Consider the following 144179-nt stretch of genomic DNA (forward strand, 5'->3'; position numbering starts at 1 on the left):
ATCAGGCCAGTTGGCAGTTGTTGACAACCCCCTTCAGCCTTATGAGAAAACTACAGCTGCTGAATCACAGTTCTAAATGTCAATATTTTCTTAAAGGGACAGTATGCAGATATTCCCTTCTATATAAAAAGTTCAAACAGAAGCTCTTTTTTTTGTTTGTTTTTATATTTCAGCAGTTTAGAGCATAATAACATAAAAAATGGCTGACGCCATTTTGCAATACAGCAATACGGCCATACGGCCGGCACCATTTTGCAATACGGCAACGAGTGCAAGAGGTCGCTCCTGGACCCCCGCTGGACTTTTGGCAAGTCTTGTGGGGGTCAGGAGGCCCCCCCAAGCTGGCCAAAAGTCCCTGGGTGTCCAGCGGGGGTCCGGGAGCAATCTCCTGCGCTCGTGACGTCGGGGGACAGGAACCAAAATGGCGCCGGCGCCATTTCTATTAACGCAGCCGTGGCCCGAGAGTGGAAGGTCACACCGGGACCCCCCCCCCCCCCCACTGGACCCCAGGTAATTTAAAACATTTTGGGGGGGTTCGGGAGGGTGGGGGATTTATTTTAAAGGGTCGGGTGGGTTTTAGGGTTGTTTTAGTGTGCCGGTTTTCCTGCCCTCCCCCTTCCCCTCCCCCTTCCCCCGATTTACGATTTTTGACGATAAATCGGGGGAATTCCTATTGTATCACGCCTCTAATGATTTTTTATGATTTAAAATATATCGGATGATATTTTAAATCATCAAAAAACGATTCACATCCCTAATGTACATGTTTCAGTAGCTGAGTTACTGACCAATACTGCTTACTCAACTTATTAATCATTATTAACATTCCAATATATTTAAAATATAGCATTAACACACATCAAAGGATATGGGGTTTTGTTTTTTTACTTAGGTTTTCATTTATATTATACAAAAAGTAATCAAGAGATTTGCAAATCAATTTTCTATAGGTTTACCTGGCTAAACCTTTGCCTTTGAAATTTCACCACCACCACACCTCTACCCCCTTTAACCTCCTGGGTGGTCAGCTAAATGTAGCCACCCAAATTTCCAGGGCACACAAATGTAGCTGGTCAAAGAAAGGGTGGCTCTGGAGTTGTTCTCGGGATTTTTTTTTTTTTTTATTTAGCTGGTCAGTATGTATTTTCAAATGTAGCAAGACCATTCCAGTAGCAGAAATAGCTGGCCTAAACCTAGCCATAGAAATGTTGTCCAACTAGGTTTAAGTGAATTTTCAGTCTCAAACCTAGTCAGTTAGGTTCAGCTGAAGATCTGGCCTAAGATAACTGGGTGAAATTATCAAGTTATCATTGCCACACATGGCTTAGTGAAAATTGACTCCATTCTTATGATTCTTTCCATATGGGTTAACAAAAACAGCAGTAATACAGCAGCTTGTATTTCCTGTGATATCCTACTCTTGGATTCTGGTGACAGGTTGATCAGCTCATTTACAGTGATAGGCACTGGGCAAGTAATTATATATTCACCATGTTCATATTTCTTGAAACACCTACCTATAAATGCAAATTGCCAGAAAGTGAGTCCGTGAGAGAAAATCAGCACTGGAGCTGGCAGTTCCTATGCCTACTCTATGCATCTATGTAAAAAATGGAAAAAAAAATACTATTAGAAAAAATTAGAAGATTTAGCACACAATAGTTGTGAATATCATCTAGAAGGGTTTAAATAATTAGCTTTTACTTTTTATCTTTCATTTTAGTATTCAAAACAGTTTTAGGAAAGCCATAAATCCTGCAATTCAGTTACGAATCACCCATAAGAAAGTATATTCAATATTCAGTTCACAATTTACATTCTTATAGATGGAAATTATTTCAAACAATTTCATCCATTATTTCAGAGAAAGACAATTTCGGTGCAGCACAATTTCACATTATGAAACATCTTGTTCTGAATTTTAAGATTTACTTAAAAAGAATTAACTGGTCCGGATCAAAAAACCCTTGCTTTAAATCTAATCAGACATTTACAAGGGTATAACAGAGAGGATTTTGCATTTAATTGCAACACATCACTCTTACAACTTAAAATCCTTCTTTTTGCCTGAGTGAATTTAGACACATCTGGAAACATTAATATTCTCTGTCTTCGAAGAGAGAATTTTGCAGTTACAGTGACAGAAGAGAAATACTTTGTATGTTTCTCTTCTGTCATTGTAACTGCAAAATTCTCTTTGCATCTTCATACCAAAGGGGCTGATGCAATACGCCACGCTGAGCCAACCATGGCATTTTATTCATGTTTTAGTGCAAGTTTTTCAGTGCTAACCTTATCCAGGTATGTAATATGGTCCGGATTTTAAAACACCTACGCGCACCGGGCCAATTTTCAAAGGCCCAGCCACACACGTAAACCCCCAGGATGCGTATAAGTTCCGGGGTTGCTGAAAAGGGCAGTCCAGGGGGCGGGGTTAGAGGCGCCCGGCATAGCAGCCATTTGCAGACTGGGAGGGAACTGCGGAAGGCCATGGGTGTCAGCACGCACAGGTTGCACATATGTGCACCCCCCTTGCATGCGTCGACACCTGATTTTATAACATGTGCGCACTGGCACGCGCATGTTATAAAATCTAGCATCCATGTGCATGTGCTGGGTAGCGAGTGCACATGGATGTATGCATGCAAGTTTTTAAAATCTACCCCTATGAGATTTAGTTCCAAATAAACCTGCCCAAAAAAATCCATGTTATGATTAGCACGAGTGCATGCAAATCCCATGTAAACTAAGGCATTAGCTATTACATATGTGCATTCGATTATCACGAATTAGGCAATTACAATATCTGCTCCTTAAAACACATAAGTAAAAAAGCAAAACAATTTTGAAATGTTAGGGAGGGTTTAGGGGTCAAGGAGGAGAGGGGAAAAGGTAGGAAGGCCAGGTAGGAAGGCCAGGTAAGAGTGTAGGGAAGTTCCCTCCCAGTCTGCTCCTTTATTGGTGCGGACTGGGAGGAAACTGGGAAAAAGGCAAAACATGTTGCTGTGCCAATTTCAAAAATCATCCCCCCACCCACCAGCGCATGCGCGCATGATTAAAAACCGGTGTGCATGTCTGCGCGGGAACCAGGCATGGCCGGCGCCATCTTTAAAAATGGCGCCGGCCATCCAGTGCTCCTACCATGTGACAGGGGCCAGCCAATGGCACAGATACCCTGTCACATGGTAAGGGCAAAGGGCCATCGGCGCCATTTTTATTAGTGGCAGCCAACGGCCCGAGAGTGGGAGATCGCTCCCGGCGCCCCCACTGGACCACCAGGTAATTTTAAAATGTTTTTTGGGGGGTAGGGAGGGTGGGGAAGGCTAAAGGGTCAGTTTTAAAGGGTCGGGGTGGGTTTTTTTTATCGGGCCATCGGCGCCATTTTTATTAATGGCAGCCGACAGCCCGAGAGTGGGCGATTGGTCCCGGGGCTTCCACTGGACCACCAGGAGATTTTAAAACGTTTTTTCGGGGGGTTGGGAGGGTGGGGGAAGGTAAGGGATTAGTTTTAAAGGGTCGGGTGGGTTTAGGGGTTGTTTTGGTGTGCTGGTTTTCCCACCCTCCCCCCAAATAACTCCCGTTAGTGGACACAAACCCGATTAACGATTTTTCACGAAATATCGGGGGAATTTCTATTGTATCGCACTCTTTAATGATTTTTGACAATTTAAAAAATATCGGACGATATTTTAAATCGTCAAAAAATGATTCCCATCCTGGTATATATTCCACCTTCAGGTGCTATGCATTCCCTCCTAAAATTAGATATATAATACATCTTTGAGATGAGTAAATCATCAGAAATGCATAATATCTCTTTTATATATTTTCTAAACAATTCCTGTGCTGACAATAACCTTGTATATGGGAAATACAAGAAGCGTAAGTTTTTATTACGCAAGTTATTTTCCAAACCCTCTAAGTTTTTATATATTATCAAGGTATCTTTTATGAAGGTAGTCCCAGTTGCCTGTAAAGATGTTATCTGTGTGCCCATAACTGTACTTGAGGCCTCAACTTGATCTATTCTTTTACCATAGTCCTCCATTTTCCTCCTTATCTCACTAGAAGACATTGTGGATTGGGTTATGGATTGGGATAACCTCAACCTCAACTTTGTAATAGCTTTCCAAACATCCACTAGAGAGATATTCTCAGGCTCAGTCATTTCACTCTCCTCCACTCCCTTTTCTGCTCCAGCCATCTCTAGAGACTTTTCCTCTTCCTCTTTAGCTGTTAACTCCTCTCTTAAGTTAGGGGTATTTAAAACACTTACGCCTTCACTTCTAGGAGTACTATTAGATTTCTGGTAGGGATGTGAATCGTTTTCCATATCGTCTTAACGATAGAAATTGTGTGGCAGGAGAAGAAAATCGTGTTTGGCACGATTATTTCATTGAAAAATCGTTAAAAATCGTTTTTTCCGATTAGTGCGCACTAACTCGAGTTAGTGCGCACTAACTCCCCGTTAGTGCGCACTAACTCGAGTTAGTGCGCACTAACTCAAAATGATACAAATAGACACTTTCCAGGTCACTGAAGGTCAGTTAGGAATGAATATGTGTTCCTATTGGCTGGCAGCCCTCTTATCTATTGATGTTACCAAGGTTTCCACTGAGGTGATGGTTGGGGGGATGGGAAATGGAACTGGAAACTCATGAACACCAACAGAAAATGAAACAAAGTGTTCACACTTCCCAGGTCAGTAAAGGTCACTTAGGAATGAATATGTATTCCTATTGGCTGGCTGTGCTCTTATCTATTGATGTTACCAAGGTTACCACTGAGGTAATGGTTGGGGGGATGTGAAATGGAAACAGTTGGAAGCTTGACATGTGATGATCAGCACTCACGTGACTAGAACTTCTTTGTTTATTATTTTTGTTAGCAGGCACCTGAAATGCTAGTGCATGTTGAATTTGCCAATCACTGTGCATTTTAGAAAGGTGGTCCTGGCTGGAACTGTACACAGTTCAAATATATGTAATTGATTGTTGGTAAGTGTATTTTTTAAGTAGCCACACTGGCACAAGTATGTTTACTTTTCCTCCTACTCAGCTTTGTAAGAAGGGCTTCTCTGCTTGAGTGAGGGTCAGGCAGCTCCCCCCTGTCTGTGAAGCCAGCCTCTCACTAGTAATGCAGGGAGGGAGCTGTCTCAGACTTCACCATCCTCCCCCCCCCCCTCACCCACACACCATTCACTAGCTGGGACATGGGGGAAGTCAGGAGTGAGGGTCAGGCAGCTCCCCCCTGTCTGTGAAGCCAGCCTCTCACTAGTAATGCAGGGAGGGAGCTGTCTCAGACTTCACCATCCTCCCCCCCCCCCCTCACCCACACACCATTCACTAGCTGGGACATGGGGGAAGTCAGGAGTGAGGGTCAGGCAGCTCCCCCCTGTCTGTGAAGCCAGCCTCTCACTAGTAATGCAGGGAGGGAGCTGTCTCAGACTTCACCATCCTCCCCCCCCCCCTCACCCACACACCATTCACTAGCTGGGACATGGGGAAGTCAGGAGTGAGGGTCAGGCAGCTCCCCCCTGTCTGTGAAGCCAGCCTCTCACTAGTAATGCAGGGAGGGAGCTGTCTCAGACTTCATCATCCTCCCCCCCCCCCTCACCCACACACCATTCACTAGCTGGGACATGGGGGAAGTCAGGAGTGAGGGTCAGGCAGCTCCCCCCTGTCTGTGAAGCCAGCCTCTCACTAGTAATGCAGGGAGGGAGCTGTCTCAGACTGGTATCAGGGTTAGGGCACTGTGTGCAGGAAGATCACAACACTCCTGGTATTAATAGGGATAGGGCACTGTAAGAGATGACTGTAGTAGATTGAATAAAGATCTGATGTTTCTGCTCTCCTCACACCAAACAAAAACAACACACAAGCAGAGAAGCCCTTCTTACAAAGCTGAGCTAGTGAGTTAAGTAGGAGGAAAAGTAAACATACTTGTGCCAGTGTGGCTACTTAAAAAATACACTTACCAACAATCAATTACATATATTTGAACTGTGTACAATTCCAGCCGGACCACCTTTCTAAAATGCACAGTGATTGGCAAATTCAACATGCACTAGCATTTCAGGTGCCTGCTAACTAAAATAATAAACAAACAAGTTCTAGTCACGTGAGTGCTGATCATTACATTACTTTTTTTGTCAAGCTTCCAACTGTTTCCATTTCACATCCCCCCAACCATTACCTCAGTGTTAGCCTTGGTAACATCAATAGATAAGAGCACAGCCAGCCAATAGGAATACATACATACATATTCATTCCTAAGTGACCTTTACTGACCTGGGAAGTGTGAACACTTTGTTTCATTTTCTGTTGGTGTTCGTTAGTTTCCAGTTCCATTTCCCATCCCCCCAACCATCACCTCAGTGGTAACCTTGGTAACATCAATAGATAAGAGGGCAGCCAGCCAAAAGGAACACATATTCATTCCTAACTGACCTTCAGTGACCTGGAAAGTGTTTATTTGTATCATTTTCAGTTAGTGCGCACTAAATCGAGTTAGTGCGCACTAACGGGGAGTTAGTGCGCACTAACTCGAGTTAGTGCGCACTAACACGATTTAACGATTTTTAACGATAAATCGTTAGAATTTCTATTGTATCGTGTTCTATAACGATTTAAGACGATATAAACATTATCGGACGATAATTTTAATTGTTGAAAAACGATTCACATCCCTAATTTCTGGTCCTAGGCAGGACTAGCAGTAGCCCCCGATGAAAAGGAGATATCTTGCACAACCTCCCTGGAGGTCTGGCTCACCCTCTGAACAATATGGGTGTCCATTGGGCCTCTCAGTTCTTTAACCACAGGTGTGGATGTGAAGACTTTCATCTTTCTCTTTTTCCCCATCGAGGAAACACAGCCAGCTTTCTTATCAAAATTTTCCCCAGGGGCACGCCCCTTTGGCACGTGGCTTTGGCAGATTTGAATGACATCAATGGGGGCAGAAGACAAGATTTTCTGCTCACCAGCTCACAGTCCCGGCTGCCCTCGCTCCTTCCGAAGCATCTCTCCACTGGAAGGCTTCCAAATCTCCCCCACTGTGCAGCTCTTTAAATTGGCACAGCGACCATCGGATTTGAATGATGTCAGTGGGGGCGGGAGACAAGATTTTCCGCTCACCAGCTCACAGTCCCGGCTACCCTCGAAGGCTTCCCAATTTTGAATATTTTAATTGGAATTAAGTGTTTATGATGTGTTTTTGTTTAGTTTTGTGTTATGGGAAAAGATAGTATTTTGTAAAATTAATTTTTGTTAAAATATTTTTTATTATTGTGTAAATTATTGCTTAAGATTGTATTTTATTGATATGAATAAAAAAATTTGTTTATGATTTAAACATTCTTTATCATAAATATTTTTCTGAAATATTTGTAAAAAGTTGTTTATTGTGGATTACAGCTGTTTAATTTTGATAAACCCAAGTTTTATGGGCACTTTCCCTGATATTTGCTGTAATACAAAAAAAGCCCCACATTTTAAAATGTCTGTATACCAATGCCAAAAGTCAAAGAAGTAAGATGGGAGAGTAGAGCAGTGAATGATGAGATATAACTGGCATCTCAGGGACCAGGTAGAAGATAGATAACCAATGGGACAGTGCTAAACCAGGGTACAAATTATATCACTATAATAGGGAGGATCAACTTGGTGTGGGGTGGTGCTTTATGTCCAGGATGGCATAGAGTCCAACAGGATAAAGATACTGCAAGAAACTATGAAGTAAACTTTACATATATGCATGTATATGCATGCATGTATAAAATCGACTATCCGTATGTATGTGTGCGTGATTTTATATTGATGTACAACACATCTGCACACAAATGCTGTCTCGAGCATGTAAGTGGGGTGAATTTTAGTAGGTACATGCAGCGACGCAATAGGCCTTTTTCTCAGTTTGCACCCAGTTTGCCCCAGTAAAGGAGAGGACTTCCTAAACCTCCTAGCTAACTTTCACCATATTACACCTGACCCTTAAAACCCCGCTAGCTAGCAAAATTTTTTTGTTGCATGATTTACACACTGTCCATAGCAGAAGAAAAGTTACATGGTTGAGGATCCCAATGCATGCTTGTGCACATAAATACTTATGCACTGGATTCATGCTATGGACCCAGCTGCTCATGTTCCGCCATGCCCCGTCCACTCCATGCCTAGACCCAGCCCTTTTTTCAGAAAACCTTTTTTTATGCATGTACCAGGAGATATGTGTGTGGCCACGGGCCTTTTAAAATCCGCGTAGCACGCACAGATCTGAGTCATGCACATATTTCACCGTTTTTGCACAGGCACACGCACAGGCCTTTGAAAATTGACCAGTAAGTGAACGGTAGAATCTTTAAGGGTAGAAATCCCATATGTGTTGGGGAAGAGTTTAGTGATAGGAGTATACTACTGTCCACCTGATCAAAATGATAAGATGGATGATGAAATGCTGAGAGAAATTAGGGAAGCTAACCAATTTGGCAATGCAGTAATAATGGAAGATTTTAATTAGCCCATTATTGACTGGGTAAATGTAACATCAGGACATGCTAGAGAGATAAAGTTCCTGGATGGAATAAATGACTGCTTCATAGAGCAATTGGCTCAGGAACCGATGAGGGAGGGAGCCATTTTAGATCTAATTCTTATTGGAACACAATATTTCTGCAAGAGGTAAAGGTGAGGCCACTTAGCAATAGTGATCATAGTATGATCAAATTTAAATTAAGGACTGGAATAAAGACAATAAGTAAATCTACAGCTCTAGCACTAAACTTTCAAAAGGAAAACTGATAAAATGAGGAAAATAGAAAAAACTGAAAGGTGCATCTGCAAAGGTTAAGAGTATTCGAAAGGACTGGACATTGTTTAAAAATACCATCTTAGAAATCCAATCCAGATGTATTCCATGCATTAAAAATGGTAGAAGGAAGGCAATATTAAAAGGCAAGGTGAAAGAGGCTGTTTTAGCCAAAAGAACTTCCTTCAAAAATTGAAAGATCCATCTGAAGAAAATAGGAAAAAGCATAAGCATTGGCAAGTTAAATGTAAAATATTAATAAAGCAGGCTAAGAGAGAATTTGAAAAGACGTTGGCCTCAGAGGCAAAAACTCATAACTGAAATAGAAAGCCTCACTTTTAGATGATTGAGGAGTTAAAGGGGCACTTAGGGAACATAAAGGCATCGCTGAAAGACTAAATGAATTTTAGTGTTCAGTGTTCACTAATAAGGATGCTGGGGAGATACCTGTTCTAGAGATGGTTTTCAAGGGTGATGATTCAGATGAACTGAAACAAATCACAGCAAACCTGGAATATATAGTAGGCCAGATTAATAAACTGAAGAGTAGGAAATCACCTAGAGCAGATGGTATGCATCCCAGGATTCTGTAAGAATTAAAAAATTACATTTTGGCAATTTAGTGACCCTGCTCACGAGCGTAATACAATAATGCCTGTCTTTCTCTTTTGGTACTGTTTTCTTGTTATCAACTTTGTTACCTCTAGCAATACTGTTTTCTTGTTGTTCTCAAATGTGTTGGGGGGGGGGGAGGGGAGCTAAGAAGGGATTGAAAGGTAACTTCCTAATGTGAGTTAAGTTCTGTTTATTTATTTGTCTTATGTGTTTCTATTGTACTTGATGAACAAAAAACCAATAAACATATTGGCAAAAAAAAAAAAAGACATTTCAGACCTATTGCTAATTTGTAACCTATCATTAAAATTGTCCATTGTACCTGAGGACTGGAGGGTGGTCATGGCCAATGCAACCACAATATTTAGAAAGGGATCCAGGGATGATCCGGGAAACTATATAACCAATGAGCCTGACTTCACTGCTGGGAAAAATCATGAAAAATATTCTAAAAGAAGAAAATCACAGAGCATATAGAAAGACATGGTTTAATGGAACACAGTCAGCATGGATTTACCCAAACAAAGTCTTGCCTTACAAATCTGCTACATTTTTTGAAGGGGAGAATAAACACATGGATAAAGGTGAACTGGTAGATGTAGTGTATTTGGATTTCAGAAGGTGTTTGGCAAAGATCCACATGAGAGGCTTCTAAGAAAACTAAAAAGTCATGGGATAGGAGGCGATGTCCTTTCATGGATTACAAACTGGTTAAAAGACAGAAAAGAGAAAATAGGGGTGTGCATTCGTTTTTGACGTATTGGCAATCCGCAACATATATGTCCCTATTTGTTATATTCGTGGGGTCACGAAATGTATGGCGAACCCCCAAGAATACAATGTATCTAATGAATAAACCCCCCACCCTCCTGACCCCCCCAAGACTTGCCAAAAGTCCCTGGTGGTCCAGCGGGGGTCCTGGAGCAATCGCCTGCACTCGGGCTGTCAGCTGCCGGTATTCAAAATGGCGCCAATAGCCTTTGCCCTCACTATGTCACAGGGGCTACCGGTGCCATTGGTCGGCCCCTGTCACATGGTAGGAGCAATGGATGGCTGGTGCCATCTTGTGCTCCTACCATGTGACAGGGGCCGACCAATGGCACCGGTAGCCCCTGTGACATAGTAAGGGCAAAAGTTATTGGCGCCATTTTGAATACTGGCAGTCGACGGCCCGAGTGCAGGACATTGCGCCAGGACCCCCGTTGGACCACCAGGGACTTTTGGTAAGTCTTGGGGGGTCATGAGGGTGGGGGGTTGTAGTTAATTAAATTTAAAGGGTTGGGATGGGGGTTTTTTTGGGAAATGAATACATAAGTAACTAATGAATGAATCGGGGTCCCCCGAGAACGGATGCAATGGATTTGGCTCCCCGCGAATACGAATACTGAATGGGACGAATCCGACCCTGCTGTACATCCCTAACAAAAAGTAGGATTAAATGGTCAGTTTTCTCAATGGAAAAGGGTAAACCGTGACGTGCCTCAGGGATTTGTACTTGGATCGATGCTTTTCAATATATTTATAAATGATCTGGAAAGGAATACGACAAGTGAGGTGATCAAATTTTCAGACAACACAAAATTATTCAGGGTAGTTTAATCACAAGCGGAATGTGATAAATTGCAGGAGGACTTGCAAGACTGGAAGATTGGGCACCCAAATAGATGAAATTTAATGTGGACAAATGCAAGGTGATGCATATAGCGAAAATAGCCCTTGCTTTATTTACACAATATGTTCCATATTAGGAGTTACCACTCAGGAAAAAGATCTAGGTGTCATAGTGGATAATACATTAAAATCATTTTCTCAGTGTGCTATGGCAGTCAAAAAAGCAAACAGAATGTTAGGAATTATTAGGAAGGGAATGGTGAATAAAACAGAGAATGCCATAATGCCTCTGTATTGTTCCATGATGAGACTGCACCTTGAATACTGGTCGCTGCATCTCAAAAAAGATATAGTTGCACTGGAGAAGGTACAGAGAAGGGCGGCCAAAATGTTAAAGGGGATGGAATGTTTCCCCTATGAGGAAAGGTCAAAGAGGTTAGGGCTGTTCAGCTTGGAGAAGAAGCGGCTGAGGAGGGATATGATAGAAGTCTATAAAATAATGAAAGGACTTGAACGGGTTAATGTGAATTAGTTATTTACTCTTTCAGATAATACAAGGACTAGAGGGCAGGCCATGAGGTTAGCAAGTTGAACATTTAAAACAAATCAGAGAAAATTCATTTTCACTCAGTGCATAATTAAGCTCTGGAATTTATTGCCAGATGATGTGGTTAAGGCAGTTAGTGTAGCTGGGTTTAAAAAAGGTTTGGATAAGTTTGACATACGGGTCGATTTTAAAAGGTGCACCCATGTGTCCATGTGCATGTTATAAAATCCAATGGCCGTGTGCACATGCGCACGTGGATTTTAATATCCGTGCACGCATGTGCAGGTGGCCTGCGACTCGCGTATGCAGGGGGGGAATTTTATAAAGCAACATGCAGCAAAGCAATCGGGCTACCCCCAGTTCTATCCCAGTCCGCTCCAATTAAGGAGCGGACTGGGAGGGAACTTTCCTACACCTAACTCTATCCTTCCTCCCTCATCCCCTCTCTGCCTCGCCCCCTAAATCTACCCTAACAATCCTTAATTTTTTAATTTTAATACTTACGGCTCCTCCTCCGGGACAGTGGCTAATGGTGCTGTCCTGGCCTGCCCCCACTGGGCCCCTCCCCGCCCACACCACTCCCCCAAAGCCACCCCTTTTCCATCGACTGACACTTCTGCGCGTACCGGGTTTTACTGGCGTGGCTAGGCCCATTGTAAAATATGCGTGGTGCACGCAAGGCCCGGCCACGCCCGTAAACCCCGAAATTTATGCACATAGCCCTCTTAAAATCCGGGCTTCGGGGAGTAGCCACTGCTTATTACCGGCTTTAGTAGTGTGGGATCTTTTTAATCTTTGCATACTTGCCAGGTACTTGTAACCTGGGTTGGCCACTGTTGCAAACAGGATGCTCAGTTTGATGGAGCCTCGGTCTAACCCAGAATGGCAACTTCTTATGTTCTTAGATTCCCAGGCTGTCTGAGCTTCCTCTGGCATTTTCTCTTCTATCACCCAAATCTACAGCAGCTGATAGGAGACATATTTCAGATTAAGAAGAAGAGCTGACAACATGGAGGTAAGATATGTATTGATTCTCCTTCTCCTGTCCCCGGCAACAGGCACTTGTTGACAGTGGAATAGGAGGGGTAGAGAATCTGACGCAGATACTACAGCAGTTCTTCTTTGCTCCAGGGACTCTGGACTCTGCACTTCTGGCAAAGAGGAGGAGGAGGAAGAAGGAACATTTCTGTGTTGTGTTCTTAAAAGGAACCAAGGATGTTTGTTGGGAAAGGTTTACCTGTTGAGGTCATCCAGGGACATGAGCAATAAGGCATTAGGAGGAGCCTTGTGTTGCTAAGCTTGTTTATGAGACTTGAATTATTTTGAATCCCCTGAGAGTTCCTTATAAGAACTCCAGGGACGTCCCCTCTTCTCTAAATGTCATTTTGCTAAATGCTAGATCAGTCAAACCTAAATGTAATTTCATGATTTGATTTTGAACGAGTGGATAGATCTTTTGAGGTAAATTTACAGCGGCCCACTTAGAGCTAAAGTCTGTGGGTACTTTTCCCTAAATATATGAACATATTTCTTTAAATGGGCAGAAAAAGTATCTGTTTTCTTGCTTTAGGAGTAAGAGGAAGAAAAGGCTGATGAGAGACGCAAGTGGCCATCTCCTTCAGCAGCAAAAGACTTGTGGCTGCTACTGGGGACCAGCATCCACCACCACCAGCAATGAAGGCCTGAGCAGTGGCAGACCTGCCATTCCACCCCTGCATGAGACCCTGGGACTGAACAGCCTGTTATTCCTTTCCCCTTCCCTATAGGGCCTCCTCCCCATCCCCTTTGGGCCTAAGGCTTCAGGTCATAGTAACATAGTAATGGTGTCAGAAAAAGACTAATTGGTCCATCCAGTCTGTCCAGCAGGTTTCTTATAGTAGGAACTGACACTCTGTGCAGGTTACCCCTATGTTTTGTTTAAGGGTAGTAACTGCCACTCCATTCCAGCCACCTCCAAGTCTCATGTTAAGGGTGGTAAGATTTACAATCAAAACCAAGCAACTGACAAACCCATAACAAAATTACTGTTAGCAACATTTTTATGGGGTGAGCAGCCTTCTTGATAATTCAGACAATGACGTCTGAAAGTGCTTTCCTTTTGGACTTGGCCATAGAAGCAGGCCTGTGCTTTTTCCCTAATATGTGCATATCAGTACTCCAGACTGTAAAAGTCAGGGCCCAGATTTGATTGTTGCCTGAATCTAATTCCCCAGATCCCAAGATGAAGACGTTTTGCAGGCCCCTGGAGACCGTTTTCCAGAATCTCTGCAGTTCCCCTTGGCAGCAAAGGCTGCCTTTGGCACTGGAGCACAAGAATGGACTCTAAATGCCATGGAGGGGCAGGAGGTATTCAGCTGCCTGTGGGATGACCTCAGAAGGTTGCTGGAAGTCCTGGAGCAGCTCACTGAAGCTCAAGAGTCTATCACAGCTTCTCTTGAGCTCTTTAGTATGAAGTTATCACCTCATCCACCAGTCCCCTAGGCTTCTCAGAACCTTGCCTCCTGAGGTCCCTGGCCCTTTTATTTATAATGTGTAAATAATTATGTCCTTAGAGTTCTCCCTTCCCCCCAGTATTTGAGTTGTCATTGTAAATAGTTTAATGATTTAAAAAGTTTTATTTTTTGACAAATGTTTATATTTCTATTGTCAATGCTGGGTGTGTCTCTTTTCTGTTACATGAATGTGTTGGTCCTCTTCTACCCTCAGTAATGGCCATTTTAGGACATCCTCTTGCAAACACTCTGTTACCCACACACTGTCATGCATGTAAGTGTCCATGCAGGTTTGTTCATTATTCTCATTCCTGTACTGTGCTAACTTTACGGTTGCCTGCATGTACCTTTTGTTTAAGAGGATGTACAGTGTATATCTATTTCCCCTGAATGAACTTCCTGTATTAGACACAACACTACAGAGAGGATTGTCAACACTGACCTCTAAGTGCAAGGCTTCCCAGACAAGGGGTTGGGATGCCAATTGGAGTCATTAAAGCTTCTCTGGGGGAGGTGTGTGGGGGGGGGGGGGGGAGGGACCTGAGTCTCAGATGACAGAATTCTTAACACAACAGCAACATTAGTATTAGAACTCAGTGTGTGTTCTGTGAGCTCTTGCATTGGTTTCAGTGTTTCCTGGAATCCCTTCATGGGGAGGGATAGGGTCACTGACGATTCTGTGTGCTTGCACTGTATCAATGGGCTGTTGCTAATTTCAACTACTAATGCTGCAGGCAAATGCAGATCACTGTCGGGCTTATAACCACCTATGAAGGGAGTGGGAGGTTCAGTATGCTAGGGCTACTGGAGATTGCCATCTCTACTCTCTCCTAACCTACTATATAACTTCCCAATACTATACAAATAGGTCAAAAACTGTGCTCAATAGGTGTTACTGTATGTATCTTTGGCTCTAGGGCTAAAGGAGAATCTTTCAACTGGCAATGGAGAGGAGCTTTATTTTTTATAGAAGAGGTTGTTTGAAGAGAGGGATCATAGGTTGGAGGGTACAGGAAGGCATCTGAAAGAATGACTGCACTGATGAAAGGACCTAGAGGGGAAGGAAAAGCTATAGCTAGGGGATGGGAGATGAAAGTGAGGAGGGAATAGCTGAGGGCTGAGATGAGGGGATTACAGGATCAAAACTTGAATTATGAGAAGACCTTGAGGAAGAAAGTATTTGATGGACACAGTGAAAAGGGCTGGGAGGGAGAGGGGAGCAGGTGGTTATTAGAGGGTTGATGCTGGAGTAACAGTGGTTGAGAGAATGGCTATTCTGGATTGGAGCAGGTGCTCTGGAGGGGGTGGTTCCTCTATAGACTACAAAATACACAAAGCCTAATTATCCATCAAATTAATAATGTTTATGACAATAAAATGGATAACATTCAAAATCAGTGTAAATGGATTGGGTGACGGATCCAAGATGGTCACGTGAGAGGACACCGCTTACTGTGCTGTCTGAGTTTTCTCAAATCTACCTTGTTTCTTTGTATTCTTCTTTCAATATGCCTCACAAGAGAAAGGGTAAGATGTAGGCTTTTCCATCCGAACCCTATACCCCCTCAGATCAGAGATCCATATATCGGTATGCGGTCCCAGCCCTGCATTTGAGGGTGTCTACTCCCGCTGGTGAGGCAGTGAGAGAAGCCCTGCTCTCACCTGGGGAAATTTCTCTGACCCCTCCTGACCCATGATTACCACCATTGACTTCTCCCTCTGGCATCATCGGCATTGCTGGGGTGCCCTGTGATGATTCAGTATCGGCGCTTCAGCTGGGTGGAGCCACTGGTATTATGCCTGAGCTTGTGCAGAGTTTTTGTGCTGCTTCAACTAAGGAGACTTCTGGAAAGAGAGGAGCATCTGTTGGATCTGCCCTCCCAGTCTCAGTGCCAGGGAATGCTGGTGTTTGTGGAGTCACTTCCCCAGTTTCATCAGCAGTGACTGCTTGTGTTGGAGTTGGAGCTGCTCGGCCTTTTCTGGAGATTATAAAACCGGCAGTTGTAACTTTTGAGTTATTTTGGGAACTGATTACAGGAATGACCTCTACTTTCAATGATTATTCCCAGCATTTGAATTCAGTTTCAGAGAAACTTGATTCAGTAGCGCAATATCATCAGCATATCTTCCAAGAACATGCTTCATCTATTCAAGTTCTGGGAGATGATATTAAAACCTTACAAGCTTCTAATATGGCAATTCTTCGTGATTATACATATTCTTCAAGAAGATTGGAATCATTGGAAAATTCCTTGAATCATGAATTTGTGTCTTTTGAACTTTCCTAAGGTTCTTGGTGAATTTCCTTTGATTACCTTTAAGAAATGTATGTCTGATATGTTAAAAATTCCCTCTGAATTAGTTCCTGCTGTTAAGAAGATTGATTTTCTTTCTCAGAGACAAAGATTACCCCAATCTGATTTTCCTAGTGATAGGGGAAATATCTCCAATTTATCTGAATATTTGGAGAGTTCTGATGTTGAATTGATTGATAGATTTGTCTTACTTGCCTCTTTTTTCTCCAAACAAGATTTAAGTTTGGTAATGAGATATTATTTTAAGAATTTAGAAGTTATATTTTTGAGGGACAGGGTTCATATTTATCCTGACCTAGCTAGACCTACTTAATTGCGTAGGAAAGCTTTTTTGAATATGCGCTCAGAAGTTTATAACTTAGGAGAAAGTTTCTTGTTACGATACCCATGCAAATGAATAATTAAGTTTAGAGTTAATACTTATATATTTTTAGAACAACTACAAGATTTCTTGAATGCTAGAGTGATAGTTCATGTTAATAATGAGGCTGGGTCATTGTAATTATTTCGGGGTATCTCATGTGCAATTGCTAGATTTAAATGTTTCCTTATTTACTTCTCTTCTTTTTCCATCTGTCCCCCTCTCCTATGTTTCTTTATGATGGATGAGAGACTGTTCTTGGATTAATATGAGAATGGTTTTTGCTTATTGTGCAATTTTCTTTTATGTTTTCTCAATCACCATTACAAAGTCTCAATTTGTTATATTTTGAAAAAGGCTAATAAAGAAAAAAAAATCAATGTGAACCATGTTGGTACACATTGCTATGCTGGTGCATAACAACCAATTATGTTCGGCAAAAGCACAATCAATATAATCATATACCAGACTTACTCAGAATGATTTTTTTTCATTTTTTATTGCAACTAAAAACCAATGCACCAGCTGCTTATATAAAATCTCACAATATATGTAAGTCCAAAAAGTTAGGTAAAAATGCAGATTCTTCGGAAACGCTATGGCCACTGTTTGAAATTGGAGCAAGTATACTGGAATTAAGACACGTATGTCAAAGATAGCTTATTTGATTATCATTTTAAGTTCATTTAGGCACTCTGTTATATTTTGTTTGATTTTTTCAGAATAGTGCAAATAGTTGTTATTAAGGCCCCTGAAGAAGGTTTATGAAACACATGCCGTGTCAGGACATGCATCAGTGCCATATGCGGAGAGAAACGATAAGTATCTTTTGCTCTTTCTGTTTTAGAAAAAACTAATAATCAACACCATTTAAATAGGAGAGGTGGCATTAAGGGTAGTAAAGTGGAGAGCCCAGTGATTACATTTCAGAGCGGGTATATAGTCACTTTGGTAGCATATGAAGATATTGTTTTACCATAATAAGTGAACACTCTATTGATAAAGCTCTTTATATATATATAAAAAAAAGAGTGATACCCTTGGCTCATCTATGAGGGTTTCTCCACTTTCTAAATAATTATATGTTTCCCAACATGTGGTTTTCCATTTTTTGATTTTTTAAAATGCATATCTGCCACCAACAACTCTAAGATATCTCCATAAGCAAATGTAAGTCTATATGCTTGTATGTAACAGTTTACTCAATAGTTAGCTTGAACAATGCTTTGTGGTTATCCTGTGTATCATGGCTGATACAGCAATTGTATCCAAAGGACCTCAGCCCGACACTGATAGTGTTTCAATGTAGTTAATGTCTGCTTCAGGGGCAAATGGAGTTGGTTCACAGTTTCAGAGCTCTATAACTTGGCTGCTATGAGACCCATATTATAGAGCCTTGAAACTATGAACCAGCTCTGATCTGCCTGGGACAATGTTGTAAGGCCATCTAGATATGAGGGAGCCATAAAGAAGAGGTTATTAGTAGGGGTCGGGAACCTTTTTGGCTGAGAGAGCCATGAATGCCACATATTTTAAAATGTAATTCTGTGAGAGCCATACTAACTACAATCCCCCACCCTCCTGAGTCCCCCAAGACCTACCAAATTAATTTACTACAACCCCCTACTCTCCTGATGCCCCCAAGACCTGCCAAATTAATTTACTACAACCCCCCATCCTCCTAACCCCCCCCCCCCAAGACCTGCCAAAAGTCCCTGGTTATCCAGCAGGAGTCCAGGGCTCGCAGACAAATCTTTAATAAAAAAGTAAAAATCTAAAAAAAAACCCCACCCTCCTGACGCCCCCCAAGACCTCCAAAATTAATTTACTACAACCCCCACCCTCCTGACCCCCCACAAGACCTGCCAAAAGTCCCTGGTGGTCCAGCGGGGGTCCGGAAGCGATCTCCTGGACTTGGGCTGTCGGCTGCCAGTTGTCAAAATGGTGCCGACGGCCCTTTGCCCTCACTATGTCACTGGGGTTGACCAATGGCGGCGGTAGCCCCTGTGACATAGTAAGGGCAAAGGGCCGTCGACACCATTTTGATTACTGGCAGCCGACGGCCCTTTGCCCTTACTATGTCACAGGGGCTATCGCCGCCATTGGTCGACCCCAGTGACATAGTGAGGGCAAAGGGCCGTCGGCGCCATTTTGACTACTGGCAGCCGACAGCCCAAGTCCAGGAGATCACTCCCGGACCGCTCCTGGACCCCTGCTGGACCACCAGGGACTTTTGGCAGGTCTTGGGGGGGTCAGGAGGGTGGGGGTTGTAGTAAATTAATTTTGGAGGTCTTGGGGGGCGTCAGGAGGGTGGGGGATTTTGTTAGATTTTTTACTTTTTTATTAAAGATTTGTCTGCGAGCCAGATGCAGCCATCAAAAGAGCCATATCTGGCTCCCGAGCCATAGGTTCCTGACCCCTGAGTTATATGATGGTAGTGGTAAGTGCATTCTTACCTAGAAGCCAGCTCTAGGTGATGTGGCCTTTCAGGAAGCAGCCATGAGTTCCTGACTGCAAGAGGATGTAAGCATTGTGTCTAGATCCCAGAAACCTAGGCATGACATGAAAGATAGTGCCCTTGGCATTGCAGACCACTTGCCTGTTGAGGCAGTGGAAACCCTTGCAATTGTGGTAGATGGTCTCATCATCTCCTGATGCTCTTACAGGGACATGAGTGCAATTGATAACCCCCAAGACAGAGGGAAGCATGCAATTATTTTCTGTTGTTGCTGTCTGCTCTGAAGGAAAGAGAAATATTTGTGTGTTTTCATGAGAATGACTGCCAGGAACTGATTTATACACATTGTCTCAGGAGCTGTGACCCCTAGAAGTGTCTGGAAGGTGCTGGCAGCCAAAAATGTCAGGGTAGTTTATAGTTTATTATTTTGTATATACCGACATTTTGGGATTCCATCATATTGGTTAACAATAAATAAACTTAAAAAATAAAATCACAATCAGAAAATATAGCTACACAAATAATACTAAAATACTAAAATCAAAAACAACAGCTTCAACAATATGAATAAATTTTAGAATTCAATAAAATGCATAATTATACTAAGATAAAACTATATTAAAATATACTAACAACATTGTAAAATAAATCTTTGCATTCTAGCTAAAAATGAAGTGTTAAAATTCTAGCTGCTATCCAAGTAAGCACATTTAAAAAGCCAGGTTTTTAACTCTGCTTTAAATTTTTTAATATCATTCTGGAGTCTCAATTCTACTGGCAAGGAGTTCCACAGTTTTGGGCCTGCGACTGTTACCGCTTGTTCTCTAACTTCGGTCAAGTGAGCAAATTTTACATTGGGGATTGTCAGCAGGCCCTTGTTCGCTGATCTCAGATTTCTTTGAGGTACATGTAATCGAATTGTGCTGTTCAGCCATTCTGTTTGATCAGCGTAGAGTATTTTATGTATTATGCATGCAGTTTTGTATTGGGAATGATACGTGATTGGTAACCAATGTAATGAGATTAATGTTGGTGTTATATGGTCATGCTGTCTACAGCCCGTCAAAATTCTTGCAGCAGCATTCTGCATCACCTGTAATGGTCGGGTTGCAGATGCTGGAAGACCTAAAAGTAAGGTATTGCAGTAGTCCACATTAGATAAAATAAGTGCTTGTAAAACAGTCCTAAAATCATTTCTTTCCAGCAATGGTTTCAGTTTGCGTAATGTAAGAAGCTTGAAATATCCGTCTTTCACTCGCTGCAATATGTTTTTTAAAATTGAGCTCTGTATCTATTGTGATACGCAGGTCACACAGTGATGTAGAGGGTGAAATTTTCAAGTTATTTTCAAGCATTAGTGGGGGAATTGTATCATATTTTGATTTTCTTTCTAATAACATTATTTCCGTTTTTTCCATGTTTAAGACTAGCTTCAAATGAGATAATAGTTGTTTTAGTACATTAAGATAAATAGTAATAACTTTGAGTGCTTTTTCTATTGTGTCATCAATAGGTAGAAGAAACTATATCATCTGCGTAAATGTAGTAATTTAGCCCCAAACCTGCCAGCAGGAGACAGGAGTAGATATATGTTAAACAGCGTAGCTGAAAGGGCAGATTCATGGGGAACCCCTGTTTCAAGTGGGATCTTGTTGGAGGTAGTATTTTTTATTTTTATTTGAAAGAAGCGTTGCTGAAGAAATGATTGAAACCAGTTTAAGGCCGTTCCCTTTATCACAATTTCAGTTAATCTTGAACACAGGATATTATGATCAACTGTGTCAAAGGCAGCCGCTATCAAAGCCTCTGAGGGCCATATCTACAAACAAGATCAGATGTTTCGGTATTAAAATGTTTCCGAAAGCCAAATTGGTTCGGAAAAAGGATGCCATTAGATTCCAGATAATCAGATAATTGTTTTTGTACAACTTTTTCAATTAACTTTGCAAGTAGTGGGAGATTAGAGATGGGTCTATAGTTATTTAATACATTATGATCCAAATTAGGTTTTTTAAGATGGGTTTTATGATGGCACATTTTAGTTCATTGGGTAGATGTCCTTCCATTAATGATAGATTGACTATGGGCCTTATTTTCTAAATATATCGCACGCGGTAAGGGACGTTTCGCACGTGAAATGTCCCTTTTCATGTGTGATACCAAAATGGGGGCGGGGCGTCCCTGGAAGAGGAGGAGTCGGGGCGTCACCGGGGCCGACTCCGTGAAGATGCCGTGGACAATGAAAAGGTAAGGCCCTTTTCGCGTCCGCGTTCGCTCCCAATAGCTACACCTCCTATGGTGGCGCTATTGGGTGCGAAACCAGCAGCGATCGGACTGTGACAGTGCGATCGCTGCCGGCTAGCACAGGCCCGCCTCCCCCCCACCCCCCCGCCCTTCATTTCCTAAAGTATCACAGCCTGCGATACTTTAGAAAATGAGGCCCTATGTTAACTAAAGTCGGAATAATTATACTGGAGATGGTTTTGAGTGAACTAATAGATATTTTGTCTAGGGTATGGCCAGCAGGATTTAAGTTGTTTAGTAAAAATTCTATTTCTTGCTCAGATGTAAGTTCAAAAGTGTCCCATGAAATTCCTTCTTTTGCAATCATCTTGGTTGTTTGACTGGGTATTGCGGCAGTTTTTGAGATTAAATTCACAATTTTATTTTTGAAAAAATGTGCTATTTCATTACATTTATTTTCATCTATTGTTTCTATTATGTTTGTAGATTGTTTTGTTATTTATTTATTTATTTATTTAGAAACTTTTATATACCGGTATTAGTGGGGACATCATACCGTTTCACATATTAACTGAAAGCTTGGAAAATACATTTCAACAGGGAGAGTGTAACTGGGCGGGGGATAACCAAAAGGCAGTAGGAAGAATAGAGAAACAAGAAAATCCTAAATAACAAGTTGTTAGGTTTTTAACTATTGAGAAGAGTGTTCATGGGTTATTACAATGTTTGTGAATTTTATTTTTAAAATATTGTTTCTTGGCTTCATTTATGCTTTTTTTGTAATGGTTCAAGGCCACTCTATATTTGCCTAAAGTATGATGATTCTTGTTTTTTCTCCTTGCTTTCTCAAGTTTTCTCAATGAGATTTTTTCTTTTCTAATGTTAGTTGTATACCAAGGATTAAAAGTTTTTTTTGGCTTTATCTGAATTGTTTTTATTGGGCACAATATGTCTGCTACCTTAGTGGTTTCTTGAAGCCAAGAATTTGTGGCACTTGAGCTATTCTCAAATTTAATTTGTTGTGTTAATTGTATAAATTCATTTTGAAGGTCTTCAAGATTAATTTTAGGTCAAAAGGTTATTGATGTGATATTATTCTCAGGAGCTCTCCAAGTCTGTTTTGGCTGTATTTCTGTAAAGATCAACGAGTGGTCTGACCATGGGACCTGAGTGGATTTACTTATTGCTGAGCTGCATACCTGTGAATTGATAAGTATAAGATCTAGTGTATGACCAGCTTTATGAGTTGGAAAGTTAGTTGGAAGTTGGAAGCCAAGTGCTGACAGAGTCTCTACTAATATAGAGCATGTATCGGATAATGGCACTGTATCTATATGTATGTAGTGACCTTGATGTATAAAGGCATGGCATGGCCCTTGAGGGTGGAAGGTTGCAAGTCCTGCTCCAACTGATGGCATAGGTACAGTATGGTTTCCTTATTGAATCTGAATGTAGTCTTGTATAATCTCTGTAAGAGATATCTCCTCCTCCTCCTCCTCCTCTGTTCTCTTTCCCTCCTCATCCATTGTGACATGAGTACTCATATGTCCATGAGATCCATTTTGGATATGGTTTCACAATCACGGAATCCCACCCCCTATAATAGCCCTGTCAGTCCAAGTATACTCAATCTTATCCCCTAGTATAGCCCATTATGTTCCAGTAAACCCCTCCAATATGAGCCAATCTGTCCTAGGGAGTCTCATTGCCACCCCCTAACCCGCTGCCCTATCCAGTCACCCAGAGAAGTCAGCCCACCAAACATCAAGTGGCAAAATATCATGAAAGTTTGAAGTTGTGTATGTAAATGAGCAGTAGTAAATGTACTCATAGTTTTGATGACGTTCGTGCGTAAGTTGCTTTTAAAATAGTACACTGCGTGCATTTGTACAACCTGTTCCTAACATGCCACCTTTTTTTGCACAACTTTTACTCATGAAGGTTCATATGCATGCATTCATGACCCTTTTATAAAACACAATTTGGGCACCGATATATCACATATATAGGTATATGTGAATTTTTGTGCATGTAAGCTTTTGAAACTTCACCTTTAGCACATAAAATCACACATGGAAATCATGTTCTATAAATACTTTTATGTGCGTAGACCTCCATATTGATTTTCAAAGGGGAATTTATGCACAGAACCTGGAGTTTCTGCAAATAAACCCTTTTGAAAATGAGGCTTTATTTGTATCTCTAAATCTCGACTCGATGAATCAAAGAACTATCTCTTGCAGCTATGTCCTTCTTCCTCCCCCTCCCCAGTTATTGTTTTGAGCAACAATCAAGATGTGGAGGACAGGGTGGTGGGATTTCTTATTATTTTTCATAGTTCAATTCTATTTATTAGCAGCAAGGTCCAGCAACTTATGGGGATTGTGTCTTTATTTAAGGTTGGGTAAACAAAAGAAATTAGGAATGAGTATTCTATATCATGCATCTGATTCAAAAGAGACTTTTTGGGCTGACTTAGTAGATTTGATTTCCATTCTTCTGTTGGAATACCACAAGCTAAAGGGTAGATTTTTTTAAAAAGCGCGTTCGCGTACTTTTGTTTGCGCACCAGGCGCAAACAAAAGTACACTGGATTTTATAAGATATGCGTGTAGCCGCGCGTATCTTATAAAATCCTGGATCGGCGCACGCAAGGCTGCCGATTTTGGGCAGCCGGTGCGCGCCGAGCCGCGCAGCCTGTCTCTGTTCCCTCCGAGGCCGCTCCAAAATCGGAGCGGCCTCGGAGGGAACTCTTTCTCCCTCCCCTCACCTTCTCTTCCCTTCCTCTACCTAACCCACCCCCCTGGCCCTATCTAAACCCCCCCCTTACCTTTGTCCGTAGATTTACGCCTGCGAGAAGCAGACGTAAATCTACGCGTGCCAGCAGAGTGCTGGCGCACCGTGCTCCGACCCGGGGGCTGGTCCAAAGGCCTGGACCCCGCCCCCGGGCCGGCGCCATGCCCCCGGTCCCGCCCCCGAAACGCCACGTCATCGGGTCCTGCCCCCCCCCGACACGCCCCCGACAGGCCCCCTTCCGAAAACCACGGGATCTATGCGCGTCCCTGCGGCGGTGGGCTGGCGACTGGGGCGGCGTGGCCTATGGAAAATAGGGGCCGGTGGCCTATGGAAAATAGGCGCGCCGGCGAGCAGGGCTTTGAAAGTCCACCCGTAATAGTATTGGAGATTTTAAACTTCATGGTAAGGATTCCCAGTTATGGAAGGCCTAGAACGGGTAAATGTGAATCAGTAATTTACTCTTTCGGATAATAGAAAGACTAGGGTGCACTCCATGAAGTTAGCATGTGGCACATTTAAAACTAATCAGAGAAAGTTATTTTTTACTCAACACACAATTAAACTCTGGAATTTGTTGCCAGAGGATGTGGTTAGTGCAGTTAGTATAGCTGTGTTTAAAAAAGGATTGGATAAGTTCTTCGAGGAGAAGTCCATTATCTGCTATTATCAAACGCCGACCGCACCTCGAAGCAAGTCCACGGAGCGGAGGACAGGGCTGGGAGAGAGGCCCGCGCAGCCGGCGCTTAAGCCCATCGGGCGATCCGACCCGGCTTCCTCTCAGCCCACCGCCGCAGGAATCGACGAGACAGGCCCTCCTCCACCCGGCCAATCAGACCGACGCCGCCCCAGTCGCGCTGGTGACCTCACCACGACGCGACCGCGATAAATTTAAAGAGCCGGCAAGACTCCAGGCGCCCTCTTCGAACGCCGACCGCACCTCGAAGCAAGTCCACGGAGCGGAGGACAGGGCTGGGAGAGAGGCCCGCGCAGCCGGCGCTTGAGCCCATCGGGGTAAGGCCATCAACTCTCGCCCTGCCTCCGTGGGCCCCCGCTCCGGCCACGTGGGAACTTTAACTTACCTCTTCCTGCCTCTCTTCTTTAATCGCAGCGATCCGACCCGGCTTCCTCTCAGCCCACCGCCGCAGGAATCGACGAGACAGGCCCTCCTCCACCCGGCCAATCAGACCGACGCCGCCCCAGTCGCGCTGGTGACCTCACCACGACGCGACCGCGATAAATTTAAAGAGCCGGCAAGACTACAGGCGCCGCGCGCCGGCGTCGCGCGCCGAAGGAGCGCGACAAAGGGGCCCGCCCCTTTGTGCGCCCCTTCGTGCAGCCCCAAGGAAGCCCCTCTCTCTGCTCGACCGTCTTAGCAAACTCGCCGACAAGATCCTCCCTTACCTTGTGTGCCCATTCGGGTGATCTTGGGCACTACCAGAAACCACCCACACCAAACACCTCGGCCACACCACCCTCTTCTAACGAAGCACCCAACATCAGCTACACACAAGCTTTCGGCCAGTGACTCCACCTCACGGTTTCACACACACATCCGCTTCTACAACTTTCCGCCAGCCACAACAGCACTCATTCAACCCTCAAGCAAGCTTCCAGCACGCATCCAGCCTCTCCTGCAAGATTCCAGCACTCATCCAGCCTCTCCTGCAAGATTCCAGCACTCATCCAGCCTCATCTGTAAGCTTCCAGCATTCACACAACCTCTCCAACTTTTATTACAGTATCTCTAATCTCGCAACGTTGTGCCAACCAATGGCCCCATCTTTCCCAATTCCAATTCTCCAACATAATCTACCACCCAAAAGAGAATCATTCCGACAAGATCAACATCACAACCTCAAATCCCTCTCTTCAATCATGATCACTCCCACCACTCAACTGCTAGGCCTCACCCTATTTTCTTTAAGCCTATTTAATGCTCAATCTCTAACAAAAAAGTCCGTAATTCTAAACGACTACCTCATTGATGTGAAGCCTGATATATGTGCAATCACTGAAACGTGGTTAAAACCATCAGACACCGCTATAATCAACCAGTTACCTACAGAGGCTTACGACTTCTTCTCGCTTCCTCGTCATAAAAAAAAGGGAGGAGGAATTCTCTTAGCAACCAAAAAGGACCTCAGATTCTCTCTGCACCAGACCAATTCTAATTCAAAACTTGAAATCGGCTTCTTCACTTCAGACAAACTCCAAATCCTACTCGTATATGCCCCCCCAGGTTTCCTGGAATCAGATGCCTCACCTCTGGTCGAATTAACCACTTCCCTTATCAACCTAGACTCTCCAGCTATCATTCTAGGTGATTTTAACCTGCACGTTGATAACCCTACACCATCACCCAACTGTGAAGCATTACTCACAGCTTTCTCCGCGCTGGGCTTCACTCAATTAGTTAACAAACCCACCCATAAAGCCGGCCACACGTTAGACCTTATCTTCGTTAACTCTGCAATCAAGCCCACGTCCCTCCCCAACTGCACAAAGGTCCCGTGGTCAGATCACTGCCTCATAACAACTTCATTCTCAATAAAAGATACTAGCCCGGCTTGCATTCCTTCGCCCTCCGTCACATACAGGAAAACTTGCTCACCAGAAGATCTCAATAATCAATTATCACCACACCTCTACCACCTGGACCTCACTGACCCGAACTCAGCGCTTCGAACATGGAATACAATTACGGAAACTATAGCTAACAAGCTATGCCCCCCTATAACAAAAAAACCACACACCAATTCCTCCAAAAGACAGCCCTGGTTCTCCTCAGAATTAAGGAAACTCAAACTCCAACTAAGACAAAATGAGGCTAAATGGCGCAAAAACCCAGGAACCAATACCCTCTCAATCTACAAATCAATTCTTCATCAATACAAAGCAAGCACCCTAAGATCCAAGAGGGACTTCTACGCTTCTAAGATACACGACCTTGTCTTCGATGCCAAAGCACTCTTCAGCTATGTAGCCAACCTCACGCAATTAAACCAGACAGAGATTGCACATGACCAAGCTCAATCGAAAGCTGAAGAATTAGCACTATTCTTCAGCAACAAAATCAGCAATCTTCTATCTCAGCTCCCCACCAAAGCCACTGCATCACTAACCACTCCTCAATCCGCAATCAACAATACCCGATTAGAAGAACTTGATCCAACTTCAGCCATTGAGATCCAAGGAATTCTAAGGAAAATGAAACCTTCCTCTCACCCCTCGGATCACATCCCAGCTAAACTACTTTTATCAATTCCAGACTCTATCTCCAAAATCCTGGCAGACATCATAAATTGCTCCATCACACAAGGACTCTACCCAGAAAACCTCAAACTGGCCTCACTCAAACCCCTACTCAAAAAACCAAATCTCGACCCCAACGATCCCAACAACTATAGACCGATCGCTAACCTCCCCTTCATAGCCAAGATTATGGAAAAATTGGTAAACTCACGACTCTCAAACTACATTGAAGACAACAACCTCCTATTCCCATCACAATACGGATTCCGCAAAACCTTAAGTACGGAAGCACTCCTCATCTCCATGACAGATCACATCATCCTAGGCCTTGACAAAGGACAAGCCTTCCTTCTGATCCTACTGGACCTGTCGTCAGCATTTGACACCGTCAACCACTCCCTTCTCATCAACCAACTAATAGCCATAGGTATCTCAGGCACTGCCCTCTCGTGGTTCAGAACCTTCCTCAGCAATAGAGGATACAAGGTTAAGATTCATAACAAAGAATCCTCACTCTACCCCGCGTCAGTAGGAGTCCCTCAGGGCTCATCCCTATCTCCTACCTTATTTAACATATACCTATTACCCTTATGCCAACTTCTCACTGACCTCAAGCTCAAACATTTCCTCTACGCGGATGATATCCAGGTCCTGATCCCCATCAAGGAGTCACTCGCGAAAACACTGTCTCATTGGGAAACATGCCTCCAAAATATCAAACAGCTTCTCACAAGCCTCAACCTGGTACTAAATTCATCCAAAACGGAATTACTACTCATCACACCAGAGAACAGCTCCTGCACCCCCACTCATCCAGCCATACCAAAAACTACACAAGTGAGAGACCTAGGAGTTCAAATTGACAATCACCTGAACCTGAAAGCCACCATCAACAAAACCACCAAAGACTGCTTTTATAAACTCCAAGTACTGAAAAGAATAAGACCTCTGTTCCATACTCATGACTTTAGAACAATCCTACAATCAATCATCTTCGCAAAGCTGGACTATTGTAACACCATCTTGCTTGGTCTCCCCTCTCTACACACCAAACCACTGCAAATGGTTCAAAATGCCTGTGCCCGTATACTCACTAATACCAGGAGAAGAGACCATATAACCCCTATCCTAATGGGCCTCCACTATTTACCCATCCACTTCAGAATAATATACAAGGCCATTCTCACCATATACAAACACATTCATCAACTAGCCCCAATTGACCTTCATTTCCCCCTCCGATTACACACTTCAACAAGACCGACAAGAGATGCTTACAAAGGATCACTTCAAGTCCCCCCAGCCAAAACTACCAGACACATTACGCTAAGAAATCGGGCCTTCTCCACAGCCGGTCCTACCTTATGGAACTCTATCCCCCCAGATCTTAGAATGGAACCCAGCCTCTCAACCTTCAAGAAAAGACTCAAGACCTGGCTGTTCAGGCAGGCTTTTCCTAACTCCAATATCATTTAACTCCTAACAATCATCACATCACCATCAACATCACTATTAGCTACCTCTTACAATGTAATTATATGTAATTAGCTGGTTTTCCTTTTTCCTTTTTCCTTCTCATTCCAAGTTCAATTTTCCTTGTTACATGTAACTGCTATTTCCGCACTATTGTTCAAGTTTAAGTTTATTTTGCACTCCTGTTTCATGTGAACCAGCATGATGGGACTATTGTCTTGAATGTTGGTATATAAAAAACTTAAATAAATAAATAAATAAATAAATAAATAAATAAGTTGACTTAGAAAATAGCCACTGCTATTACTAGCAACAGTAGCATGGAATAGACTTAGTTTTTGGGTACTTGCCAGGTTCTTATGGCCTGGATTGGCCACTGTTGGAAACAGGATGCTGGGCTTGATGGACCCTTGGTCTGACCCAGTATGGCAAGTTCTTACGTTCTTATGTTCTTATTTGTTTATTCCTACAATGTTATTTCTGGGGTTTTCCCAAGTTATTTTAGAAACAACTCATAAGTCAGGGCATACCCTACATTTGGTCTTTAACGCTGATATAAGTTATGTTAAGAACATAAGAAATGCCAAGCTGGGTGAAAGCAAGGTGCATCAACCCCCAGCATCTTGTCTCTGACAGTGGCCAAATCGAGTCAGAAATACCCAGCAGATCCAGATCCCAAATAGTTAATCTATTTTACTTTCAGGGTTCAGTTCTGGCTTTCCCAAGTCTGCCTGGCTAATAATTGTTTATAGATTTTTCCTTCAGGAATTTGTCCAATCTTCTTTTAAATCCCACTAAGATGAAGCGGGGCTCACACAGCTTGGAGAGACAAGACAGTCAGAGACTCCAAAAAGCAGAGGGAGTTCTGAAGAAAGATCCACAGAGAACACTGCTTCAAGGAGGAAAGAAAAAGTAGACCAGAGGGGATTGGAAAGTCAGAAGGAATAAGAAGCACAAGGCTGCTAGGAAATGTAGTTTTGAGATCCTTGGCTGAGAAATAATTACGATCAATCCAGGGAAATGTGTGTTAATTGGGAGACACAGCTAAGGCTGATTAGAATGGCTGTTGTTTTGCGACAGTGTGTTTTAAGCCAGAGAACACTGCATTTCAGGTAGACAGGAAGATGGGAACAGGAAGAAGTGCTCACCCACAACCAGATGCAGAACTGCCCAGAGCCTTCGATTAAGGATTTGAAATCTGCAAAAGGTATGGTTTGGTTGGGAAGTAGGTTCTGCATGGTCTTAAGGAATAAGGCTAGCCTACAATTTTTTACCAAAGTATCTTACTGAGGAAGTCCTGATGTCTCAAGGAAGGAAGTGAAAGTTTCAGTTGTGAAGTGAACACTGATGTCTGGAATAAAAATGTTTTTACAGCAAGTAGCTGGCTCAGAGCAGTGTGTCCCAGACAGCTGTGCAGGACCTAGGCAGTGACCTGTGGGGAAAAGGTTTTTATGAGAGAGTCTGAGAGAGACCGAATCTGTAGAAAATACTATGTCACTCAACTATTTATAACACTGTAAGAGGGGGCACTTTTAACTCTGGAGTGGGCTTTGGGGGGTGGGTAGGTTTGGGCGGTTGGTTTTAAATACACAGTAGGAGGTACAAACAGCAAAGTACACATCACTAAAGATTTTCTGTCATTTCAATTGATGAAAGGTACAAGAGGAGTTGATTTGTACAATGTACTCTCTATCTAGCAGTAAAATGTTTCAGATTTTCGTGCATAACAGCTGAAGGCCCAAAGTCTAGAGCAGGATAGTCTGGAAGAGACCAGAGGAAAGGTGGAAAGAAGGGCCAATTGGAAGGATTATAGTTCTCTTGTGGGGGTGTAACAGAGAAGTTGAGAAAGGGACCTTTTCATTCATATACTTGAAGACAAAGCAGAGAATTATGAACTTTATCCTGCTTGGAATAAGAAGGTCACCAGGTCAGAGAGCATTGTCCTTTCGCACTGAGGATGATTCTCCCAGGGCAACTTCCCAGGAGGGAAGGGTTAGGTTGGCTGTCATAATTGGTGATTTAATTATTAGGAATATAGATAGCGGCTGGTGGATGTCAGGATCACCTGGTAAGTTTCCTGTCTGGTGCGAATTTGACAGACCTCATGAATTACCTAGACAGGATTTTAGACTGTGGTGGGGAAGACCATAGGAAGACATAGGAAGACCATAGGAAGACATAGGAAGGTGTGGGAGGGAGGGTCCGGAAGCCAAGTACACACAGGCAGGCATAGCTCCAGCGCTTCAATGCATGGGTGAGATGATGCAAAGAAGAGGGATTCAGTTTTGTTTGGAAATGGTCAGTCTTTTGGGGAATGGGGAATCTTATCAGAATGGATGGGCTCCACCTTAACCAGGGTGTAAGAAGGCTGCTGTTGCTAACCTTTTAAAAGATGCTGGAGCATTTTTTAAACTAGAACAAGGGGGAAAGCTGGCAGTTGCTCAGCAGTGCATGGTTTGGAGGGAGGTATTTTCAAAGGATACTAATGAAACAGGAGTTAGGGCATCCCAACTGACAGCTTCCAATAAAGCAAAAGTAGTCCATGTGCTATAGGTAAAGAACCACCTGTAAAAGATTCAAAATCATCCCTATCAACTGAAAAACAGGTTGTTAATACAAAAAAACCCAACATTCTTTGAAATATCTGTATGCCAATGCCAGAAGTCTAAGAAGTAAGATGGGAGAGTTAGAGGTCCATATCAAAAGCCATTTAGATGAATAATGTAATAGTTATCCACTTAAATGGCTTACATGGCTACATTCGGACCTTATCTGGCTAAATTCTAGCCGGGTAACTAGAATGTAGCTGGATAAAAAGGGGACATTTCAGGGGTGTTCCAGGGATGGGTGGGTTATTCAGCTAACCTAGCCAAATATCAAGTATATCTGGCTAGGTTAGCCATATATCTTTAGACCTCCTTCTGAGCATGTCTAAAGTTATCCAGCCTTGTGTAGCCGGATAAAATATTACTTAACTGGATATCTTTAAAAGATATCCGGATAAGTAGCGCTGTCATGACCCTACAAAATAAAAGTAAGACTAGAGGGAGGCCAATCCCCTCACTCGCCCCCCCCCCCCCCCCAAGCATGATAATAAAGTCTTTCCAGCTGGTAGTCTCCTATACCCACCTCTCCTCTCCCCAAACCATTTTAAAACATGAAAAATTGCACCCCAGACCTCAGTCTCCAGCTGCTGTCCCACTCCTGGCACTTCCAGTGCTGCTCTGACAGTGACAGTGGTAGAAGCGTAAACATGAAAGGGCAAGTTATGGACCTCTTCTCCAACCCTTTCAGAAGTTCATGGGCCTATGGACAACCACCTCAAGTGGCTGGTGCAGCACCCTACTGAGGGCATGAGTGGAGAAGCCTCATCTAGCTCTGGGGCCTCCCTAAGTCTGGGCCAGAATCTTCCACCACCACTACCTGCTGGTCAGTCTAAGGTAGCTACTGTTCCACATCTTCCTGGAGTAAGGTTAGTGACCTCGCCCCCTGTAAGTCAGGAGGGGGAAGAAAGATTATCCAATAATCCATTCCAGCTTATTTAGAAGAACCTCCAGATGTTTGGAGAGCTGTGGCTAAGATGGACAAGATATTAACTAATTCAGTCCAGCAGTTTTCAAAATTTATGGGAGACTCTAAAGTTAAAATTGAAAACTGTGACGCTTATATTACCTCTCTTGAGGCAACTTCAATTACTCTATCTAATCAAGTTTCTACAATGCAGGTATCTGGTTCTTCCTTTGTCAAAGATTGTTTCTTCTTGCATAATCATACAGAGGCTCTAGAGAATGTTAAGAGGGCTAAAAATTAATGCTTTCTAAATGTCCCTGTTACAAGATATTTGTCACCTCTTGAATTGTTTAAAAAGTATATCAATGAGTTTTTAGGCTATCCCTCTAATAAAGAAATGGCTATTTCTAAAAATTTGTATTTACCTAACTATAGGAAGGATAAGAACATAAGAAATTGCCATGCTGGGTCAGACCAAGGGTCCATCAAGCCCAGCAACCTGTTTCCAACAGAGGCCAAACCAGGCCACAAGAACCTGGCAATTACCTAAACACCAAGAAGAACCCATGCTACTGGTGCAATTAATAGCAGTGGCTATTCCCTAAGTAAACTTGATTAATAGCTGTTAATGGACTTCTCCAAGAACTTATCCAAACCTTTTTTGAACCCAGCTACACTAAGTGCACTATCAGAGAGGAAGGAAATATGGATACTCTATTGGTAGTTAACCCAAACATATCTACTTTTCTAGAAGCCTCTATAAATGACATTTTAGCAAGGTCCACTTTATTGGTCTCATTTTGTGCTGAGAAGGATAAGGATTGGGTCTTTCAAAAATATCGCTCTTGTAAAGATTTTTCTTTTTGCAGTAAGAAGATTCCAATTTTCCCAGAGGTAGCTGGATCTACACAAGCTAGAAGGAAGCAGTTTCTCCTGCTCCAAAGAAAGCTTTTGATTTAGAAGGGACTTTCTATCTCAAGCTCCCTTGTAAATGTCTGGTTGAAAACCAAAAGAAAAAGTTTATATCTATGGATCCTGTGTATCTTGAAACATTTATTTCTGACAAGAGTAAAATGTAGCTTTTTTTAGGTAGGAATGGTGATGTTTAGTAGTTGGATTCATATAGATATATTTACTCTCGATTTTCTTTTTAGATTTTCTTTTTGCTTTTCTGACTCACCCCATTGTTTTCTTAATTATTATTGGACTATGAAGGAAATATAGATTACTGTTTTAGTTGATTTTTGATTATTATCTACGGGATATGTTTCTTTCTTTTCCTTCTTCCAAATTGTACCTGAAAAATGCAAGAAAAATAAATAAAAAAATGTAGATAATGAAATCTCTTTGTTATTGGTACAAATATATGTTAATTATGCCTTTAACAGCATTAGTCATATCATCTCGTTACAACGTTTAAGATTGAAAGTGTTTAATGCCACAGTGTTGCAATGGTTTTAATCTTTCCTTTCAAATAAATTGCAACATGTGTGTATAGGAGGCAAGTTGTCCTCTTGGAGACAGTTATCCTCTGGCATTCCGCAGGGCTCAGTCTTTTCGGCTGCTCTTTTTAATATTTATGTGTAGAGATGTGCTTCGTTTTTTTCTACCGGGTCGTTTTTCGGTTCGAGTACTTCGTGGTACATTTCGGGTTTTCTCGTTTCGTTTTCCCGAAAAACGAAACGAGGAAACCCAAAAACGGGGCCGAAAAACGAATCAGTAATCGAAGCTAAAAAAAACCCACCCCAAGCACTTAAAAACGTTTTAAAGCATACATATACAACCCCCCCCCCATCCCGATCCCTCCCCAAGACTTACGAAGATCCCTGGTGGTCCAGCGGGGTCCCGGCTTCTATTTGCCCTCCGTGCCCTCCGTGCCAGTGCAAGCCGCGCGCCTCTGAATAGCCCGAACTACCATGTCACAGGGGCTTTCGGCGCTATTGGCCAGCCCCTGTCACATGGCCATCGGCGCCATCTTGTGCTCCTATCATGTGACAGGAGCTGACCAATGGCGCCGAAAGCCTCTGTGACATAGTATGGGCCCCCTCCTGACCCCCCCAAGGCTTGCCAATAATCCCTGGGGGTCCAGCAGGGGTCCGGGAGCGATTTCGTTTTCGGCTGCCAGTAACCAAAATGGCGCCGATAGCCTTTGCCCATACTATGTCACAGAGGCTTTCGGCGCCATTGGTCAGCTCCTGTCACATGATAGGAGCACAAGATGGCGCCGATGGCCATGTGACAGGGGCTGGCCAATAGCGCCGAAAGCCCCTGTGACATGGTAGTTCGGGCTATTCACTATTCAGCACCATTTTGAGGCGCGCGGCTTGCACTGGCATGGAGGGCACGGAGGGAAAATGGAGGCCGGGACCCCGCTGGACCACCAGGGATCTTCGTAAGTGTTAGGGAGGGATAGGGATCGGGATCGGGATCGGGGGGGGTATTAGCTAATTTAAATGTTTGGGGTGGTTTGGGGTGTTTTTTTTATTTAAAAAAAAAAATTTGTGCCCCTCTCCCCAGGCAAACCCGAAAACCGAATTTTCCCCGAAAGTCGGGGAAAATTCATTTCGGGTTTCGGGGACAACGAAATGCCAACGAAGTAGGAAATTTCGATGAATTTCCTACTTCGGGCGAAAAACGATACACATCTCTATTTATGTGTGCCTTTGAATGAGGTCTTATGAGCATTATATCCATTTTTATATTTACATCGATGTTCAAGTTTTGCTTCCATGTGATACTAATGGGAAGCTGCCACTCGATCACTTTGCCTCTTGTATGCCCTGGATGACTAGAAATAAGTTGGTGCTCAATATGCAAAAGGCAAACTGCATGTTGCTAGAAACAAATGGATGACTCTTCTGTTACTATCCCTCTTAATTTTGCAAACGTTATTTTTATTTATTTAAGATTTTTATATACCGACGTTCATCAGGGATATCACATCGGTTTACAGTGTAACTGAAATTGGCGCCTGGGAAGGCGTTTTACATCGAACAGATATAATGAAGTAACATGAAAACAATTGAGGATGCGATTAACATCAAACAGAAATAATGGGTTTGCTTGAGAAGGGGCATGACCTATGAATTTACTTAGATCCTATGTTATCCTTACATAAGCACATCTGACACATGGTGAAAACTTTGTTCTACTACCTAAATTGGTGAAGCCTTTGAAGAATTATCTTAACATAAGTGCTCTATGTGCAACCGAGAGCCATTTTCGTTACCAGTAAGCCCTGAGAAATGCCAGATAGAATAAGTTAGTGAATCAGGGGGAGGCTCCATTCAACTTCAGCCCTTCCCTTTGTGGGGTCTGAAATGGCCATCCCCCTCAAGGGCTTTATAACAGCTCTCTCCCAAAAGTCTGTGGGCAGTCTTTTATGGTTTTTGGATAGTTAGGAGGTACTGAGGTCTCAACATTTTTGTGTTTTCCAGGCCCAGTTGGAGGAGTCGGGCTAACCCAGCCTGGGGATCCTGACCAGGGTCAGGAAGGTTCTCCTTCCAGTCTACTCACTAGCTGGTTAGGATATTCCTCTGGGTTGCTTTTGAGACTTTGAGATGTTCATGGTAGGTGCCTCACTGGACATCTGGGCCTTTCCTGGATTCAGGGAACCTTGTGTTTGGAATGCCAAGGGATAGGGATGACTCACTCATCTGAGGTAGTGAACTGCTGCAAGGAGTAACTCTGGTGTTATTTTCATTAAAGGCTTTAAGTTAAGACATCCAGGAGAAAGATTGTTTTGGCTACTCCTTCCTTCCTGCAATGGAGCAGGTTAAAAACCTGCATCCAGGGTTCCTTCCCATCAGGGATCCAGAGGAGAGACTAAGACTGTGATAAACCTAAGTAATTGGAAGATCTGCTAACTGAGAGTATAAGAATTGTAAACTTCTTTGAGGATACCCATCTGGAGTCTTCACAGCCCCTGGGAAGAGAGTGACAAGTTTACTCTCTGTGCAAGCATAGGATTTTTAGCCATCTTGAAAGGGGTTTTTCCCAACCAGCTTAAGGTTACCCTGCTCTCCAGGAACTTCATTTTTTTCTAATCCAGGAGGGTGGACATATCCCTTGCCTGCTTGAAAGATTTCTGCACAGATTGAGATAAATATTGTAACCAAGGAGAGAGAGACTGTGGTGCTTGAAACATATGTATTGTGCCATCTGCAACTATTTTATCAGTAAAGACTTTAATTTTGGATAGGGGTGTGCATTCGCTTTGAACGCATATGTAAAACGCAACGTAATTTTTTTTTTAACTTAAAAAAGTGATGAGGCGAAAACGATCGGATTTCCAACTTATTCAACATAGCTATGTTGAATACGTTGGAAATCGCGATTGTTGATCCTAAATAAAAATTTAAACCCCTCACCCTCCTTAATCCCCCCCCCAAGACTTACCAAAACTCCCTGGTGGTCGAGCGGGGAGTCAGGATGCCATTTCTATATTCCTTTGCGAGGAGCACGTGACGTCGGCGTCACGTCGGAGTGATGCGGACGTCACGTGATTCCCCGCACGTTCGCTCCGGGACCCTCGTTGGACACAACCAGAACTTTTGGCCAGCTTGGGGGGGTCAGGAGGCCCCCCCAAGCTGGCCAAAAGTTCCAGTTCTGTCCAAATAGGGTCCCGGAGCGAACGCGCGGGGAATCACGTGACGTCCGTGTCACTCCGACGTGACGCCGACGTCACGTGCTCCTCGCAAAGGAATACAGAAATGGCATCCTGACTCCCCACTCGACCACCAGGGAGTTTTGGTAAGTCTTGGGGGGGGATTAAGGAGGGTGAGGGGTTTAAATTTTTATTTAGGGAATCGGTGCACGTATGGACATAGACTCAACTTATAGAATTCTACATATGTCCATATTGACCGAAATTGACCCCCCCTTTCGACTTATGGACTTATGAACATAAACCTTTTGTCTGCACATCCCTAATTTTGGATACTAACCCAGTGCGACCAGTGCATTTATTTGGGCACACAGCACACACAGATAAGAGAAATTACCCCTCTACCAGGGGTAGGAGGCATTCCATGAAGTTAGCAAGTAGCACATTTAAGACTAATAGGAGAAAATTCTTTTTCACTCAACGCACAATTAAGCTCTGGAATTTGTTGCCAGAGGATGCGGTTAGTGCAGTTAGTGTAGCTGGGTTCAAAAAAGGTTTGGATAAGTTCTTGGAGGAGAAGTCCATTAATGGCTATTAATCAATTATACGAGGGAATAGCCACTGCTATTAATTGCATCAGTAGCATGGGTTCTTCTTAGTGTTTGGGTAATTGCCAGGTTCTTGTGGCCTGGTTTTGGCCTCTGTTGGAAACAGGATGCTGGGCTTGATGGACCCTTGGTCTGACCCAGCATGGCAATTTCTTATGTTCTTATGTTCTTATCCCAGCACTGGGCCCTGAAAGTAAAACTTTCCCCCCTACAAAAAGGATCCACACCCTAAGGAAAGGGGCACAAAGAGCTATAAATTATTTTATGGTCTCACCCATGCAGGGTGGGGTTACATGCACATTGTTATCCAGGTGTTAGTCTTAAATAGACTAGATTACTATAATTCTCTGTATGAGTTTACCCAAAAAATGGCTGCATGCATTAGAAATAGTTCAGAATGCAGCCACTTGTTTTATAATTGTGGCAAAATAAAAAGGGCATAGCATTCCCTATCTAAAACGCCTTCATTGGCTCCCAATCCATCAAAGAGTAATATTCAAAAATTAACTCTTATTCATAAAGTCATTTATGAAGGTGTCAGTAATAGATTAAACTCACTATTAAACAGGGGTGTGCAAGAGTAAAAAAATTGTTTTGTTGTTTATTTTATTATTAGGGTATTTTTTTTCCATTAATTTCATTTAATTTAATGTTTATTTTGTTTTCTTTAGTTTAGAAAATGAAATAAACATTAAATAAAAACACCCAAAAAACACATTAAAAAAATGAAATGGGTCCTTCTGAGGCTTATCCATCCCTTCCACAGAAAAGAAATGCCAGGGCCAGGTCTCAATGCCTGGGCCTTGGCATAGATGAAGTACCAAGCCCAGGCCTGATGCTGGGGTCCAATCCACAGGCCAGGTCCCAATGCCAAGCCTCAGCATGGACCCAGACCTGATGCCAGGTCCCAGACTAGAGACCAGGTCTCAGTGCCTGGGCCTCAGCCTAGGCCATGGCCCAGGCCCTGGTTGAATGCCAGGTCCAGGTGTGTAGGCCAGGTCCCAATGCCGGGACCTCAGCACAGACCCTAGGCCTGGCTTGATATCCTGATGCCTGGGCATTGTCCTAACAAAGACCCAAGCCCAAAACTGATGCTGGGACCAAGTCTGGATACTGGGCCTTGGTGTGTTGTTCTCTTCTGTCTTCTTCTAAATAAAATCACTGTGTATCCACTTATGCATGAAAATCCAAGAACTATTATATTTTAATAGCTTGTCTTTTTTAGAAAGCTAGTTACACATACACAGTATTACCAAACTTGTCCACACACTTCTCAACCTGATGAGTTGCAGAAGTGAAATTGTACTTACCTTTTATTTGCAGTTTTTGGGTCAGAAGTATGGTTTAAGTGATGGGAGGTTCTAGGTGATGTATTTTTAGAAGCACAATATGCATATTCTTTATAAAACACATGCCGTTGTATATAATTTTGGATTATTGTGCCACAGGTTACAATTATTATGTGTATACTTTTACCAAATGCGTGGAGAAAGTATGGATTTTCCTGCATTACAAATATATGCATATACTGAAACATAAAATATATATTGATTTCCCACTGTGTATAGAACAATTACTGTATTAATTAAAGCAACCTTTAATTAATACAGAATAATTAAGTTGCTTTAATTAATACAGTAATTGTTCTATACACAGTGGGAAATCAATATATATTTGTTGTTGGAAGTTTTTCTCACCAGAAGAGATTTTGGTTATATATACTGAGACATATGCACATACTATTGGAGCAAAAATACATAGTATTTTATAAACTCTGCAGCTCCTGTCTCACAATTTATAATCTACTAGTATGAATCTCCATGGGCCCACTTGCAAGTATTTGTGACATAAGCAACCTGCTGAAAATTGGGATCTCTCTTTCATGGCTGTTATTAGGTGTTTTTTACTTATTTATGTGTTATTGATTGTTTAGTACATTATATTTTTTATTTCTTGCATTTAATATTTTATTATTTTCTCCCCTCCTTGAGTGTTTCTTTTATCAGAAAGGCAGACTATAAGTCTAATAAAGAAACAGTAACAAGGAAAGATGGCTGTGAATTATTATGGAAGAGGGAGAGGTGAAAGAAGAGAGGAGATAATTACTGCTGAAATATGAGGAGGTCTGACTGCTGGAGTTAGGGGAGAGTAATAGGGTAGGGTAACCAATGAAGGGGAGAGGCAAAGAGTGGAGGAGAGGCATGGCTGCCAGAGAGGAAGGGACACATTAAGGGGTGGGATTTCCACTGGAAGGGAAGGGCAAAAGGTGATGATTGCTGCAGAGGAGAAGCAGTGTAGGAGTTAAATAATGTCCCCCTGAAGTCATCAATTCAAACTTGGGCTATTTGCAGTTTCTTTCACTAAAGTGGAGTATTTTATGGGACACTGGCTGTAGCATCTGAGCAAAGTAAGGAAGGAGTAAATGAAAGAGAGGCAAGGACCTTGTAGCTGCAAGGTAGAAAAGAGGAGAGGTTGCAGCAGTCACCAGAGGATTCTGTACAGACCCAAGTTTAGAGGCCCTGGACACTATTGCAGTCCAAAGGCAGACTCAGCCATTCCTCCATTTTACAGATCTCTGGTTTTGCTTAGATGAACACGTATTTTAGATAATTTCTGCTGGAGTAGTCACTTGCAGTCTCTTTAGCTGTTCTTCGATAGTCCACAGTAAATGCGATACTCCTAAATTGTTGATAGCCATCACAATCTCATTCCACAACTTGTCCTTTGCCATTATGATTCTTTTGCCATGAAGAGTTCAGGTTGAAGAACCAGGAGGGTCTCGATGACCTGAAGAAGGACTGGGAGAATTGATAGCATAATTGGGAAACTGGTAATTTAATTTACTTGTGCATGTTTTAAAATATACCAACTTATGTGCATAAATTAAGTCCTACTTTATTTTTGCATGTAAAATATATGTAGGGTTGTTTTTTTTTTTTTAAATAGATACGAATATTCTATGCCATCAATACATTGATATATGTGGTTTCAGTGCATTGCATGTAGTTGCACATATGCGCATATATTGCGGGCTAGAGATCAAGTATTTTATATGTGTGTATGTGATAACCACGAATTATAAAATACTATCGTAGATCTATGTGCAGCCATATGCATGTATATGCTGCAGCACGGAGTTGTTTGAAAGCTATCCTGAATGTGTAACCAAGAGGGGTTTTTTAAATGTCATGAGGGAGTGATCTTTTCAGGAATATAGTGTTGGTGATCAGTCTTCCCCTTTTGCAAGTATTATATTTGCTTCCAGTCCTATAAGAAATGTAATAATATTAATGGCTCCTCTATAGAGAATCTTGCTATTGATACTTACATAAATATTTTACACAATATGTAGCAAGAATGATTATCAGGGAAATCTTTAGACATGAGAATTCAACTACTGGTTGCCTGGGAAAAGGTCCTCTAAGCTGTAATTTCCATGCCTGGTAACTTTTCTGCCAAATAAATAAATAATTAAACAAGTAAATAAATAAATGGAGAGGTATTTGAATCTCATTTATTTGCATAAAGTCAGTATTCCTCCACCTAGAAACTGCCCCTCCACCTCCCCCCACAGACCTCCCCCACCCAGCATTCACTTAAGTTAAAAGAGAAGGAAGGTACAACTTTCCAACAAGACAAGTGGTTAGAACTTTACTGCAATGAACAAATAACATGCATGCATTTGCCTCTCCAATAACTAATTGTTTAAAAAATGTGCGTGCAGGTTATAGATTGATGCCAGGTGGTTTAGCTTACATAAACAGCATTTAACACACTCGCTGATGCAAATGCTTTAGGTCTTGATGACCTTGGCAGGCCTGCAGGAGGTTATATATATTCACCTGGATCAACAGCTCCTGTACAAGGTTTTCAAGGTATTATACACTGACAAATGGCCCTTTAATGTTGCTCATTCATACTGTATGCTTACTCACGCCCCATATTTTTTCTTCAAAACAATCAGTTTCTCTGTTTCATTACACAAAAGATAAATGGTGATTATGCTTTACTTTTCCAAATTATTTGAAAATATGATATGCTCTGTACATTTTTTTAAGTGTGTTGGCATGACATACAATGGCGAAGGAGCACATCAACCCCTCAAATAGGTAAACCAGAGAAGATCCTGGTCAGGAAAGCTGTGTAGGTTTATGCAAACAAAAGGTTCAATTAAACTTTAGTATCTGGCAGGCAAAAATTTCCCAGTTCCAAATTTGGCAGAATTCTCATTTCTCTGGAAATCAAAAGTAATATCTATGTCCTATACTATTTAAATGAGGAAAAACACTTTTCTGGTAAATTATTTACAGGACTTTCACCCCAAAACGAGCCCTCCAAATTAAAGTTTATTGAAGCCCAGAAAAATAACTGTTAAATGCAAACCAAAGGAACATTCCCCATGCAGATTTAATTGATTTCAACAGTGTCTTCATGGGCTTGTGTCAGAGGAAATATTCTGAAATCATAATACTAATCAGTTCCATTGTGCCTGTTGTGTTATAACACAAGCAAGCACTCATCTATGCCATCATATTCATGCTAATTAACATAAACTTGTACAACTACATTCTTTTTTCCTTTTGTAACCTCGCATGCTAAAGGACATTCTTGGATGGCACAGAAAACCCAAGTGCTGAAGGGAAGTCTCTGTTCACATATACTTTCAGCTTAACTCTAAGGCTGACAAGAGTTGCTGCAGCAGTGGAAACCATCATCCCTCCCTCCGTAGGCCCAAGCATATCACCTCTGTGGTGCTCCTGAGTTCTGCCAGTTCTGATGGTCAGAAGCTCAAGTCCTCTGAACCACAGTGCACATTGCTACAACCTAAGACAAACTGATTATCTTAAATTTTAATTTTAGTTTAGCAATAGAGTATAAAAACGCATTGCCTAGGGGAGAAATCGATCACACAGTATCACCTAGAGAGATACAAAATGAAGATTTTTTTTTTTTTTATTGCAGGTTAACTTTCATTGAGTCTGCAGGAATGGAATATGTTGCTAGCTTAAAGGTAAACTCAGTAGAAACACATTCTACAAAATAACTTTGATTTCCCCTGTGAGGTTTAACATAGTTGTTTTGTTTCCCCTGAAGATGTGATGATAAAAGCACTAAAAAAGTGAAGATTTTATATGGGTTGCTTTTCAAAAGAGTGGGAGTATAATTAGAGTAAGCACATGGAGAAGTTAAAGGGTGAATGAAGTTCTTGCACATAAGTTGCTGTTAAGAAGACACCATGAAGCACCTGTGACTAGATGTTTGTGACATGTTTAGTATTGGCTTTCATGTTAATATTAGGCTGTTTGTTTACCTGTATTAATTATGCAACTCCAGTTATTTCCATGGGATACCACAGAAGGAAATCCCACCTGCCACTTCTGTGATGGGAAATACATCAAAGCAGATACACATTAGCTTTTCATTTATTACATTCATTCCATAGGTTACAAGCAAAATATGTTCATTTTTCTTTTTTTTTTAAATTACCATCAAATAATTTCATACTAAAAATGATCACAATATTTTTAAAGAAATCTACAAACTGAGCTAAAATATCTAACTACATTATGTGGTGCTCTGTTTTTTACCTGTCATACCTGCAGTCAACAATCGATATAAATTTAATGCACTTAAATGGAAGTGGTGTCTGTCCGTCTGCAGCAGAGGAAGTGAGGGCTCATTTGTATATTTTTCACAGCAGCCTCATCAAAGGATGCTAAAGGACACTGTGAGCCATCTAGGTTTCTGCTTTCACAGCCCCCATTCTCATTCTGGCCCCAGATGTTATGGCCGCTGGCTGCGGCGGTCCGCAACCGGGGCCGGCCACTCACCCGCGGTGTTGGGTCCTTCCTAGGACGGCCGCAGGAGCCGACAGCCGCTGCTGAGATCCCCTTTGCGGCTGTGCCGATCCAAGATGGCCACCGTCCTGCTGACTCCGCCCCCACCGGGCCCCCTAGAGCCGCGTGCGTGGCTGCCGATATGATTTAAAGGAGCCATGACAGGAAATGGTCATGGCTTCTCTTCAGGACTTCTTCCTGGTGCCCTGTATATAAGGCAAGGTCTGCTTCTCAGACCTTGCCTTGGTATCTTGGCTCTTGGTCCTGTGCTTTGAGTTCTTGGTCTGCTGCCTGCTCGTCTGGTTCCTGTTTGTCTTGATCCTGTTCCTGGTTCTCCCCTCATTGGACAGATTTCCTCTGGCTTCGACCCCTGGACTGGCTTCCGACCATTCTTCTGGCTTTGACCCCTGGACCGGCTTCTGACCGTCCTCTGGCTTCGACCCCTGGACCGGCTTCCGACCATCCTCTGGCTTCGACCCCTGGACCGGCTTCCGACCTTTCTCCGAAAATCTACACTTGTATCAACGTCGTCCTGCTGGAGGCGCCAGCTATCTGGATTACACGACCTGCTGGAGGCGCCAGCTATCTGGATTACATGACCTGCAGGAGGCGCCTGCATCCAGATCTTCTTCGGTCTCCAGGGAGCCTTCTAAATCCCAGCAGCCAAGTTCCTACGAGCTCCTCCTGGGGGAATCGCGAGCTTCCAGGGTGAGGTCTTCATTCCACATCTACATCACCAGGCCTCGCCTTCCGACAGTAGGGACCTAGGTAGCGCTGACTCTACCTCTGACCAAGGGTCCACTACTAGAACTATAACAGTATACCAAGGCCATGGACCCGGTAGAAGTCTCTGATCTGCAAGTCCATCCAGGTCTCACCCAAAGGATGTTGGAGCAACAGCAGATATCGGAGTGCTTGACATTTTCCATCGGTCAACTCCACGCTCGCTTGGACGCATTGGTCGCAGCTCAAGCCAGTCCTCCACCAACATTGACAGCATCTGTAATATCGACATACCCCCATCTAGTAATTCCTCTACCTGTGCCACCACGTTACTCCGGCGAACTTCGTTTGTGTCTGGGGTTTCTCGACCAATGCAACATGCACTTCCGTCTTCAAGCTAATCTTTTTCCAGATGATTTGACGAAGATGACTTACATCTTGCCCCTGTTAGAAGGCAAGGCATTGGCTTGGGCCTCTCCGCTGTGGCATCGTTCAGATCCAGTTCTACAGGATTTTCCTCATTTTTTGGAGTTTTTTAAAACTGTGTTTGAGGAACCTGGTAAAGAGGCAGCTGCAGGGGCCGATCTGCTTCATATCCGTCAAGGAGAACGTCAAGGAGAACCTACGCTCACCGACTACACGATTGAATTCAGAACTTTAGCCTCTGAACTCCATTGGGAGGAACGCGTTCTTCGGACTATCTTTCTTGAAGGACTATCTGCTAAAATTAAAGACGAGCTAGCAGCTCAGGAACTCCCTTCTTCATTGAACTCTCTCATTGTACTAGCAAGTAAGATTAACCGCCGTCTGCAAGAAAGGGCTCGTGAGACTCTGGGTTTGAGCAGGCATATGACAGTTCCTTGTTCTCCACCTTCTTCTCTAGTTCCCCATACTTCATTCCTCTCTGAAGGAACTACAGAAGAATCTAGGCAGTTAGGACATGGTCCTCTCTCCCCAGAGGAATGACAAAGGCGTGGCAAGACTGGTCTTTGCCTATATTGTGGAAGTTCGGGTCATTTCATTGCTGGCTGTCCTTTACGTCCCAGGAAATTTCAAAGTTTAGGGACCACCGGGGGAATAACCCTAGGTATCACTTCACCAGCCCCTCCACTTACCTTGCCGGTCACCTTTTGCCTCGGAGGTCAGAAATTCACTACGCTGGCTCTAGTAGATTCTGGAGCCGGAGGAAATTTCATCTTACAAGATATTGTGAAACAATTGCTTATTCCTATCCGTCCGTGCCTGAGACCGCTGACTATCTCATCTATCCACGGAGACCCCTTACCAGGAAGAATTACACATCAAATGGTTCCTCTGGATTGCTTCATTGCACCTAACCACTCAGAACACATTTCTCTATATGTCATCCAGAAAGCTATCCACCCAGTCATTCTCGGTATTCCCTGGCTGCAACGCCATAACCCACAATTCGACTGGACATCGTTGAAATTAACTCATTGGTGTGCTGCATACCACGAAACCTGCCTTAAAGGAACAACCTCTTCCTGTAGCTATTTGTGCACTTCTATCCTGGAGGGATTGCCAGCTCACTACAAGCAGTTTGTGGATGTATTTTCCAAGAAAGCCGTGGACATTTTGCCTCCACATCGAGAATTTGACTGTGCCATTAATTTAGTCCCAGGAACCACTCCGCCTCATGGAAGAGTTTATCCCTTATCCGTCCCAGAGACTCAGGCTATGGCTGAATATATTCAGGACAATCTCAAGAAAGGATTTATCATACGATCAAAATCCCCAGCCGGGGCTGGGTTTTTTTTTTATATATATATATACTTTATTAACTTTTTCAAAATGAACATCAAAGTATTACACTTTGTACAGAAACATGGCATCATAATCGCAATAATTATACAAAGAAATATTTAAATCAGCAAATCTCGCTTTTTGTTACCTTTAAGACCACTATCACATTGGGGGGGTGGAAGAAACAGTAGGAGTATATAGGTAATTATCTCAAATTCTAAAACAAATAAAGGCTACCCTATAATACCCCGAATAACAAATAATGAGTATTCCTTAATTCTCTAGCATCAACTGGACTCTTTTTGATTGTATAAAGTCCTTCAACTGTTCTGGTTGGAAAAAAATATAACTATCTCGGTTATACTTCACTGCACACTTGCAGGGGAATCTCAGGAAAAATGACGCTCCCAACGCCAATGTTTCCTGCTTCAATGCCAAAAAACTTTTTCTTTTCATCTGTGTAATTTTCGTTAAATCCGGATATATTCTCAATTTTGCACCCATAAACAGTGATTCCATCTTTTTGAAATATGCTCTCATTACATCTGTAAGATCTTTCTCATTGTAGAATGTTATCAATAAAGTACTTCTTTCAGTTATTTCAAATCCCGAAGATTATAGAAACTCCGTCAAATTGGCAAAGTCTCTTGGGGTTTCTTGTACATTCTGTCTATTCTTGCTTGGCAAAAAGTATACTTTGTCTAGGGGTGGGGTTTCTTGAGATGGAAATTCCAAAATTTCAGTGAAATATCTTTTAATTGTACCACAAGCAAATTTCCCCACTATCCTAGGAAAATTCAGTATACGTAAATTTAGATGTCTTAACGCATTTTCAATCATTTCTATTTTTCTATTGATGTTACCGCAATCTTGAATTATCACATTTTGCACAGATTTCATTTGCTTGATCTCATTTTCCACTTTTTCAAATTTCCCAGTTACCTCCTGCTTTTGTGTTTCAAAATTTTTATTCAACAAATCCATTTGTTGAGACAAGTTGTTAATTTTATCAGAACAGTCTCCACATGATTTTTCTATGGCAGAAGTTAGGTGCCAGAGAGCATCTAAAGTCACCACCTCAGGCTTTTCCAAGCCTATCAGTACTCCGGTGGAAGGAACGGGAGATCTTGCAGGCCTACCTTCACTACTTCCTGCCTGCACTTCTCCACCGTCCCGATTGCACTCACGGGGCTGAGCTGCCTCAGTCTCTTGGAGGCTGGTGGCTAGAGGGTCCTGTGACACAGCTCCCTCCTCCTGCGAGCGATTGATCTCCCCTTCGGAGTCCGTCCTCGAGCGCGGGGTCGAAGTCCCTCTATGCTCTGGTGGTGACCTCTCATCAGGTGGGGATAGTGATATTTCGTCCGTGGTTAGCTCCGCTCCTCCTACTGCAGGTCCAACAGCCGGAACACTATTCCCCTGTGGTGTGGGTATTTGGGCACACTGTAAGATGGTTCTTTGCCCGGGAGGTAGGGTGGTTCTTTGCCCGGGAGGTAGGGTGGTAGGGTGGTAGGGTGGTTCTTTGCCTGGGTTCTTTGCCCGGGAGGTAGGGTGGTAGGAGGGGTAGTTCCTCACCCTACCCTTTCTTTTTGGCTGCATTACAAAGCAGGAAAAACAAATTGACCAAGAAATTCTCATGGAGCAAACAAACGGTGCTGCCGATCAGGGCACTGGCTGTTTTTTTTTTTTGTTGGGAAAAAGGACGTGACTTTACGACCCTGTATCGATTTTCGGGGGCTTAATGCTATTACTATCAAGGACTGTTATCCATTGCCATTAATAGCTGAACTCTTTGACCACTTACAGGGATCCAGGGTGTTCTAAAATTGGACCTACGAGGTGCATACAATTTGATAGGCTACGAGAGGGTGATGAATGGAAGACGGCTTTTAACACCAGGGATGGCCATTATGAATATCTCGTCATGCCGTTCGGTCTAACTAATGCTCCTGCAATCTTCCAGCACTTTATTAATGAAATATTTTGAGACTTGCTCTATGTATGCGTGATAGTCTACTTGGATGACATATTGATTTTTTCCCGGGATCTACAGATGCATCAACAACATGTGATACAAGTTTTGCAATGCTTAAGGTTAAGGTTGAAAAATGCGTCTTTGAAAAAGAATCTCTAACCTTCTTGGGGTACATTATTTCCAATCTGGGCTTTCAAATGGATCCCTCCAAGTTAAAGTGCATCCAAGAATGGCCTCAGCCTACTGGGTTACATGCGCTACAATGCTTTCTGGGGTTTGCCAACTACTATCGTAGTTTTATGCGGAACTTCTCCAAACTGGCTGCTCCCCTCACTGCTTTAACTCGTAAGGGGGCGGACATCAAGGCATGGCCTGTGGAAGCTGAAGAAGCCTTCCGGGCCCTCAAGAAATCCTTCCTGCAGAAACCTTGCCTTCGGCATCTGGATCCTAGACGTCCATTTACAGTAGAAGTGGACTGCTCCACTGTTGGAGTAGGAGCAGTGCTCAGCCAAAATGATGCATCTGAAACATCTCACCCATGCTCCTACCTTTCTAGGAAATTCTCTCCAGCTGAATATAACTTTTCTATTGGTGACAAAGAGCTCCTGGCCATTAAGCTTGTGCTAGAGGAATGGCGTGAATAGCTTGAGGGAGCACATCGTATAACCATTTTTACGGATCATAAGAACTTCATTTATCTCCAAGAGGCCCAATGTCTTAACCCGCGCCAAGCTCGATGGGTGCTATTCTTCTCATGTTTTAATTTTGAACTCTGCTATCGACCGCTAGTAAGAACATTAAGGTAGATGCCCTGTCCCGCTCTTTCTCTGCAGAAGACTCGGGTGAGCCCATTCAGCATATCATTGACCCAGCTCGTATCATCCTCTCTGCTACCTTTACGGTACCACTAGGGAAAATGGTGGTGCCAAAGAGGCTCCGTAGCAAGGTGCTAGCCTGGGCACATGACTCCCAGTTGGCCGGACATCCAGGATGGGACTGGACGCTGAATCTTCTTCGGCAATATTATTGGTGGCCTGAGATGCACAAGGATGTTCAAGCATATGTCGACTCTTGCACAAGTTGCGCCCAACATAAAATTCCAACAGGGAAAACTTGGGATCTCTTACAACCGCTTCCTACGCCCATGAAGCCATGGACTCATATTTCCACAGATTTCATCGTGGATCTTCCACCCTCTGAAGGTAATACAATAAAATGGGTCGTTGTGGACCGATTCTCCAAAATGGCCCATTTCACCCCTTTCCCCTCCCTCCCATCTGCTCCTCGCCTGACCCAACTATTCATGTCTCATATTTTCCGCCTCCATGATCTGCCACAGCACATTGCATCTGATTGCGGTCCGCAATTCACGGTCGGATATTGGTCCAATCTCTGCAAGAAGTTTAGTATTTCTCTGGACTTTACCACGGCGTTCCACCCACAAGCCAACGGTCAAGCAGAATGGACTAATCATACCTTGAAGCAATTTCTATGTTTATATGTTAACACCCGTCAGGACGATTGGGCAGCACTTCTTTCTTGGGCTGAGTTTTCCCACAACTCTCATGCCTGCACTTCAACTGGGGCTTCTCCGTTTCAGATTGCTTTCGGTCGCCAACCCCGGCCACATTTACCCTTGCCTTTGCCTGTTCCCTCACCTGCAGCACAGCTAACAGCAGCACAATTGAAAAGACTTTGGGTGCATACTCAGCAAATGCTTCTATGAGCGGCTCGTTCCGTGAAAAAATTTGCAGACAAGCACCGAAGACCAGCTCCTCATTTCCATCCAGGAGAGAAGGTATGGCTTAGCACCAGGCATATTCATCTACGGGTTCCATCCATGCGCCTTCCTCCTTGCTATATTGGTTCATTCCCGGTGCTGCGGCAGCTGGGTCCCGTGACCTAACCACTTCGTCTGCCTGCCACATTAAGAATCCACAATTCTTTCCACGTGTCCCTTTTGAAGCCCTTGGTTCTTACTTGGCCTACTTGAAAGGTGCCTGCTGCTCTGCCGCCCACAGTGGAGGAAGGCCCTATATACCAGGTTCGTGAGGTTCTCGATGTCCGGAGACGAGGCAGGAAGTGTGAGTATCTCCTAGCTTGGGAGGGATTTGGGCCTGAGGAGAATTCCTGGTAACCTGCTAACAACATTCTGGATAAGAACCTTCTACACAATTTTCATCTGGATCACCCAGAAAAGCCCAAGCCTTCTAGGGGGAGGCCTAAAGGAGAGGGTACTGTTACGGCCACCGGATGTGGCGGTCCGCGACCGGGGCCGGCCACTCACTCGCGGTGTCGGGTCCTTCCTGGGACGGCCGCAGGAGCCGGCAGCAGCCGCTGAGATCCCCTTTGCGATTGTGCCGATCCAAGATGGCCACCGTCCTGTTGACTCCGCCCCCGCTGGGCCTCCTAGCGCCATGCGCGCGGCTGCTGAGATGATTTAAAGGGGCCATGACAAGAAATGGTCATGGCTCCTCTTCAGGACTTCTTCCTAGTGCCCTGTATATAAGGCAAGGTCTGCTTCTCAGACCTTGCCTTGGTATCTTGGCTCTTGGTCTTGTGCCTTGAGTTCTTGGTCTGCTGCCTGCTCGTCTGGTTCCTGTTTGTCTTGATCCTGTTCCTGGTTCTCCCCTCATTGGAGGATTTCCTCTGGCTTCGACCCCTGGCCCGGCTTCTGACCATTCTTCTGGCTTCGACCCCTGGACCGGCTTCTGACCATCCTCTGGCTTCGACCCCTGGACCAGCTTCTGACCATCCTCTGGCTTCGACCCCTGGAACGGCTTCCGACCATTCTCCAAAAATCTACACTTATATCGACTTCAACCTGCTGGAGGCGCCAGCTATCTGGATTACACGACCTGCAGAAGGCGCCTGCATCCAGATCTTCTTCGGTCTCCAGGGAGCCTTCTAAGTCCCAGCGGCCGGGTTCCTACGGGCTCCTCCTGGGGGAATCGCGAGCTTCTAGGGTGAAGTCTTCATTCCACATCAACATCACCAGGCCTCACCTTCTGACGGTAGGGACCTAAGAGGGTTTACTCTCCTAGGTAGCGCTGACTCTACCTCGGACCAAGGGTCCACTGCCAGAACTATAACACCAGAGGACTTGAAGGCTCATTTGTATACTTTTCCCAGCAGCCCCAGTAGAGGACTCCAGAGAGCACTCTGAAATATCTAGGTTTCAGTTTTCATAGTCCCCACACTGTTTTTAGCAGCAGAAAGTTGGAAGGTTCATTTGATTCTTTTCTTAGCAGTTCTATCAGAGAATTCTGGAAGACACTATGATATCTCTATGTTTCAGCTTTCACAGTCTCTGTGCTTTTTCTAGCATTAGAGGGTGCATTTGCATGCTTTCTCAGTAGTGACAGTAGAGAACTCTAGATCAGAGTAGGTCACTTGGGTCCTTGAGAATAACAAACCAGTCAGGTTTTCAGGATATCTCTAACAAATATGCATGAAATAAATTTGGATACAGCTGAGGCAGAGTGCATGCAAATCTCTCTTATGTATATTTGTAAGGGATATCCTGAAAATGCAGTTGGTTTGTGGCCCTCAAGGACTGGAATTGCCCGCTCCTGCTCTAGTTGACATTGTGAGTATTCTAGGTTTTAGCTTTCACAGCTCTTTTGTTCTTTTTAGTACCAGAGAACCTGAAAGCTCATTTGACTACTTTTCTCTACAGCCCCAGCAGACAATTCTAGCGTATACTTACAAGCCATCTATTTTTATTTATGTATTTATTTAGAAGCATTTATATTCTGTACAAATACAGCAGTTCATGGCAAATTAGAATTTAAACACACAATATTATACACAGAAATGAAATAGAAATACAATAAAAATAACCGTTAAACATATAGTTACATGATTAAATCTATGGAACTATCTGCTGACTAGCAATGCAACTGGAATGCCTGAGTGAAGAAAAATGTTTTCAATTCTTTCTTGAATGTTTTTATGCAGTTAATACTGCATAATTGCTCTGGTAGGCTGTTCCATAATCAGGGGCCAGCTACAGCCGTGCTAGCTTTAGAATTGGGATTTCAAGAAGACTTTTATTATCTGTGTGCAGCTGCCTAGCAGGTCTGTAAATATGGAGAGTCAAGCTGAGCCAGACTGATTTTTCAGTATTTATCAATGTAAATATAAAATTAGCAATCTTATACTGTATCCACCAAGATATGGGAAACCAGTATAATGCTGCTAAGACAGGAGTTGTGTCTGTGCATCTGAATTCTGTACGACTTGAAGTGCCTGTGTGGAATTAGCTGGAAGACATATAAGTATAGCGAGTTTCAATAGTCTATACTGGTCAAAACAAGGGACAGTAGAACAGAATGGAAATTTAGGTTTAAAATTTCTCAGCCCCTGCCCTCTTTCTGTCACCAGAGCACATGAAGGCTCATTTGCATACTCCTCTTAGCAGTCTCAGCAAAGGACTCATGTGGATTTTCTGAAATATCTAGATTTTAGTTTCCACAGTCCCCATACTGTTTCTAGCAGCAGAGAACTAGAAGGCTCATTTGCATACTTTTCCCAGGAGTCCCATCAGAGCCTTCTAGAGGCCACTGCGAGCTGTTTCCACATTCACAGCCTCAGCATTCTTCCTTGGACCAGGGGATTGGTCAATTAATAGTCTGTTACAATATCTTCAAAAGAATTGTAGTAGACTGCTAAAACTTTCCTGAGGGGGTGGGGGAGCGAAGGGGGAGAGGGCCTGCAAAAGGCCGCAGCCGTTCGCACTGCGGTCCAGCCAGCTGCAGCCTTTCACGCAAATAGCGCCACCATAAAAGGTGGTGCTATTCACCGCACTACTGCCGGCAAGAATGTTCCTCACGTTATCGCTGGCAGTGGTGCCATGGCCAACTCCTCCCCCCTCCCCGCCCCGACTCCTCCCCTCCCCATCCCAACTCCTCCCCTCCTGGTCATTTACAACCTATCACACGTGAAAATGCCCTTTTTGTGTGTGATAGGGGTTTATCGCATGCGTTAGGGCCTTATCGTGTGCAATAAGGCCCTAACGCATGCGATAACCTTTAGAAAATAATCCCCTTAGCCAGGATATTCAGCAGTACAGCTGCTGGTGCACTGCTGAAAATCTCCCACTATATTTGTTAACCAGATAAGTATATATTAGTAGGATAATGCTGAAAACTGTTTTTTATCTGGCTGACTTAGACCTAGATTCATCATTTTGCTATAAATTTCTCATGAATAATGCCCACTTTTAAAAAAGGGGCATGGTTTGGGGAAATTTTTTAGATACCGCATCACGCGTTAAATTTATTGCACTTGCAATATTTTCACATCACAAACTAAGAAGTGCCCAGACTGTCATTTCCAGTTTGGGCAGCTCCTGGCATATGAGAGAGAGAGGGACAGAAAGAGAGACCCTCTAGTTGACCCTCATAAAATGGTATAAATAGTTTATTTATATGAGAACCTTATAAAGAGTCTCTCTCTCTCTCTCTCTCTCTCTCACTCACTCTCTCTCCTGAAATGCAATTTTTAGTACAATTCCTAGCACATAACGACAGAAAAAAAGGTATAGTTATTTCCAGTGCATTATGCTATCCCATACAATGTTAAACAGCCCTCATTTTCATAAACTCCTCTCTATTGACTAAATCTTTTAAATTTGTATACGCATCTTGCAATGCATTATTTATCGCAAGCGTTAGGGCCTAACGCCCACGCTAACACCCTAACACGATTTGATGAATGACCCTGTTAGCCAGATAACTGGTCCTGACTTGGAACACTCCCACCCAGTCCCATGTTTATCTTGTTAACATTTAGTCAGATAAAAGCCAGTAAAGTTCAGGGTGACAGGATTTTGGAAGTGGCAAACTTTAAATGTAAGTGCTGAATCTGTACCTCTAAAGGCCTAAGTAAAGGTATTTGAAAATGTACCAGCGTGCTGGATAACAGTGAAAATGTTATCCTGCTAATATTGTCACCAGGGAAGTATGCTTCAAACTCTGATAATCCAGTTTTAAATCTGACTTTCCAATACTCAATATGTAAAATATGCTGCATTCTCATTACTCCCTCTGTAGCTGCACGCATATGATCCACTGTGTTAAAACAGTACTACTTAAAACAAAAGGTTTGATTTATAACCAGTCTCTTGCCTCATAAATCACACCTGCAGTGTGATGCCCTGGGCTCACTGTGTTCTGCCAGCATTTACCTTTTATAAATGATTTGGGTTTACCTCCCATTGTGATGGAGCCTAATACAATTGCAGGCTTCTCTCCTAGCATCCACTCTTGCTATTGCTCATTATTCCCACAGGGAATTCAGACCTACTTTTTTGCAAGCATGTCATTTTTTTTTAAATTATGGAAGGTTGAATTAAAAATTCATGTTTGTATTCTGTAGCTCGTTATCCCTAGACACATTATGCTGTGGAATTTTTTTCTCTCTGTTGACTGTGATTGCATTAAGGGAAAGTTCTATTGTATTTACAAAGCTAACGAGTTGCAGCTCAGATGAAGCACAGCAGGAAATTTGCAGGTCTTGAAGACCCCAAATTTCAAGCTAAGCTAATAACATCATGAAATATATATCAGGAATTAGCAGACAAAGAGGATTATAATTAAAAAAGAATCATAGCAAATGATGGCAGATAAAGACCAAGAAGTCAATATTCAAAAGGCAATTACAGAGAACTCATGAATGACCAATTATCCGGCTAGATTTTATCCGGATAAGTCAGTATCCGACTAAAATCTAGCCGGATAAAAGAAAAGGCATTCCAGGGGAGTTCTGGGGAGGTGTTAAGTCATCTGACTAATTTTAACTATAACTGGCTATCAGGGTCAGTTATCAACATGTGCTAAGGCATTATTGTGAGCGTTAGGGCCCTAATACCTGCGATAATGCCATAACACCTGCAATAAATACCGCATGGCAAAATGCGCACACAAATGTAAAATTAGTATACAAGTGGGAGGAGTTTAGGTAGAGTAAAAGGAAATAACTACACCTTTTTTCTGTGCATTAAGCCTGCGTTACTGGCCAAAACAGTATTTATCGCAAATGATGGTTCGGGGGGGGGGGGGGTGGGGAGAGAAAAAGATCCTCTGTGAGGCTCACTTATATTTGAACTTTTTATATTAGTGTAAGAGGGGGCATTATGAACTCGGAGTGAGGTTTGTGGGGTAGGGTGGGTTTTACATGCTCAGTCTTATGTACAAACAGCACCGTTACCATCAGTGAAGATTTAATGTGATTTGGAGTGATGAAAGGTGAAAGAAGAGTAGACTTGTATCATGTTCTCTCTACCTAGCTTAATGCACTCTCTACCTAGCTGCAATATTTATAGTAAAATGTGGCAGGATAATTAGCTACTTATCACCAAAAGATATAAAGTTAAGGAGCACTGTCTAAAACTAACCCGCTTCCGGTGCTCTAGCACTTGAAGGGTAATTTCACCCACATGCAACCCAACCCTTTTCCTTCCACTGCTCTCCATATGAGTCCCAAACTTTCCTGAATTTATTAAATTAGTAGAGATGTGAATCGTGTGATCGATCGTCTTAACGATCGATTTTGGCTGGGGGGGGAGGGAATCGGATCGTCGCGGTTTTGTTTTTTAAAATATTGTGTAAATCGTAAATGCCAAAAGTCCAGCGGGGGTCCGGGAACGACCTCCTGCACTCGAATCGTGTTGCCGTAATGAAAAATGGCGCCGGCCGTATGGCCATATTGCCGTATTGCAAAATGGCACCGGCCGTATGGCCGGCGCCATTTTTCATTACGGCAACACGATTCGAGTGCAGGAGGTCATTCCCGGACCCCCGCTGGACTTTTGGCAAGTCTTGTGGGGTCAGGAGGCCCCCCCAAGCTGGCCAAAAGTCCCTGGGGGTCCAGCGGGGGTCCGGGAGCGATCTCCTATGCTCGTGACGTTGGGGGACAGGAACCAAAATGGCGCCGGCGCTACCTGTGCCCTGTCATATGACAGGGCACAGGTAGCGCCGGCGCCATTTCTATCAACGCACCCGTGGCCCAAGAGTGGAAGATCACACCGGGACCCCCCCCACTGGACCCCAGGTAATTTAAGACATTTTGGGGGGGGTTCGGGAGGATGGGGGATTTATTTTAAAGGGTCGGGGTGGGTTTTAGGGTTGTTTTAGTGTGCCGGTTTTCCCGCCCTCCCCCTTCCCCTCCCCCTTCCCCCGATTTACGATTTTTGACGATAAATCGGGGAAATTCCTATTATATATCGCCTCTAACGATTTTTGACGATTTAAAATATATCGGACGATATTTTAAATCGTCAAAAAACGATTCACATCCCTATAAATTAGTAAGTGTAATTACACTCCCAGTGCTGGAAGCGTAAACTGTGGGTAGAATACACTTCCAGCTCTGCTTCTGACTGATGCAGAGCTGGAGTGCCAGGACCAGATTAATTTAGATCATGCTCCCGAATGCAAATTTTCTTTGATTTAGGAGGGTTTTGGGGACTGGAGGGTAGGGTGAAGGGGTGCATATTGTGCCATATATAAATTTGGGGGGGGGGGGGGGTGTTGAATTGGCCACAGGCCCCTCTACTTTTTTTTTGTTGTTGTTTAGTTTGTTTTGACAGTGCTACCTAAATGGATTTCTTTTGAAGATATCTGGTTTAGTAGCTTGTTATCCAGTCACACAGGGACAGAAAACTAGAAAACCTAAACTGTTTTTTTTCAAATAGGGTCAGTTAGGTTTTTTAGTTATCCAGCTCATATAGCCGAATAACTTTAGGCAAGTATGTTCAACAGCAGGACATTTATCCTGCTGAATATCTGGGGTAAGTTATCTGGCTAACTCACTGGTTTAATGAATATTATACCTCGGGAGATCCAATATGGTGTCCTAGGGAGAGGTTGGCATTTTTTGAGCTCCCTGATCTGACGATTTTTTCCTTGAAAAATATGCCCCATACCAAGAGGAAGGGCAAGGTGAGGTCGGATACCTCCATGCCTACTACATCAACCCCTTCACAGCCTAGAATCGAGGGGTTCTTCATGCCAAGAGTATTTTTAGCTCGGGGAATTTGTCCGCTGAGCAGCCGGCTGTAGGATGAGACTGGGCCCTCTTAGATGAACAAGCTTCTCTTAGCCTGGAGCACCAGATAATCCCTCCCCTCCATACCAAAGCATAAACCCGGACCGGTATTTGCGACCACGGGAGTCAAAGACCAAAGCGGGATCAATATTGGAGGCCCGTTCAGGAGAAATGTCGGCAGTTAACCTGTACCTGCGGTAGCTGTGGCAGGCAGTATTGGAGGTGTGCCTGCAAGTTCGGCGAGAGTGAGCGAGTAGAACCCACGCAGTGTGTCCACTCAACAGGGGAGAGGAGAGGTGCCAACAGACAAATCCATTTGGATTGAAGAGGTCTGCCGACAAAGTGGGGTGAGTCAGAGTCTGACTGTACAAGAACTAACTCAACTTAATGTTATTACTCTTGACTCAATATGGAATGCTATCGTAATGCTAGAAAAAACTATTTCCTCTTTGGTAAATGTGGTGAATTCATCATAAAATGCTATACAAATGTTGCAATCATCAAAAAAAGTACAAGAGAGTAAAACAGCGGATATATCAGAACAGGGAACATCTATCAAAGAAGTTCAAATGAAATTGATCCAACACGAGGAAATAACAGCAAGAAAAATCAAAAACTTGGAAAATAAATCAAGATATCTAAACCTGCGGATTTTAAATTTTCCAAGTATAAAGATGATATCGCCAAAAGATCAATTTAAGAAATATATGACTGATATCTTACTAATTCCTAATGAAGTGATACCACCGATATCAAGAATATATTTTGCTCTTACCCCTAGAAAAAAGAATGAGCAGCCTCAGACTGTGCAACCCCAAGATATCGGCGCTGATCTTACACTTTTCCTGGAAACGTCTGTGGAAGATCAGATAGAGTTATATGGAACTTTACTTGTGTCCTTTATGTTTGCTTCAGCAGGGACACAGTAGGGGTGTGCATTCGTTTTGAACTTATAGGTAAAACGCAACTTTTTTTTTTTTAACTTAAAAAAGTGATGAGGCGAAAACAATCGGATTTCCAACTTATTCAACATAGCTGGCCAAAAGTTCCTTTTGGGTCCAACGAGGGTCCCGGAGCGAACCAGCGGGGAATCACGTGACGTCCGCGTCACTCCGACATGACGCCGACGTCACGTGCTCCTCGCAAAGGAGTTCAGAAATGGCGTCCTGACTCCCCGCTAGACCACCAGGGAGTTTTGGTAAGTCTTGGGGGGGGGGGGGGGGGATTAAGGAGGGTGAGGGGTTTAAATTTTTATTTAGGGAATCGGTGCACGTATGGACATAGACTCAACTTATGGAATTCTCCATATGTCCATATTGACCGAAATTGACCCCCCCCCCCCCCCCTTTCGACTTATGAACATAAACTTTTGGTCTGCACATCCCTAGGACACAGTACTTAGGTTGTTCTTGCGAAATAGGAGTAAGCAATATTTAGGTCAGAAAATCTGGATTTATCCAGACCTGACAAAAGAAACACAAATTCGAAGAAAATATTTTCTGAATATGAGTCAGGAGGTTAGAAATATGGGAGGTCAAATGATTATTCGCTATCCATGTAAGTGTAATTTGAAACTAGATGACAATAAATATATTTTCTTTGACTCAACCCAATTAAGACAACTCTTGGATAGTTGTGCAGCAGATAATCGAGTGACCTAACCTTCTAGTGCTATAATTAAGGTAAAATACTATCCTCCCTTTTATTCTTTTGAAATAAAGAATGATAATTAATGTCCTAAATGAAGTATTGGATCTCCCTATTTCTTTATGCTAAATTCAGCAAAAAGAATATGCTCTTCCTTTTTTTTTTTTCTTCTTTTGTTTGGTGCATATCGTGATAGAATGTTTGCATTCATGATATTTTTGAGAAATATTTTGTTAGTGAGATATGATCGAATATGCTATAAAAGTTGTAATATTCTATGTCTTTAAATCTTGGAAAATATAAATAAAGAATTTAAAAAAAAATTATCCCTCAGACTAGCCCATTCAGACTGTCTAGTTAAGATTCTTTTACTTTAGGCCTAGATTTATCAAAAAGCAGTAAATATTGCATGCGATATAAAAAGGGGCATGTTTTATAGTAATAGCCTATTTATCTAAATGTGTGTTATCTTAGCACAGGTATTACCAGAAAGTGGGTTAACTTTTTGCACTAATACCACAATAATACTGCAAAGTGCTCATTTCAAGACCCTTTTAGTAGTTAACTATTTATGCTACTATAGGAGGCCCACCTAGTAACTCGAGATGAGGTTTAGATAGTAGTGTAGGGGTTAGGGATCACTTTTGTATGCAGAATGAGACATACGAACAGAACAGTACACTCTTGTGAAGATTTGATGTCCTTCGGAGTGAGGAAACTCACACAAAGATGAGATTTGTGCAGTGTTCTCTCAACCTAGCTTGATGGACTCTCTACCTGGGCAACATCAAGGTAGGTTGAAAGAACATTGCACAAATCTCATCTTTGTGTGAGTTTCCTCACTCCAAAGGACATCAAATTTTCACAAGAGTGTACTGTTCTGTTCGTATGTCTCACTCTTCATGTAAAAGTGTCTCTTTCTCTCTCTCTCTCCCTTCCCCAGCCTAAAAATGCCCAAAATGGAATTTGCGAAAAAATCGCAATTTGCAGTATGGGCATATTGCATGACATTCCACAGCTTAACGCTAATGAAAAAGGTGTAGTTATTTTCAGCGATATCGTGCGTTATGGCTTCGCACTTTGCAAAGCCAGCCCTTTTTTACAAAATTCTCACCCCCGACTCTGCCCCAATCCCTCCCCTTTTAAAAATTAGCATTGCACCATGCATTATGGTGCTTTTTGGATGTGTTAAGGCATTTTTCATTTAACTCATGCAAAAATGCCATAATGCAAGTTGATAAATGACCCTGTTAGTTAGATAAGCATATAACACCCATATGCAACCCATATTCCTCTCCCTATGTCTTTTATTTTATCCTTCAACTCTTTTCCTTTCATTGCCACCCATATGAGTCCCAAAATTCCCTGAATCCACTGGTAGGCCATTTCAAGCCATGTTATCTTCCTCTTTGATTCTTACAAAACCTGCTTAATCCGACACCCATGTTCTCTCCATGTGTTAGCACCAAGCTTTTTAACAATCCACACAGCCACAAACAAGGCTGGCGTCCAAAACATCCAGCCTCCGCATGCTCACTGAAGTATATGTTTTAATATGGTCATTATATTCAGGTTAGCCCAGCCTTCTAAGAAGCTGGATGCTAGGGATGTGAATCATTTATCTGACGATTGAAAATATCGTCTGATATTTTCAATATCGTCAGATATCGGGGGGTCCCCGATAGCGATAGGAAACCCCACGATTAATTTAGTGGGTTTTCTTATCGTTATGGGGGGGGCGGGAAGAAGGACACAACTTAAAAACACAACTTGACCCTTTTAAATGAGTTTGTTAGTATCCCCCCACCCTCCGGGACTCCCCCCCAAAAATTTTTTTTAAATACCTGGTGGTCCAGCGGGGGTCCCGGGAGCATTCTCCCGCACTCGGGCTGTCAGCTGCCACTAATCAAAATGGCGCCGATGGCCCTTTGCTCTTACCATGTGACAGGGGCTATCGGTGCCATTGGTCGGCCCCTGTCACATGGTAGGTGCACTGGAACAAGACTGGAGCAAGAAACAAACTCAGCAACAATCTAGCGCAAAGCTGACCCGATTGCCAAGGCAAGGAAGTGCAGACAATGACTTCCTTATAACAGGGAATCAATCAGGGTGCACTGCAGAGCTAGGACCTGCCCTTGGCCCTACAAGAGGCCGGGTGGTCTACCCGTGTGTGCCCGTGTGTGTGTAGGGGCGTGGCCAACACAGCCGAGGATGCCAAGCTCCGGCATGAGGCCTGGTGCACAGTAGAAGGCGCGGTGACCACTGCCGCGGGACGCCGGAGCCTGGAAGCACTTGCAGCTGCCACTAGGGAGGCCGACCTGGGACCTGCCGTGGCACCATGAAGGTGAGCAGGCCTGTGCACGGGCAGGGCGCAGACAGGATGCATAATATATGAATGTCTACTGGTTCATGTTTGAGTCTGCTGTCTAACAGGGCCACGACAGAGACTACGCAGTCAAGTCTGTGGAGGGAGGTAGACAGCTAATGCTACAGTGGCCATCTGGGTGGTAGGCAGAGGGGGTTAACTCATGATTGGCAAAAATGGGGGGAGAATAATTGTTTTTAAAGACAATCTTCTTCCTAAAAAGGGCATATTTGCAACTCTTTAAATGAAAAATATATGGAAATTAAGAAACATATCATAAATTGCCCTTTCCCTTTTAGTTTTGGAGCCCAGTAAAGAAGAGTAACACAGCTGTCATTCTCTTTCTACTTCCCTTTTTTGATCTTTTAGAATACTTTTTTTTTTTTTGTTATATCTTATCCTCTTGCTTTCTCTTTCAACTCTCACTTATGTTGCATTCTGGAAAAAAAAAGAACTAAAGAATTCCTTCCAAAAACGTAAAGGGAGACAATGCTTACTAGCCTCAAAGTAGATTGCAGGGCAGCAGAAATGTAGCTAATGCAGTCTAAAATCAATGCATGGCACTGGATCCAAATAAGTTTAGAAATCAGACTTGGGAACTTATAAAAAATGCAAGAGATGCTAGAAGATGAGGGAACTCTAGTCCATATTCTCTGGTAGTACAAAAATCATCAACAGACTATTGGAAAAAAGCACATTTTACAAATATCTGGCATTGGCATATTGCATGATCTGTCTTCTACTGTTCTAAGGATATAGACGTTTTCTGTCTAGTAACAGTGTGGGCCGGATAAGAAACAGTGCTAATGTATATATAATATAACCATTAAAATTGGACTGGTCTTGTAAGAGCCCCCAGTTCTTTCTTCTTGGTTCAACCAGAGTAGAGTTTACTGGAGTAGGGTACAGGAGTAGCAGGCCACAAACCAGGGAAACCAGGGTTCAAATCCCAATGCTGCTCCTTGTGACCTTGAGCAAATCACTCTTCCCCCTCCTCCCCACCCCTGCACTGTCTTAGGTACAAACTTATGTTGTAAGCCCTTTGGGGCTAGGGAAATACCTATAGTACCTGAATGTAATCCACTTTGAATTGTTAAAAAGTAGAATATAAATCAGAAATAAATACATTCATACATCTTGTATAATCCCAAGCAGGGGCACATAAAATAAGAGTCTTGGCATCAACGTTTCTTCTAATGGCATCTAGCATGTGGGTTCTAAAGGTGATCAAGTATCTAATGAAATGGGCCAGGCTCAGAGGGAATATGGATCTCATGCTGGTGGATAGGGAACCAGTTAAACTCTTTGAGTTCTCCTCTGTGACTTTTAACATTAAGTAAAATCTATCCAAATTCTTCAATCTATTCTTGTTAGACTATCTTGAATCAAATTTTAGGATCAAATAACTATAGTTTACAAAAAAGGTTTGCTGGCTCCAACTTTAGATAAGTCAATATAAGTATTCTTCTGGGGATTCAGCAATAAAACACACAAAACAATGAGTCATAGATTTCTACTGCAGAGATAACAGCACATTCAACCAGGCTAATAAAAATGACCTCTTGTCCTGAGCTTCAAAACATTAGAGTTCAATTATCTCCATGGAACAGCAAGATATCCAGTCTGTCTTTCATGATAACACAAATGTTACTCACTCCTGAACAGTGAATCTATCAAGCTGAGGATTATCCTAGACAAGAAAATTGGATTTTGCAAATGGCTGTGACCATACTTCCTCCTAAGTCTCCCTGAGGAGAAACTAGGTATTAGTGCCTTAGAGTTGTACCTTGGCACTCCATCATCAATGGCAAGACAATTAAGGACAGTCTGGACTGAAAAACTAGAAGGCCTCTAGGGAAATTAGCAGAACCCTAAAACAGATCCCTTGAGTTCCAAATGCAGACACTTTTAGAAAATTCCTCCTCACTTGAGAAAGTCAATGTTCAACACTCTCTCTAGAGATTAACTGTTGCATCACACTCACTCAAAGCCAGAGTGATACAATTGCAATTTAGTACTGCAGAGCTACCCACCCATAGAAAATGAAGATAGAATTTAAGTAGTATCAGTTAAGTATATATTTTATACAAAAAGAGCCACAGTGACCTGGGTTGAATTGGAGCTCTGGTAACATTTAGAACAAGTCAAGTCCTGTGTGTCATGCAGTAGCAATATCTACAGACTAACATAGAATACACTTGTATTAGGTTCCAAAGGAAATCATAGTCAGTTAGAACCGCCAGCCGCGGCCACCCTGGCTGGTCCCTCCTACCTCTTTTCCCGGCTCCCAGACCGCTGTTGGCATCGGCACGCTGGCAGGAAGGCGTCCCCAGCACAGGCCTCTGGCCCTCTCCTTCGCGGCACCGCCCGTCCGACTTTGTGCCGCGCTCTGCGGCAGGAGGAACATTCCCCGTCCTTCCCGTCACGGCTCAAGGCCGCAGACCGATGCCCCCGACTGCCCTGGTCGGGCCAGGCCCTCCCTAGGTGCACAGCCATGCCTCCTACCAAGATTTAAAGGGGCCAGCACCAATTGGAATGGACAGCCCCTTATGATGATGTCAGGATCCTGGGACTACATAAAAGTAGTCCCAGGATCCTCACATCATTCATGACAATCCTCTTTGCATTCCTCGACTTGGCAACGAGTCTGCTTGCTTCGGTGAGTTTGTCTGTGCTTCATTTGTGCTCTTGCTCCTGTTCCTGACTTCTGAGTCCTGTTTCTGCCTTCCGAGTCCTGTTCCTGCCTCCCATCCTTCAGCTCCTGGACAGATCTTTGGCTTCTGACCTCGGACTGGCGACTGGTGATTCTCTGGCTTCTGACCTCGGACTGGCGACTGGTGATTCTCTGGCTTCTGACCTTGGACCAAACCTCAGCGATTCCTTCATCTTCTCAAGGGCCTACCTAAGTACAGCCGGCCCCATGCACCCAAAGGCTCAACCCGCGGGGAACGGGACTGGTATTGGTGAAGCTCCAGCCAACCCTTGCATCAGTTCAGCCTCGCCTCCCGATGGTGGGGACCTGCGGGAGTTCGCTTCCCCAGGTAGCACCCCCTCGGGCAAGGGGCCCACTTCTCCTCTGTCAACACTACATAGTCTGTACATTTTGGCCAACAATCATTTATTCCTTGATGGAAAAAGTTACAGTTTTATGGAGCAATTGGTTGAGGAACTGATGAGAGAGGGACAATATTAGATCTAATTCTAAGTGGAGCACAGGATTTGGTGAGAGAGGTAATGGTGGTGGGGCTGCTTGGCAATAGTGATCATAATATGATCAAATCTGAATTAATGACTGGAAGGGGGACAGTAAATAAATCCATGGCGCTAGCACTAAACTTTCAGAAGGGTAATTTTGATAAAATGAGAAAAATATTTAAAAAAAAACTGAAAGGTGCAGCTACAAAGGTTAAGAGTGTGCAACAGGCATGGACATTGTTAAAAAAAAATACCATCTTAGAAGCGCAGACCAAATGTATTCCATGTATTAAGAAAGGTGGAAGGAAAGTCAAACGATTGCTGGCATGGCTAAAAAGTGAGGTGAAGGAGACTATTTTAGCCAAAAGATTTTCATTCAAAAATTGGAAGAAGGATCCATCAGAAGAAAATAAGATAAAGCATTAGCATTGGCAAATGAAATGTAAGACATTGATAAGACAGGCTAATGAGCATTTGAAAAGAAGTTGGCCATAGAGGCAAAAATTCATAATAAAAGCGTTTAAAAATATCTCTGTTTAAAAAAGCCTGCGAAGGAGTCGGTTGAACCAGTAGATGATCGAGGGGTTAAAGGGGCACTTACGGAAGATAAGGCCATTACGGAAAGACTAAATTAATTCTTTGCTTCTATGTTTACTGAAAAGGATGTTGGGGAGATACCCATTCCGTAGACAGTTTTCTAGGGTGAGGATTCAGATGAACTGAACCAATCACAGTAAACCTAGAAGATGTGGTTGGTCAGATTGACAAGCTGAAGAGAAGTAAATTACCTAGAGACTGGATGGTATACACCCCAGGGCTCTGAAAAAATTTAAAAAAATGAAATTTCAGACCTATTTCAATTAATTTGTAACCTATTATTAAAATAATCTGCTGTACCTGAAGACTGGAAGATGGCCAATGTAACCCCAATATTTAAAATGGGATCTACGAGTGATCCATGAAGGTAAAGACCAGTGAGCCTGACTTCAGTGCTGGAAAAAATCATGGAAACTGTTTTATAAAAAATAAAATCATAAAACATTTAGATAGACATGGTTTAATGGGACACAGCCAGCATGAATTTACCCAAGGGAAGTCTTGCTCACATTTCTCCTACTTTTTTTTGAAGGAGTGAATAAACATGTAGACAAAGGTGAACTGGTAGATGTGGTGTATTTAGATTTACAGAAGGTATTTGACAAAGATCTGCGTGAGAGGCTTCAAAGAAAACTAAAAAGTCATGAGATAGGAGGTGATGTCCTTTAGTGGATTGCAAACTGGTTAAAAGACAGGAAATAGAGAGTAAGATTAAATGGTCTGTTTTCACAGTGGTAAAAGGTAAACACTACAGTGGAATGCTTCAGGGATCTGTACTTGGACCGGTTCTTTTTAATATATTTATAAATGATCTGGAAAGGTGTATGATAAGTGAGGTGATCAAATGTGCGGATGACATAAAATTATGCAGAGTAGTTAAATCTCAAGTGGATTGTGATAAATTGCAGGAGGACCTTGTGAGACTGGAAGATTGGGCTTCCAAAAGGCAGATGAAATTTAACATGGACAAGTGCAAGGTAATACATATAGGGAAAAATAACCCTTGTTGTAGATACACAATATAAGGTTCTATCCTAGGAGTTACCACCCAGGAAAGAGATCTAGGTGTCATAGTGGCTAATGCATTAAAATAGTCAGCTCAGTGTGCTATGGAGGTCAAAAAGCAAACAGAATATTAGGAATTATTAGGAAGGGAATGGCAAAGAAAATGGCTGTTATAATGCCTCTGTATCACTGCATGGGGAGACTGCATCTTGATTACTGTGTGCAATTCTGGTCGCTGCATCTCAAAAAGATATAGTATCACTGGAGAAAGAGCAGAGAAGGGAGACAAAAATGATAAGGGGCATGGAAATGAGGAAAGGCTAAAGAATTTAGATCTATTCAGTTTGAAGAAGAGATGACTAAGGGGGGATATGATAAAGGTCTACAAAATCATGAAAGGACTTGAAGAGGTTAATGTAAATCGGTTATTTACTCTCTCAGATAATAGAAGGACTAGATGGTACTCCACAAAGTGAGCAAGTAGCTCATTTAAAAAAAACTGAAGAAATGTCTTTTTCACTCAGCACATAGTTAAGTGCTGGAATTCATTGCCAGAAGATGAGGTTACTGCAGTTAATGTAACTGGGTTTAAAAAAGGTTTGGATAAGTTCCTAGAGGAAAAATCCATAAACTCCTATCAACCTAATAAACGAAGGTTGACCGACGTGCCGCAAATGCGCAGTAGAGAGCAGCTCTACCGCGCATGCGAGCACGTCGGTCACAGTGTGCCTCTTAAAAATAAAAATGGTGCTGTAGGAGCGGCGGCAGCGGCGGCCCGAAGACCCGGAGCGGCGGCACCGGCCCGAAGACCCGGAGCGGCGGCGGCACCGGCCCCGGCCCGAAGACCCGGAGCGACAGGAGCGGCGGCCCGAAGACCCGGAGCGGCGGCGGCGGCCCGACGACCCGGAGCGGTGGGAGCGGCAGCGGCGGCCCGAAGACCCGTGCAGGAGCGGCGGCGGCACCGGCCCGAAGACCCTGAGCGGCAGGAGCGGTGGCCCGAAGACCCGGAGCGGCGGCGGCATGCGCGCGAGGGAGGGACAGACGAAGACCCGGAGCGGCGGGAGCGACCCGGAGCGGCGGGAGCGGCGGCCCCGGCCCGAAGACCCGGAGCGGCAGGAGCGGCGGCCCGAAGACCCGGAGCGGCGGCGGCATGCGCGCGAGGGAGGGACAGACGGCGGCGGCCGCTCCGGGTCTTCGGGCCGCCGCTCCTGCCGCTCCGGGTCTTCGGGCCGGGGCCGCCGCTCCCGCCGCTCCGGGTGCTCCCGCCGCTCCGGGTCTTTGGGCCGCCGCTCCGGGTCTTCGGGGGAGATCGACTGAGGGGAGGAGGGAGGGAGGAGTGACTCAGGGGAGGAGGGGAGGAGTGACTGAGGGGAGGAGGGAGAGAGGAGTGACTCAGGGGAGGGGGGAGAGAGGAGTGACTGAGGGGAGGAGGGAGGGAGGAGTGACTCAGGGGAGGGGGGAGAGAGGAGTGACTGACTCAGGGGAGGGGGGAGAGAGGAGTGACTGACTGAGGGGAGGGGGGAGGGAGGAGTGACTGGGGGGAGGGGAGGGAGGAGTGACTGAGAGGAGGGGGGAGGGAGGAGTGACTGACTGGGAGGGGGGGAGGGAGGAGTGACTGGGGGGAGGGGGAGGGAGGAGTGACTGGGGGGGAGTGACTGGGGGAGGGGGAGATAGGAGTGACTGAGGGAGGGAGGGGGAGGGGGGAGTGACTGAGGGGGGGAGGGAGAGGAGTGACTGAGGGGAGAGGGGAGAGAGTGGGGGAGGTGGGAGGGAGAATGAGGGGGAAGGAAATGATCCAAAAAAAATGTTAATGTAGCCCGTTTTAACGGGCTTAACGGCTTGTTAATTAATAAGCAATAGTAGCTTGAGATCTATTTAATGTTTGGGTACTTGCCAGGTACTTGTGACTTGGATTGGCCGTTGTTGGAAACAGGATGCTGGGCTTCATGGACCTTTGGTCTGACCCAGTAAGGCATATCTTATGTTCTTAAGTACCTTCTCTTTAGCACCCATGTGAGGATGGAAGAACATAAAAGAAAATAGTAGTTGTGAATGAAGTTTAATGGCACTGAAAGAACTGCTGAAGCCAGAAACCCAGTAGCAAGCAGCAATGAAATTCTGAGGCAGTATAAACAATGGGGTCCATATTCAGCCGCTCTGCGGTTGACCTAGGTATGAGGTTATGCATAATCGGTTAACCAGTGGTGTGTATGTTCAGTGGTGCAGCCATGCCACTGAATATACCCGGCTATCTTAAAGTTAGCCAGTTATGTATAACTGGTTAATGTTAGGACAGTTCTACGGCCTGACCTGAGTTAGCTGGATAAGTTAACCAACTAAGGCCTAGATTTTCTAATACCGCAGAGCTCTATGAATTTGGCGGTAACAGGGGGCGGGCCTGCGAAAGCCAGCAGCAATCGCTCCACCGCGGCGCTATCGCTGCCGGCTTTCGCAAACCAATAGCACCACCATGAAAGGTGGTGCTAGGGCGCATTACTGGCAGCAATAAGGTGTCCTACCTTTTTGCCGTCAGTGAAGTCTTCGCGGAATCTGCCCCGATGATGCCCCGACTCCTCCCCTTCCGGTGCGGACTCCGTCCCAATTTAGCTATCCCTTTGGAAAATGACTCCCTAAGTCTGAATATCAGAGTTAACTTATCCGGCTAACTCCACTCCTCCCTGGAACACCCCTGACTTATCCAGCTAAATTCTAGCCGGGTAACTAGTTACCCTGGCTAAAATTTAGCTGAACATGGGCTGAATATAGCCAGGTAAACCATTTAAATGGATAAATATTATGCCAGCCATTTTGAATAAGCTTTTCAGCTTTTGTCCTATTGAAAATGACCTCACCTTTAGCACATCAAAGTTATTTTCAACAGAGTAGAAGCCCCATCATGAGTTTACTTTCTCTCCAAATGTCACCCCAGTTGATCCATTGGCAAGCAATTTACTATACCTCTGAAGAGATGAATGGATTTATCTACTGCATTAACAGTTTTTGAGACTACAATTGAAAAGCACTAAAAAGAAAATGCAATGTTTTCTTTATTTTTTTTACAGATGGATCATGGTGAATTCAACACCTTGCTACTGGGCCAGGAAATGCAGGTGTGGCACCCTTCTCTCCCAATTATCGTGCAGAAGATCACTGCCATTTCAAAGTGTCCACCTGGTTGGATGAAGATATACCATGTAACAAAGAACTGCATGTGGCAAGTCATTTTCTTCTTCCATGTGAGTTCTTTGATTTTCTAATGTTTCAAGTCTTTGCATTTTGCCATATGTGAGTGTATGCAATTTATTCTGTATTTTGCTGAATAGATCATATATGCACTTGTGCTTTTTAATATAGTTACAGTGTCAGATGTTAGAGGTTGCACTTTGAGGGTCTTGTTTATGCAGTGCTACAACATGATAACGCTCTTAATATACGTTGTTCAGTGCTGCTTCTGGGCTCATGCCCATGCACAGGCTAGCTAAATTATACCCTTTCTTTCACCATTTCCTATAAAGATACCATAGTAAAATCTAAAGCAAAGTTTAAAGCAGTATGTTAAGGAATACTGTAAGAACTTCATATCTGATTGTTTGGGTAGAGGTATTGGGTTCTTAATCTATATTCAGTGATGGTTCCATAGTGAGGCAGGGTGAAGTGGCCACTTCAGCTGGCAAAATTATAGGGACAGTAGCACGTGCCTCCAAAAGCACCTTTGTTATGACTGCTGCACTTTGAGGAGGAACATGACCTGCATGGCGGCACTGAAGGCATGGCAACCTATGGTAAAGCTCATCCCACCATGGGCAGAACCCATCTTGCCACAGCCCAAGATGACCACGAGGCCTGGTGGGATCACATGCTGTGGAATCACATGCTGCTACAGCCCAAGAAGACCCAGAGGACTAGGAGGGTTGCAACAGAGCTCATCCCATTATGGTTCAAGAATACCCCAAAGCCTGGCCGATCCCATTCTGCTACAGCTTGAGAAGACCCAGAGTAGTGGCTAGGCTGCAGCGGAGCCCATCCTACCCTGGCCAGAGAAGACTCAGAGGCCCAGTGGAGCCTTGAAGAAAAGGCCAAAAAGAGAGGGAATGCCCTGAGAGTGTTTATGCATGTGTATGAGAGAGTACCTGTATGCGTGAGTGAGAGAGATAGGGGAGAGTGTTTGTGTGAAGAGAGAGCCTGTGTGTGTATGAGAAATAGGATGTGTGTCTGTGTGTGTGAGCATGTATGAGTGAGAGAGAAAGAGTGTGGTGTGTGTGAGAGCCTGTATGTGTATGTTAGTATTATGGTTCTGCCTGCAGTGCAGTCTCCCCTCCAACAGGGGTCCTCAGTGAGCCTCATTCAAAGCTGCATAAGTTACCTCCTCATTGGTCACATGTCACCTCAGTTCCAGCCCTATTTAACCAAGCCTGTTCATTCCCTCACTACATTTTCATTGACCTGGCCATCTCTTCCTTGCTATTCTACCTTGCCTTGTGGCCTATCCAGGCATCCTGCTTTGCCTTGCAGCCTTCCGAAGCCTTCTTCTTTGCATTGTGGCCTACCCAAGCTTTTTACCTTACCTTGGGCCTAACTTGGCCTTCCTGCCTTGCTCTGGGCTCTTCCAGGCCTTCTGAACTTATTCTGCAGCTTTCCAGGCCTACCTGCTTTGCTTGGGCCTTTCCAGGCTTCATGGCCTTACTCTGCGGCCTTTCAGGCCCACCTACCATGCTCTGGGCCATCTTGGGCTTTCCTGCTCTACTTTACGGCCTCCAGACCCTGTAGGTTTGCCTAGCCTGCCTTGTGGCCTATTTGGGCTTTCTTGTTTCCTATTGCCTATCTAGTCCTGTGCTTATCTAGTCTTGTATTTGTCTTGCCCTGCCCAGTCCAGTCCCTTGCATGCTTTCCCAGGCCTTGCCCTGAACTCCAGCCTTGTCTCCAGCCCTGCTGGTACCTAGTTCCAGCTCCCAGTCTGTACGTAGACCCAGCTCCCAACCTGCACAATGTTCCAGCCCTGCCATATATCCAGCTCCTGCTTGCCATTTATACCAGCCTTGCCTCCAGCCCTGTCTGTATCCAGCTCCCAACCATGATGTTCTCTAGAAGGCAAATCCTAACAGCCTCCAGAACCCAAAGGTTCAACCTGCGGGGAAAGGGGCTGGTTAGATAGAAGACCACCTGTAATCCTGCCCTGTGCTGCGTCTGCAGGGATGCTCCTGAACTCAAGCCCGCTGTCCTGTTACAGTTTGTGTGTGTGTGAGAGAGAAACAGTGAGAGAGAAAGGGTGTGTGCGCGTGAGAGCCTAAAAATGTTTAAGGGATACATAGAAAAAAGGTATGTGTGTGTAAGGGAATGTTCCTTTGATTGAGTGCGTGTATGTAAGAGAGAACATACACCTTTGATTGAACATATGTGTGTGTGTATGAGAAAGAGCATACTCCTGTGATTGAGTGTGTGTGTGTGTGTGTGTGTGTGTGAGAGAGAGAGAGAGATAAGATAGATAAGATAGCTGGTGTACCAAGATTTGTGAGTGATATGTGTTAGTTATTTGGTAAAAGGTTTGTGGAACTGATGAAACTGAAACATTAGTAAATGCATATGTTTGGTAGAATTAGCTATATGTAGCTTTAGGGGACAGATAGCAATTTAATATAGGGATGTGCACAACTTTTTTTTTCATGTTCTTTTCATTTCCAGTTGTTATCTGTTTAATTTTGCTTTTTAAATGGTTTGGGGGTATTTATTTTGTGTTTCCCTAATTTCGGAGTTAGTGCGCACTAACTCAAAATACTAATGTTATGAAATGTTGTCTTTTTTTGTTTTGTTTTGGGGCATTCCCAAAACAAGACAAAATAGACAATTTCAGTGCCATTGTCTATTTCATTTAAAATGAATGCACATCCCTTTTTAATAGAGGGATAAGTTCATGTAGTGAGGGTATAAGATGTATATGATCAAGTGTGATCCCAAGACACTGATCTACTCTATGTTGTGAGGTTAAAAAGGTAGAGGCTGCAGAAAGAAGAGAGATTGATTCTAGATTATCACACACATACTGCTCTTAGGTAACAGATGGTCTTTTATAGGAGAAACATCCTGGAAAAAAAAGCACTGGTCCCTTTAAATATAATTGGGAAGCCTGAAAACTAGGACACTTTTAAAATTAGGAAAGATATATGCAAATGTTTGGAGTCAGGTTTTCTTTTCTAAACTAAGAGCTGAGGGCAAAGAGCAGTATATTTCTTTTTAGAAAATGAGGGGTAGATTGTTGTAAGCATAAAATAGTGCCTATAGATATGCATGGGAAAACTCCATGTTGGCAGCCATCCAGATTCGATGTATTCCTGTCCATGGGTCAGGAGGAAGTGTACTCAGATTGGAGGGCTGTAAAAGCAGTGCAGATGTTGCTTGTGTATTTTGGTAAATCAGGTCTGGGAGATAGGTCCATGGACAGAGTTAAGGCCATTAGTTCCTTTCCTCCTATGTGACATTTTTTTTTCAGTCTGCATATTTGGCCCGTATATCTGTTTTTACATGAGCAAGCATTCAGCAAAACTCAAATGCCAACTATTATGTGCCCTCCAGAAGCTAAATATAGTTTGTATTAATAGATTCCTATGTATTTGGAAATAAAGACAAAAGATACTAACAAGAGCTTCTTCATTAAATAATGTGTCACCACTATATATCATATTTGTGCTTTGCATGTGCTATTTTTCTGCAGAAAGATAGTTTTTCTTCTGGAAGTTTTACTAACTTCTTTGAAACTTGCTTTCAGATGGATCGGTCATGAAAGATGTTGTATATCTTCAAGTCTGCTCACACCTGGTACATGTTGTGCATAAGTGGTCTATTCAAATTTTTCATGTGATCAAATATTGAATTGCATTAGAGTGAACCTGTATCAGAAAGCCCTTTGCTGTGGCCTACTCATGCCTGCACAAATGGATTGACCGAAACATGTATTCAGTGACAAAAGGACACCAACACAGGCATTCTTTTGGTTAAGAAAGTCACTTAACTCAATCTGGGATACAGTCACTTTAAAAGATTTGAATGCCTCATTCACAGTATGTATGAAACTCGAGCATAAGCAAGGCATAATGTCTCATGTCACTTTGCATGTGAGGTGACAGAATTTGTATTTTGTATTTTTCTCTCTCTTTTCCTGCGGCAGTCTCACTGCTGCTCTTCCCCTCCCCCCGCGCAGGTGGCTAAGGGGAACTTTGCCAGGCCGGAGGACTGGAAGAACGCCTCCTCTGAGGAAAGTTCTCAGCGTCGCTCCTTGACCAGTAGAAGACATCGCGGTAATGACAGCTATCTATCCTCGTTCCCTGGGCAGGCGTGCACCACCTCCATGGCATGCCCAGGCCTTATTAGCCCTGATTAGATTAGAGGGGGGGGGGAGGGAATCCAAATCCATATTTCCTGCATTGCAGCACACATCACTACTGCCTAATCTGTGAAGCTGATCCCGAGATAATTTTGGTCAGAGTATACTGCCTCATTTTTATTATGAAAAAAAATTGCAACTAAAATGACTTCCAGCTAATATGATTACAATATCAAAACATGACAAGTGATTTTTTTTTTTCACAGCAAAACAATGAGGAACTGTGCTTCAAATTTACCTGAAAAACACTAAGCCATATATGCAAATTAGATTTCTTCCAAATGTAAAATGTGAGAAAATCCTTAGCAACTCTGGCCACTGCAATGTATTTCTTGCTTATTCTTTTCTTATTAATTGCTTTAATACAATATTGTGTGAAAGCAAGGTTAAAACCAAAGATCAAACACGGTCTGCAGTGCGGCGGGAAAATGAGTCGATTAGATGGACCTGGGCATGTTGTGTTTCTATAAAAAATGATGCTTAAAAATAAACTGCTAAATTGTGATTTAGCAGAAAATTAAGGAAATCTACATTGCAATGCACCACTTCCCGTAGTAAAGAATCCCATAATAAAGGGAAAATCTTCCAAATTTTCAAAGGTTCTCAATGTATATAAACTCTAAACACATAAAAAATGAATGCTAATGTTATCACAATCCCTTTACGGCTCTTGTTTCAGCATTTTAAAGTGGAAAGACTTGCAGTGGCTCCCTTTTCATTACAGAACTCCAGCACCCGGTGTTTCTTTTAGCCCTAGCCATGACAAGCAGGGCATGGTATTCTCACGGACACAGAACCAGCAATTATGGATGAGCCCTATTTATGGACAAGGCCTGGATGCCTTAAAATTGATAAACAGAGAGACAGACTCAAGTGGCTTTAAGAAAGCCATCCAACTCCTTCGGTGCAATTGATGTTTGCTCCCTTTAACACAGATGTGACATAGCTGAGCAGACTCCCTGGAGACTCCATAGCTATTTTCAGTGTCCAAACATAACTTTTCATATGTTCACACCTCCTTGAATACTAAGCAGAGCCCTTTTGGACTACATCATGCAATGTCTGGGAACACAGCATCAAAACTATTGTGCCAGGTTACATGCAGTTGTATATCCTCTCATTTTGTTCCTATGGGAAAGACCTTTAATAAATCTGGCCCTTTGTGCTTAAGAGATTAACACCAACACAGAACCTCTCTCTGGCCTTGCATATGTTGGTTTCACAAAATTTGCTCCCAGCTGACAGGATCACAGAGCTGAACTCATCAATGCTTTTATTAGGGTTGTATGACTAGAATGACAGTTCTGTCAAACGGTTAGCACAGTGGACAAGACCAACAGTTTTGACCATTATTTTATGAAGCCTGGAAACTAATATTGAAACCTAAGATGGTAACTTTGATATCAGCGTGGGCGCACATGTACACATGTATGCCAGCTGACAGCAAAGGACGTGGCCATTTTATAATATACACACGTATATGCACGCATGGTAACTCCTAAAATGGAACCTAAGATCGTAGATGTTGAGATCTACAAAATCATGAAAGGACTTGAACTGGACTAGGGGACACTTCTTAAAGTTAGTAAGTAGCACATTTAAAACAAATCAGAAAACATTTTTTTTTTTTTTTACTCAATGCACAATTAAGCTCTGGAATTCATTGCCAGAGGATGTGGTTAAGGCAACTAGTGTATCTGTGTTTAAAAAAGGTTTGGATAAGTTCCTGGAGAAGTCCATAAACTGCTATTAATCAACTGAGAATAGTCACTGCTTGTTGTTGGCATTAGTACCATGGGATCTATTTAATGTTTGGGTATTTGTCAGGTACTTGTGACTTGGATTGGCCACTATTGGAGACAGGATACTGGACTTGATGGACCTGGGTCTGCCCCAGTATGGCATATCTTACGTTCGTATGTTCTTATGGCCTAAAATAGGCATGTGTACATGTGCACACAATTTTATATGGACGCTTACATGTGCACGCAAATGTGCCTCTACCGCGGTATAAGGGTCATGTGCCGATGCCATTACTAGTTTTCCCAGTTCATTCCCAGTTCACCCGGTTAAGGGATAAGACTTCCAGCCCCCTAGGTTATTAGTCTCCCTTCCCCCTGTTAGCCCCAACTCTTAAAACCCCACTGACTAGTCTAGTTTATTTATTACTTACATGCCATCCATAAACCCTGGTGCGCTTTTATGCATGAATACTTACGCACACATTCCATGTTAAAGTCCCAGAATGCCCATGTCCTGCCCTTGCCCCATCCAGACCACACCCACACCCCACCTCTTTTTGGTCTTTCTCACTTCTGCGCATACTGGGAGATACGCACATACACTGGTGACCAGCACGTGCTGACCAGATATACTCGCGTATCTCTCGATTTTGTCACATGCCGCGCTTTTAAAATTCACCTATAAGGCAATAATTCCTCAGCATATGAGACAGATATGGACTTGATTTATTAATCTATTTTATCCCATAGACAAAGAATGGTAAAAAAAAAAAAAAAAAAGACAGTATATCAAGTCCACAATGAAAGCATCTTCCTAGGCAACGGATTTCTGCTGTTAAGAAGATATTTGCGTAATTAAAGGAGATGCCTCATTTTTGTGTTTCTCATAAGCTTTGGCTTTTAAATCTACTGTGGGTAATCTTATTTGCTTTTGTTGGCATACTAACTATCCATACTCAATTCACTCCCATCTCATGCTGCTTAGATGTCCCATATGATAGCAGGAACTTTCAACACTTCTTCAACAAGGGTTATTTTCTCTTCACATCCAGAGTAGAGCTCTTATATCTTGCCCATGCTGTCCGGCAGAACACCAGTCCAGTCTTAGAACTCCAAATGCCACTGCTGCAACTCCTATCTGTCCCAGCTGTGGCTCCTCTAATGCTTTCATACAGGGGGGGAGGGGGGAGTCAGAGTCTGAAAGTGCAGTCTTAGTCCCAGGCTTGGCACCCTCACTGCATCAGAGCAGCATGTTGTTAAAGCAGAAGTCAGAGATGGGGGAGTGAGGTAAGGCTCGGAGGTTCGCCCGGGAGTGGGCAGCAGGGGAAGCACAGCAAGGGGGAGGGGGGGGGTGGCATGGTATTGGCACTAATAATGCCTAGGGGCGGCAGCTGCCCAAATCCATCACTACACAGAAAGAAATCCCACCATGCAGCACTGTTCACATTAACTCATGTGATATCGAAATTCTAGTTAATTCTATAGGGCTTAGCCAGCTATTTTAAGCTGATTATCAGACTCAACCTAGCCAGCTATGTCGTGGCTGAAAATAGGCTTAAATCTAGCTGGCTAAACTTTAAATGGGCAATAGCTGTGCCTCAGTTTGGCCAGCTAAGTTATTCACCTACTGATGAAAATCAGCACTAGCCTGCTAACTTCCTCTGCTTGGCCTAACCCCATCCCCGGATTCACCCATTTTTTGAACAGAATACTTTAGCCCACCTAGATTTAGCTGCTTTGTGCTATTACATTTTCAAAGGGAATTATCCAGCCACCAACCACCATTGTAAAATAGCTGGATCCCTTTGAAAATCTACCCCCACGCATGACCAGGGAGCGGACTAATTGCTGTGGAAAGAGGCTCACAGATATTTACGGGACTATCCTTATTTAATTGATTAGCTCAATTGTAGTTTAGCTCCTTGTGGCAGGTTCAAGACCCAACCAGTTTACCTACATTTTTTATCTTCAAGAATTCAAAATTGTGTCCTCTAGGCTCAACATTATAGAAGACTACTTTGCCTGACTACAGAATCCAGAAGCTGCTCTCTCACACAAGTGATTTTACTTCTGATCAAAATAAATGTCATAACCCTTAAGTTGAGTGAGACAACTGTCTGGCTTCTCTATCGGAAGGGGGAATATTCTATTAATGGGAGACTCCCAGGAAGCAGTGTCACCCAGGAGTAACAGGGCTCTCCAAACCCCAAGGAGTAGGATTATAAAGAGTGACTCCACGAGTCACTGGGAGTCGTCTAAGAAAGTTTGGAGTTCTGAGTAATGATGCGAAGAGACAGCTTGGAAGGTGTCTGGGGAAAGGCAGCACGAGACATGATCTATGGGAGGAGGGGGTGTTCTTTTACTGCAAGTGGCAGGGGATTTTGCAAGGAGATCAAACCCTAAGAGATATGGAGAGGATTTGTCCTGATCAACCCAAAAATCTTAGTAACTCTGGAAACCAGAAGGTTTCTCAGACATTCGTAGAGAGAGCTGATGCCTAAAAGGTGTTTTTAAGAGTTCTAGAAGAATCCAATGTGAAGTTATTTAAGCAGCATAAGAACTGGTTCTGCAGATGTGATTTTTGATAACTTGAAGAACCTTTTGTGTTGTACTTCTGCTGATTTTGAGTTCTAAATAAAATCTATATGTTTTATAAGAGAACACCTCAAGTGCGGACTGTTCATTTTGTCGTGTGATCTTCTTAGGGCTCTACAGGTTTATCCTGTCCCTTTTTCATAGAATCTGTAATCTTCCACCCTGCAACATGTGGGTCACTGCTCAGCAAGGCTGGGAAATGTGGCCCTCTTCCTAAGGGGATTGTAGAATTGTGGTCCATAAGAGGAGTGGCTAAGAGAATTGAAGATTTGTGTGTTCCAAACTCTTTTGAGCATTTTTGGTGAAAACTACAGTATTTTTGGCTTTAAAATGATTGTTTTGTGGATTTTTTCAACCAGCAATTTTTGTTTTTAAATATCCATTGCTCCTATCAGTAAGCTTTGGTAAATCAGCATGAGCAAGTGTGAATTTGTGTCCCCATGGAGGTGGGATTACTCTCAGCATACCTGATATCATCCCCCTGCTGACCAAACAAGGTGAATCAGGGGTGTGTTGGCAAGTGAAGAAAACTCCATATCTGGATTGGGGACTAGAATCCAGACCCATTTGCAATGTTGTGAGAGTGGCGCCAAGTTAGCCTGACAGAATGATTGAAGATGAGGCTGTACTGGAGAGTGAGGAAGCCGGTGACCCCTAAATTGTCGAATGAATGACTGTCCCTTCACAGCTATGACCTATCAGTTGAGGGATAAAGTGTGACTCTCTAGATGAGTGAGTCAGCATTAGTTGATCCGAGTGCCATAAATGTCATTGAATTCAAAACCCTTGGCCTGTGGTCATGCAATGTGACTATTGTCTTGAGTCGCTATGTGAGTTGGAGACTCAGTCTTCAGCCTTTGCATCCCCAGTTGTGTTTGGTAAATCCAGGAAGCTATGTGCAGCATTGCTATTGTGCAGGACCAGAAGTGGTCACCAGGATTGTCATGGAATGCATTTAATTTGGATTAGAAATGTTTTTAAATCTAGTAGCATCCTCTTGCTCTATTTGCATGTATAGCTCAATTTTAACCTCTACTTGAACTTTCATGTGCATCTGTTTAGGGTTTGTCAATCTCTCCCCCTCCCAATTTTTAACCATCTAGCTCAGTCATCACAGTGATAGCTCTCTGGTTAACATCAATGGACTGTGACACCCTCTGGAACCCAGCACAATTGATCTCTTAGCAAGTCTCTTAGCAAGTCAGTAGATTCCCTTCCCCAGGGGCTGTGAATTCTGCCTCTACAGCATTTTCAGCCCCAGATATCCTGGGGAGCAGAAGCCAGGTTTAGGAATTGAAACCTGGTCTTCTGTTCAGAATTGGTTTTAAATACATTGTGAAAATATACAGTGGTATTCAGATAAGGAATTGCAGTCACTTCCATCCTATTCCATATTTGAATTGGTCTTTTAGGAAGTGAAAAAAGAACCTGTAACTCTGGGTTACTCCACTAACTATCAAATTCCCCAGTACAGCTTTTGAAAAAAATAAACATAATTTCAGGACAGATTGCTTTCTTTCTTTTCTGACCATATTATTGATGTACATGAACTGAAGCAAAGCTATGCCTCATTAACTGTGGATGAATAAAGTCATTGGGATTTCAAATACAGATGGGCTCATTTTTGACAGAACGAGACCGAGGACTGATTCCTGTGGCACACCACTCTTTAACCCCCCTTTCCTCGGCTTGGACTCTGTTTCTACTACTTTTTGTCGCCTCCCAGTTTATAACCCACTCAGTCACTTTAGGGCCCATAAGTCACTTAGAAGATCTGAAGAGGCATGGCCCAAACTGGATATTTCGCTCATTGGTCTCGATCATAATCCAGGATCTATTTTTGAACCGAAACAAATAAAATGATGGCAAAGATTGGAACGATAAAGGCAGCAAAGTATATCTGTTCTCTTCATGTTACAATTCGAGACTTTATTGATCTCCTGCATTACCCTTGCTTACTCACTGGTAAAGATCTTCTGTGTTAGTAAAAACTAAATAATCAAAGGAAGCGCAGATCAGCCTAATTATGCATACAATGTAGTATAAAAGAAGTGAAAGACAAGGCTTCTAATGCTCATCCTTTGAATCTCAGTACTAATTTTATCTCCAGTACTGCTAATGAGAGATTATTTTGTGCATCTGCCACCCTCTGTGAAAAAATATATCCTAATTTATTCCTTAGCCTGGTCTTTTTAGGTTTAATACCATGAAGCCTTGGTCAAGAACTTTCTTTCTGCTGAACAATACTTGCTTCATGTTATTTATACCTTTTGAGGTCTTTGAATGTCTGTGTTATATCCCACCCCACTCCTTCTAATTCTTCTCCTTTTCCTTCTCCTGCGTATACATATTTAAGCCCATAAAGTCTCAATAAATAAGGCTTGCTGTGTGTAAATTGCCTCTTTTTGTAGTTCTCCCTTGGACTGATTCTACTCTACCTGTATCCTTTTAGAGATGTGGCCTTGTATAGAAGCATTATTGCATCCTTTTTTTTTTTTTTTTTTAGATTGAGATCAAAATAGTCCAGAAATTGCACAATTTCTAACTTCCAATGGGCTGCATAATATGGTCCATGGGTTAGCAACCATTTTTTTTCTCCCTGAAATAGTGTAGTAAGTCATAAAATATACATATGGATACATGAAGAAAATTGTTTACATCTTGGAATATTATTTCTTCTGAAATCACTTTAGAAGAGTGATGCGATATGAACAATTCCTTGCGGTCTGCAACAATAGCTAACTAAACTAAAACTGGAAAAACATTTGGCAGATGGGAGAGCTGCTTTATAAGGCCTATTTATGAAAATGTAATGGACGGGGAGGGATTTCCAAGATGGCTAAATAGATGACATTCTGATCTCTGAGCTTCCAGATTTTGAATCTCTATATTTTTACATCTCTTCTTTTTATTTGCATTTTGTTCAAAATGGGAAGGAAGAGGAAGGGGAAATATCCGTATCCCCCTGCAGCGTCCATACCAATTCGAGGTCCGATGGACACTCTTGTTGTGCGTGCTGTGACCTCTGCTGAAGACGATCTGGGCAGGGGAGCAGGTGATATTCCTCTTAGTCTATATGCATGAATCCCACCTCCCTTACCTTAAACTATCAGGGGAGCTGATGGCAGAGCTACTTCATTATTGCAATCTTCACATCTGAGCCGAGTGGAAGCCGGTAGCAGTATGGGGGGAAGCCCCGGGAGTGAAAGTATTTCCTGATGGGACGCCGGGCCTATCGGCGACTCCTGAAGCTGTTCGGTGTGAATCCCCAGATGAGGAGACTGTGAACTCATTCAAAGAGGTCGTTGGAAACCCAGGAACTTCTTTGCTTCTTACACAATCCCCTCCCCCACTGTTATTGGGGGTGAGCACCAATATGGTTCAAGCTTTGCTGTACCTACTCCTCTGGTGTAGCCTCAAGGTCTGCTCCACCATCTTATGTTACTCTATTGAATATGTGGAGAATGAAGAATTGTCTCATATACGGAAAGTATCTTATTGAATACCATTTCTCAACTTTGTAATTTCTCCTTTGGTAATGTGTCCAAATTATTAGATTTGGAGCAAAGGCTTATTAGTACTGAGCAGAGTTTAACTATGGTACCTTCTCGAGTGGCTGCATAATAAACTCGAGTATTTGGAAAATCAAGCAAGATATAAGAATTAGGGATGTGAATCGTTTTTTAACGATTAAAATTATCGTCCGATAATTTTAATATCATCTTAAATCGTTATAGAACACGATACAATAGAAATTCTAACGATTTATCGTTAAAAATCGTTAAATCGTGTTAGTGCGCACTAACTGAAAATGATACAAATTGACACTTTCCAGGTCAGTAAAGGTCAGTTAGGAATGAATATGTGTTCCTATTGGCTGGCTGCCCTCTTATCTATTGATGTTAACCAGGTTCCCACTGAGGTGATGGTTGGGGGGATGGGAAATGGAAATGGAAACTCAGGAACACTAACAGAAAATGATACAAATTATTGACACTATCCAGGTCAGTAAAGGTCAGTTAGGAATGAATATGTATTCCTATTGGCTGGCTGCCCTCTTATCTATTGATGTTACCAAGGTTCCAACTGAGGTGATGGTTGGGGGGATGGGAAATGAAAACTGTTGGTAGTTGACAAAAAAAGTAATGTGATCAGTCAATATGACTAGAACCTGTGCCCTATTCCTGATACCAGGGGTGTTGTGATCTTCCTGCACTCAGTGCCCTATCCCTGATACCAGTCTGAGACAGCTCCCTCCCTGCATTACTAGTGAGAGGCTGGCTTCACAGACAGGGGGGAGCTGCCTGACCCTCACTCCTGACTTCCCCCATGTCCCAGCTAGTGAATGGTGTGTGGGTGAGGGGGGGGAGGATGGTGAAGTCTGAGACAGCTCCCTCCCTGCATTACTAGTGAGAGGCTGGCTTCACAGACAGGGGGGAGCTGCCTGACTCTCACTCCTGACTTCCCCCATGTCCCAGCTAGTGAATGGTGTGTGGGTGAGGGGGGGGGGGGGGAGGATGGTGAAGTCTGAGACAGCTCCCTCCCTGCATTACTAGTGAGAGGCTGGCTTCATAGACAGGGGGGAGCTGCCTGACCCTCACTCCTGACTTCCCCCATGTCCCAGCTAGTGAATGGTGTGTGGGTGAGGGGGGGGGGGGGGGAGGATGGTGAAGTCTGAGACAGCTCCCTCCCTGCATTACTAGTGAGAGGCTGGCTTCACAGACAGGGGGGAGCTGCCTGACCCTCACTCCTGACTTCCCCCATGTCCCAGCTAGTGAATGGTGTGTGGGTGAGGGGGGGGGGGAGGATGGTGAAGTCTGAGACAGCTCCCTCCCTGCATTACTAGTGAGAGGCTGGCTTCACAGACAGGGGGGAGCTGCCTGACCCTCACTCCTGACTTCCCCCATGTCCCAGCTAGTGAATGGTGTGGGTGAGGGGGGGGGGGAGGATGGTGAAGTCTGAGACAGCTCCCTCCCTACATTACTAGTGAGAGGCTGGCTTCACAGACAGGGGGGAGCTGCCTGACCCTCACTCCTGACTTCCCCCATGTCCCAGCTAGTGAATGGTGTGTGGGTGAGGGGGGGGGGGGAGGATGGTGAAGTCTGAGACAGCTCCCTCCCTGCATTACTAGTGAGAGGCTGGCTTCACAGACAGGGGGGAGCTGCCTGACCCTCACTCCTCCAGGGTATTGTGATCTTCCTGCACACAGTGCCCTATCCCTGATACCAGGGGTGTTGTGATCTTCCTGCATGCAGTGCCCTATCCCTATTAATACCAGGAGTGTTGTGATCTTCCTGCACGCAGTGCCCTATCCCTAATACCAGGGGTGTTGTGATCTTCCTGCACACAGTGCCCTATTCCTGATACCAGGAGTGTTGTGATCTTCCTGCATGCAGTGCCCTATCCCTGATACCGGGATGTGTGCAAGAAGATCCCAACACCCCCGGTATCAGGAATAGGGCACTGTGTGCAGGAAGATCACAACACCCCTGGTATTAGGGATAGGGCACTGTGTGCAGGAAGATCACAACACTCCTGGTATTAATAGGGATAGGGCACTGTGTACATGAAGATCACAACACCCCTGGTGCCAGGGATAGGGCACTGTGTGCAGGAAGATCACAACACTCCTGGTATTAATAGGGATAGGGCACTGTGTGCAGGAAGATCACAACAACCCTGGTGCCAGGGTTAGGGCACTGTGTGCAGGAAGATCACAACACTCCTGGTATTAATAGGGATAGGGCACTGTGTGCAGGAAGATCACAACACCCCTGGTGCCAGGGTTAGGGCACTGTGTGCAGGAAGATCACAACACTCCTGGTATTAATAGGGATAGGGCACTGTGTGCAGGAAGATCACAACACTCCTGGTATTAATAGGGATAGGGCACTGTGTGCAGGAAGATCACAACACTCCTGGTATTAATAGGGATAGGGCACTGTGTGCAGGAAGATCACAACACCCCTGGTGCCAGGGTTAGGGCACTGTGTGCAGGAAGATCACAATACTCCTGGTATTAATAGGGATAGGGCACTGTGTGCAGGAAGATCACAATACCCCTGGTATCAGGGTTAGGGCACAAGTTCTAGTCACATTGACTGATCACATTACTTGTTTTGTCAAGCTACCAACTGTTTCCATTTCCCATCCCCCATATACTGTCAGTGGGAAGCTTGGTAACATGAATAAATAAGAGGGCAGCCAATAGGAATACATATTCATTCCTAAACTGACCTTAACTGACCTGAAAAGTGTAAAATTGTATCATTTTCAGTTAGTGCGCACTAACTCCCAGTTAGTGCGCACTAATCGGAAAAAACGATTTTTAACGATTTTTTAACTAAAAAATTGTGCCTAACACGATTTTCTTACCCTGCCACACGATTTCTATCGTTAAGACGATATGGAAAACGATTCACATCTCTAATAAGAATTTGAGACACTATAAGATCAGATTGATTTCATCGCAGGAGATGTTTAAGAAATATGTCTCCAAAATTTTGCAAATTCTTTCAGGATACAGAAATTAGTCTTGCCAAATGTTATTATATTCCAGTGATGAACTGCAATATTAGAATTGAGAAGGGTGGAATGGATATTTTTACCCCATTTAATACTGCAGACCTGACTAAAATTTCTTAGGCCAATATTTCAATGACAATGAACCTACTTGTTACCTTTGTTAAGTATAATGCTTTGTTATGTGATCAGAAATTCCAGATATTCCATGATATTGCCAGAGCAATAGCAAAGGAGGAAGATTTTTCTCCAGCTGAAACAGCAAGGTCAAGTGTTGGGAGTTCCCTTGTAAATGCATCATAGTTTATCAGTTAAATATATATTTTTTAAATCTTTCACATCTGAAACAGTTTCTTCTAGATAAATCTGTTATGAAATGATTTTTTTTCTTGTTGGTGTTCTGGGTTTTGGGTTAAGAGCCTCATGCTAATTTTGCTTGTCTATTTTCCATATTTCTGTCTCCTTGTAATATGGACTGGTGGGGTTACATTTATTCTTCTATTTTAAATACTTTTTTCTATTATGTTTAGTTGTGATCTCTTTTGCCATGCATTATTTCACAACAATGTTTTACTTGCTAATACAAATTATAAATTAAAAGAAAAAGTGATAAGGCATAAAGCAACACATAAAGGTGCATTGTTAGTAAACTTGCTCCATTAATCTCAATGGGATCCATTTACTAACAATGCATGGCAACATGCATTAACGCTTTATCACAGTTTCATAAATAGGCCTCATTATCATTTTGGATTACAGGGTTTATTTCCATTTCATGGAATAGCAAAAATTAAACATTTTTACATGGGTAAACCAGCATATGTCCAACTAAACGGTTATTTACTCTTTCGGATAGTAGAAAGACTAGGGGGCACTCCATGAAGTTAGCATGGGGCACATTTAAAACTAATCGGAGAAAGTTCTTTTTTACTCAACGCACAATTAAACTCTGGAATTTGTTGCCAGAGGATGTGGTTAGTGCAGTTAGTATAGCTGTGTTTAAAAAAGGATTGGATAAGTTCTTGGAGGAGAAGTCCATTACCTGCTATTAAGTTCACTTAGGGGCGGATTTTCAGAGCCCTGCTCGCGTAAATCCGCCCAAAACCGGGCGGATTTACGCGAGCAGGGCCCTGCGCGCCGGGAAGCCTATTTTACATAGGCCTACCGGCGCGCGCAGAGCCCCGGGACTCGCGTAAGTCCCGGGGTTTTCGGAGGGGGCGTGTCGGGGGGGCGTGTCGGGGGCGGGCCCGAACCGCGCAGCGTTTTTGGGGCATGTCGGGAGCGTTCCGGGGGCGTGGCTACGGCCCGGGGCGGCCCAGGGGCGTGGCCGCGCCCTCCGGACCCGCCCCCAGGTCGCGTCCCGGCGCGCAGGAGGCCCGCTGACGCGCGGGGATTTACGCCTCCCTCCGGGAGGCGTAAATCCCCCGACAAAGGTAAGGGGGAGGTTTAGACAGGGCCGGGCGGGTGGGTTAGGTAGGGGAAGGGAGGGGAAGGTGAGGGGAGGGCAAAGGAAAGTTCCTTCCGAGGCCGCTCCGATTTCGGAGCGGCCTTGGAGGGAACGGGGGTAGGCTGCGAGGCTCGGCGCGCGCCGGCTATACGAAATCGATAGCCTTGCGCGCGCCGATCCAGGATTTTAGCGGATACGCGCGGCTCCGCGCGTATCTACTAAAATCCAGCGTACTTTTGTTTGCGCCTGGAGTGCAAACAAAAGTAGGCTATTCGCGCTCGTTTTAAAATCCGCCCCTTAGAGAATAGCCACTGCCATTAGCAATGGTTACATGGAATGGACTTTTTTTGGGTACTTGCCAGGTTCTTATGGCCTGGATTGGCCACTGTTGGAAACAGGATGCTGGCCTTGATGGACCCTTGGTCTGACCCAGTATGGCATTTTCTTATGTTCTTATGTTCTTAAACCCAGTCTGCTTGCTGAGTTCCTCCTGAAATTCACTCCAACCAATATGAGAAAGCAAATATGCTCTCTCAGTGGAGAGAAAAGACAACCTGCCCTCTCTTCACTTGGAGTCCTATGGACCACAGCCAAACTACTGCCTCTCTCTCAAGCAATGCGGTCATTCAATAACTCCTTCTAGTGGCTCATGGAGTCACCTTGATAGATTTTGAAATCTTGAATACTCTGTGGGGGGATGGACCCTGATTGCCACTCAATGAATGACTACACGCCCTTGGAACCTCGCATTGCTGGAAATTTCTACACTTACACTTTGTTCCAACATTTCCTGCTCCAGCAGGATTTTCAGAGTCAAAACTCTATGAAGAGTTTCCCTTTGAAAAGGAGCATTCAGTCCCATGGATAGACCCTGCAGAGAGCCTCTTTTCTGCCCTCTCCAGGTTCAGTGAAATCAAGGCAGGCTTGCTACTCCGCTAGTGTTTCAGTTTTGGTGAGGCTGTGGGGAAAACCATTTACAATGAATTAGAAAATAAAGGGAAGAGAAATCATTTGCCTGCACAACATGAAGTGCAGCAGTTGAAACTGAAAGAGAGTCCTACACCACTTGGCAATGGTTTTGTTATCATTCTTAGTCCAGGACTCCAGTCTATTATAATATTTTACAAGCTGAATATTGTACCTGCTTAAAATGTTTATACACTTTTTTCATGTAGAATGGAAACAATATCAGACCTTATTAGGTTTTGTTATTCTGTAGTTAAATATTGTAAATAATACACTACATGGGGATCAGACAATATAACATCACACTGCAAACTAGTAAAAAAAAAAAAAAAAAAAGGTTTAATAGAGCTTGCATGTGTGTGGCCTCTGACTTTTAGTTTTGTTTGGTTTCTTGTCTCTCAGTAATGTAATGCTACTATATTTGGTGATTAACAAGGCTGGGATATAGTAGGTAGACCATGTGCATTGACTTAATTCCCTCTAGACAGTCCTGTAAACATAATTATCCTTTGAAAAGTTCCTTTTAAAGTAAGGAATCTGCTAGCAGGTAGTTAGCTGCATGTTCCTGTATGGTTTGACTGGTATCAGTACCCACAGCAAACAATTTATAGACGCCTGCTACCAGGCTATTAGTGTGTAGTGCTAGTTGCCATTTAGAATTCTTGGTCTTCGTTCCTGGTCCTCATCTTGGCGGGTCCTGATCATCTCTCTGTCTTCATCCTGTGGTCTGTCTTCAGTTCTTCATTTTATCCTGTGGTCAGTCTTCAGTCCTTCATTGTCTCCTCTTGCCCACCTGTGCTGTTCCTCACCTCCCAGCCTGTCTATCTATCCCGCTTTTACCTCAGACGGATCTCCTGTTCTGACTTCAGCCTGCTTGACACTTGACTAGGACTGAACTCCATCTGCCACTGATCACTGCCTGATTCTCGACTACGATTGAACTCCGCCTGCCTCTGACCACTGCCTGACTCTTGACCATGCCTGAACTCTGCCTTCCCTGACCACTGTCTGTCTCTGACTATGCCTTTACTCAACCTGCCCAGACCCTGACCTGTGGCTTGATCACCTTCAAGGATCTCCACTTCGTCAACAGAGGCCCACACCTAAGTCCTGCCAGCTTCGGCACCAGAGGGCTCAACCTAAGGGGAATGAGGGCTAGTATAGGTGAAGCTACAGCCAGCTCCATCAGCTGATGGTGGTGACCTGCAAGGCTCCTTCCTGAAGGTTGCGCCAACTCCACCTCGGTCCAAGGGTTAATGCCTGCAACAGTCATAGAGAGAGAAAGAGGCCATGAGGATTAAAGACAAGGAAAAAAAGATCCAGGATCGAGGATAGGAGAGAGAGAGAGACAGGACCAGGACCTGAGGGTGCGAAAAGTGGGAATGGGAGCCAGGAGCCAGAGAGAATGGGAACTGAAGCAGAAAGTACTCTGGCTAGGGGGAATGTGAGGAAGAGAAGAATGAGGATGGAGGGAGCGAGAAAGGAGTCTGGTTATTGAGTGTAGGAAGAAGGAGAAAGGACCCATGATGGGGAAGCAAGGATAGAGTGAGGAATGGGAATGGGGCTGCTAGAGAGAGAACTCTGGATTTGATGGATAGGGAGAGGATTCAGGAGGATAATGTAGGAAAATGAATGGAGGGGAGAGCATATGAACAAAAAGAGAGAAAAAGAGGCATGGGAAAAGGCGAGCAGGTAGGAAGAATTTGAAGAGGAGATGAGGAGACAGAGAAGAAAGGGGAGAAGCAAGAGAGCTGAAAGAAGAAAGAGAGAATATGAAATATCTACTTTGAAGGAAAAAGGCAAAGAAAAGAGGACACCAGAGTGAGAGAACAAAAAAAAAAAAGGAACAGAAACCAGGACAGAGCATATAAAAAAGAGAGACATGCTGAAAAGAAAATGTTACCAGAAACAGCAAAGATTGGAAATTAGTTTACTATCTGATAGAGAATAACAGCTGGATTTTGTTGCTTGATTTGATTTTTTTTTCTAGTGCATAATTAGCTCTGTTTTATACTGGATATACCCACCAACTGTTGCGCTGGTAGGTGACCCTTGGCCCGAAGTGAGGTTGATGCAACTCACAGGGCAAGCCCTACGGATCCCCACTGTTAGGAGGCAGAGCTGACTAGCAGATGGAGGACAACTGGAGCTTTGCCAATACCAACTCTCATTCCCCACAGGTTGAGCCCTTAGGTACTAAGGCCGTCTACTCTTAGGCAGGCCTCCATGTGACGACTCCCAGTAATGGTGCAAGGGTTGCCAGGAACCAGCAGAGGTATCAGGGGACCGGAGTAGGTCCAGATGAGGCAGGGATCCAGAGACCCGGGCGCCAACAGGAACAGGGCAGAGACAGAGGGCATCCCAATAAAAGAGGCCAAAGCCAAGAGGCCAAGTCCAGGCAGATACCAAAGGCATAGTCAAGGCAAGCTGTGGTCAGGGCAGGCAGCTGAGCAAGACAAGGTACTGATGAAGCAGAGCAAGGATCGAGGCCAGAGAATCAGTCCAGAGCATAGTTCAACGTAGCAAGGGTCAAAGCCAGAGAAGCAATCCTAAGCATGGTCCAACGTAGCAAGGGTCAAAGCCAAGGTATCAGTCCAAAGGAACAAGGAAGAGACCAAGGTATGAGACAGGAACCAGGAACGAAGTCAGGATCAGGAACCAGGAATGATGGACAACGAGCACATGAGCAACTGTGGAGACCTATTGCCAAGGCAAGGAACAAGTGGTGGAACCCTGCCTTAAATACCAGGGCCCGATGATGTTATTATCGGGTGCCGCGGCTTAGTTTCCCACCACGGTCCCTTTAAAGGAACGGGAGGCACGCGTGTGCACGCCTAAGCCAGGACCCACAGGAGGCTGGACAATGGCGTCTCCCCACGGTCCTCGCTGGGAACCGAGGAGGTCCGCGGAGGAGTCTTGAACAGTCAAAGAAGCAGTAGGTGCTCGAGGGCATAGGTGGCTGCCCAAAGCTGCAAGCAAATATGGTCCAGGTCCAGGAGCAGCGCTACAAGGATGAGTAGGCCCAGTCATGGGCCTACCACGGACGGGGCATGCAACAGTAGCCCCCCCCCTTTTATGCCCCCCTCTTGGAGGTTTGGGTTTGCTCAGATGGGCACAATGGAAGCAGAAGAAGAGACTCTTGTCCAAGATGTTACTTGCAGGCTCCCAGGAGTTCTCCTCAGGGCCATAACCTTCCCAGGAGAGAAGATACTCCCAACGGCAGCCTCTCCTACAGCAGTCAAGGACTTCTTGGACAAGATAAGTGGTATTGGTTTCTGTGGTAAGCTAGGAAGGTTCAGGAGCCTTACGAAAAGGCCATGAGAATACCACCGGGTTGAGCAGAAACACATGAAAGGAGTTATGTATTCCTGAGGTTGGTGGTAACCTGAGCTGGTAATTAACAGGCCCAATACACCGGGTAATAGCGAATGGGCCAATGAATCTTGGTGCAAATCTCTGTGAAGGTAATTTAAGATAGATATAGCGAGTGCTTAGGCAGACATTTTGGCCCGGCTGAAATTCGGGAGCCAGTCGACGGTGAGCATCAGCAGCCTTCTTAGCACGTACCGCAGCCTGGCAAAGGCATTGATTGTCTGGGTCCAGAGTGCTTGGAAGGCGTCCACTGTAGTCTGAGCTGCTGGCGAGGGCACCGACAGTGGAATCGGCAATGCTAGTCTAGGTTGTCTGCCATATACAATGGAGAAAGGAGAAACTCCCATGGCTGCTGCGATATGGGAGTTGTGGGAAACTTCTGCCCAGGGTGGAGCTCTGGGACCCCCGTTGGACCCCGAGGGACTTTTGGCCAGCTTGGGGGGCCTCCTGACCCCCACAAGACTTGCCAAAAGTCCACCAGTACGGCAATATGGCCATATGGCCGGCGCCATTTTGCAATACGGCAAATACGATTCGAGTGCAGGAGGTTGCTTCCGGACCCCCGCTGGACTTTTGGCAAGTCTTGTGGGGGTCAGGAGGCCCCCCAAAGCTGGCCAAAAGTCCCTGGGGGTCCAACGGGGGTCCCGGAGTAACCTCCTGCACTCTGGCCGTCCGATGCCAGTACTCAAAATGGCGCCGATAGCCTTTGCCCATACTATGTCACAGGGGCTACCGGTGCCATTGATCAGCCCCTGTCACATGGTAGGAGCACAAGATGGCACCAATGGCCATGTGACAGGGGCTGACCAATTGCACCGGTAACCCCTGTGACAAAGGCTATCGGCGCCATGATGAAACCGGCACCGAGGGTGTGAGTGCAGGGGATGGCTCCCGGACCCCCCCGCTGGACCACCAGGGAGTTTTGGTAAGTCTTGGGGGAGGAAGGGTTTGTTTAAATTTTTATTTAAGTGGCCGTATAATTCGGCGAAGATTCGTGTATTCGTGGGGAATCGCGATACGTTTCGCTTCCCCACGAATACTACGAATAGTGCAATATACGTTGCGGATCGCCAATACGGCAAAAACGAATGCACACCCCTAGAATTAGCCAAATCAGATAATTTGGATGTAGCAGCATTAGAATACATACACAATTGACTGTAGTTGACAAAGAAGATTCTATATGTGAGACTACACCTTGAATACTTTGTACAATTCTGGTCGCCGCATCTCAAAAAAGATATAGTTGCAATGGAGAAGGCACAGAGAAGGGTGACCAAAATGATAAAGGGCATGGAACAGCTCTCCTATGAGGAAAGGCTAAAGAGATTAGGGCTGTTCAGACTGGAGAAGAGAAGGCTGAGGGGGGATATGATAGAGGGGTTTAAAATCATGAGAGGTCTAGAACAGGTAAATGTGAATCGGTTATTTACTTTCAGATAATAGAAGGACTAGGGGGCACTCCTTGAAGTTAGCATGCAGCACATTTAAAACTAATCAGAGAAAATTATTTTGACTTTAGAATGTGTTGCCAGGGGATGTGTTTAGTGCAGTTAGTGTAGGTGGTTTTAAAAAAGGTTAAGTTCTTGGAGGTGAAGTCTATTACCTGCTATTGATCAAGCTGACTTAGAAAATAGCCTCTGCTATTATTAGCATCAGTAGCATGGGATATACTTAGCTTTTGGGTACTTGCCAGGTTCTTGTAGCCTGGATTGGCCACTGTTGGAAACAGGCCGCCCCCTTCCAGAGGTTTTAAAGCAATTCTTGCAGAGAGCTCTGGGGGCAATGTAGCTTGATTTTTGGATGGTTAGGAGGATTGGAGATTATTCCTGAGTTGAGTTTTGGGTCTGTACTCTGGACTCCAGCAAACCCTGCTGGAAGTTTGTGAGTTAGGTCAGGGGACTGCCCTACCTACTCCACACCCTCTTGGGTAAGGAACAGTACCCCAGGATAATTTAGGGTTTAGAGATCTTAATTTGTAGGAATCTTGTGAGACACCTGGGCCTTCCTTGGATTCAGAGCATGGGAAACCCTGTGTTCGGGATGCCCAGGTATAGGGAAGACCTGACCACCAGAGGTGGAAACCTTCTGCAAGGATAAACTCTGGGGTTTGCATCAGTTTTTTGGGGACAATAACTTGTTTTGAAGATCTGGGAAAAAGGTTTGGGCTGGCCTCTTCCCACCTAAGGACATGTGAAGCTGCTGTTCCAGCTTGGATTCCACCCATCTGGGATCCTTAAAGAAATCACAAATCCTAGAATGCCAACTAACTGAGTAAAACAAACTTTAAGATCATTGAGGATATCCATCCAGTGTCTTCACAACCTGGGGGCAGAGAGAGTTTAGTTGTCTGTGCAGAGACAGTAACTTTATATTTTTTGTCAGTTTGGACGAGGTTTTCCGCCCATCTAAGGGATACCCTGCCCACCTGGGGACTCTATTTTCCCAAGCCCTGGAGGGTAGAGGTTGCCCTGGTTCCAGAGATTCCTGCACAGATTGAGGAAAGAGATTGTCAAAGTAAACAGAGAAACAGAGAAATTATGGCAGAAAAGGACCAAATGGTCCATTCAGTCTGCCCAGCAAGCAAACTGGATGGACCAAAAATGGCGTGGGCCATCCAGTGCTCCTACCATGTGACAGGAGCCGGCCAATGGCACAGATACCCTGTCACATGGTAAGGGCAAAGGGCTATTGGCACCATTTTTATTAGTGGCAGCCGACGGCCCGAGAGCAGGAGATCGCTCCCAGGATCCCCACTGGACCACCAGGTAATTTTAAAATGTTTTGGGGGGGAGTCGGGAGGGTGGGGGAAGCTAAGGGAGCCATTTTAAAGGGTCGGGTGGGTTTTTTGTTTATCGGCTCGGGCGCAGCTGATAAAAAAAAAACCCGATTGGGCGCACGAAAAAAAATTAACGATATGAATTGGAACCAGAATCGAAACCGATTCCGGTTCCAATTCACATCTCTAATAATTAGGTCCTTCAACCTCTCCTCATAAGTCATTTGATGGAGCCCCCCCACACACACACACACCACCACCACCATTTTTGTCAACGTTCTCTGGACCTCCTCCATCCTGTCTGTCCCTTTTGAGATACGGTCTCCAGAACTGAAAAATACTCCAGGTGAGGCCTCACCAAGGACCTGTACAAGGGGATTATCACCTCCTTTTTCTTACTGGTCATTCTTGTCTCTTAAGCAGTGTTCTGGCTTAAGCTATTCCCTTGTCACATTGCTTCGCCGTCTTCAGATTGCTAGACACTATGATCCCAAGGTCCCTGTCTTGCTCCGTGCACATCAGCCCTTCACCCCCCATCTCATACAGGTCTTTTGGATACTACACCCCAGCTGCATGACTCTGCACTTCTTGGTATTGAATCCCAACTGCCATATTTTCAACCACTCTTCAAGCTTCCTTAAATCATGTCTCATTCTCTCTACTCCTTCCGGTGTGTCCACTCTGTTGCAGATCTTAGTATCATCCACAAAAAGACAAACTTTCCCTTCTATCCCTTCCACAATGTCGCTCACAAAGATGTTGAACAGGACTGGTCCCAATACCAAACCTTGCGGCACTCCGCTTATCACCGTTCTCTCTTCAGAGTAGGTTCCATTTACCATCACATGCTGTCTTCTATCCGTCAACCAGTTTGTAATCTATGCCACCACTTTGGAGCTCACTCCCAAGCTTCTCATTTTATTCATAAGCCTCCTATGCAGGACCGTATCAAAAGCTTTGCTGAAATACAAGTAAATCAGATCGAGCGTTCTTCCTCAATCTAATTCTTTAGTCACCCAATCAAAAAAATCAATCTGAATTGTCTGACAGGATCGTCCCCTGGTGAATCCATGCTGCCTTGGGTCCAGCAGTCCTCCTGACAGTAGATAGTTCACCATCCTTTTCTTCAGCAGAGCCTCCATTACTTTTCCCACCACCGAGGTGAGGCTAACCGGCCTGCAGTTTCCAGCCTCCTCTCTGCTCCCACTCTTGAGAAGCGGGACCACCACCGCTCTTCTCCAATCACTCAGCACCACTCCTGTTTCCAGGGATCTATTGAACAGGTCGTGCAGTGGACCCACCAGCACATCTGTGGTGCTGTGGATTAAGTTGTTGTGCCATATGTCACAAAATTTCAACAGTAAAGACTTTATTTTTGAACACTAACTCAGTGGCTCTAGTGGTTTTATTTGGCACAGTCAGCACACAATGTAACATACAGATACCTCTTTCCCAGGGATGGGAACAAAGATACCAACAATCACCCCAAGCGCTAGGGGCCTTGTAAGTAATCTTCCCCCGCACTCGACCAGGAATCCAGGCCCTGGAAGTGAGAGACTGTTCAAGCTAGTCTGGTAAGGTTCCCGCCCCAAAGAGTCAAATTCTTTTATGGCCCCACCTGTGCAGGAAAGGCACACCGAGGCGGGGTTATATATGCCATCTCAGCTAAACCAGGTGTCGCTCCTCCCTAGGTTTAACAATTTCTCTTAAGAATCTCCTTTCTATTTTAATGGAGAAGTTGCAAATTCCCCTAGGTGCAAGCACAGGAATGCATGCAATATGCTACTGGCAAGTTCTTTCAGTTACAACCCCTAACACCAGCACCTGGACTCACGGCTTGTTTCCATGACATAACTACTCTACGTTTACCACAGTCAGGTCATCAACTGGAGGTTTTGGGGTTTCAGTCTTATGCCTTCTGAAGAGTCCTTTTTTTTTCCCCCTGCACTTACACAGGAAATTAACAAGAAGTCAATTTGCTTGAGGAATCTTTCCGTTTCGAAGTGCCTAGCGTACCAGTGATCGATTAGAGGATATTGTGAAGTAATGCCATGGAATTTAATCATAGGACTTCATTTTTGCAGGGGGAGGAATGCCTCCTGCAAAACACCGGCAGCCCCGTGATAGATTTGCTGCAACTGAAAAAACTGAAGGCTTCATCCTGTGACCGTCACATGAAACTGTCTGTCACAGAATGAAGGCTCTTTCTCCTCTCCCCTTAGGGCAGCCACCTGCTCCTTATTTTAATGAACTGTATTTGTATGTTTTTCTACCTGTTTGTGTCTTCTTATCCCACACTAATGTTGATGTAATACAGGCTGAAACTCTCCTGCAGGCCCGTTCCTTATTTTCTGAGCGCCAATTATACTATACCCACTCCCATTTTGAAGAATGAGTATTCTGTGCAGTGCTGTATAGTTGCTTCCCATTATTAATATACCCAATCTCCAGCGTTAGTTAAATATAATTTGATTTATATACGCTCCTTCTTATCAGTCTGGGAGTTAACAGGGTGAATGTGTTGCAAATCCTGCTTGTTAAACTATCTGATTACATATCATATAGGACAACTGGATGAGACTAATCAATAATCATAGCTCTTGCGTGATATAAGCCTTTCCGAAATGTTTTATAAATGTACCTACACTAAGGCATCCCACAGATATCCCATGAGCAGATTGGCAACCGGCAACTAACGAAGCTGGTTATGCCAGGTCAGCAACATAAAGTGGCTGGCACGGCACACTCTATGACAGTGCTTCCCAGCCAGTAGGCCATGGCACACCGATGTGCCTTCAGACCTAATGAGGTGTGCCACAGAAAAAGCCAACACTGCCTGATGCTCATATCCAGGCCAATAGCTGGGCTCTGCTCTTAGCACCTTGCAGCAACTACAGAAACCAGTGGTGGCTATTAAACGTGCAGGAGCTCCCTTTTGCGAGCATGTGCACTCATGCATGCCTTTCCTTCCTAGCCACAGCATGAACCCCGGAGTATAGGTAATTAATGGGCAGCCTGCAGGGCATGGATAGCTGGGCCCTGCTATGTGCAGCACTCAGAACCTCCTCTCTTTCCCCCACTTGAGCCTCCTCCTTTGTGCCCTTAAAGTCTCTTGTCTTATCCCTGGGCTGAGTAAGATGGGGGAGAGTAGGCACTGGAGGTGACTAGAGTGGTGGGAGCATGTGGCAGCTGAGGTAACTAACCCAATCCAGCTGCCCATACCATACCAATCTCTCCTTTCTCCTGCATTTACATATACAGGGACCTGCTGTATCGTGATGAGTCCATATGTATCTCGCCCCCATCTCTCCCTTTATTTTAAAATTTGGAAGACTGGTGTTTTCTTAATTCTTTTGACCATTTGAGTCATCTATGACAGCACTTCCTACTTCATGAAGCCTGGTGTGCCCCACAACATTTTTGTTAAAATAAATGTGTTTTGGGCTTGAAAAGATTGGGAAACCCTGTTCTACAATATGTTAGACACAACATTAGATGCAGAAGGTTGTGCATTTTGATTTCTATAATGATTAACTAGTACTCTATTAACTTCTATTAATCAAGTTGACTTAGGGAATGGCCTCTGATATTACTGGCATCAGTAGCATGGGATCTTCTTAGTGTTTGAGTAATTGCCAGGTTCTTGTGGCCTGGTTTGGCTTCTGTTGGAAACAGGATGCTGGGCTTAATGGCCCCTTGGTCTCACCCAGCATGGCAATTTCTTATGTTCTTACTCTTTATTATGGAGTTGCATGGCTTCAGCTAAGAATTCCCCCTGTCATTTCTGTAGTGCTACTAGGTGTATGCAGCCCTGTACAAATACAAATAGGATAGAATTCCTGATACCTAGAGCTTACATTTAATAAGAAAATGGTTAAAATCAACAGGGCTATGATCAGAAGAGACAAGGGTTGAGATTTAAAAGCAGCCTCAAAAGATGGATTTTTAGACTGCATTTCAAAATGGCCACAGAGGGAGCAACTTAGGGAGTCTGCTCCAAGTGTAACCCCACCCTGCTGTGCAAGTCCAGAACAGGTGGGTACATAAAGTTATTTGTCTGCTCTATGGGACAGGGACCCTGGCTAGCTTCTCTGACTCTTCTCTTCCAAGGTGCTGGTCCTTTTGACTAAGAGTAGAAAGGAGTCCTCTCAGGTCCCAGTGCGGGGTGGTTGGTTTCATGCACTGAATTCCCTGGGCTAAGTGAATTGTTACACTTGGTGCTCTGTGCTGGGTGCTATCTGCTGAGTGCTGAATGCCAAAGAATGCACAGGAACTATTGAGTGAGTGACCCAAAAAAATACTTTACTGCAAACAGCAGGGTTGAATTGAAACAATAAATAGGTTTCCAGCTCCACAGTTCTCTCTTTTCTTTTTCTCTTGGTTTATATTTCTTGTGCCCCTTATCTATGCATTAGGGCCAGGAATCCTGCTGCCATCCTGGGTTACGTAGAATAGTAGACACCTCAGATAGGGCCCGTTTGGTGGGTGGAAACCCCTCCCAGATGGCAAAAATCTAATCTTGGCACAGAGAGTTAATGTCTCTAGCTCCCCAGGGTTGACTGAAGGTGTTGGGTGGGTGTCCACCCCTATTTCAGATAATTTTATTTCTCACAGTTAGTTGTCCTTTCTTTTGATGAGGATCCTGGGCAGAAGGGATCCAGGATGGAACTTCAGGTTCACCGATGGGTAGGAAGAGGGGCAGAAAATTCACTTCCTCCCAGATCTTGGAAAAAAAAATCCTACTTCTTTGTTCCCAAAAATAGATAACTTCAGAGGTCCTTTGCAACAGATCACCACCACTTCAGGGGCAGGTCTTCCCTAAATCTGGTGTCCTCAACTCAGGGTTCCCCAATCCCTGAGTCTCGGAAAGGCCCAGGCCTTCAGCAGGGCTCCTTGACTCAAAAGTCCAAAATCCAATTCAGTCCCTGGATAAAACACTCTGTACCTTGGTTGGAGAATATAGCAGTGTGGCCCAAACCACCCTGGTGGATCTTAGAGGGTTTCCAAGGCTCCAGGTAGGCAAAAAAAGCAACTTGGGAAAAACTCCAACCTCTCTCTCTAACTTACAACTTAGACTGCCCCCAGAGCCCTTTGCGGAGCTCCACTAAAAAGCATCTCAATTTCAATCCCACCACTGTAAGAGCTGTCACAGATTGGATCCTCCCCCAAATTACATTCTCTAACTGCACTGCATGTCTATTACCAGTAGGGATGTGAATCGGGCTTCGGACGATTGAAAATATTGTTGATATTTTCAAAATCGTCAGAAATCGGGGGCTCCCCCGAAACGATAGGAAAACCCCACAATATTGATCGTGGGGGTTCTCTTATCATTTTGGGGGAGGGCGGGAAAAACGGCACACAAAAATAACCCCTAAACCCACCCCGACCCTTTAAAACTAATCCCTTTGCTTCCCTCACCCTCCCGACCCCCCCCAAAAACATTTTACAGGTACCTGGTGGTCGAGTGGGGGTCCCGGGAGCGATCTCCTGCTCCCGGGCCGTCGGCTGCCACTAATCAAAATGGCGCCGATGGCCCTTTGCCCTTACCATGTGACAGGGTATCTGGCCATTGGCCATTGGCCGGCCCCTGTCACATGGTAGGAGCACTGGATGGCCCGCGCCATCCGCCTACCATGTGACAGGGGCCAGCCAATGGCCGGATAAATGTAAATATCAGACTAAACAATTTATCATCCATAATCTCTACCCTTTTCAACAGAATGTATCACTTCCCACTCCCTTATTGTTGGGGCGCATAACTTAATATTCTTAAAATGTATGCAGCAGTGCTATAGGTATATTCAAAATATCAGTTTTCTTGTTTCTTGGCTATTTCGTTCCTTATTCTTTGGTCTATCTGTTTTGCGGTAGATGTGCTAAAAGTATGATAAATTTGATAAATTACCATAAGAGACATCAAACTTATCATGCAAAAAATTGCCAATATTGTAATATACGTATATGAAGCTAATGAGATGAAAAATATTGCATTGCATGTTATCAATGTATTAGAATTTTATGTGCTGTCTCCCCAGTCTGAAGGAATGCCTTAAGTAAGTAAGAATAAGCAAACACAAATACAGCATAAAAGCAAATTTGACAAAATGCACATACCTTAAAATATCATATACCCCTATTATGAAGCCAAGCTTAATCGACAGCACCATGGCCAAGTGAGATCTCATACTCCCAAGAAAACTGACCCATACAGGACCAATATTTATTCCACATACTTTTATCTTCTGAAATCCATAGATCATCATGAGAAACTTCACCCTTCTGTAAAGCATAAAAGCCAGACCATCAGCACACATTGACTATGAGGACTAAAAGATTCTTGGGTCTTGAAACGGCAGCCTGCTGGTTTAAAAAACAGCAACCCTGTCTCCTGAGTCACTAGATGGCCATGGAAAATCCAGATTAGGTAAAGGAAGAAGCCTGGTATTCTCTCTGGGGAGCCTTATTGGACCCTTTTACCATGATGCTTGAAAAGGGGTTCTCTGGGAACGAACTCTGGCTCCCAATGACTTGAGGGCTGCTTAGATGCGCTGTGTGGAACCTGGATGAGTTCAGTGATCCTAATTTATTTATTTAATAACATTTAGTACCTGCCCCTCCAAAGACGTCCAAGGCGGGGTACATAAAAACATATATAAAAGCATAAAAATGACAATTTGAAGCAAGCTGCGGGACTTTACTGCATGAACATGTTGAGTACATATGAAAATGAACCTGGATGCCTTGACCCTGGAACTGGACCTGTTCTGAGTACTGTGAACCGATTCTGCCTCATCATATTGGACTTGTTACTAGGATCTGTGGACTCTCCCTGCTCCATGCCCTGAAAGAGTGCATAGTTTATATTTATACATTTGAAGGTGAAGGTGGTCTGCATACTGTTTGTGTTTACCCTGCTGTCTTAAGTATAAATCTTGTGTTAAACCAGCAAGTGTGGTCTCAGGAACTTAAGCTCGGAACCTGAGCCTCAGTGCTTTGAGAGAGAGGAGAGCAAAAAATGTAGTTCAATTTCTTATCTTTTTTCGTTTGGGTATTTGGGGGGGGTTAAGGTTTTTTGTCCATTTTGGTTTTGGTTTCGCTGTGTTATAGAGATTTTGGATAGTGTTAAAAGCCTGGGGAACATGTTAAACTCCAGTTTTTCTTTAGTACCTTACCTCTCTCGGGTGGCTCGGCGTGCCTGCTTACAATTACAAATGGTTAGGCAACTAAAGCCCTATTTAGATGATTTCACTTTCCAAACAATGGACATCTCTAATTCTTGGGGCATTAGATTATTGTAATGTTTTGTTGACAGGGATGCCAATTGCTGTGATCAAGAAACTCCAACTTATTCAAAATAGTGCGGCCAGGTTCATTTGTGGTAAGAGGAGAAATGAGCGTGCCGCTCCATTGTTGGTTCACCTCTATTGGTTATCGGTATTGGAGAGAATAAAGTTTAAATTACTCGCAGTGGTTTTTCACTGTTTAGGGAGTAAAGATCCCAAGTCCCTATATTCCAGGTCAGGCCTTGTGGTCTTCCCAGGGTTTCCAATTGTCAACTTCAGCGGGATATGGATTTAGGTCACAGAGTTGTCATAAAAGAGCTTTTATCAGCATAGCCCCACAACTAGGGAAAATGTTACTAATTGCAGTGCGGTCAGAACTGAACTATCAAAACTTCCCAAAACATCTTAAGTGGGTAGGGTTGTAGGGGTAAAGAGTTTAGCAGTGAAGATGGTGATTATTTTTGTTCTTTGCTTTTATATTTTTATGGATGTTTTTTTTATTGCAAACTGCTCTGATAGTTTTGCTTATAGTGGTATATACATTTTTTTTAATAAATAGAAAGCATGCACTATTTTCTGAAACAATAAAAAGACCCTGGGGATCTCCATGACTCCCTGTCCAACTCCCTGCCCTCCCCACCCCACTGCTCCTGGAGGTGGCCATTTCCCCCCAAAATGTAATTTTTTTAATAAAATAATCCCCGTCAAAGGCCTCCTTCCAGCCCCTTTGTCAAAAAAATACCCCCATGACCCATCTTTCTGATGCCCCCCTTCCCCCCCGAACTCACCAAATTCTTCCTGTTGGTCCAGTGGGAGCCCAGGAGCTGTACATTGGCTTCCAAACTTGGCGGCTACCATTTTGAAAAAATGGCACTGGCCATCCTTTGCCCCATCATATGACAGGGGCTAACCAATAGTATCTGTGGTCACCGGGTCTGGAAGTAGAGAGGTCATTCTTGGACCTCCACTAGACCACCAGAGAGAATTGGTGAATCTGAGGGGGAGGGTGGGCCAGGGGGGTCCGGCTCTTGGGAGGGGGGGGGTATATTTTAACCAAGAGTAAGAGCTAGGGGGTGAGGGGTAGAGCCTGTGACTGTGGGTTTATTTTAAAATATATTACTTTTTTGGGGAAACGGCTGCCTACAGGGGTTGCAAGGAGGGGTGGGACAGGGTTCTTTGGAGTCCCCTGGTTTGTGCTGTTTGTTTTGTGTATCCGTGCACTCTGTTTGTAAATAGTGTACACAAAAAGCGCTAGAAAAAAATGACATTTTGTGAGGAGGGGGGTTTCTATTGTTCTGTTTCAAAAACGAAATGAAACATAGACAATGTCGATAATATAGTCTGTCATTTCAAATGAATGCACATCCCTAGAGGGTAGGTATTTGTGTGAGGACAAAAGGAAAAAAAAGAGGGACTGTATTCCTTAGCAGCTCTCCATAGCTGCAGCTCAGAGCTTTTGTACTGAAGGAGTCTGGCAGAAAATGGCTGCAGCACAGTTGGTTCCCCTCTGGGTGTTGCAGAGGGGGGAAAGTTTTGCTTGTGATACCATCTTATGCAGAGGTAAAAAAGGTGAAAAGCCCAGGAAAAGGAGTTTATGACAAGGAGGAGCAGAAAATAGGCTGAGAAAGACAGAAGCTGCAGATCAAGCTGTTGCAGTTTGCCCTGTAAGAGAATGCTAAAAAGAGAGATAGAAAATGGAGCAGAGAGATTAATTATTGCAATATTCACTATGGGACATGTTTAGTGAGATGATTTGAGAAACTGGTTTGTCTGTGAGACTGAGAAACTACCAGGGTTTCTTTTGTGTACAAAAGGGAAAAGAATCCAGTTTACAACCCCTGCTGAGAATGATTGCAGGGGGCTGTTTGTATTGTGCTATAGTGAAACTGGAGAGTTGTAGGTAAGGAGAGACTTATTATCCAGGTTGTTTATGCGCTGCTGAGACAGTGTAAGAGGAAAACAATGTTTTCTGTGGCAAGGAAAGTTGGTGAGACTAGAAAGAATTAAGAATATCTGCTGGGATTGCTGGAGGCGGAGCGAGATGGTGGCATTTGAGCAGTGAACACTTGCTGAGCTTTACCTGGGTTGCCTCTTATTTTTGTTTTTACTGAAAATATGCCCTCTAAACAGAAAGGGAAGGTGAGGTTTCCCGCTCCGAACCAGATTGCCTTCCTGCCTTCCTGCCCTTGAGTCCTGCCTTAGCGGAGTAGATGAGCTCCATTGAGGATTATGATAGTGAAGCGCTGGTTTTGCCAGGAGACTATCAGCTCCCGTGATTGTTCCCCACCGCTGAGATCTGAATGTGATTCTCCAACCAGGCTTGAGGAGGCATAGATGGATGACATCACCAGCGCAACCAGGGTGGAGAGGGTCTGTGGAGTCTTGGTGTCTTTACAGATGCAATCTTCAATAGTGTTGCTTGATTCTCCAGGAACTAATGGTGTTCAAGGCCTAGCAAGTGTGACTCTGGTAGCTGGAAGATCCAAGTTAAGGACTGCTGGGTTGCCATCTATGGAGGGTATGCCAGTATGATCTGAACCTTCATGTCAGGTGGTTTTACCATTCCTGTGAAGCCAGCCTTTGGAAGTTGGTTTCTAGCTTTGGGAAATCTTTAAATCTTTGTGGAAAAAAGACAGACTCCATATCGAGACAGCTTGAACCTTTTTTCTATGGCATCAAGTGCTTATAGTAATAAGCTGTCTTATGTGCAAAAGAAGATTATGGACATCCAAGAGTTTAATGTGAATATGATTTAAAAAAAACAAAAAAACATGGCTTTTTGTCATGTAGGATGTAATTTTTGGAGAATCAAGCCAGTCACCTTAATTTGAGACTGATTAATTTCCATAGAGTTATGGGAGAATTACCTTTTGTAATTTTAAGAAAATCCTTTTCTGATGTATTGCAAATTTTCTTCAAATGAGTTTCCTTCAGTCAACAAATTGTATTTCTTACCTAATCATTTGGTTTCCCAACAACAAGCTTAGGGCTGGATTTTCTAATATCGCACGGCTTTTTGAATTCCGCGGAAACGGGGGACGGGGGGCCAAAGCAAAGGGCGGGCCTGCGAAAGCTGGCAGCAATCGCACCACTGTGGTGTTATCGCTGTTGGCTTTCGCAATCAGTTGTGCCACCGTGAAAGGTGGTGCTATTGGGTGCGCTACTGGCGGCGATAACATGTCTTACCTTATCGCCGCCAGCGAAGTTACCGCTGGTCCGCCCCGATGCGCCCCGACTCCTCCTCTTCCGGTCCTGACTCCGCCCCTATCAAGCTATCGCAAGTGAAAAGGGACTTTTCACGTGCAATACCTTCTTCTCATTGCATTTCTGAATGCAAAGTTGAATGCTTTGCATTGTTAAATATATAAATAAATAGTTAAAAAAAATATCTGCTGGGATAATTTGTGAGAACCAAAAGCTAGAATTTTAATGCCTCAGTTCTAGTATAATTTCATTTTCCCTGCTGAAATCCTGATTTTTGGCAAGTGGGCAAGCATGGTGCCTTGAGAGATTGTGAACAGGTTAGGATACATCAAACATAGAAACATGATGGCAGAAAAGACCATATGGCTCATGTAGTCTATCCATCCACACCAGCTATTCAACTGTACAATCCCTACCACTGCTTCAAAGATGCCCAGTGCTTTCTCCATGCTTTCTTGAATTTAGTGTTCTTGTCTCCACCATCTCCATTGGAAGGATGTTCCATGCATCTACCACCTTTTCTGTGAAGAAATATTTCCTTAGATTACTCCTGATTCTACCCCCCTTTCACCCTTGTCCCAGGGTCCCCTTTTTGTTGTAGGAAGTGCACTTCCTGTGCATTGATACCTTGGAAGTATTTAAATGCATTCCCACCCTACTTTCCTCTAGGGTATATACGTTTAGATTATTAAGTCCCTTCCCATATACTTTAGAATAAAGACTCTTGACCATTTAACGGCTACGGTTTATATCCTATTGAAGGTGGAATCTTAGAACTTCACATAGTATTTCAAATAAGAACTTACCAGGGACATATACTGGGGCAATATCACAGCCTTTTTCTTGTTGACCATTCCGCTCCCTATGCACCCAAGTATCTTTCAGGCTTTTATCGTCATCCTATCCACCTATTTGGTCACCTTAAGATCATAGATTCTGCTTTTGTTTCATTCTTAGAATTTCATCCCCTATACTATTCTACTCTATTGGGTTTTTGCAGTCCAAATGCATGACTCTAACTTTTAGCATTAAAAATTAGCTGCCAGACTCTAGACTATTCCTAAAGCTTTGCTAGATCCCTCCTCGTGCTTTTCACACTTTCCTGGGGGTCTATCTTGTTGGTATCATTCTCAAAAAAGACTTAAGTTTTCCAGTAGTCCTTCCAAAGGCCAATCCATGCAGAATTCCATTAGTAACATACTTCTCAGTGTGAACTGCATTTACAGCTATACTAAAGGTGTTCATTTTAATTGAATGTGGCCTTTGCAGAACCTTACTGAAATCCACGTTATGCTCCTCACCTCTGATCCAAAGTGACTATTGCATAGCCTCTGGCAGCATACTGTTTCAAGTACCCAGACTAGAACATCCACCAACTATGGACTGGCTTTATAGGTCCTCTAGCCAGGACATCCTGTGGTACTGGCTGATGATGTCACATCCTCCAGGAGTATATAAGGAAGTCTCCTGCAACCAGCCAGTGCATCAGCAGCAGGTCTTATGGTGCCTTTTTTTTACTAGTAAGTGTTGCTATCCTTGTCATGGTCCTTGTCATGGTTCCTTACCTTGGCTGTAGCTCCTCTGTGCTCTGTTCATTATCCAGTAACTTGCCTGTCTGCTCTTGTTCCAGTTCCTGCTTGTTCATTTCCTTCCTTGTCCTTTCTGTCTTGTCTGTTCTGTTTGTTTTACATTGACTACCTGGATCCTTACCCTGGCCTGGCCCCTGACCTTACACTGACTGCTGCCTGCCTCAATCTCTTGCCTGTTACCCATTCTGCTATCTGCTGCCCTGATCAACCTCTGGCCTGTTATGTTCTGCTGTCAGCTGCCTGCCTCGACCCTTGCTCAGATTGGATTCTCACGCAGCATAAGAACATAAGAAATTGCCATACTAGGTCCATCAAACCCAGCTTCCTGTTTCCAAAAGTGACCAATACAGGCTACAAGTAGCTGACAAGTACCCAAACACTAAGTAGTTCTCATGCTACTGATGCTAGTAATAGTAGTGGCTATTCCATAAGTTAACTTGATTAATAGCAGTTAATGGACTTCTCCAAGAATCTATCCAAACCTTTTTTTAAATCCAGCTACACTAACTGCACTAACCACATCCTCTGGCAACAAATTCCAGAGCTTAATTGTGCATTGAGTGAAAAATAATTTTCTCTGATTAGTTTTAAATGTGCTACTTGCAAACTTCATGGAGTGCCCCCTAGTCTTTCTATTATCCGAAAGAGTAAATTACGGATTCACATCTACCCATTCTAGACCTCTCATGATTTTAAAGACCTCTATCATATCCCCCCTCAGCCATCTGTTCTGCAAGCTGAACAAGCCCTAACCTCTTTAGCCTTTCCTCTTAGGGGAGCTGTTCCATCCCTTTTATCATTTTGGTAGCCCTTCTCTGTACCTTCTGCAGTGCAACTATATCTTTTTTTTGAGATGTGACAACCAGAATTGTTCACAGTACTCAAGGTGCAGTCTCACCATGGAGCAATACAGAGGCATTATGACATTTTCCATTTTATTCACCATTCCTTTCCTAATAATTCCTAACATTCTGTTTGCTTTTTGGACTGCTGCAGAACACGGAGCTGACAATTTCAATGTAGTTCCATTATGATGCCTAGATCTTTTTCCTGGGTGGTAACTCCTAATATGGAACCTAACATTGGGACCGATGCAATACAGTGTGCTCAGCCAAGTGCACTGTATAACCGGCACTCCGACGCGGGTTAAATAGGCGCTAATCCTAAGGCAATAGGGGGATTAGTGACTATTTAACCTGCGTCGGATTCGGAGTGAATGCAATAGTGCTCATCACATGCAAATGCATGTGAATGAGGCTATTACTCATTCACTCCGCATGCAAAAAAAAAAAAGTGTGCATCTCAGATGCACATTTTGCTCTCAGATATTAACGCCTGCCTGGAGCAGACGTTAATAGCTGAGCGCAGGTAAAAGAAGTACAGAAAAGCAGAAAAAACTACTTTTCTGGACTTCTTTTCTTAAGTAAAGAAAAAAAATACCTCGGCAGACTGCCGAGTTATAAAGACCAACACTGGTAAACTCGGCGTCGGTTTTCATAAACGGCCATCTGACAGTATACACGCATAAATCCTCCTGGATTTATGAGCGTATGGCTTTGAAAATCTGCCCCATATTTTATTATTTTTATGTCAACCTTTACCCCAATCTCCCTTCAGATCTCCAGGAGAACCATAAAGCAGATGGTGTACCCATAATTGGCAGATGGCCGCAAGCAACCCTAGCGCCTCCTTGCTAACACGACCCCTTAATTTAAATTTTGCATGACGCCCCCAAGGGGGGCACCTGGGAGCACATTAAGAAACCGGGCGCTTTCTGTACATATTTATTGCATTGGCCCCAATGTATGTTAAGTGCTAGGGGTGTGCATTCGGATTGACCGCATTAGTAAAACGCAACTCATATTTTTTTTTTACTTAAAAAATTGATTCGACATAAACGATCGGATTTCCCACATATCGAACATAGATATGTTCGATATGTGGGAAATCGCGATTGTTGAGCCAAAATAAAAATATAAACCCCCTCACCCTCCTTAATCCCCCCCCGACTTACCACAACTCCCTGGTGATGGAGCGAGGAGTGAGGACGCCATTTTCTGCAATCCTTGGCGAGAAGCATGTGACGTCGGCGGCACGTCGAGTGATGCCGGCGTCACGTGATTCCCGGCTCGTTCGCGCCGGACGGCTCGTTCGGCCCAAAAAGAACTTTTGGCCAGCTTGGGGGGGCCTCCTGACCAGCTTGGGGGGGTCAGGAGGCCCCCCCAAGCTGGCCAAAAGTTCTTTTGGGCCGAACGAGCCGTCCGGCGCGAACGAGCCGGGAATCACGTGACGCCGCATCACTCGACGTGCCACCGACGTCACATGCTTCTCGCCAAGGATTGCAGAAATGACGTCCTCACTCCTCGCTCGATCACCAGGGAGTTGTGGTAAGTCTGGGGGGGGGATTAAGGAGGGTGAGGGGGTTTAAATTTTTTTTTTGCACATATGTACATATACCCAACTCATTGGATTTTTTTTATGTCCATATTGGCCGCAAGTGGGACCCCCTTTCGGACATAAAAAATATGAACATAAAATTTTGCTCTGCACATCCCTATTAAGTGCCACTTAAAAATGTATTGGGTAATTTGTTTGGTCTATTTTAGACCTTTGTGTTCTCTTATTCCTAATTGTATACTATACTTTACCTTGTCATGTATATTGTCATTTAATGAATGTAAGTAATTTGTTCAGTCTTCTTTAGACTTTTGTTGTGTTATTCTTCATATTGTTAATGTGCAGTCATGTGTATTATCATTTAATGAATGATATTAATTAGATAGATCAGTATCTGATTTAATTGCATATGTAATTATATACTATAGTGTATCCTCTTTGCTATGTAATTGTAAAAATATGTTTGTTTAATATATATTTTAATGTTTGATTAGATTATTACAAATTATTTTTTTATATATGAAATATATGGGATTCCTTCATTTGATATATATTGCTAGATTTTGGAATCTGTTTATCCTATTTGTGTATCTAGTACATAAGAACATAAGATATGCCATAGTGGGTCAGACCAAGTGTCCATCAAGCCCCGTATCCTATTTCCAATAATGGCCAGTCCAAGTCACAAGTACCTGGCAAGTACCCAAACATTAGGTAGATCTCAAGCTACTATTGCTTTTTTAAATACCATAATAACAGTTTATGGATTTATCCTCTAGGAACTTATCCAAACCTTTTTTAAAACCAGTTACACTAACTGCTGTAACCACATCCTCTGGCAATTAATTCCAGAGCTTAACTATGACTGAGTGAAAAATAATTGTCTTCAATTTGTTTTAAACGAGCTACTTGCTAACTTCATGGAGTGCCCCCTGGTCCTTCTATTATCTGAGAGAGTAAATAACTGATTTACATTAAATTGTTCAAGTCCTTTCATGATTTTGTTGACTTCTATCATATCCCTCCTCAGTCTTTCTTCTTTGATCCACCCAATCAAAGAAATTGATCAGATTAGTCTGACATGATCTACCCCATGCTGCTTCAGATCTTGTAATCCACTGGATTCCAGAAACTGCACTAGCCCCTGTATTAGTAGTGATTACATTAATTTATTCACCAGAATTCAGACCAACCAGCCTGTAGTTCCCAGCCTCCTTATTTATGTATTTATTTGCAAACCTTATATTCCTTAGCTTCCAGGAAAAAACTGTCCAATACGAATTGCAATCAATTATAAAAAAAAAACAACACATAAATACAATCAAGCAAATAAAACAGCAATAGAACAAACATTAATTAAACAAATAGTAACATATAATAACATACATAGTACCATAGTAATGACAGCAGAAAAAGACCAAAATGGTCCATCTAGTCTGCCCTGCAAGCTACTATCTTAGCTGCATGGAGCAGCTAAGATAGTAACTGCTGCTCCATGCAGGTTACCCCCATGTTTCTCTTAAGGGTAGTAACTGCCTGTTGCACTGAAGGTGGACCCTTGGCCTGGTGCAGGATTGGTACGGCCCTCTGGTCAGACCCAGAGAGCACCTGCCACCAGGAGGCAGAGCATACAAGGAGACAGAGGCTAGCTGGAGCTTTGCCAATAACAGTCCGGGGTTTCTGCCGGTTGAGCCCTTGGGTACCTGGACCGCCTGGACTTAGGTGGCCCTCAGATGGTCTCCCCTAGAGGTAGCGGAGGGGTGTGCCCACCACAAGCAAAGGTGCGTGGCTGATGCTAAGAGGATGGGCCAGACCTGAACTGGAAGCCTCGGAGACCTCAGGGAGGTAGCAGTTCAGAAAGTCTCTCTGGGCGAGACAGGCAGTGCCTGTGGGTCTAGTCGGGTGAAGGCTGCAGATGGAATCCAAGTAGGCAGGCCTGGAAGTAGCGGAAGTCCAAAAGAGAGTGTCCAAGTGAAGCGCAAGGGTCAAAGCCAGAGTATCCATCCAGAAGTGGTCAGCCAAAGCAGGGGTCAATACCAAGGTCAGTCCGAGTGAGGTCAAGGCAAGCAAAGGTCAGTTCCAGGCAGCAAATGAAGAGAGTAGTCAGGCAGGCAAATGGCCGCTGTGCCTGGAGGCTCCGTGCCAGCCCCGCCCCCAGACTGGCCTGCCCATGGCCTGCCCCTGCCCTGCCCCTTTTTTCAAGCCCCGGGACTTACACATGTCCTGGGGTTTAAAGCGTGCCGCTGGGCCTTTTGAAAATAGGCCCGGCGCGTGTAACCCCTCTACGCGCCTAAATCCTCCTGGATTTACGAGCGTAGGGCTTTGAAAATCTGCCCCATATTTTATTATTTTTATGTCAACTTTTACCCCAATCTCCCTTCAGATCTCCAGGAGAACCATAAAGCAGATGGTGTACCCATAACCTTTAATAGATCTGGTAGAGAAGAAGGCAATTGTGGGGCTCCTTCTGGGCACATTGGAGATCTCTGTGACACACCATCTAGTTGATACCTGGGTCACTGTAGTGAGAATAGAGGTCTCACCCCAGAGGGTAGTTTACTGTACAGTGAGCTCTGAGCATGTTTCAGGTTGATATTGTAAATCACCTTTTGGGGGAAGGAGGTCTCTGACTCCCACCACAGTGACAAAGGGAATTTAGATGTGTGGTAATAGAGACTCAAAATATTCTTCCAAAGAACTTGACACCAATGCCGTCTTGCTTACGGGTTCTATAATAAAAGGGGCCTAAGCCCACCCAGTCCAGTCTACTGTATCAAGGAGGCAAAGCAGGGATGATATCTTAAAAGTAAAGATATTATAATATGAGTGTTAGGGATGTGAATCGTTTTCCATATCGTCTTAACGATAGAAATCGTGTGGCAGGGCAAGAAAATCGTCTTAGGCACGATTTTTTAGTTAAAAAATCGTTAAAAATCGTTTTTTCCGATTAGTGCGCACTAACTCGAGTTAGTGCGCACTAACTGAAAATGATACAATTTGACACTTTTCAGGTCAGTTAAGGTCAGTTTAGGAATGAATATGTATTCCTATTGGCTGCCCTCTTATTTATTCATGTTACCAAGTTTCCTACTGACAGTATATGGGGGATGGGAAATGGAAACAGTTGGTAGCTTGACAAAACAAGTAATGTGATCAGTCAATGTGACTAGAACTTGTGCCCTAACCCTGATACCAGGGGTATTGTGATCTTCCTGCACACAGTGCCCTATCCCTATTAATACCAGGAGTGTTGTGATCTTCCTGCACACAGTGCCCTATCCCTAATACCAGGGGTGTTGTGATCTTCCTGCACACAGTGCCCTATTCCTGATACTGGGGGTGTTGTGATCTTCCTGCACACAGTGCCCTATTCCTGATACCGGGGGTGTTGTGATCTTCTTGCACACATCCCGATATCAGGGATAGGGCACTGCATGCAGGAAGATCACAACACTTCTGGTATTAATAGGGATAGGGCACTGCATGCAGGAAGATCACAACACTCCTGGTATTAATAGGGATAGGGCACTGCATGCAGGAAGATCACAACACCCCTGGTATCAGGGATAGGGCACTGTGTGCAGGAAGATCACAATACCCCGGAGGAGTGAGGGTCAGGCAGCTCCCCCCTGTCTGTGAAGCCAGCCTCTCACTAGTAATGCAGGGAGGGAGCTGTCTCAGACTTCACCATCCTCCCCCCCCCCCCCTTACCCACACACCATTCACTAGCTGGGACATGGGGGAAGTCAGGAGTGAGGGTCTGGCAGCTCCCCCCTGTCTGTGAAGCCAGCCTCTCACTAGTAATGCAGGGAGGGAGCTGTCTCAGACTTCACCATCCACCCCCCCCCCCCCCCTCACCCACACACCATTCACTAGCTGGGACATGGGGGAAGTCAGGAGTGAGGGACAGGCAGCTCCCCCCTGTCTGTGAAGCCAGCCTCTCACTAGTAATGCAGGGAGGGAGCTGTCTCAGACTTCACCATCCTCCCCCCCCCCCCCTTCACCCACACACCATTCACTAGCTGGGACATGGGGGAAGTCAGGAGTGAGGGTCAGGCAGCTCCCCCCTGTCTGTGAAGCCAGCCTCTCACTAGTAATGCAGGGAGGGAGCTGTCTCAGACTTCACCATCCTCCCCCCCCCTCACCCACACACCATTCACTAGCTGGGACATGGGGGAAGTCAGGAGTGAGGGTCAGGCAGCTCCCCCCTGTCTGTGAAGCCAGCCTCTCACTAGTAATGCAGGGAGGGAGCTGTCTCAGACTTCACCATCCTCCCCCCCCCCTCACCCACACACCATTCACTAGCTGGGACATGGGGGAAGTCAGGAGTGAGGGTCAGGCAGCTCCCCCCTGTCTGTGAAGCCAGCCTCTCACTAGTAATGCAGGGAGGGAGCTGTCTCAGACTTCACCATCCTCCCCCCCCCCCCCCCCCCCACCCACACACCATTCACTAGCTGGGACATGGGGGAAGTCAGGAGTGAGGGTCAGGCAGCTCCCCCCTGTCTGTGAAGCCAGCCTCTCACTAGTAATGCAGGGAGGGAGCTGTCTCAGACTTCACCATCCACCCCCCCCCCCCCCCTCACCCACACACCATTCACTAGCTGGGACATGGGGGAAGTCAGGAGTGAGGGTCGGGCAGCTCCCCCCTGTCTGTGAAGCCAGCCTCTCACTAGTAATGCAGGGAGGGAGCTGTCTCAGACTTCACCATCCTCCCCCCCCCCCTCACCCACACACCATTCACTAGCTGGGACATGGGGGAAGTCAGGAGTGAGGGTCAGGCAGCTCCCCCCCTGTCTGTGAAGCCAGCCTCTCACTAGTAATGCAGGGAGGGAGCTGTCTCAGACTTCACCATCCTCCCCTCCCCCTCACCCACACACCATTCACTAGCTGGGACATGGGGGAAGTCAGGAGTGAGGGTCAGGCAGCTCCCCCCTGTCTGTGAAACCAGCCTCTCACTAGTAATGCAGGGAGGGAGCTGTCTCAGACTTCACCATCCTCCCCCCCCCCCCCCTCACCCACACACCATTCACTAGCTGGGACATGGGGGAAGTCAGGAGTGAGGGTCAGGCAGCTCCCCCCTGTCTGTGAAGCCAGCCTCTCACTAGTAATGCAGGGAGGGAGCTGTGTCAGACTGGTATCAGGGTTAGGGCACTGTGTGCAGGAAGATCACAACACTCCTGGTATTAATAGGGATAGGGCACTGTAAGAGATGACTGTAGTAGATTGAATAAAGATCTGATGTTTCTGCTCTCCTCACACCAAACAAAAACAACACACAAGCAGAGAAGCCCTTCTTACAAAGCTGAGCTAGTGAGTTAAGTAGGAGGAAAAGTAAACATACTGGTGCCAGTGTGGCTACTTAAAAAATACACTTACCAACAATCAATTACATATATTTGAACTGTGTACAGTTCCAGCCAGGACCACCTTTCTAAAATGCACAGTGATTGGCAAATTCAACATGCACTAGCATTTCAGGTGCCTGCTAACAAAAATAATAAACAAACAAGTTCTAGTCACGTGAGTGCTGATCATTACATTACTTTTTTTGTCAAGCTTCCAACTGTTTCCATTTCACATCCCCCCAACCATATTGGTAACATCAATAGATAAGAGCACAGCCAGCCAATAGGAATACATACATACATATTCATTCCTAAGTGACCTTTACTGACCTGGGAAGTGTGAACACTTTGTTTCATTTTCTGTTGGTGTTCGTTAGTTTCCAGTTCCATTTCCCATCCCCCCAACCATCACCTCAGTGGTAACCTTGGTAACATCAATAGATAAGAGGGCAGCCAGCCAATAGGAACACATATTCATTCCTAACTGACCTTCAGTGACCTGGAAAGTGTTTATTTGTATCATTTTCAGTTAGTGCGCACTAAATCGAGTTAGTGCGCACTAACGGGGAGTTAGTGCGCACTAACTCGAGTTAGTGTGCACTAACACGATTTAACGATTTTTAACGATAAATCGTTAGAATTTCTATTGTATCGTGTTCTATAACGATTTAAGACGATATAAACATTATCGGACGATAATTTTAATCGTTGAAAAACGATTCACATCCCTAATGAGTGTTAATTTTTAGGTTGACTTAGGTAAGTTGTTAAAGTGCAACAATTGAATTTATCACAGTTGAGTGAAACATTGTTTGATTAAAGCACTTTAAGTGGTTTTAATGAGGTTTTTAAAACATTATAATTGGTAGGGGAAGAGTGGAAAGGAGGAAAAAGGGGAAGGGGGATCTAAAATTTAGGAAGGAGAGTTTCTGGATAAGGAGATGGAAGAAGTCCGATTATGGAATAATATGGAGGGTGGGTCTAGGAGGGAAGAGAGAAGTTCTGGAATTTGGGGAGGGAGAATCTGGCAGCAGAGGGGAGAAAGGGCGCGTGGTTCCACATCTGTGAGAGGGATATGGGGGAGAGGAGAGATTCAAGGATAAGGAGGAGGAGAATATAGATTAGTGGGGAGGGAATAACCCTCACCCAACTCTGGTCCTGTTCCCCACATATGCCACTACCACCTCTCCCCCTCTCTTATCCTTCCTTCTAGTATTTTGCCCTTTGCATTCTCCTGGTTCTCCTCTCCCTTCCTTCCCCAATCCTTGCTCCAATCTTTCAGTTCCCTTCCCCCTTCCAATCCTGTTTGCCCTCTGTCTCAAGCACACATCCCCCTGTGCCAATCCTCTCTTATGTATACATACCCTTTGCACTGATCCTGTCTCTCTCGTACATATACCTGCTCCTAGCACTGTTCCCCTCTCACACACACACACATCTGGTGTTGTTCCTCAGTCTTTCTCTCATAGGGCTGGATTTATCAAAATGCGATAAGTATCACATGTGATAGCAAAAGGGGTGTGGTTTATGCTAATATACAGTTTATCGCAATTTGTGCTAATTACCTATGCGAAGAGCTAAGTTAGCACAAATTACGATAACCTTTCCAGACTTTGCAATAAGTGCCAAACCTGATGTATTTCCTGCATTCAACCACTGGGGGACCATTGTTGAGAGAGAGAGAGAGAGAGAGATTGGCCATAATGTCATCTCCCTAGAGTAGGTATTTGTATCTCTATGGCAGGCCCACCTAGTAACCCGAGGTGAGGGTTAGGTATTAGTGTAGGGGGTTAGGGGCCACTTTGACATTGAAAGTGAGATGTACGAACAGAACAGTGGTCTCTTGTGAAGATTGGATGACCTTCGGAGTGAGGAAACTCACTCCAAGATGAGATTTGGGTAATGTTCTCTCAACCTAGCTTGATGAACTCCTGGGTAACATCAAGCTAGGTAGAGAGAACATTGCACAATTATAGATAGTCTCTCTCTCTCTCTCTCTCTCTCTCTCTCTCCTTTAAATCTACTAAAACAGGCCTTTCAGGAGTCATCACAATAAAACCTTACCGCCCCATAATGCAAGCTATCGCACAGCTTAACGCTAATGATAAAGGTGTATTTAAAATTGACGTTAAGTCTGTGCAATAGCACTTCGCAGACTGGCTAACCCAGCCCACGCCCCACCCCTAACTCCTCCTGTTTTTCACATTTGCATCGCACCATACGATATGGTGCTATCGCATGCGTTAACAGGGCTTTTCACATGCGATAAGCCCTTAATGCATGCGAAAACACCTTAGTGCATTTTGATAAATGAGGGGGATAGACCGAAACACACACAGACCCTCCCCAAGCCAATTCTCTCTCTCAGTTCCCTCCTACCCCAGCCCCCCAGCTGATGGAAGCATAGAAACATGGAATATGATAGGCCTAATGGTCCTGATCAGCTATCTAGTTTGCCCAATTTGATTCCTGGTATAATTCTATAGACCCTAGATCTATGGTTTCCCCTCACTTCATCATTAGGGATCCTGTGTTCTTATTCTAGGCTTTTTGGAATTCCATTACCATTTTTGTTTTTACCACATCCTCTCAGACTCTGTTTCATGCATCCACCACCCTAATCTTCTCTCACACCCTACCCTGAATTGATATGTGCTCCACAAGCTAGCTCTCTTTCTCTCTCCTACCCCCACTCCTGTCTCCTTTACAGCTGGTCCTCTCTGTCACTCTCCCAGGCCTCATTCTAACATTCTTCAGCCAATCCTATCTACATCCCATCCCTTTCTCAGCCCCATATTAATCCCCCTTTCTTTCCTTTGATAATCCTCCCTCCCCCCCAAGTCTGATCTAGGCCAAACTATACAGGCTAATCTGGAGCAGCAGTAGCAGGAGAGTGGTAATACCTTTGATTGCATCTTTCTCCTCTCTTGCTGGGACCTGACTCATATTTTGAACCAAGCAGAATGGTGTTCCATGTGGTTCAACGCATCAGTCAGTTTCCTATGGGACAGGAAGAGGACATGGCTCAAAGGTACTACCACTCTCCTCTTTTCCTCCTGGTAGCCTAGATCAGCATAAGGAATTATCAGGAGGAACAAGAAAGAGGAACAGTGGTGCCATTTGCTAGCCCAGCCATCCTTCCACCCCTGACCTCACTTCTGGTTCCTGCAGTTCCATGAGGACCCAACAATTTTGCAGGAAAGATTAGATTTTGTGAGTCTTGCTGCAACATCATGGGAGACCGGGGTCCTAAACATGACACCATCTTATTTATCCAAACATCTAACAGAATTTTTTTTTATCTGTCAAAATATATACTCTATAGCAGAGTGAGCGATTGTATATGCTTCATTGTACCACCTCTCTGCTGGCATCCCTGAGATACTAACGGGGTGAGAAGCCAGGTCCAACAGCTATATCTAGCATAATCTTGAAAATTAAAAATGGGTAGAAGTTTGCTAAGCAATAGAACATCCTATAGGTTTCTGGTGTTACAGGTACAGCAACCTATGCCCTTATGGAAAAAACCTACTAAAGGTATGGTATATGTAGGTTTATGTATATTTTTCTTAGCAGCCTAACGAGTCTAATCCTTGCAAGGCATGCTGGCTTGGCAGTATCTTCATACAAACTCAGCAGTGTTGTAACCCTGGCATTTGGCAGGCAAAAAGGTACTTCCCAGGCAGAGCAACTTGTGAGGCAATGTCTAAAAAATAGACTGAAGACATAGAAAGAAGGTACCTCACCCATCGAGTGGATTGCTCTGCCTGGGAAGTACCTTTCTTTACTCATTTCTTTATTTCCTCATTGTTTTGACACCCATTTTATATTGTTTCTTTTCTTTACTCGTTATTCCTTTATTTTCAAGATGGCTCTATCTTGTATGTGTTTCCCATGGTTCCATATCTCTCCACAACAGCAAGACCACCCTTTTCTCAGAACTTTAACTATTTTCTTTTCAGTATCCATTCCAGTTCTATATTTATTTATTTATCTATTTATTTATTTATTTATTTATTTATTTTACTATTTTCTATACCAACATTCATGAAACATATCATATCATATCGGTTTACATGGAACAGGGGTATTATAACATTAACATTAAGGAAGGAGATAAGTTACAATAAACAGGGGTTGTGGAAACTTGGGTAAATGAAAGTGCAGATGACATAGGTTTAGCAAAATAAACTTAACAAGGTAAATACTGGTTGAGCCATGGATCACATATAGAACAATCTATAAATATAGAAATTATATACACAGGAGTAAGAGTGGCTACGATGCAAAGCAGTGGCAATACAGGAAGGGGATTAACAAATGGAAAGGGTTGTGATTTTCCGGGATCAAGGAATTGGGAGGGGGGGTTAAAGTGGGGGTTATGAGAGAAAGGATCAGGTTATGGGAAGGCTTGTTGGAACAGCCAGGTCTTGAGTTTTTTCCTAAAGGTCAACAGGCAGGGTTCCTGTCTGAGGTCTGGAGGCATGGTATTCCAAATGGATGGCCCCGCTGTAGAGAAGGCCCATTTCCTGGTGGATATACGAAGGGTGGATTTGGTGATTAGATATATGGTGATTAGATTATATATATGGTGATTTTATATATATATATATGCCTGGCGCATGTTTATGTTACAATGTGAACCGATATGATATCCTGGATGAATGTCGGTATATAAAAATTTTAAATAAAAATAATAAAATAAATATATAGTCTATTAATATATAATCTATATATTAGATTAGATATATGGTGATTAGATATATGGTGATTACATATATGATTAGAACAGCATAACACTTTTTTGTTCTATTTATAGACTTTTCAAATGGTTAAAATATTTTAAGGATTTTGCGCCCCTGCAATCTTTTACAGGAAGTTTTTACTTTTTTCTTATTCCAGCCATTTCCCATCCTCCCTGCTATTGCTGCCATCTCCCTGCTATTGCCCCATCTCCCTCTCTTCAGCCTTTTTATAGCAGCTCCACTAGGCCACTCGTGTCATTGCTGATGAATACCACCACACACTATCAGACTACAAGATGAGCCAAACCAGCAGCTGGCAGGATGAGCACTGCAGAGCCACTCTGTTAGAAACATAGAAACATGATGGCAGAAAAAGATCATTTGGCCTATCTAGTGTGCCTGTCCACCCAACTAATTTAGTTTTACAATTCCCATCACTTCCTCAGAGATCCCCTGTATTTATCCCATGCTTTCTCCAATTCAAATTTCATTTTTGTCTCCACCACATCCATTGGGAGGCAGTTCCATACATTCAGTACCCTCTCTATAAAGAAATATTTCCTAAGATTGCTGTAGTCTACCCCCTTTCATCCACATCCCATGACCCCCTCATTCTAGATCCTCCTTTCCGTTGAATGAGGCTCACCTCCTGTACATGGAAACTTTTGAGATATTTAAATGTCTATATCATATTCCTCCCTATCTCGCCTTTCCTCTAGGGTGAACATGTTTATATCTTTAAGTCTATCACTGATCATTTTAGTAGCACCCCTCTGGAGCAACTCCAATTGGTTTATATCCTTTTGAAGGTATGGTCTCCAGAATTATACACAGTATTCCAAATGAGGTCTCACCAAGGACCTATACAGGGTCAATATGACCTCCCTTTTTCTGCTATTTCTCTTACTATGCAGCCAAGCATCTTTCTGGCTTTTACTGTTGCTTTATCCACCTGTTTGGATACCTTAAGCTCATCAGATTCACTGCCAAATCTTACTCTTCTTTCATGTCTAGAATTTCACCTCCCATTCTGTATCTCTTCCTTGGGTTTTTGTGGCCTAAATACATTCCATTGTAAATCTTGGCTGCCAGAACCTAGACCATTCATTCAACATCACTAGATCCCTCCTTATATTTTCTTTTACCTTATTGCCTGTCTACCCTGTTGGAGATTTTGATATCAACAAAGACAAGAATTTCTCAACAATCCTTCAGCTATGTCTTTCACAAAAATGTTGGAAAAGAACTAGTGCAGGGACTGAGCCCTCAGGCATACTACTGGTAATTCCTCCTTCCTTAGAATAAACTCCATTTACTACTATTCCTTGTGGCCTCTCACTCAGTTTCCAAACTGGTAAGTCACTCTAGGTCCCAGCCCAAGGGCACTTAATTTAATTATAAGTCACTTACGCAGAACCATGTCAAAGGTCTTACTGAAAACCAAGTACACTACATCTAGTGTTCTCCCTTGATCCAACTCTCTGGTCACCCAGTCAAAGAAATAGATCAGATTTGACAAGATCTACTTTAGTAATCCACTTTGAGGTGCCAAAAAGTAGAATTTAAATCAAATAAACTGTAATAAACTTTAACTGTAGTAAACCTATGCTACATTGGATCTTGCAATTCATTGGATTCCAGAAATTGCACTGTCCTCTGTTTTAGCAGCAATTCCATTAATTTGATCACCACAAGGGTCAATAGGGGTGTGCAGGAAAAAACAAATTGTTTTTGTTTTCGGTTCATTTTTGGGAGGTTTTTTTCCCCATGAATTTTGGTTCGTGGAATGTTTGATTTCTTTCATTCAAACTAATCAAACATTTTTAAAAAGTGGAAAAAATACAAAAACAGGGCCTCCCTCCCATCCAGAAAAATGCCAGAGCCAGGATCCCCACTGGACCCCACTTACCTGGTCCATGGGGATCTGCTGCTGGCAGAGCCCTAGGCTCAGGCCAAAGCCTTGGCCATGCACAGGCTAAGGACACAGTAGGTAACTGCAACCTCAGCCCCATGACCTAGGCCCAGGCTCGAAGCCATAGCTCGGGGACCAGGTCCCAACACCAGGGCCTTGATAAGGTCCCAAGCCCAATACTGGGGCCCAGCCTGGAGACTAGGTCCCAACACCTGGGCCTGGGCCTAAGCCGGGGCACAGGCCTGAAACTGGGTTCCGACCCAGAGGCCAGGTCCCACTGCTTGAGCCTCATCCTAGGCCAGAGCATGGGCCCAGGCCCAATGCCGCTGCCTGGCCTAGAGGCTGGGTCCTGATGCCAGGGCCTCAACCTAGAGCCAGGCCCAACACTGGGGCCTGTCCTGGAGGCTAGGTCCCGATGCCTGGACCTCAGCCTAGAGACAGGCCTAGGCCCAGATTTCAGGCCTCGGAGCTCTTACAAAGCTGTCCTCTTCTGTCTTCTTTCTTCATAACTGATGCCATGTGCTGGGATCATGCCAGAGTTAATTCTGGTACATTCACCCCAGCAGATGTTGCCTTTTTTAATGTATGCCAATGCCGTACATCAAAATGGTGCTGTCCACTGGGGTGAATGTGCAGGAGTTAATTAACTGTTTTGCAGTTATACTACATCCCCTGTTGAGAGGATGTACGTATATATATAGTTTGTTTTAGTTTTATGTGTGGGGTTTTACCTTTTAATGAATGATTTATTGTACATCGCTTTGGCCTTTTTGCGTGAAGCGATTAAAAATTTCATTAAATGAAATGAAAAATGAAACTCCGGCACAATTACATCACAAGTCATGAGTTTACGAAGAAAGAAGACAGAAGAGGACCGCTTGGACAGAGCTCTGAAGCCTGGGCCTGACCCAGGCATTGGGACCCAGCATCCAGGTCAGGCCAAGGCATCAGGCCTGTACCTGAACCCTGGCCTAGGCTGAGGCCCAGACATCGGGACCTAGCCTCCGGGTCAAGCTTGGGTCCGGACTGAGGCCCTGGTGTCAGGAATTGGCCTCCAGGCTGGGCCATGGAATTGGACTTGGGTCCAGCCAGAGGCCCCAGTGTCACTCCTGGGTCCAACCAGAGGCCCTGGCATCAAGACCCAGCCTCCAGGTCAGGCCCCGGCATTGAATCCGGACCCAGGCTGAAGCCCAGGCATCAGAACCCAGACTCCGGGCTGGCCACAGCATCAGCCCTGGGTCCAGGTTGAATCCTCTGCATCAGGACTTGGCCTTCAGGCCAAGCTGCAGTGTTGTACTTGGGCCCAGGGTCCAGCCTGGGCCAAGGACCAGGTGTTGGGACCTGGCCTGACCATCAGATACTCAATGGATATGGTAAGTGACTGTTCCTGGGGGTGGGGAGCTCAGGTCTTGGCTGAGACTCTGGCATCACGCTTGGGCCTAGGCCATGGCCTCTGCTTTAGGTCTCCTATGTGAATCCCTGGCTTCAGGCCTAAGCCTAGGATTGAACCATTCCTTTCAAATGAATGAAATGAATTGCCCTTATTCATCACATTTTTTAAATTAGATTGAAATGAATGCATATCCCTAGGGGTCAGACTAACTGTCCTGTAGTTCCCAGCCTCCTCCTTACTTCTACTTTTATGAATAGGAACCATATCTGCCCATCTCAAGTCCTCCAGAACTATTCCCGATTCTAAAGAAGTATTGAAAGGGTCAGCCAGCAGTGTTGCCAGAGCTTCTCTAAGTTCCCTTAGTATCCTCTGATGTATCCCATGTGGCCCCATCATTGTATCTGCTTTAACTTTAGTAGCTCCTTACGAATACACTTTTCTGAAAATTGAATGAGGTTTACCTCACTTACAATCTTATTTGCATTCATATTATGTAGCCCTGCTCTTCGCCCTTCTACAGTGAACACAGAATAGAAATGTTTTTTAAGCAATTGTGCTTTTTCCTCATAATTTTCTACATATACTTCTCCTTCACCTCTAAGTCTCTTGTTACATTTGCTGGTCGCAGGGTTTGCCCGCAAAAGGTATCACTCAGCCCCAAGATGCCACAAAGCTTCTGGCATGGCCTGCAGGCCACCACGCTCCATCTTGCGCCAGGACACTGCCGCCATAGTGCTACTTCCTCTTCCTCGGGGATCCTCCCTAGGTGCGCACACATACGTGACATGCTGCCACTTAAAGGCCAAATGGTGGGAATCCCAGCTGGGTATATAATGCCCAGCCATATGCCCCAACCTTGCCTCAGTAAGGGGTCTCCTGTCATACCTTATGCCTTCAGTGCATTTTGCCTCAGCATCTTCTCATATTGCTTTGTCCAGCCTGCCTCATCCAGCCTTGCCTTGCCTAGCCTGCCTCATTCAGTCTTGCCCAACTAGTCTTGTCCAGTGTCTTCTACTCTGTCTTTATCCATCCATGGCCTGATCTCCTGGACCTGATCATTGCCTTGGACCTGTTCATGCCTGGCTGCCACCTGGACCTGACCATTGCCATGGACCTGGTTGTACTTGCTTGCCACCTGCCCTGACCATTAGCCTGTTCTGGTATCTCCTGTCTTCTGCCTGCCCTGACCTCAGTGTGTACCTGGATTTTTGCTCACCCTATCGCCCTAGGGATCTGCCTAAGTTCTGCTGGCTGCCAGAACCCAAGAGCTCAAGCTGTGGGGAAGGCGGCTGGTATAAGTGAAGCTCCAGTCTGTCCCGCTTCAGGGAGTAGTCACCATTTGTTGGCATAGGCCTTGTAGTTTCTCCTATGAGGCTGTATTAACACCAAAGCACTCACTCCCGTGCCATTCATCACAGTCTCACAATGCCACTTTTGCACTTCCTTCTATCACTAACATATGTCTTGTACTCCCGTTTTACCATATTTGCTATTTTTTCTTTCATTTGAATGTTTACATTCCTACCTACTTTCCCAACTTCTCACTTTTCCAGATATTGTCACCTCCTCTTTTTGCAGTCAGGCCTGTTCTTGTTTATGAATACTTGTCTTTGAGCTACTTCTTTAGAAAACCATAGCAACCTCCTTTTCCTCTTTCCTTTATTTTCCTAACAAAAGATTTAGTTGCCCTTATAACATCTCCTTTTACTTTTGCCCACTGCTCTTCTTCCCCTAGATTTTCCCATCCAGTTAACGACTCCTTGAGTTTCTCCCACTTTTTAACAAAGTTAGTTTTCCTGAAGTCTAGAACACTTGCTTTTGATTGAAACTTCATCTCCTGCGCTCTAATTCTGAACCATACCATCTGGTGATCACTGGATCCCAGATGATTGTCCACTACAACAACAGAGATGCCTTCCCCATTGGTAAGCACCAGGTCTACTATCGTCCCTTCCAATGTAGGTTCCTTTACTAGTTCATGGAGCAATTCTCCTTGCAGAGAATCCAGAATCTCCCTTCTTCTGGAAGACACTGCAGCTATGATGTCACAGTCAACATCTGGCAGAATGAAATTCTCTAGCAATAGTTCCTCCCCTTTCATAGCAATTTTATGAATAGCTTCCATCAAATCTCTATCCATTTCTTTTTTTTTTTATCATTTTCAAAATATACAACAATTTTTACATTTGTTGTAGAAAACAGATATTTATTTATTTATTTATTTAACACTTTTCTATACCGACCTTCATGGTTAAATGACCATATCAGATCGGTTTACATCGAATTAGGGAACTGTAACAAAAACAATATCCATACAATAATTACAGCAAAAAACACTTTCTCTATAACATAGTTATCTGTTATCTGTACTTGTTTCTAGGAAAAGGGAGAGGAGGATTGTAAATTAGCGGTATACAAATTAGAAAAAGTCTATCCAATTATGTCTGTGATGGAGGTCTGCATATTACACCAATTTTAAAAGATGTTCCTTCCCCTCTTTCCAGATTAATCCACAGTGCCTCTTTCTTACCTCATAAACCCTGCAGTTCTGGAGCCTTAATATTATTTTTTTATATATAGTGCTATACCTCCTCACTTCCTTCCTACCAGCAGCCTGGAGGGTTAGTTCTACAGGACTGCTGCAATGATAATCTTAGCCCCCACCACTTAAGCTTTTGATTTTGTGTCTGTACCATCATTTCCTGCCTGTGAAGCCAGTGTCATAGATGGACAGACAGATAAGATGAAAACATAAAGTGCTATTTCATAAAACACATTACAAAAACGGAGTTCACTGTAAGAGGGTTTCAATTTTTTTTTTATTTCTTCCCCTTAGCAATGAAGAAGGTATTCATCATTTTCTGCTCTTTTGCCCTTTCCAGTTGAATGCTATTAAGTCATTTGCTCTGTGGCTCTGGTTATTGTGGCTTGTCTCCTTTAAAGCTTAATGCACCTAGATGATTAGTGTAATCTCTTTACCTTGTTATTTGTTACAATGAGAAATGCTGTTAAAATAAGCCCAGACTTCTCTCCTGATAAAAAAAAAAAAAAAAGGGTATTGGCAGGCTATAATTAAGCAGCACCTGAAGTAATTTGACAATGTGAATGGTTCTACTCTGGTCAATGTAAATCCTGCCGCTGCTGTTGCTTGTTCTGTCATAATACATGGTCTCTGTCTGGCTGTCTTGCACATCCACATTCTCTTACTGTCTCTCATTCCTCCATTTCCTGGGAATAATTACATATATGATATTTTGTGAGTGTGTGTATCTGTGTATGCAAGTACAAATATACATACATGTAAGCCCCTCGTGAACGGAGCACATAAAAACGCGAGAGCATCCAGCATCTGAGTGAGCCGAGTGCTGGTCCCTCAAGAGAATTAAAAAAAAAAAACAAAACATTGATCATGCAGATGGTGTAGTGGACCTGGTTCTAGAGGCAGTGAGGATGTAGGCTTCCTGAGCTAGATAGAGATCTCAATGTAAGGAGCTTCCCCTCTATGACCTCTTCTGACTGCTTTCTCCTCCCTGCTCTAAACGTTACCAGAATCAGAGACTCACTCTAAAGGTATATTTCAACTGTAACCCCTGGGTGGGACAGATCGTTTACTTGGCACCCAGGGGCACATAAAAAAAACACAAGAGATGAACCCTTTCTGCTTAAAACACCTCCACAGTCTCTATATACCTCTCCCTTGCTCCACAGATAGCTTTAGTCTCTGAGGCCAGGCTCCCAGAGGAGGGGACGAGCAATAGCTCTTATTGCTTCTTTGCGATGAAGCCCTGTCTCCGTCCTTTGGTTCACAGCACCACAATTTACACTGTCTTTGCATCCAATAAACACACAGAAGAAGAATGGTGGTTTCCAAATTCTTTACTGATAGGCTGTTCAAATGATTGAATAATATTTACACTTCTCACATTCGACTGATTATTAATTTAATCAGAACTTTGTCCCAGATTTAATTTCTTGATTTAGTTAACTCCTCAGTAGCAACAAAGTTCTTGTTACCTTTATGTATTTATTTATTTTTATGTTGTATCTTCTTTGTTTCTCCTGTTAGAGCACTTTACTGGGATCCCTTGCTTTGGATAGAATTGGTAACACTTCAGTTCTTTTCTGCATGAAAGACTTACCTCTTGCTAAGGTTTGGTATACTGACTCCCAGGTACCATGGGTTATCAGCTCCAAGTGCACAAAAATATTAGTTGACCCAAAAAGGGTAACATGAGGGATACATTGTAACATTAAGGTATATATTATCCAAAAAAATAATAGAGAAATAGCCCTCAAATATTCAGGAAATAGAGGAGGCAAAGAAAGTTAGGAGCAAGACAAAGGAATAAAATAGAAAGTATTAAACTGAGAGGTTACCACATTGTTATACAATTTGGGGCAGATTTTCAAAGACCTACACACGTAAATCCAGGAGGATTTACGCGCGTAGTGGGGTTACGCACACCGTGCCTATTTTCAAAAGGCCCGGGATGTGGGTATGTCCCGGGGCTTTTCTGAATAGGCGGGCGGGGGGGGGGGGGTTTGGGATGGAGCGGGGCAGATGGTCCGGAGGTGTGGCGGTCCGTGGGTATGGCTGGTGGTCTGGGGCCGGTCCGGGAGGCATGGCCGAGGACTCCGGTACAGTGGGATCGCGCGCCGGCAGTTGTCCGGCTCACGCAAGTTACGCCTGGCATAACTTCCAAAACAAAGGTATGGGGGGGTTTCTTTAGGGCTGGGGTGGGACAGGGAGGGGAAGGGAGGAAAGGGTGGGGGGAAAGGAAAATTCCCTCAAAGGCCGCTCCAATTTTGGAGGGAACGGGAAAGCTAGCGGGGCTCCCCGAGGGCTCGGCACATGCAATTTGCACTAGTGTGCACCCCTTTGTGCGCACCGACCCCTGATTTTATAACATCCACGAGGCATCAGCTTTCCTGCGGCGGCTCCAGTTAAGAACATAAGAACATGCCATACTGGGTCAGACCAAGGGTCCATCAAGCCCAGCATCCTGTTTCCAACAGTGGCCAGTCCAGGCCATAAGAAGTTCCCAAAAACTAAGTTCCCAAAAACTAAGTCTATCCCATGTTACTGCTGCTAGTAATAGCAGTGGCTATTCTCTAAGTCAACTTAATTAATAGCAGGTAATGGACTTCTTCTCCAAGAACTTATCCTATCCTTTTCTAAACACAGCTCTACTAACTGCACTAACCACATCTTCTGGCAACAAATTCCAGAGTTTAATTGTGCGTTGAGTAAAAAAGAACTTTCTCCGATTAGTTTTAAATGTACCACCTCCCTCAAATTCACTGGTGTCAAAGCCTGGAAGCTGGAATCTGACAAGACTACTTCACCCAAAGGTGCAGACACCTTGTTCAATAATGGTGAGTCATGCTGTGCAGTCTCCCAAATCATAGTCCTTTCCATAGGGGCAGGAGAAGCACTCCAGATGTAATAAAGCCTCATTGAGAATTAGGGCAAGGATTGTGCAGAGCTTTTTCCACTAATCTTGTCCGGGTTGGAGGAGGAGGAGGAGTAATAGGTTCTCTGGGCCTAGAGTTGTTTGAAGGTCCAGCGTCAATGTGGCTCGCTCCACAACATTAGCCGCCAAGGAACCGGCACCCGAAGAATCTAATGTGGGGATGAGAAACCTTCGATCCTTGGTTGCAGCAGGTCAGTGGGGGAGCTGGAGAGCTCCCTCAAACCCGACCCTTTCATTTATCAAACCAAGGAAGTTCCAAAACGAGTTCTCAGCTCCACCCTGTTTTTAGAGTGACTTTTTTAAAATTTGATTTTCAAATCAAAATAAAATTTCATCAGAATTAAATTGTTCTGTTTTGAAAATGACCCAAAACAAAATAGGGAATTTCGTCTCATTTCCTATTTTGTTTCTCCCGAATGCCCATCCCTACTCTGAACCTCCCCAACAGGTTAGTACACTCCTTCTGGTAAGGAAAACCAAAGATTCCTTCTTTCCATCCCATAACTGTGACCTTGGCCCTATGCGTCTGGATTAGAAAATTAAACAGGTAGGTGATATATTTAAGAATATAAGATTAGCAAGCTGGGTTAGACTAATGGTTCATCTAGCCTAGCCTCCTATCTTTGACAGAGGCCCCAGAGTCACCAGATGAAAACCAGAGCTCATCTAAATGCTTCCTGTAGATCTGTAAAAGTGTGAAGCCACACACCCTCCACTTTATCACTAATATCCATTGATGTCCTTGTCTTCCAGGAATGTATCTGGACCCCACTTGATCTTTACTATGCTGCTTGCTATGACTACATTTATGACAGTAAGCGACTTCACATCTAATGTTATTGTACTACTTGGAAAAACATGGAATATCAGACATTCATAAATAAATATATTTGGTGGCAGCTGATTCCACAGTTTATCTACTGACTAAAGAGATACTTTCTTCAGTTTGTCATGAAACTGTTAGTAAATAGTTTCATTGGATGCCCCCTGGCATTTTTTTGGAGAGGGCAAACAACTGCATGTTTGTGGATTGTTCTTTTTCATTCATGATCTTGCAAACCTCTATCATATTCCTCCTCAGTCTTCTTTTTCCATGCAAAAAAAAGCCCTAATTGTTTTAGTCTTTCTTCATATGAGAGATGCCCCAATCCTCTCACTATTCTGGTTGCTCTTCTCTGAACCTGGAAGTACCACCACATCCTTTTTGAGATGGGGCAACCAGAACTGTATGCACTAATCCAAGGTATAGTTGCATCAGAGCTCTATACAGTAGCATAATAATATTGGCAGAGTTCTCAGTGACATCTTCCCAAATTATTCCTAACATACGATTGGATTTTTTGTCTGCTGCTGCACACTGCACCAATGATTTCAGTGTGTGGTCCATAGTAATTCCAAGATCACTGTTAATTGCAGTTTCCCAGAGTAGGCCCAGAAGCGTGTACCAGTAGTCTGGATTTTTTCCCTCAACATGCATCACTTTGTACTTGTCTGTATTAAATTCCATTTGCCATTTGGATCCCAAGGTTCCTAATTTTTCTAAATCCTCCTGTAGATTACACAACCAGCTTGTGTTTCACCTACCCTTTATAGGCCTAGATTTACTAAGCCACAATATGATGATATTGCAAGTTAAACAGCATGTAACACACATTAAATGCTGTTTATCTTGTGATATTGCCATATCGCTGTACTATCGTTCAATATAGCAGAAGATTTCCTCTGCCTATGGAAATACGCTTTTTTGCATGCATTTGCATGCATACAATTGCCTAATGCATGTAAAGCAGCTTATGTATAAGCAATCCAATGCTAATAAAATAACTTGGCTGACCTTGAAAAAAAGGTTAGCCTGTTAGTTTATCACGTTTGAGGGAGGTGTAGTTATTTTCCTGAGGGGGCATCAGGCCACTAGTGCAGATCCCTGATGTTCCCACAGAAAAATGTAAAGGGTCAAGGTGCCCAATACACACTCCCCCAAAGGCTAAAAATAATCACCCTGGGGTTGATGACGTCTTCTGCCTGCCTCATCCCACCACATACTAAGGTGGCACTGATCCCCCCTGAAATGAAAAACAAAACAAAACATGCCACTCACGTGGCAACGGTCCTTTCCCTTCCCACCTCCCCTTCAAAGCCAAAAAGCCCCAATGACACAGGATAGCCCCCATCCCCTTTTGGCCCCTCCCTTCTCCCCCTTCCAAATATTATAAGGTGTCTAGTGTCCCCAACCCAAAACAATAGTACCCTGGTGGTCTGGGGGGGGGGCAGTGGACCTCCCAACCCTACCCCCTAATTCCCCATATCTCAAATAGGTGCTTTCGATAATCAGCTGGGGGTCCATGACGCCCTTCCCTAGCCCCAGGCTGGTCGACAGCATTTTTCAAAATGGAGCTGACCTGACTTTGCCTCTATTAAGTTAGCATGGGGCACATTTAAAACTAATCGGAGAAAGTTATTTTTTACTCAACGCACAATTAAACTCTGGAATTTGTTGCCAGAGGATGTGGTTAGTGCAGTTAGTGTAGCTGTGTTTAAAAAAGGATTGGATAAGTTCTTGGAGGAGAAGTCCATTACCTGCTATTAAGTTCACTTAGAGAATAGCCACTGCCATTAGCAATGGTTACATGGAATAGACTTAGTTTTTGGGTACTTGCCAGGTTCTTATGGCCTGGATTGGCCACTGTTGGAAACAGGATGCTGGGCTTGATGGACCCTTGGTCTGACCCAGTATGGCATTTTCTTATGTTCTTATGTTCTTATTATGTGTGGTTCCAGCTTTTGGAGCACTAGGCCCAGAAGTTGGAAGACCAGATGCTGAAAGATTTTGGGACAACCTCCAGCTGGTGCTCATCTTTTTCTCCCCAGTTTTGTTAGAACCTGCTTGAAGCTGCTGTTTCCACATTGCCTGGGCTGTTCTTTCTTGTGAGATTTAGGCATTGGGGAATGAAGATGAAGCAACCTCATAAAATAAAAGGAGAGTGAGGGGTCCTTTGGTATGTGATAAAAATGTCTTATACGATAACAATAGATATAAGATTCCCCAGTAGGTTATTAAGCAGAGGAAGGATAGACTAGAAGCAGATTAGAAATGTTTTGATATTCATGTGATGTTAATGTATTTTATAGTATGTGTGTTTTATGTGCTTATACTGAATTATGCATGTGAATTGTATGCCGCTTTGGGTGAATTTTTATTAAATCAGGGAGGCAGGTTATAAATATGCTAAAATTTAAAAAAAATAATAGATGGAATAAATATGAAAAAACTAAATGGAAAGAATTCTGTGCATCAAAATAAATTAAGCAGGGAGTCAGCTATAAAAAAAAAAACTGAGAAATAGAGTACTTTTTATTTTTCTTCTTAGTAACTTTAACTCTTTATGCACCAGGAGGCGACAGTCGGTGTCTAATGAGCTTAGCGGGAGTTCAGGGCTAAGCAGCTACTGTACCTCTCCCAGGATAGCCAAGGAAAGGAAATTCAAAGGTACAAGATTGCTCTCTTCTATTTCAAATTTTAAAATAAAATCTAAATAGATAGAGCTCCTCTTTTATAATGTAAGGTAATGTAAACATCTGAGAAAAATGTGCCCAACAAATTGAACCCTGCCTAAGTTTAAACTAACCCCTAAAACTAGAAACCTAAATGTGTTTGTGTGTGCCTGTGAGAGGGTAATTAAAAATAAATTAATGGGTAAACCAATAATATGGGGAAGGGACGAGAGGCTGCAGTGAGGGTTACAGAGGAAGTCAGAGAAAACTGCCTCCCCTCAACCCTCAAAAAAACAAAAAACAAGCAAGAAATAAATTGTAAATTAAAGTGAGGAAGTGTTCCTCAATACAAATACGTTTCCCACACGTACATGCATGCCAGATTTTAATGTCTGTGCGCCCGTGTATGGGTGGGTGGCCTCCTCCGCGCACGCGGGGAGGGGGATTTTAAAAGGCAACGCGCGGCGACATGAGTAGGATTTCCCCAGTTCCCTCTTTGTCTGCTCCAATTAAAGAGCGGACTGAGAGGGAACTTCCCTATACCCCTACCTAAACTTCCTACCTTTCCCCTCTCCTCTCCTCTCCCCCCCCCCCCCCCCCCCGACCCCTAACCCCTTCCTAGCTACTTAATGGTTTTTTTTGTTTCATTACTTATTGCTCCTCTGGAGCAGAAGTAACCTCTGCGTGCCGGCCAGCTGCCAGCGTATGCTTTCCCGGGACAGTGTCATTAGCCCATCCCTTTTGCAGGGCCTGACACTTCCACATGTAACTGGATTATACACGTGACTGGGCCTGTTCTAAAATGCGCGCAATGCGCGCAAGGCCCAGCCACACTCGTAACTCCCGTTTTTTACTTGGGCGGCCCTTTAAAAATTGGGCCTAAAGGTTTTTAAACTAAATTTGCAAAACTTGATATGCACACAGCCTCTCCCGGGGAAAGCTAGATTATAAGTCCCTGCTTGCAGTGAGATAAAACCAGGACTGGACCAAACTGTCTTGAAAATCTGGAGCCAGTGGGCGACCCTATCGGAAACATATTGGTTTACATATTATGATTATCTTGAAAACCAGATTGGTTTGTGGTCTTTGAGGACTGGAGGTGCATTCTTTTGTTTTATGCTCATATCTGTACTTTAAGATGTCATACCCAGTGTACAAAAAACATTAAATTTTTAGCATGTTGTACATTACAGCTCCCTAGTTTAGGGCGCTTATAAATGCTAAAATTATAGTGTAATATAATGACTCTGAAGTGATTTTTTTTTCAAGTCTTTCCCATTAGAAACTGCTAATCCATTGTTGCTTTTATCCATCTGTGATTGATTTGGTATTTTAATGCATTTTATCTGACTTCTCATGGGGCATTTGAAATATATGTCTGGCTACTAAGACTCTCATACAATTTTAGAAGAGTACTCAAAGTTTGAAAAAGATAGCCAAACTGCACCAATAAGCCTCAGTCCTCCATAAAGTAAACTTACTGCCACATACCAATGATGTGATTGTTTAAGTGCCTGAAAATCAATGTAGAAAAACCAACTGATAAACCGTATAACAATTTGTTCCATTATGTTAGCAGGAGAGCACAGCTTTGACAGCAGAATTTGTAATCCTTGTCAAAGATGTCATGTTCCTGTGCTTTGGATTTTAATGCACTGTGGTGGTGTCTCTAGTACATAATCACTTAAGAGAGATTTTTAATTACTCAATGTGAAACAATTGCCTGTTATAAGATGGTGAAAGTCACCCAGTCATTGATGCCATAATTCCATGCTCTTAGGAGCCTACCCCCTATTAATTTTAGTAAAAAGGAATCATCACATCACAATTATTGCATTACTTTAGCAATTAATTAGCTCTTCCCTTGTTGCAAATAAAACTCTATGTGCAGAACCTTTCACTGATTGTACTGTATGAAAGATACTCAGCCAGAATAGTTACACTACTGCCCTTAATTATTATTTATTTATAAACATTTGATATTATGGCTGTAGCAAGCTATTCTCAAGACAAAGTATAATCAAGATGTAAATTCTTATTACAATAATGAACAGTTTGCAATCTGAACAATATACATAGAGACACAGGATCTGTAAAGAAATGATTAGAGGTAGTGCTGGTGGGAGGGGATAGTAGAAGGAATGGAATGGATTAGGGACGTGGGGTAAGTGAAAGATACAAAAGTGCAATTGGATAGGGACGGCAAGAACCTAGTGCCATGGGAGAGAGAGTCATTGAGCACGAAATTTTGGAGGTGGATGTTGATCTCATGATCAGGTTCCGATAGTCAAGGAATAAAGGGCGGGGGGGGGGGGGGGGGAGTTATTTGTTAGCTTTGCTGTAGCTTTGAAAGAGTGTTGGAATTATGAGAAGGCAGGCCTTGGCTCTTTTTCTGACAATGAGGTAGAAAGCCTCTTGGCTTAGGGATAGCAGTATCTTGTTCCAGAGTTTAGGGGCGAAGCAACAGAATGTGCAAGGTCTGGTGCAGGTTAATCTGGCGGAAGCCAGATAGAGGTGGAGAGAAGGGCCATTTGGGAAGAATAAAGTTTTCTTGTGGGAGTGTAGGAGAATAGAAGCTAGGAGAGGTAATTATGAGCCATACTGACACACCTAAAGGTTTTGAACTGCATCCTGTTTTCAACTGGAAACCAGTGTAACTTTCTTAATATAGTGCTTAGGTGATCAGTTGCTTTGGCTCCTATTACAATTCTGACAGATGTACCGTGTACAAGTTGGAGGTGTTTGAGGACGTACTGTAAGATTTTCTGGAGTAGGGAATTACAATACTCAGTTCAGCTGATAATGTGTGTATCACAATGACCAGGTTGTGTTTATCAAAAAAGTTGTGAAGATGGTGATTGTAGTGCAGGTGCATAGAGCAGGTCCTTACCTCCTTTTTGGAGGATTGTAGCTCCTGAGGGCACATAAATAATTTATATCTTCTGGGGCTGCTTCAGCTAGCATATTAAATCCCATTCTGACTCTCCATCCCTGCGTGGGAATTCTTTTTAAAGGGGAAGTTTTCACGTATTGCCAGGACAATGAAAAAGGTCACCAGTGTGTGTGTACTACAGAGCTTCTTCCCATGCATTGAGAGGCTGTAATAAGCAAACAGGACCAGGTCTGGGTGTTAAAATAAAGTTTACTCTTTAATAATGATAAATTAAAGTCCATTATCCAAAAGTGTGAGTTTACATCTGATTGATGGTACATTAGGGTTTTTCTTAAGTAGGTAGGTGTCCTCAATTCAGACTTCTGGGTAGAGCCCATGGTGATTTTAACTGTGCAAACTCTCCCAGCAGCTGTGTGGGAATCTTATTGGAGGTATCCTCAGAGTTACTGCAAAATCCTACCTTTAGACCAGTGGTTCTCAACCCTGTCCTGGGGACCCCCCCAGCCAGTCGGGTTTTCAGGATATCCGCAATGAATATGCATGAGAGAAAATTTGCATACACTGCCTCCATAACATGCAAATTTTCTCTCATGCATATTCATTGCGGATATCCTGAAAACCCGACTGGCTGGGGGGGGCCCCAGGGCAGGGTTGAGAACCACTGCTTTAGACTTCTTCTCCTTGGACACCTAGCCTGTCCTGGACCCTCGAGAGGAAATCTGAATGGGATCTCCTTATTCTAGTTCTTCCTTCTTTTAGTTGAGTTGTTCATCCATGATTATTCTTGTTCCTGAGGACCTCTCTTAGGGAAAAGTCAATGGGATCAGGCACGCTCTCCGCTCTGGAATCCCAGTGGGAAAGAGGGATCCAAAAACCTCCCCACTTAACTCAATGTTCAAATCATACTTTAAAGCTTAAACTGGATATATGTTCTGCCTTCACTGTCTCTCACAGCAGGATCCATCACTGGTGCTTGCCTACCTAGGGTCATTGCCTACCAGGTCATTGGTCCCCTGGTGAGAGCCCTTTTACCCCTAAAGGGTATCTGGCTTACAAATCTATGTCTCTGTAAATTATAAAAAGGATCCTCAAGCAGGGAGTGCACTAGTAGGTGTCTCTTCTAACATAAACTCCTTTGGGTGAAGAATACATATTTACTCTCTGACTGCTACTTTAAACTGAACCCATGGCGTTTTAAAATGGCTGGGCTAAATAGAGCTGAGGCATACAATCCAGAACCTCGGAGCGGGAGGGACTAAAGGGTATGGGATGGCTCCTTAATAGAGTGTTACACTTTAGTACAGTGACATCTGGTGGCCAAACCCGGTAGAGGTGCTGCACAACTTTCAGTTGCGAGTTTCTATTGTAAGGTTGTGGTCGAGTTTGACTCCCGCTCTTTGTACAGAATCTTTTAGTTATAAGGGAGAACCTTAGAGGGAGGGCTGAGATAGTAAGGGGGTGATCTTGTTGGCTTTGTCAGAGGAGATCTGATTTGGAAGGATAGAGTTTGTGGTCATGGAGGCAAATTGATATTGTTTCATAGCGCAATCAGTGGAAACACTGAGAGGAGAGGATCACCTTGCTGGTGACTGAAAGGAATCAGTAAGTTTTTGCTTGGGACATTGACATTGACTTTTTTAAAAGTATTGGAGCAAAGTTAACTATTTGGGAATATTATTTAGTGTGTTTGTGTGTTTGTGCCTTTAATAGTCAGTCAGTAAATAAAACAAGTTAGACTGTTTGCATTTTTAAATAGTCAGTCAATAAGGTAGCAGTAGGTAGTGTGTTTATTTTTTAAAAAGTCTGCCTGACTATTAAAGTGTCCTCCAGACTTTTAAAGAGCTAAGTGTCTTATTTAATAAATAACTGAGTGCATTGTATTGAAAAACAAAAAAAAACCACAAAAAAAAAAAAAAAACCCAACAAAAAAGTAGCCAGAAGCTAGAAATAAGCTAGGAGCAGTATATACCAAAGTAAAAAAGTTGAATATTTCAGCTCAGTTACTCACCTTGGAAAGGTGTTGAGGTAGTGTGATTAGGTTTGAATAGGGAACAACATTTGTTAATCAAGGGAGCTGTGAGTCACTCAGGCTGACTAACTAAAGTTAGACTGTTTGTAATTCCCAACCCTCCCACCCCTCGCCCACCCACCCCAAGCTCATCCCTTAATTTATAGGCAGGTGCCACCTGCACAAAAAAAAACCCCAAAAAAAACAAAAAAAAAACCCCATCAACAAAAACTTTATTGAGAATTCGATCAGACCCCAGTAGGCCACTACCAGACATATAGTGAATTCACTAATACATTTAAAGGAACTTAGACACATTCCTACTCCCATAGCAACCTAAAACTTAACTAGGAACTGATCAAAATTGAGATGAAGGCAGCAGTCCAGCAGCAAGAGGGGGGCTTCCCAGTCTTTTGCATCGAGTGTCACATGTATGATTTTTTACCCACCGGTGAGAAGTTGTACATGTGCACGCGATGCAAAGAGCTCCTGGCTCTCAGAGAACGAGTCCGATCTCTGGAGGCTAGAGTGGCAGACCTGGAGGAGCTGAGGGAGACAGAGAGGTATATAGATGAGACCTTCAGGGACATAGTAGTCCAGTCCCAACTTCAGACTGGCAGCCCTGGTGCTGCCTTGGAGGAAGAAGGTCTCATAATGGGAGAGCACCAACCAGATGTAGCAGGAAAGGATCCTGTAGCAAGGACCTGCTCTCTAGGTGATGCATTGTCCTTTCGCACTGAGGATATCTCCCCAAGGCCTACTGCCCAGGAGGGAAGGGTTAGGTCGGCCGTCATAGTTGGTGATTCGATTATTAGGAATGTAGATAGCTGGGTGGCTGGTGGGCGTGAGGATCGCCTGGTAACATGCCTACCTGGTGCGAAGGTGGCGGACCTCACGCGTCACCTAGATAGGATTTTAGACAGTGCTGGGGAGGAGCCGGCTGTCGTGGTACACGTGGGCACCAACGACATAGGAAAATGTGGGAGGGAGGTTCTGGAAGCCAAATTTAGGCTCTTAGGTAGAAAGATTAAATCCAGAACCTCCAGGGTAGCATTCTCTGAAATGCTCCCTGTTCCACGCGCAGGTCACCAGAGGCAGGCAGAGCTCCGGAGTCTCAATGCGTGGATGAGACGATGGTGCAAGGAAGAGGGATTCAGTTTTGTTAGGAACTGGGGAACCTTTTGGGGAAGGGGGAGTCTCTTCCGAAGGGATGGGCTCCACCTTAACCAGGATGGAACCAGACTGCTGGCGCTAACCCTTAAAAAGGAGATAGAGCAGCTTTTAAACTAGAACAAAGGGGAAAGCCGACAGTCGCTCAGCAGCGCATGGTTCGGAGAGATGTATCTTTAAAGGATACTAATGATGCACTAGAATTAGGGCATCCCGACAGTGAGGTTCCAATAATTAGAAAAGTAGTCCAAATGCCTGTAACTAAAAACTCACCTGAGCTAAAAAATTCTAACTTATCCCTATCAATTAAAAAGCAGAATAAAAATACAATCAAAAAACAAACTTTGAAATGTTTGTATGCCAATGCCAGAAGTCTAAGAAGTAAGATGGGAGAATTAGAATGTATAGCAGTAAATGATGACATAGACTTAATTGGCATCTCAGAGACATGGTGGAAAGAGGATAACCAATGGGACAGTGCTATACCGGGGTACAAATTATATCGCAATGACAGAGAGGAGCAGTCGGGAGGAGGTGTGGCGCTTTATGTCCGGGATGGCATAGAGTCCAACAGGATAAACATCCTGCATGAGACTAAATACAAAATTGAATCTTTATGGTTAGAAATCCCTTGTGTATCAGGGAAGACTACAGTGATAGGGGTATACTACCGTCCACCTGGTCAAGATGGTGAGATGGACAGTGAAATGCTAAGAGAAATTAGGGAAGCCAACCAAATTGGTAGTGCAGTAATAATGGGAGACTTCAATTACCCCAATATAGACTGGGTAAATGTATCATCGGGTCACGCTAGAGAGATAACGTTCCTGGATGGAATAAATGATAGCTTTATGGAGCAAATGGTTCAGGAACCGACGAGAGAGGGAGCAATTTTAGATCTAATTCTCAGTGGAGCACAGGACTTGGTGAGAGAGGTAACAGTGGTGGGGCCGCTTGGCAATAGTGATCATAATATGATCAGATTTGATTTAATGACTGGAAAAGGAACAGTGTGCAAATCCAAGGCTCTCGTGCTAAACTTTCAAAAGGGAAACTTTGATAAAATGAGAAAAATTGTTAGAAAAAAACTGAAAGGAGCAGCTACAAAAGTAAAAAATGTCCAAGAGGCGTGGTCATTGTTAAAAAATACCATTCTAGAAGCACAGTCCAGATGTATTCCACACATTAAGAAAGGTGGAAAGAAGGCAAAACGATTACCGGCATGGTTAAAAGGGGAGGTGAAAGAAGCTATTTTAGCCAAAAGATCTTCATTCAAAAATTGGAAGAAGGATCCAACAGAAGAAAATAGGATAAAGCATAAACATTGGCAAGTTAAATGTAAGACATTGATAAGACAGGCTAAGAGAGAATTTGAAAAGAAGTTGGCTGTAGAGGCAAAAACTCACAGTAAAAACTTTTTTAAATATATCCGAAGCAGAAAGCCTGTGAGGGAGTCAGTTGGACCGTTAGATGATCGAGGGGTTAAAGGGGCACTTAGAGAAGATAAGGCCATCGCGGAAAGATTAAATGATTTCTTTGCTTCGGTGTTTACTGAAGAGGATGTTGGGGAGGTACCCGTAATGGAGAAGGTTTTCATGGGTAATGATTCAGATGGACTGAATCAAATCACGGTGAACCTAGAAGATGTGGTAGGCCTGATTGACAAACTGAAGAGTAGTAAATCACCTGGACCGGATGGTATACACCCCAGAGTTCTGAAGGAACTAAAAAATGAAATTTCAGACCTATTAGTAAAAATTTGTAACTTATCATTAAAATCATCCATTGTACCTGAAGACTGGAGGATAGCAAATGTAACCCCAATATTTAAAAAGGGCTCCAGGGGCGATCCGGGAAACTACAGACCGGTTAGCCTGACTTCAGTGCCAGGAAAAATAGTGGAAAGTGTTCTAAACATCAAAATCACAGAACATATAGAAAAACATGGTTTAATGGAACAAAGTCAGCATGGCTTTACCCAGGGCAAGTCTTGCCTCACAAATCTGCTTCACTTTTTTGAAGGAGTTAATAAACATGTGGATAAAGGTGAACCGGTAGATATAGTATACTTGGATTTTCAGAAGGCGTTTGACAAAGTTCCTCATGAGAGGCTTCTAGGAAAAGTAAAAAGTCATGGGATAGGTGGCGATGTCCTTTCGTGGATTGCAAACTGGCTAAAAGACAGGAAACAGAGAGTAGGATTAAATGGGCAATTTTCTCAGTGGAAGGGAGTGGACAGTGGAGTGCCTCAGGGATCTGTATTGGGACCCTTACTGTTCAATATATTTATAAATGATCTGGAAAGAAATACGACGAGTGAGATAATCAAATTTGCAGATGACACAAAATTGTGCAGAGTAGTTAAATCACAAGCAGATTGTGATAAATTGCAGGAAGACCTTGTGAGACTGGAAAATTGGGCATCCAAATGGCAGATGAAATTTAATGTGGAAAAGTGCAAGGTGATGCATATAGGGAAAAATAACCCATGCTATAATTACACGATGTTGGGTTCCATATTAGGTGCTACAACCCAAGAAAGAGATCTAGGTGTCATAGTGGATAACACATTGAAATCGTCGGTTCAGTGTGCTGCAGCAGTCAAAAAAGCAAACAGAATGTTGGGAATTATTAGAAAAGGAATGATGAATAAAACGGAAAATGTCATAATGCCTCTGTATCGCTCCATGGTGAGACCGCACCTTGAATACTGTGTACAATTCTGGTCGCCGCATCTCAAAAAAGATATAATTGCGATGGAGAAGGTACAGAGAAGGGCTACCAAAATGATAAGGGGAATGGAACAACTCCCCTATGAGGAAAGACTAAAGAGATTAGGACTTTTCAGCTTGGAGAAGAGACGACTGAGGGGGGATATGATAGAGGTGTTTAAAATCATGAGAGGTCTAGAACGGGTAGATGTGAATCGGTTATTTACTCTTTCAGATAGTAGAAGGACTAGGGGACACTCCATGAAGTTAGCATGGGGCACATTTAAAACTAATCGGAGAAAGTTCTTTTTTACTCAACGCACAATTAAACTCTGGAATTTGTTGCCAGAGAATGTGGTTCGTGCAGGTAGTATAGCTGTGTTTAAAAAAGGATTGGATAAGTTCTTGGAGGAGAAGGCCATTACCTGCTATTAGGTTCACTTAGAGAATAGCCACTGCCATTAGCAATGGTTACATGGAATAGACTTAGTTTTTGGGTACTTGCCAGGTTCTTATGGCCTGGATTGGCCACTGTTGGAAACAGGATGCTGGGCTTGATGGACCCTTGGTCTGACCCAGTATGGCATTTTCTTATGTTCTTATGTTCTTAATCAAATGTTTGTGCTACTCATTAAAGGATATGTTGTACTGCAAATACAATCAAAGTCCACACTTGGTCTAGAACAATCACTTTGTACTGGTTGGCTTCCCTCTTTAAGAAGCACCACTTGTTGTAACAGGCGTTAGAAAGTGAAGGCAGTCATTCATTCTGTATTGAAACACAGCAAGGAAAATGATTGCCACCCACTTCCTGTAACAATCAGAGCTGTCAAGCTGCCTGTACATGATGGAACAGAGAGAGCAGGGAAGCCAAAATACTGTAAATATGTCCATGCAACTGCTTTGTAAGCTGTAGCTGACTTTTCCCCAGGATCCTTTTCTCAGCGGTTGCTCTTAGCAGATCTGCAAAAATCTAATTTTCCAACTCAGTTGCTAACCACCCCTCCCCCAGTCTGGTTCAAAAGGCCAATCATAATTACAGGATGAAAGGCTAGCAAGAATCACAGAAAGAGCTTTAGCATTTTAGAGTTTGTCCCACAGAAATCATTAATTAGAACTTGCTTCTCTTCTTTTTTTTTCCTAGTTTTGAGTCCTATCAAGCAGGCATAAACCCGTAAATTTTCAAAAGATCACCTAACTGCAATGGTATATTTTTGGTAATGGTGTACATTTTTAAGTATACACAAAGCAACCCAGATTTCTAAGACAAGTTACCCGAATAAAATCTGTTTGAATATTGGGGTCTTATGTGGTTTCATCTACATACAAAACGTTACCCGTTTCAAACCGTGGCTGTTGTGTAAAGACGTTTTGAAGATTTAAATTATGCAGGTAAGATTTAGAACACCTCCCTGCCCCTCCCACAAACCCCCCAGGAATGCCCTCTTTTTTTTATGCAGCCAAATTTATGTGTGGTTAACTTATTCACATAGGGGCAGATTTTCAAAGGGTTACGCGCATAAGATACGCGAGTAACCCCCGAAAAGCTGCCCCTGCGCGCGCCGAGCCTATCTTGCATAGGCTCAGCGGTGCGCACAAGTCCCGGGACGAGTGTATGTCCCGGGGCTTGCAAAAAGGGGCGGGGCGTGGGCAGTCCGGGGCAGGGCGGGACGTGGCCTGAGCCTCCAGGCACAGCAGCCATTTGCCACTGTGCCCGGGATCATGGCCCGGCCATAGGCCGGTGCGCGTAAGTTAAGCCTCCCAGGAGCCAGGTGTAACTTCTTCAACAAAGGTAAGGGGGGGTTCTAGGTAGGGCTGGGGGGCGGGCTAGGTAGGGGAAGGGAGGGGAAGGTGTTGGGGGGTGGAAAGAAAGTTCCCTCTGAGGCTGTTCCGATTTCGGAGGCAGGCTGCGTGGCTCGGCACACGCAAGTTGCACAATTGTGCACCCCCTTGTGCGCGCCGACCCTGGATTTTATAACATGCACGCGGCTACGTGCGCATGATGGACTCTCTACATCAAGCTAGGTGGAGAGAACATTGCACAAATCTCATCTTGGAGTGAGTTTCCTCACTCCGTAGGTCATCAAATCTTCACAAGAGACCACTGTTCTGTTCGTACGTCTCATTTTGAATGTGAAAGTGGCCCCTAACCCCCTACACTAATACTTAAGCCTCACCTCGAGTTACTAGGTGGGCCTCCCATAGGGATACAAATACCTGTCTAGGGAGGAGGCACTACAACAAGGTTCTCTCTCTCTCTCTCTCTCTCTCTCTCTCTCTCTCTCTCTCTCTCTCTCTCTCTCTCTCTCTCTCTCTCATACTGAAACAGGCCTGTTGGAGACATCATGAACTGCAATGTAGCCCAAATTGGGCTAATAGTGCAATTTGCAATAACAGCCTTTCGCATAGCTGATAGTGCAATTTGCGATACACATGCTTATTAGCATAAGCTACACCCCTTTTTGGTATCGCATGCGATACCAATGCGATATTGGAAAATGAGGCCCTATATGATATTGTTTGATTAGTAGTGTGATATATTTATATAATTGCCAGTTTTATTATTCTCTTGATGGTGTTATGGCACCAATCACACGATCCACATTTAAAGTGCCCACTTCCATTCAAAGGAAAATGATTTGTCCATCAACTGAGAATGAACTCTATCCCTGATATTTAACCCCCCTCGAAGAAGCGATTAAAGGACGCTCATGAAATACTTTGTGTAAAGCAAGTGTGTGCCAATGTCTCCTGATTGCTGCTGCAAAAACACCCACCGCAGGAGTTTGCTTCAGTAATGCAAACCAAGTGGAACTGTTCTTTAACAGGTTTGTATTGCAGTAAAGATTGCCTGTCGGTGAAACTGGCTCTTTTGTAAGCCCTACTGATCACTTTGTGGGGATAACGACATGCTCGAAATGGTCCTGTCAAAATATTAGCTTGTCGTTCAAATTCATCTGTATCAAAGCAAATTCTTCTGATATGGAAAAAACTGGCTTACTGGCAGTCCCATTTTAAATGATCACAAATCATGACTATGAAATTGCAGTAAATTATTTTTATCTGTCAGTTTCCGATGTACCATTGTAATAAATTGTCCAACACATAATGAAAAGGACACATCTAAAAAAGCAATAGATTGTGTTGACCACTGTGCTCTAAATTGAAAATTTTGATATATTGTATTAATCCATCCACAAGATTCTGAGTTGTTCCTCTGACTGTGTCCACAACGAAAAGATGTTATATATCTCGATGCCATCCTGCGATGTATTGCCACCACACTGAACTGTATATATATATAGTTCTTCAAAGGCTGTTACATATAAATTGGCCACTGCTGTTGCTAAAGGTGAACCCATTGGTATACCATGGATCTGATGGAAAAATTGTGAGCCAAATAAAAAGTAATTATTAAACAATACAATCTGGGTAAGATCCACTAACAGTTGTATAGGTATGTATTGTGTACTCGCCCTTTCTTATAAAGTGTCTTGTACCACCTGGAATGGATTGGGTTATGGCATGTTTGTGTACAACGCTTTAATATCCATAGACACCATCCATATAGTGTTATTATCAAAATAACATGACTGCAATCTAGATAAAAAATGCACCGTATCTTTCACATAAGACCTTGCTTGTTGTACATATAGTTGCAAGATGTGGTCAACAAACGCCGCTGGAGGTTCTGACACCACCCTACTTCCTGGTTTTCTGCAGTCAATCAGCTGAACGTCAATGAATCCTCCAACATACTTCTTACAGGCCTGCTGGAGACCGGGGAGTCGGAAAGAAGAAGGAACTTAGCAAAATGGGAGCTTGTTTTCCTTCCTGGCCTTCTGTTCCTGCCTGTAGCCAATGAGCTGCATCCTCACTCTTATGGCTTGCCTCAAGAACAGTTGGGAACAGGGCTGAGCTTGTTGCTCAAATGTGATCTCTTTACCTCTTGCCTTCGGATAGCAGGAGAGGAAAAAGTGAACTGAGGTGAACTGTGTGTTAAGAGGGAAGGGAGAAAGCAATCAATGCATACAGTGGGATGGATCTGGGAAAGGGTCTTAATAACTAGTTCCGATGGGTGGAAGGACCAACCAAAAACATAGGATCTTACTGCATTTCATAATATGCGCTAAAAACTCACTACAGTATCCTCCATTAATTCTAGGCATTTCTGGGTAATTAAATGAAGGAGGGGACTTTAGGCTGTAGAAAGAGAGATGTCCTATCTTTAAGAGCTGTCCATCTTTGTATAACACCTGCCCCAAACTCTTCTTTCAATAGCATTTGGAATCTGGCTACGCTAGCTTGTAGATGAACAAAGCTAATTCTCAGTTAACCAGGTCAGGTCACAACAGAGAGAGGGAAGGCACAATCCATGCTGAAGGCAAAATTGAAGAAAAGAGCCTGCCTGCAAGGAGCCAGTAGAAGAGAGCTATTTCCAGAGACGCTGACTACCCAGTCTGTGGCACTGAGTCAAGAAATACCTCCAAACAGACAGCCAGAGGCAGAGGAAATGACTGCTGAGATGTGGAACTAAAAGTCATTTTTTCCCTTCAAAACCGACCAATCTTGGGTGATATTCAGACAAGTCAAGGTATATGAATCTTCTCTAGAAGATGATAAAGATGAAATGGAAAATAAGTGCAGACCTTATAGACTGGAAGAGAGAGAGAGAGAGAGAGAGAGAGAGAGAGAGAATCCAGAATTAAAAAGCAATGCAAAAAGGGTGGACGTGGCAGATCACTGGAAACAATTTCTTCTTCCTATTGCTTCAGTCCACCTGCAGAAGGTGGTTTCAGTGCTTCAGTTGTAGGGTCTGTTTCTCACCCACTCAACGCTACTCGCCAGGTGCTGAGGAGGTGACCAGCACTTTGGGAGTTTCACAAAAGAAAAGGAGCATCTGCTTTTCTCAGGCCCCTCCTCAGACATTTCACTATAGAAATAAGCTCTAAACTACTGCTATTTTCTGCAGCACAGAAAGGATTTTGGTTTATATTTAGGTGTCATAAAATCCCACAATCATTTAGATATGTATATGCTAATGCTGCAGTTAGAGTGTGGTTCAGCCTCCCCTGTCAGGAAATAAAATAAAACTGGTTTTTAACCATGGCTGTAAATAATTGGTGTTATGTTCTGCTTCTTTCCTTTCCCTTACTCTTTTCCATCTCAGTCCCTAAATTGTTTTCCTGTTGCTTCATTGTTATTCCATTTCTTCCTCCCCACCCCCTCTTTCCCCCTCCAACTTCATGTCACTCTCTCCTCTGGATTTTTCTTTTGCCCTCCTCCACCCCATCTTCTCTGTTACATCCCTTATGAATCTATCGATCTCCTCTTTCTCTTCCTGCCTCCCCCTTCTCTCGTGCTCACTAACTACCGCTTGCTAAAATTATGTGGTGGTGTTTTATCTATTGAAGGGATAAAATGCCTTAAGAAGAATTTGGTTTCCTGTTTGTTTGTTTTTTTAATACATTAAATTGTTTCTTGCGAAGATCAGCAGCTGAAACATTTCCAGCTGAGTAAGCAGCAGGCATACATGTGTTCGGTGTTCTGGACTGACTAAGCTTCAGGTGCTTTCCCCAGTTATGCCCACCCACTCACATCTCAAAAAAGAGAGGGGGAAACTGAATTCCAGTTCAGAAGAATACTTGAGCAAGCCAAACAGAAAAAAAGCATTAATGACAAACTGAAAGCAAAATGTAAAGGACAAAAAAAAAAAAAAAAAAAGCCAGACAAATAATTGTTAGGTAAAACTGAAAGTCTCTTCTTAAATTGGGGCATGGTTGTCTGTAGTTCAAGCCTGAAATGAGATATAGGGGAATAAACTGTGTTAAAGCTATTCACACACATTGATAAACTATAATAGTAATAGTGAAAAGTAATTCATAACACTCTTGGTACAGGCACCTTGAAAATTCT

Source organism: Rhinatrema bivittatum, chromosome 3 (assembly GCF_901001135.1).
Source record: "Rhinatrema bivittatum chromosome 3, aRhiBiv1.1, whole genome shotgun sequence".
Classification (NCBI taxonomy): Eukaryota; Metazoa; Chordata; class Amphibia; order Gymnophiona; family Rhinatrematidae; genus Rhinatrema; species Rhinatrema bivittatum.